The 144,179-nt window shown below is 47.0% G+C and overlaps 1 protein-coding gene and 1 pseudogene across 1 annotated transcript; one reads left to right on the plus strand and one right to left on the minus strand.

Moving 5' to 3' along the window:
• The first annotated feature begins 6,421 nt into the window (after positions 1 to 6,421).
• LOC141258596 (uncharacterized) lies at positions 6,422 to 61,843 on the plus strand (annotated as a pseudogene).
• Positions 61,844 to 113,565: 51,722 nt separating this feature from the next.
• On the minus strand, positions 113,566 to 125,979 carry LOC141257311 (uncharacterized). Its single transcript, XM_073671741.1, has 7 exons — positions 125,853 to 125,979; positions 121,288 to 121,425; positions 121,009 to 121,176; positions 120,802 to 120,925; positions 120,584 to 120,681; positions 117,916 to 117,973; positions 113,566 to 116,052 (listed from the first exon to the last, which is right to left on the minus strand). Exons 2-7 carry the CDS (start codon positions 121,363 to 121,365, stop codon positions 114,686 to 114,688), a joined length of 1,893 nt encoding a protein of 630 aa, XP_073527842.1. The 5' UTR covers positions 121,366 to 121,425; positions 125,853 to 125,979; the 3' UTR covers positions 113,566 to 114,685.
• Positions 125,980 to 144,179: the final 18,200 nt, after the last annotated feature.

Below are 144,179 nucleotides of genomic sequence, written 5' to 3' on the forward strand. Positions count from 1 at the left end.
AGGTCCATAGCAATTTGGTCAAACGGGACCTCTTTAACCCCTTTACGACCTTGGGATTTTCCCTTTTTGCATTTTTGTTTTTTGCTCCCCTTGTTCCCAGAGCCATAGCGTTTTTATTTTTTGGGCAATATGGCCATGTGAGGGCTTATTTTTTGTGGGACGAGTTGTACTTTTAAACACCATTACTAGTTTTACTATCGTGTACTGTAAAACGGGAAACAAATTCCAAGTGCGGTGAAATTGCAAAAAAATTCAATTCCACAGTGGTTTTTTTTTTTTTTTTTCTTTCTACGTTCACTGGATGCTAAAACTGACCTGCCATTATTATTCTCCAGGTCATTACGAGTTCTTAGACACCAAACATGTAAAGGTTCTTTTTTATTTAAGTGGTGAAAAAAAATCCAAAGTTTGCTACAAAAAAAATGGCACAATTTTCCAAGACCCGTAGCGTCTCCTTTTTTTGGGATCTGGGGCCGGGTGAGGGCTTATTTTTTGTGCGCCGGGCTGACGTTTTTATTGATACTATTTTGGGGTAGATACGCTGTTTTGATCGCCCGTTATTGCATTTTATTGCAATGTTGCGTCAACCAAAAAAAAGTAATTCTGGCGTTTTGGAATTTTTTTCTCGTTACGCCGTTTACTGATTGGATTAATTCTTTTTTTATATTGATAGGGCGATTCTGAACGCGGCGATACCAAATATGTGTATGTGGGGTTTATTTTTTTTCTTATTTTATTTTGAATGGGGCAAAAGGGGGGTGATTTAAACTTTTATATTTTTTTTATATTTTTAAAAACTTTTTTTTACACTTTTCTTGCTTCTATAGTCTCCATAGGAGACTAGAAGCAGCAACTGTCTGATCGCCTCTGCTACATAGAGGTGATGAATAGATCACCTCTATGTAGTAGAAATGCTACTGTGCTATCAGCGCCGACCACTAGGTGGCGCTCATAGCGATCTTTACATGACAGCCACTGGGGTCTGCTGCAGTCCCAGGGTTGTCATGCCCACCCATCAGTGACCCGCGATCACATGACAGGGTCACCGATGGGCAGGGTAAGTGACGCGCTTCCGGCGCGGCGCTGTTAAATGCCGCTGTCAGAGATTGACAGCGGCATTTAACTGGTTAACAGCCGCGGGTGGATCGCGATTCCACCTGCGGCTGTTGCGGGCACATGTCATCTGTAAGAATCAGATGACATATGCTCGGTTCAGTGTGGGCTCCGCGCCGGAGCCCTCACTGAACCTGGGGTGATGGCCTGGGGCGTACTAATACGCCCCAGGCCAGTAAGGGGTTAGTGGGTAACGGGACCAGGGGACTATGGAAGTGGGATACGGGAGCAGTTACCTGACACGTAGGAGAGGACCGACAATGGTTGACCACCTCCCTGTGACACCCTGGCCAGTAAAATCTTTGAAGGACCCACTCTTGGGTTTTGTCTATGCCCAGGTGCCCACCCAAGACATGAGAATGGGCTAGGTCTAGTACCCTATGCCTATAGGTGTTATGCTCTGCAACAAGTACTAAGGAAAGATAGGGGAAAACTGTCCCTACAGTAAGACTAAACTAAATCCCTACGATGTAGCGGGCTGCCTGTTCCTAGCGAACAGACCCGCCTTTGTCCTCGGCTAGTCTGAATGAAGACCTATAGCATAAGGGGAGGGGTCCCTAAAAGAACTAAGGACTGGGATAAAAATGGGACACCTCCTAAACAGAGAAGTTGTTGCAGAACACAAAAAGACAAACTGACAAAAAGGTACTAGAGGTCCCAGAAGGACCAAGCGAACTGATAGAGAAAGGCACAGAAGCACCTGGCTAGAGAAACAGTCAAACACTGAAGTCCAGCACAGCCAAAAGGGCGGAGCTGGAATATAAAGGCAGATGGTCACGTGACCGCAAAACACAAGATGGGAAAAAAAACAAACAGGAGGGTTCTAACAATAGGGTCATGGTACCAACAGCTGTTCTAACACTTCCCCTCTCTGTTTAGTGACCCAATATAGCAAATCCTCATTAACTGAAAAATAAGGAAACCTGGTGTCAACCCCTGGCTCTTGGGCAACCCCATTTATCGCAGTCATGTTGTCCCATGCCCCTTTTAATGTAAGGTCCTCCATTTGAGCAGACCCAAAATTCCCCCCAGAAACTCCCAACTCAGGAATCTCAGTCTCTTGGGTCACCATCTCGTCCTCGTCACTGGCAAGGACACACGGGGAATTAATTTTCCTCCCAGTGCGATGAGGATTCAACATGGTGGAACCGTCTCTTGTCTGCATCACATGGTGCGCCTGCTTTCTGCCATAAGTTCCAGAACAGTCTAAAGTCCCGCCCTATTATTACCGGCTGTAGCAGGCCCTCCACCACTCCGACCTCATGGGACTCAGCCCCACAATTAGTTTTTAATATCACTCGGTTGACGGGGTAGTCCTTGGCGTCCCCTTGGATACAGCGTACGCCCACATACTTCCCTGGGATCAACTGGTGGGGGAGTGTGGCCTTTACCAGGGTTAGCAAACTTCCTGAGTCCAGAAGTCCCAACACTAACACTCCATTTATCGTCACGGGACATGACTGTGGCCCCTAACAGGGTAGATAGTCCACACTGCAGGCGGGGTAGGCATAGTATGAACAGCGTCTTCCTATGCTGCAGTCCATCTGCTCGGAGGACATAGGGCAAAGGGCGGCTATGTGTCCAGGACCGTGACACCTCCAGCAGATCAAGTCTTTCCCAGCGGCTTTTGGCAGACCCACAGCAACCCCTTGGAACCTCGGACTCCCCTAAGTGGTGGCTTTAATATTATTATTTATTATTATTATTATAGCGCCATTAATTCCATGGCGCTTTACATGTGACCCCTCTTTTGGGATTCATGCTCCCTCTGGGTTCCCCAGAATGGGGATGCAGCACCTCCCAGCTTCCTAAGGCACCTCTCGACCACCTTGTACCTTTCTCCGAGGCCAACCAGGTCGTCCACATTCCGGGGGTCTCCCTGCGCAACCCAGGTCTGCACGGGCTGAGGGAGGGAGTGAATAAACCTGTCCATCACAACCCGTTCTTCCGTCTGGGCTGGGGTGGAGGACTCTGGCTGCAACCACTTCTGTACAAGATGGAGGAGATCGAACCTTTGGGAGTGAGTGGGTTTATCACCGCAATATGCCCAGTGGTGAACCCTTTGGGCTCTGACTGACATAGTAACTCCAGCACTTGCCAGTATTTCAGTTTTTAACTTTAAATATTTCTGAGCATCCTGTAAGGCTAGACCATAATAAGCCTTTTGGGGCTCGCCAGTCAGATAGGGCGCCAGCACCTCCGCCCACTGCTCCGGCGGAAGCTTCTTCCGCTCTGCCACCAGCTCAGAAACAGTAAAAAATGCTTCCACATCATCCCCCGGGGTCATTTTTTGCATGGCTCGTCTTACCGCTTTCCGGATGTACGAGTCATCATCTAGAGTTGGGGGAGGGGCTGCCAGCCTCCCATGAACCGCCTCTGCGAGCAACTCTATCTGCTGTCTGAGCTGGTCTTGTTGGTGCTGCTGCTGCTGTTGGTGGATCTGTTGCAATATTAGCTTGCTTGTCTCCTGCTGGGCTAGCACAATTTGCTTGACCAGGTCCTTCATACTGTCTGTCTTCGTTTCCTGGCTTATGGCCGCATTTACCCAGGACATGCGGTTTGTCCTCAGCCGTTACATGTGCCTCCTGGGGATTTTGCCCGCATTCTCCACCACCTGTGGCAGATCGGCTCACTTTGTTGCACATAGAGGTATACAGGAACACTATCTCTTTAAATTCTTCCCAGATTTATTAGGCAGCATAAACCACAGTCCTTGTGGTATCGGGGATCCACCCGCTTAGAGTCCAGCAAACACAGGGTTCAGATTGGCAGAGAACACACAAGCTCCTCTCTGGAGCTAGCTTCTCCAGAAACTGAACACTCAATGCCTCAGCAGGTCGAGTATTTAAACCCCAGACCACACCCTGGGGTGGAGATATGGAGACAACCTAGCTGCATTGTCTGTCCACCACTATGTCCACCCTGCCCTCTGCTTCTACCATGTCTGGCCAACACCTCTCTGGATCTACCTTGTGCTCAAGTTTCTGGTGGAACTGCTGAGCTCCAGCTTTCACTTCCATCCCGTTATGATGGAGACCCTAAGGAAAGCTGCGGCTTCATTAATCAGTGTAAGATCAACTTTACACTCCACGCTCACCTCTTTCCTTCGGACTAAGAGCATTTATGTTCTCTTTGCTGCCTGGAGAAGCCCTGGCCTGGGCAAACCCCATTTAAGAACGTGGCTGTCTGAAGACCCGAGATATTGAGAGATTCCTAGAGATGTTCTATTCAGTTTTCAAGGTTTCAGGCCGTACCTCCCCTGCTGCCTTGTCTTTGTTGAGTCTAAAACAGTCCATGGATACAGTGGCCCAGTATGCCTTACGCTTCTGTAGCTTGGCAGCGGAGTTGGCTTGGAATGAAGAAGCCCTGGTGGCTACCTTCTGGCAGGGTCTGTCTAGTCGAATTAAAGATGAGTTGGCTTGCAGAGATTTACCTTCTTCACTGGACGTCATTACACACCTGGCCACCAGTATTGATTTTAACTTCCATGAATGAGCTCAGGAACAATTTTCAGAGTCTCCTTGTGCCAGAGGATCACCCAGACTGGTTCCTAACTTCCAGGCCCCTTTGCTACTGCCTGTGACACCACCAGTCTCTGAGCTGATGTAGGTTGAGCAAACTACACTTTCTGTACAGGAATGACAGTGGAGATACAAAGAGAACGTTTGTATGTATTGTGGAAACAAGGGACATTTTGTTCATCAGTGCCCTGTGAGACCTTGTAACTCCAGCACCTAGGGTTGGCTGGAGAGATGACCAGATATTGATGGGATTTACATTTCTCTTTTGTTCATTCACTTTACATTTTGTAAACTATTATCACTTCTACTCATGAAAGTTTCTTACTTTAAAAACTAGGACTGTCCCATAAGGGTCGCCGTGATGTGGTGGGATGGCTTTCGCATTATTTTGATCAAAATTATGTTAACTAAGTACCCTTTATTATTTTCATACACTATTGCGGTTTATTTACTTATTGCAGGGTATTTGTGTATTGTGTTTCTGTCTTTGTTTTTTCTGTTTAGTGTCCATGTGTGAACATGCTCTTACATGCTGCACACATAGCAATTCACATTCCAGTTCAGTTCATCAGGTTTCTTACTCCCTGACTGCCCCTTGAGAAAGCGGCCCCAGCTGCCGCAAAACGCGCGTTGGGGGACGCACCTGAGATCCCTATTCGATTAGCCTACCCACAGCCTGTATTTCCTGGTAAGAAAACCATCTCTTTTATGTCAATTTTCAATGACACATTTCCCCTGCTACTAAGCTAATAAGTAAAAAGAGGTTAATCTCCTCTCTCTCTTTGGGGGAATTTGTTCAAATGTCCTGTTATTTGCAAAGCTTTATACTACTGAAAATATGCACGCTGCACCTTATTTAACAGGCTCTGTCTGACTGCTTTTTAGCAGTGCACTACAGAGTGCGCCATTACATGGTCAGTCTAATAATAGCCTGTTAACCCTGAAATTATCACGTATTTTATTAAACTTTAGGCTTATTACCTATATTTTTATAACCTTCACCTCATTGATCAAGAATTATGGGTGCAGCGTCTTTTCATCTTTATGGTATTTTGTTGTTTTTTTTTCTATTTGCAATTTTATGTCAACTTGACTAAGTATCCAGCACTCAGGCAGGCTTTGTTCGGCCAGATCGGATATTTCATTGTCTACCTTGCTTTTCACTTTGTTTTTGGGTTTTATTTTTAAATGAATGTTTCAATAAAATATGTATTCTTTTCTAAACCATGATGACTCTGTTTTTCTCCTGTTAAAAAATGTTGTTTTTGAGTCGGTATAGGAGGGTGTTTGGGGGGGGGGTCTCGTTCCCCCACTTACACCCATTTTCTGACATTTGGGCTATTTTCCTAATTAGGTTTCTTACTTTGCAGCATTTTTCCTCACCTGCCTAACACTTTTGCACACTGCTGTATATTTGGCTGCTGATTGGTTCTTGCAGCTTCACATGACTCCCCGATGGCTGCAGCACATACTATAAGCCGTTTCTACCTTTTCTGTCCTCATGGATTGTCAGCTCTTGTGAGCCGGCCATTGCTGCATTGTGTGTTAACCCTGTAATGTCTGATATTGTCTGTACTGATCGGCTGCGAAACGTGACTGCGCGATGTGTCACAGTCTGGGCATCAGCGATGTGTGACTGCGCTTACAGGACCTGTGGTGATGTCACAGTCACGTGATCAGCTACAGCCATGTTAGTGGATAACACAACTTGGTCACATGACCGGAAGTGCAGCACAATGAAACCTCTCTCTTCTTTACTCCTCCCCCCAAAATGTGGCTGATCACATGACCATGACATCACCACAGGTCCTGCAGTTGCTCGGATACTGATGATTTCCTGCCGCTTCGTACACCGTCTGGCTTTAGACTTTCTTGTTGAGCAGCAAAGCGCTGTGATCCTGGGAGGCTCCGCCCCTTCAGGTGACATCACTACCACATCCCGGGAGTCTCCGCCCTTCAGGTGACATCACAGCACCAGGAGAGCGTCATTCTGGAGGAGCGGGTGAGCGGAGTTTGTCAGTAAACTGCAGCTTAAACCGTTCATCAGATATGTGCAAATCCATCCCGTTTCCTTCTACTTCACCACTCCGGTTTTATTAATAACAGCAAACATCTCCAATTAGAAATGTAGTATAGTTCTTCTGATTCGCTATGTCGCTTACCCCATGTGCAGAATATTGCGGTAGCCTAGGTATCTATGGTTACGACCACCAGCAACTAACTTTAACTATATGAGTGGTCGTAACCATGGATACCTAAGCTACTGCAATGCCCTACACATGGGGAAAGTGACATAGCGAATCAGAAGAACTATACTACATTTCCAATTGGAGATATTTGCTATTATTATTATTAGGGATAGGATCTTTGAGATGAGAATACCCCTTTAATATGACCTGGCCATGGACCTACTGAAGACCCCCATTCTTCGTGATCCTTGTACTACCATGAAGCTCGGCCTGCGTCCTGCTCTTGCTCTTTGTAGGAGATCATTATTTTTACCAAATAGAGACGGTCAACACTATTCTCTGGTGTCAGCCATTATACATAATTTACATTGAATAAGCCACAGCGATTAATGAGTGCCATGGACGTTCTCTATAACGAGACGGTAAGGCTATGTTCACACGTTGCGTTTTTTTTCTGCTTTCTTGTCAGTAAAGAAGCTGCTTACAAAAAATAGGTTTTGTTGCGTTTTTCAGGATCCCAAAGTTCAGCTTTGCTTCCACCACAGAAGCATGAACCCAGGTCACCGATGCAAGACATATGGGAAACCATTTTGGGAAAAAGGGCAACTTGATCAAATTATTTAGTAGAAAAAGATTTATATGTCTGAAAAAATAGTGACTATTCTGAGCAAAAAAGTTCATATGAGTTCATGAAAAAATACACAATTACAAATGTAAGAGCGAGGGGAGGTGAAATGGTTAGGAATAGTTTACCTGAGACATTGGCAGATCATTGAGTTTGTAGGACACTGTTTACTTTCACACTTTGGTCGGCCCTTGAGTTGATCAGGTATTGTTCAATTTCACACCTTGGTCGGCCAATGTTTCCTTTCACACATCACTAATTTAATTAAATTGTACTAAATTAAACTGCCACGTCAGGTGAGGACACCAAGACATTATGGTTTAAACATGGGAAAATCACAAAAATAACTGGGTTTCACATCCCGCTGTACATGCATTTTTTTTTTTTTACAAAAATTGCAGCAAAACCTGATACCTGCGCATTTGCTGATTGTTTGCACTCACTTGTTGCTTTCTATGGATGAAAAAATGCTGCAAAAACACTGAAAACAGTGACATGCTGCAGTTTTCAAAAATGCAGCAGTTTTCCAATTCAGTCAGGGAAAAAAACAACGTGTGTGCATGGGATTTCTGAAATCTTATAGGTTTTGCTGGTACTGTAAAATGCAGCTTATAATTTGCATAAATTTGCATTAAAAACCGCTCCAAAACTTGTGAACATTGCCTAACTGTCCATAGAAGTTCAGGTATGATGGGCAAGTTATGGCACTCACCAAAAAATCAGGATAAAGACAGGGCGGACACGGAGCACTCGGCCTATGACTATGAGAAAGCATCTGAAGTCACGAGTGCCATAGCTCCTTCATAGCCAGCTCGTTATTTTTACTACATACTGAGATACTGCAGAACATAGGACTAAAAAACATTTAAAAAATAATAATAATAATAATATGAAATGAAAAAAATTGGTATCGTAAAATTCCGATCAATCAAAATGTACAATTATTTAAATACTGACCTATCTCCAGGTCATTTTTGCCACACATTGAAGACTGTAAAAACACCCCCCCCCCAAAAAAAATGTTCTAATTGTATTTTTATTTATTTCTTTATATTTTTTTCAGGGGAAAGCGCAAACGCGCAGTCCCCCACTACTACAAATTATGCAGTTGAGTTTCCCGCATTTGGGGATATCGCAGTGCAATGGATGAACCTCACCTCTGTGCTTTTATTTTGTTTCACCGTTTCGCTGCACTTTGATTTTCTGTCCCATTTTTCAGTACATTATATGGTAAAATAAACTGTGCCATTCAGCACTACAACTCATCCAGCAAAATACAGGCCCTCCTACGGTTAGGCTAAGTGCCCACGATGCAGAAATGCTGCATATTTTTTACGCTTCTCCCTGGCAGGAAAAACGCACAGATTGAGGAAGATTGACAGTCATCTTGTGTTTCTTCCATTTTCTAATAATTGTGTCAACAGTTGTTGCCTGCTCACCAAGCCGCTTGCCTATTGTCCTGTAGTCCATCCCAGCCTTGTGCAGGTCTACAATTTTGTCCCTGGTGTCCTTAGACAGCTCTTTGGTCTTGGCCATGGTTGAGAGATTGGAGTGTAATTGATTATGTGGACAGGTGTCTTTTATACAGGTAACGAGTTCAAACAGGTGCAATTAATACAGGTAATGAGTGCAGATTAGGAGGGTTTCTTAAAGAAAAACGAATAGGTCTGTGAGAGCCAGAATTCTTGCTGGTTGGTAGGTGATCAAATACTTATCTCATGCAATAAAATGCAAATGAATTATGTAAAAATCATAAAAAGCGATATTCTGGGTTTTATTTTTAGATTCTGTCTCTCGCAGTTGCAGTGTACCTACGATAAAAAATATAGACCTCTCCATTCTTTGTAGATGGGAAAACTTGCAAAATTGGCAGTGGATCAAATACTTATTTTCCCCTTGTCAAAGACAGTATCTGAGACCTCCATTGTATGATACTCACAGTCGTATAATTCCCAAATTGTGAGAAACTTCATCAAAGATCTTCTTTCCTCAGGTTCCTTATGTACAAGATTTTTCTCCTTTAATGGACAATGGTCCTTTCCATCAGTGACCACCCGAGGATGGAGCAGGACAGAGACCACATGGCGGCTCGGATATTAGACCTCACCCTGGAGATAATCTACTGGATCACTGGAGAGGTGAGAGCTTCACATCACTCTGATCTCTAGTAGGATTCTAGGCCTCTGTGTAGTGATCGGCGTCTCTCCATACACAGGATCACATAGTAGTGAGGTTGTCATCTGGTGGATGTGTGGCCCCCCGTGTGTCAGGAGGGCGGAGCAGGACCCCCAGTGACATCACCGAGCCTCCACCTCATTCACTGATACATGAGCAGAAGATCCTAGAACTGACCACCAGGATCACTGAGCTGCTGAGCGGAGAGGTGAGCGCTGCCGGGAATGCTGGGACATTATACAATAACGCCGGGGGAGGGGTCTGCTAATGACGGGTCATTGTGTGTGTCAGGTTCCTATAAGGTGTCAGGACGTCACCGTCTATTTCTCCATGGAGGAGTGGGAGTATCTAGAAGGACACAAGGATCTGTACAAGGAGGTCATGATGGAGAATCACCCGTCCATCACATCTCCGGGTAAGAGGAGACCTTCCTGGGTTGTAGAGGAGAGAACAGGTCTGAGAGTCGTCTAGATTCCCCATCATCTGCTCATCACATATAGACAATGTATTCAGACACTGCGGTTATTTCCTATAGATGGATCCAGTCCGAGAAATCCCCCGGAGAGATGTCCCAGTCCTCTATATTCCCAGGATCGTCCAGAAAAGGAGGAAAATGTCCTCCAGGATCATCAGGTAGATGAGATTTCTACAAATCCTCTATAGGATTACGCCGGTCACTCACACACCTTCTAACAGCCACCCTTCTCACTGTGTTTTTCGCTCTGCTCCACCCAGTATCTGACCATTGCTCTGATCTGCCTTGTGCTGGTTGTGAGTTATAGGGGGGCGCGGCCGAACTCTGTAGGAATTTGTATCCACCTAGAGATTTACTTCCTCAGCCTGCTAGCAGTTGATATATCAGGCGACTCCACCCTCCATTCCTCGCCCAAATGTGAGTTCCTAGCTTGCTAGTACCTTGTTTTTGCATTCCTCCATATTCTGTCTCCCGTTATCGACCCGGCTTCTAAACCCGTCCTGTCTGACCTTTGCGCTCCTGACTGTACCTACATGTAACGAACCTGTTTGCCTGCCCTGACCTCGGATTGTCTGACCACATCTTCGCCCTTCTGTACTTCATACCCACACCTTTGACCCCCCAGTCAGCTGCTGCAGTCCCAGGGACTGCCCTGGAGTGGTACCTGTGTCTTCCGGCAGCTTTGCCTATACCCACCATGAGAGGCTCTAGTGAAGACCCGGTAGACACTTGGTCACACCCTTCCAGAGTAAGCCCGGCCTGGGGTTCAACGGGTCCACACTTTTCAGCGTTACATTTCGTTCGGGCCATGGACCCCGCTGATAAATTGGGACGTAGGGGTCTGAAGTCAAGTGTACAAGTAAGTCCACTTTCAGCTTGAGCCTCAAGACCTGCTGATTTATGCCCGGCCATCAATATGGTGGCAACCCAGCTGCACGGTTTGTCCGTGGCTTATACCATGGCTTATACCATGTCTGGCCAACCTTCCTCTGAACAGTCAGCCTCTCCAAGTGAACCAACTAATGCTCCAGTTTTCCATTTCACACGCCACACTCACCTCTTCCCTTCGGACCAGACTAAGATAGCTTTTATGGTCTCTCTTTTGTTTGGGAAAAACCGTGGCCTAGGCAACCTCATTTGTGAGCGTGGAGGTTCGGAGACCCGCAATGTTGGGAGGTTCCTGGAGATGTTCTGAGCGGTAGTCAAGGTTCCAGGCCGCACCTCTTCTGCTGCTTCGTCTCTGTTGTGTCTAAGGCTGAGCACGGATACTGTGGCCCAGTATGCCTTATGCTTCCGTACCTTGGCAGTGGAGCTGGCTTGGAACAAAGAGGCCCTCTGGTGGTGACCTTCTGGCAGGGCCTGTCTGGTCATCTGAAGGATGAGTTGGCTGGCAGAGATCTACCATCCTCGCTGGACTCCCTTATACATCTGGCCACTAGAATAGATCTCCGCTTCCATGACCAAGCTCAGCAACAATCTTCAGTGTTCCCTCATTTCAGAAGACCACCCTGACTGGCTCCAAACTTCCAGTCACCTTTGCTGCTGCAAGGCACACCGTCTGCCACTGAGTCAATGCAGGTTCAGCATGCCAAACTTTCTGTGCAAGAACAACGGCGGAGGTACCGGGAGAATGTATGTATGTTCTGTGGAGGCACGGGATATTTTGTTTGCCAGTGTCCTGTGAGACCGGGAAACTCCAGCACACAGGGTTGGCTGGAAAGATGACTGGGTGAGAGTATACAATTGCAAAAAATTGAGAACTGGATCGATACTTTGAAAAATAAAACTTCCATTTATTTTATCCATTAAAAACAGGGATATCCATGATTAAAAATACAGAGCTATTATAACGCATTTCAGGCATGACAGCCCTTAGTCATAAAATCTAAGGTGAGAGTAATTGTTCTCCAAAGTTACTGACCGAAGTTATCTTGACCTGCCAGAAGAGGTCCCTCTCCGCTGCTGCCCATCTGGATTCCGGCTCTTCAGGTAACTTCATTAATCTGGATCTGGTTCGTTGACTTTAGCTCCCTACTCAACAGCTGGATCACCCACTGACTATTGCCTTCATTGACAGGCAACTCCTGGCAGAGCCTATTTGATTCATCACGCTGTGGATTGGAGTCCTGCATACTGAGATGATTTCCTTCTATTTGCTACTCAGATCTGTGAATTCTGTTCTCCTGACTCTTCCATGGCTGCGTCTACCCGTGCCATTAATTGACTGGCCCTCCAGTCAAGTACTTCATTAGGGACCGTAGTGTGCATCCAACTGCTTAGCTAAGGTTAACTCCCAAGACTCTACCTCCTGTGCCTTCAAACCTTGCTTCTCTGCCCATCCATTATCGTGCCTTTGCAGACGTCTTCTGTGAAAAAATTACAGAGGTTCTGGCACCCCACGGACCTTATGACTGTTCTGTCGATTTTCTTCCTGGCACTTCACGAGCTCCAAGCCTGGTGTATCCTCTATCTCTACCTGAGACTCAGGCTATGTCTGAATACATCCAAGAGAATTTAGTCAAGGGATTCATACATAAGTCTTCTTCTCCAGCTGGTGCCGGTTTCTTATTCGTGACTAAGAAGGATGTTTTTTTACGCACCTGTATAGACTATCGAGGTCTTAATAAAATCACTTTGATTTTTCCTTTCATTTCTGAGCTATTTGACAGGATTCGTGGCGCTAAAATTTTCACCAAATTGTATCTGCGAGGGGCTTACAACCTGATAAGGTCGACGAATGGAAAACAGCCTTCAATAACTGTGACGGTCACTATGAATATCTCGTCTTGCCCTTTGGGCTGTGTAATGCATCCGCTGTGTTTCAGGAGTTGGTTAATGACATCTTCCGGGATCTCCTCAATGTTGTATGAAATCTTTGAGGGCTTGAAAAAGGCCAATTATGCCCGAAACATTGCCTGTGATGTTTTTACATGGACATGGAATAAAGAACAAGTTTTTATCAAGAACCTGCTGTTTTGGTGCCTTGGCTTTTGTAACGGGTCTGGGAGGCGGAACCTCTGAGTTACTATACAAGGGGGCGGTCCTTGTAAGGGAGCGGGTGGCGACCAGGGAAGACGGGCAGGCAGTCACAGCAGGTGACCGGGACAGTCTCTGAGTGAACGGGCTGGAGGTCACGGCAAGTGACCGGGGCAGTCTCTGGATGAACGGGCAGGAGATCACGGCAAGTGACCGGGGCAGTCTCTGGATGAACGGGCAGGAGATCACGGCAAGTGACCGGGGCAGTCTCTGGATGAACGGGCAGGAGGTCACGGCAAGTGACCGGGGCAGTCTCTGGATGAACGGGCAGGAGGTCACGGCAAGTGACCGGGGCAGTCTCTGGGTAAAGGGTAGGTACGACCTGTGATGGCAGAGCCTCCAGGTAGGCTAGCAGGCAGATGGTTGATGTGTGCTCCCAGGTGAGCAAGCGAGAGTCTCTGGAATGGCAGGTGGTCACAGCACGTGACGGCGGAGCCTCCAGGTAGGCTAGCAGGCAGGTAACAGGTGTGCGCTCCCAGGTGAGCGGGCAGGAGTCTCTGGAATGGCAGGTGGTCACAGCACGTGACGGCGGAGCCTCCAGGTAGGCTAGCAGGCAGGTAACAGGTGTGCGCTCCCAGGTGAGCGGGCAAGCTGGTCCATAGACAGACTGGCAGGAGTTGGAGTGCAGACCGTCGGACCTCAGGCTAGCAGGCAGGTAGCAGAGGAGCGCTCCCAGGTGAGCGGGCAAGCTGGTCCTTAGACAGACTGACAGGAGTCGGTAGGCAGACCGTCGGACCTCAGGCTAGCAGGCAGGTAAGCAGAATATCAGGCAGGAATCAGACAGCAAACTGGCAGGTAACTGGCAACGGGACCTGAGGGCTGAAGCAGAGTAGTGAACAGTGCAACAACATTGCTCGGGCACCTCCATTTTGGAGGAGGTGCCTTATATATGGTGAAGTCCTCCGGCCATTGGCCGGGGACTCCTTAGGACGGCGTGCGCGGCCCCTTTAAGAGGGAGGGAGCGCGCGCGCCCTAAGCACAGTGGCCGGGAAGGAGCGCGCGCTGCCAGCAGAGCGGGAGGAGGATGCCGGGCTCGGAGCAGAGGGGTGAGGGGAACAGCGTCCCTGCTTAGCAGAGGGCAGGGACGCCGGCGCTACAGTACCCCCCCCTTTAGGCCCCCCCTTTTTTAGGCCAGAGAGAAATTTAGCTAGGATGAGAGGGGCATGGATGTTCTCCCGGGGCTCCCACGTTCTCTCTTCAGGACCAAACCCCTTCCAATCTACTAGAAAAAAGGTCCTCCCTCTTACCCTTTTGGTGGCCAGAATGTTCTCTACCTCAAATTCGTTTTCAGTGGAAACCGGAGCAGGAGGCGTACCTGTAGACTTGGAAAAAGAGTTAAGTACCACAGGTTTGAGGAGAGATACATGGAAGGAGTTAGGGATCCGCAAGTTGGCCGGGAGTTTCAATTTATAGGCCACCGGGTTGATCTGACTGATGACCTCCAGAGGACCGATGAACCGAGGCCCTAACTTATAGGAAGGAATCTTGAGCCGGACATACTTGGACGAGAGCCAGACCTTATCCCCTGGACGGAATTGAGGAGGATCCAGACGTTTTTTGTCAGCATGTCTTTTCATACGCTCGGATGACAGAAGGAGTGCGGATCGGGTACTCTCCCATATGGAGGAAAATTTGTTAACAAGAGATTCCGCAGCCGGATTGTCCACCGAGGTGGAGACGGGAAAAGGGATCCGAGGATGCTGACCGAAGACAACAAAAAACGGGGATTTGGAGGAAGATTCTCTCTCGTGATTGTTGTAAGAAAATTCGGCCCATGGCAGGAGATCCACCCAGTCTGAATGGTGGGCATTAACGAAGTGCCGGAGGTAACTGGTCAGGTTCTGATTGATCCGCTCCACTTGACCATTAGACTGTGGGTGGTAAGCGGAGGAGAAGTCCAGGGTGACGTCTAGCAGTTTACAAGTGGCTCTCCAGAAGCGTGAAGTGAACTGTACCCCACGATCCGACACGATGTGGAGGGGCAGGCCATGAAGACGGAAGATGTGGCGGATAAAGTCTTTAGCCAGCTCGGGTGCAGACGGGAGGCCTGGCAGGGGAACGAAATGAGCCATCTTGGAAAAGCGGTCAGCGACCACCCAAATGACCGTACAACCAGCAGAGGCGGGAAGATCAGTTATAAAGTCCATTGCTATATGCTGCCAGGGGGCAGCAGGTACTGGGAGCGGAAGGAGGCGACCGGCTGGCAGATGTCTCGGAACCTTGTTGCGGGCGCAGGACACACAGGCAGAAACAAAGTCTATTACGTCCTTGTGCAGGGTAGGCCACCAGTAGTGCCGGGTAATAAGCTGGAGGGTCTTTTTCTGACCGGCGTGGCCAGCTAGTTTAGACGAGTGACCCCAGTGTAGGATCTTCTCCCGATCAGGTACTGATACGAACGTCTTACCGGGAGGGAGACGATTTAGACTCACGGGAGCCACCTGCATTACTCTGGCGGGATCGATGATGTGTTTCGGTTCCTCCTCGAGATCAGACACCAGAAAGGATCGGGACAAGGCGTCCGCCTTGATGTTTTTGTCAGCTGGGCGAAAATGAAGAATAAAATCAAAGCGAGCAAAAAACAAGGACCACCGAGCTTGGCGCGGGTTAAGTCTCTGGGCATGCTGGAGGTAAGCCAAGTTCTTGTGGTCAGTGTAAATTATTACCGGGTGAAGAGCCCCTTCGAGCAGGTAACGCCACTCCTCCAATGCCAGCTTGATGGCCAATAACTCTCGATCTCCTATGGAATAGTTGCGCTCAGAAGAGGAGAAGAGTTTGGAGAAGAAGCCACAAGTTACCATTCTCCCGGAAGATGATTTTTGGGTAAGTACCGCTCCGGCTCCAGAGGAGGAGGCGTCAACCTCCAGGAAGAACTGCTTGTTGCCATCTGGGCGATGCAGCACCGGGGCGGAAGAGAAGGCCTGTTTTAAGGAAAGAAAGGCCTCCTCTGCTTCGGGCGGCCACTCTCTGGGATTAGTGCCCTTACGGGTGAGCGCGGAAATTGGGGCAGTCCGGGAAGAGAAGTGCGGAATGAAGAGGCGGTAGTAGTTGGCGAAGCCCAGGAACCGCTGAATGGCCTTCAACCCCTCCGGTCGGGGCCATTTCTCGATGGCAGACAGTTTCTCTGGATCCATTCGAAGGCCGGTCTGAGAAATAATGTAGCCCAAAAACGGAAGCGAGGTCTGCTCAAAGAGGCACTTCTCATATTTAGCGAAGAGGTGATTTTGCCTGAGCCTGAGCAGGACCTGACGAACGTCTCTCCGGTGAGTCTGGAGATCCGGAGAGAAGACCAAGATGTCGTCCAGGTACACCACTACGCAGGAGTAGAGAAGGTCCCGGAAGATGTCATTGACCAACTCTTGAAAGACGGCAGGAGCGTTACAGAGACCAAAGGGCATTACCAGATATTCATAGTGGCCGTCCCGGGTGTTGAATGCAGTCTTCCATTCATCCCCTTGACGGATACGGACCAGGTTGTACGCCCCACGGAGGTCCAGTTTGGTGAAGATTCTAGCCCCCCTCAGACGATCAAATAATTCTGGAATGAGCGGAAGGGGGTACTTATTCTTCACCGTGATCTGGTTAAGGCCTCTATAGTCTATACAGGGACGGAGAGAGCCGTCCTTCTTTTTTACGAAAAAGAAGCCTGCTCCCGCCGGGGAGGTAGATTTCCGGATGAATCCCCTGGCCAAATTCTCCTCAACATATTCGGACATCGACCGGGTCTCAGCAGCGGACAATGGGTAAATACGCCCACGGGGAGGCGTAGTACCGGGTAACAGGTCGATAGGACAGTCGTATGGTCTATGAGGGGGTAATGTCTCTGCCTCCTTTTTATTAAAGACATCAGCAAATGACCAATAGGGAATCGGAAGTCCAGGTAGATTAGTTGGGGTAGGAGAAGGACGGGCGGGATGAACAGGAACCAAACAAGTCTTATGACAGTCCTGTCCCCAGCGAAGGACTTCTCCGGTCTGCCAGTCAAGCACGGGTGCATGTCTCTGGAGCCAAGGTAGACCTAGTAAGAGGGCGTGAGAGAGTCCAGGCAGAACATGAAAAGAGATGCTCTCAGAATGCAGCATTCCCACCTGCAGAGTTACGGATTCGGTGATGAGTTGGATGGGACGTGGTAAGAGGCCCCCATCCACAGCAGCGACAGATAATGGTATAGCCAGAGATTTGGTGGGAATGCGGTATTTTTCTACCAGGGCCTGTGAAATAAGATTCCCGGCCGCTCCAGAGTCAAGTTGGGCTAGTTCGAAATAACGATTCTCCCCGCAGATAATTGAGACTGACAGCAGCAGAGATGGAGAGGATTTATTCTTGTCTAGGTCGACCTCTCTGAGCGAACCTAGACACAGGCGTTTCCCGACCTCTCCGGGCAGGTACGGATCCGGTGCTCCTTACTGCCACAGTAGAAGCAGCTCCCCTCGGCACGGCGTAAGTCCTGACGGGTTTTGACCATCTTGGTCTGGTCGACCTGCATAGGCTCAGGAGAGTGTACCTGGGGAGAAACGGAGGGAGTGACGGATTTCTGAAAAGTAGGAGCTAGACGTGGAAACCTCCTCTCACGGGTGACTTCTTTGGCACGCTCCTGGAACCATAGGTCAATCCGAGTGGCAAGAGTTATTAGGTCATCGAGAGTGGTAGGAATGTCTCGACCGGCAAGTTCATCTTTAATACGGCCGGACAGACCCTCCCAGAAGACAGATACCAGAGCGTCGTTATCCCAGGCCAGCTCCGAGGCAAGGGTACGGAACTGTATGGCATATTGGCCCACGGTGAGACTTCCCTGACGGAGGCGTAGCAGAGATGATGCGGATGAGGTCTTCCGTCCAGGTTCGTCGAAGACTTTGCGGAAAGCCGTGAGAAAGGCAGGCAAGTCGGACACCAGGGGGTCTCCTCTCTCCCATAGAGGATTTAGCCAGGCCAGGGCCTCCCCGGTGAGATGGGACATGATGAATGCAATTTTGGCCCGGTCGGAGTTAAACTGGTGGGACAGGAGTTCAAAGTGCAGGGTGCACTGATTTATAAAGCCCCGAGCCTGAGCGGAGTCGCCTCCGAAGCGAGGAGGTGCGGAAAGCCGGGGTCCGGGGTAGGATACCATAGTATTGGTGGGCAGCGGAGCTGCCGGATTGCGAGTCATGGCTCTGGCGGTGGTTGCTGGTGGAGCAGTCAGAGTGTCCAGGCGAGTATTGACATTCCGCAGGTGACCCAGGATGGACTCCTGTTGGGACCTCTGACGGGACAGTTCATGACACAGGTCCGAGAGTGAGGGAGCTTGCGTGCCACCGGGTTCCAGGGCCCGAGCAAACTGTAACGGGTCTGGGAGGCGGAACCTCTGAGCTACTATACAAGGGGGCGGTCCTTGTAAGGGAGCGGGTGGCGACCAGGGAAGACGGGCAGGCAGTCACAGCAGGTGACCGGGACAGTCTCTGAGTTAACGGGCTGGAGGTCACGGCAAGTGACCGGGGCAGTCTCTGGATGAACGGGCAGGAGATCACGGCAAGTGACCGGGGCAGTCTCTGGATGAACGGGCAGGAGATCACGGCAAGTGACCGGGGCAGTCTCTGGATGAACGGGCAGGAGGTCACGGCAAGTGACCGGGGCAGTCTCTGGATGAACGGGCAGGAGGTCACGGCAAGTGACCGGGGCAGTCTCTGGGTAAAGGGTAGGTACGACCTGTGATGGCAGAGCCTCCAGGTAGGCTAGCAGGCAGATGGTTGATGTGTGCTCCCAGGTGAGCAAGCGAGAGTCTCTGGAATGGCAGGTGGTCACAGCACGTGACGGCAGAGCCTCCAGGTAGGCTAGCAGGCAGGTAACAGGTGTGCGCTCCCAGGTGAGCGGGCAGGAGTCTCTGGAATGGCAGGTGGTCACAGCACGTGACGGCGGAGCCTCCAGGTAGGCTAGCAGGCAGGTAACAGGTGTGCGCTCCCAGGTGAGCGGGCAAGCTGGTCCATAGACAGACTGGCAGGAGTTGGAGTGCAGACCGTCGGACCTCAGGCTAGCAGGCAGGTAGCAGAGGAGCGCTCCCAGGTGAGCGGGCAAGCTGGTCCTTAGACAGACTGACAGGAGTCGGTAGGCAGACCGTCGGACCTCAGGCTAGCAGGCAGGTAAGCAGAATATCAGGCAGGAATCAGACAGCAAACTGGCAGGAATCTGGCAGGTAACTGGCAACGGGACCTGAGGGCTGAAGCAGAGTAGTGAACAGTGCAACAACATTGCTCGGGCACCTCCATTTTGGAGGAGGTGCCTTATATATGGTGAAGTCCTCCGGCCATTGGCCGGGGACTCCTTAGGACGGCGCGCGCGGCCCCTTTAAGAGGTAGGGAGCGCGCGCGCCCTAAGCACAGTGGCCGGGAAGGAGCGCGCGCTGCCAGCAGAGCGGGAGGAGGACGCCGGGCTCGGAGCAGAGGGGTGAGGGGAACAGCGTCCCTGCCTAGCAGAGGGCAGGGACGCCGGCGCTACAGCTTTCTTGAACTTTTATATGGGATCTCCTCTATGTTCCCTTGATTGTGTATGTGGACGATATCCTGATATTCTCCCCTTATCTACCTACTTACAGGACACACGTCCATCAAGTTCTGCAGCGTCTCCAGGAGAACAATTTGTTTACCAAGTTATCCAAATGTCTTTGAAAAAACCTCCTTGCCCTTTCTCGGCTACATGGTTTCCAAGCAGGACCTTGAGATGGATCCAGAGAAGGTTTCCGCCGTTCTCTCCTGGCCTCGTCCTCAACGACTGGGTGCCATCCAGCGCTTCATGGGTTTCGCCAATTCTATAGGCCATTTATTCCGCACTTCTCATCCCTTATGGCACCTATCTCCCTCCGCCTCTTCAAAGAAGGGGGCTAATGGCAGAACCTGGCCTAAGTCGGCCATGTCGGCTTTCTAGCATTTCAAAAAGGCCTTCGTGAGTTCTCCAGTGCAGCATGACCCCGATCGAAACAAGCAGTTTGCCTTGGTGGTAGATGTCTCTTCTATTGGTGCGGGGGCAGTGCTCCTGCAAAGAACTTCTTTGTGGAAGTCTGTCTCTTGCGTTTTTTTTCTCCAAACTGTTATTACCGGCTGAGCAAAATTATACCATTGGGGATCGTGAGCTTCTGGCTATCAAGATGGCGCTCGAGGAATGGCAACATCTACAGGAAGGGAGACGCCAGCTCTCTGGCAATGATATACACGGACCATAAAAATATGACCTTCCTGAAGTCCACTCATCGGTGGGCAACCTTCTTTGCTCATTTTAACTTTGAGTTACACTTCCATCCTGCGGAGAAGAATGTCAAAGCAGATGCCCTGTCTTGATCCTTTGATGTGACCGACTCCGTGGAGTAGCCTCAGCACATCATTGACCCTGCCAGGATTATTGAAGCAACCCCTTTCCTTTTTAAAGACATTCCTCCAAGCAAAACCCCTGTCCCTACTGCTCTAACGAGCAGCGGTCTGTCATGGGGACACAAATCCAAGTTGGCTGGTCATATGGGCATACGCAAGTCCACTGAGCTGATTTTTCATCTCTTCTGGTGGCCCTTGCTTGTCAAGGTTGTCCAGGACTTTGTAAATGCCTGTTCACAGTGCGCCAGAAACAATTCTTCCAGGGACAAGCCTGCTGGCCTCCTCCAGCCTCTGCCGTCTCCTTCCGCTCCTTGGCAACATATTTCTATGGACTTCATCACAGACCTGCCTCTCTTCGAGGTTTGCAACACCATCTGGGTTGTGGTGGATCGGTCCTTTGAGATGGCTTACTTCATTCCTCTGGCTGGTCTTCCCTCTGCTCCTAAGCTCCCCATGCAGTTCTTCCAGCATATGTTTCGTCTTCACGGTCTTCCTCTCCACATAGTCTTTGATCGTGGAGTCCAGTTCACTTCAAAGTTTTGGAGAGCTCTGTGCAAGCTGCTAAATACCCAGCTGGACGTTTCCTCCGTGTACCATCTGCAGACCAGTGAGCAACTAGAACGGGTTAATCACATTATTGAGAACTACCTTTGCTATTTTATCTCTGCCCATCAGGATGACTGGATACAACTACTCCCCTGGGTGGAGTTTTCCTCCAATAACCAAGTAGGGGAGTCTTCCGAAGCATCTCCATTCTTCGTGGTGTACTCCCAGCATCCTCAAGTGCTCTCTCCTATGTCTACTCCTCCAAGGTACTAGCAGCTGATGCCTTGTAAGATGACTTTCTACAAATCTGACAGCAGACCCAAGCTTCACGCTTTAACGCAATGTCTCGGATGAAGACTTATGCGAACAAGAAGAGAGGGTCGCATGGATGCACCATTTCTTGGGCGGCTGAGTGCTTGTGTTATTAGTCTGGGAGGGGGCCAATATCCATAGCCTCTTCACAGCCTATTAAGATAAGCCCACAAAATATGGGGGGACCCCATGTCATTTTTTGTGGGTTCCCCCTTTTTAATAGCCAGTAAAAGCTAAGCAGACAGCTGTGAGCTGTTATTAATAGGCTGGGAACCTTTATGCATATCCCCCCCCCCCCCAAGACTAATAATACCAGCCCCCAGCTTTCTGCTTTCCCTCAACTGGGTATTAAAAATAAGGGGGACCCCACGCCATTTTTTAAATTTATTTATTTATTGCGAGCTATTCCCAGATGGCGTCGCCTGGTCTCACTGATCCCAGGAAGACCAGGAGAGGATGATGACAATTGTAGTTAGCGCTATTCCCAGATGGTAGGTGTTGACTACAACTGTCATCGGCGTCGCCTGGTCTCACTGATCCCAGGAAGACCAGGAGAGGATGATGACAGTTGTAGATAGCGCTATTCCCAGACGGCGGGTGCTGACTACAACTGTCATCAGTGTCGCCTGGTCTCGCTGATTGCGGAGCCGGAGAATTTCATTCGGTTACGTGTCACACAGATTTCACATGGATGTCATCCGTGGGTCATCAGTTTGCACGTGTGCAGGCATTTCCTCTGTGGTGCCGGAATAAAAGGGAGATGTGCGCACCACCATTGAATAGAATGAATTTGCATGTGTCCGTATTTGCGGTCCTTGAAAAATGGACCACATACGGACATAAAAAACGGACGTGTGAAGAAGGCCTTGTTGTTAGCTGTGATCAGTACAAAATATTGTAACAGAATATAGAGCTATTTCCATGCCAGGGTATAAGATAAACCTTTTTTTGTGTTTTTTTTTCTCATGTTTTTAATATGGGATTCTTGCAGGGAACTTTTGGTGGAACGACGAGTCTGGAAAAACCTATATTAGTATCTGTCACTGGTAAGAGCTTTTCATGGATATTTTTTCACTATAAATGTTTTTATTATCGGAATTAGTGATTAGGCAATTCAGAAAAAATTCTCCCTCATGATCAATATTATCAGTATTTTTTTTATTGATTGTCCTACATCTCCATCTCATGTCTGTCTACGACCCTACCTATTCCTTAAATCTCCACTTCATCTATCATCCTGTCTGTACATCTCTCTATTCTCTGTCTACCATCCTACAATTTACCTCCACAGTGCTGCAGAATTATCCTACATATCCTCCTACCAATCTATCTTCTACCCTACCCGTCCGCACCACATACTGCAATGCCTACATTGTACTACATCTCCTCCTTACCTACCATCATACCTATCTACTCCACACTGTGGCTCCGCCCTACATCTGCTTGTGTGATAACAGCCCTATCTGTCCTCACCACAGTGTAGTAACAACTTACATCTCCACACCATCTACCACCCCACCCTCTTCACAGTGCTGCACCGCCCTACATCTCCTACCACCTGTCCTATCCACAGTACTGCTCCTCCTTACATCTCCTCCTCATCCTTGTCTACCACCCTAACCATCCTCTTCACAGTGCTGCACAGTCCTACATCTCCTCCTCATCTCTGTCTACCACCTGCCTGTCCTCTCCACAGTGCTGCTCTTCTTTACAGCTCTTCCTCATCTTTGTCGACCACTCCACCCGTCCTCTCCACAGTGCTGCACTGCCCTATATCTTCTCCTCACCTCTGTCTTCCACTTCACCCGTCCTCTCCTCAGTGCTGCACCGCTCTATATCTCCTCCTCACCCCTGTCTACCACCCTACCCGTCCTCTCCACAGTGCTGCACCGCTCTACATCTGCTCCTCATCTCTATCACCCTACTCATCCTCTCCACAGCGCTTCACCGCACTAAATCTCCTCCTCATCTCTTTCTACCACCTACCCGTCCTCTCCACAGTGCTGCACCGCCCTACATCTCCTCCTCATCTCTATAACCCTACTCATCCTCTCCACAGCGCTTCACCGCCCTACATCTCCTCCTCATCTCTGTCTACCACTCCATCCACGCTCTTTGTTTTGCTAATAGTCTAAGACTAACATCCTCCATATTCTTAATCTCCCATTCACATTTTTAAACATTTTCTCACGATGCATCAATTCTCTGGAATGCACTACCCCCCGACAGTCAGGTTATTTCGCAGTGTCCAGAGCAGAGTCTTAAACAATCCCTAAAAGCACATTTATTTAGGCGTTCTCTGCCAAATATGTGAGAATAAAATCAAAACATGAGTAATCGGTGAAGACAGTGATGGAAAATTCAGCTCTCTCTTAGATTGTGTTACTATTTCCTCAAGGCATATGTTACCTTCAGTACCATTAGGATCTCATGTAGAACACCTAGAACAATTCTTGGAGAATATGTCACGCAGAAAGAAATTCTTCTTCTTCTTCGACTTCTAGGAGGGTACTGGATCTATTCCAATCAAAGAGGTCTTAACCTCCAGAAGTAATGGCCTCTTAAAGTCTGGATGACGGAGAATCAGATCTGAAGGAAAAGCAGGAGATGAAATGCTTAAAATTTTTGCACCCCAAAATGCAAGTAGAAGCGCACGAAGCTACACGTGGATTTAGTTATGTCCATGAATTAACGTTCATCTGAAGTAACATAACCATCATATAAAATAATATATAGCAAGGGTGCGATGTTAATCAAGTAGATGACGTAATATAAAAAAATTAGATAAATCCTTGTACATTATGCTAATTACAAAAACGCCAACAATTTTCAGGATTGGTAATTCTTAAAACCCTATTATTATTATTATGCAGCACATAATATACAAGTAGTGATATCAATCAAGGATAAAATGTTGGAGGAAAGTCCATAGAAACTGCAGATGATTGCACAGCATCTGGTTATCTGGAGATTCCCCGGGGGAGCATGTACAGTTTCTTGCTAGCAGGAGCTATCTGGGCTATTCCCACAGGCAAGGGATTAGATATATCAACGTTTTTTATTACTTTATGTCCTAAAAATAATGCACAGCGCTTCAATTATATCTGAAAATTCATAAATCTGGGACATATAATATCCCAGACGAAGAAGAGATCTATAAAAATAATAAAAATTCAACATTTTATTTAGATTGCACATTAAAAAAGTTACAATAAAATTGTGTAAAAAGCAAGGATACCTCAAGTAGGTTACAGACCATTTAATTGTAATTTTATAAGACTAGTAGTACATGGAAGTATATGTAAGATAGGAAAAGTTAATGATAAGTGCTAGTGCAGTAAATTATTCCTACATATTCATCATTATCTGCAATTTACACATCTAATAAAAGTCATTCTCCCACTATTGTACCAAAGTTTGTGCACATCATACAATCCTTGTCTAGTGAGACAATTTCCCTTGAATAGCATAAGGAATAGTTAGTCTGTTTATAGATATTTACCTCAATGTGAGGAGTTCACTAGGGGGTTGATACAGGGTGGTTGGTCAGTTCTGTCCCCTTTACCCCAACGCGCGTTTCGCTGCTCTGGCTTCTTCGCTCCCAGGAAGAAGCCAGAGCGGTGAAACATTTTTGCAGTCTATAAGCTACCTAACAATAGGTACAAGAGAAACCATTAAAAAGGGTAAGGCAAGGGAAAAAGCCAATTTAAGAACTACATGGTTGAGAAAAATAACACAGGGACAGGAGCTAATAAAGGAATACATTTCATTTACTAGACAAAACATGGCGCGATGATCCCTATTTAGATAAGTTACCAGACTTGACGTCATGCTCTTCTTCAGTTATGCCATTTCAGAGATTTGTTTTACAGCGACTTTAACATATTAAACAAGGAACAAATGTAGTAAATTTTTCATCTCTTGAATAAGTGCCATCATATTCCATAACTTCATGTATTGTTGCATCAGGTAATCTCTTCATCTTCTTCACCCCCTTTCTCTTCCCTTTGTATACAGTTTTAAACGCAATTTTATTATTCTCTAGAATATATAAATTCCTGTCTTAATATGTACATGATTTTTTGGGGAAATAATTTTTCAAAGAATTACCATTATTTTGCTTAAGTAAATGTTTTTTTCTATGCAAATTGCCTCTTCAGAGAAAAAGAGGACTTGTACTCTACAGCGCCACCTACTGGTGTTTTTTTTTTTGTGTGTTTTTTTTAGGTGAAGACTATACAAGAGACTCCCATGGTCATCATCCTTTATCTCCATATCATGAAATAAAAGATAACAATTCCACACAAAGTAATGCAGAAACTCTAAACATACCAGTAGTCCTTCACAGCAGCCACGTATCCACTGATACTACTAGCCCCAAAAATCAGTCACTGATTGGCAAACAAAGAACTGGACGTAACCAGGACAGAACATGGAGGAATCATTTTAACAAGAAATCTAATCTTCCTTTGAATGAGCAAAATCACAGAAATGAAAACTTATTTGCATGTTCAGAGTGTGGGAAATCTTTTACCGAAGAAATCGATTTTGTCACGCATCAGAAAACTCACACAGGAGAGAGGCCAATTTCATCTTTGGTGCATGTAAATTACACCAAAGAGTCTCCTGAGAGTCATCCAAGTAGCCACACAGATGAGAAGCCATTTTCATGTCCTCAATGTGGGAAATGTTTTTGCAAGCAATCAAGACTAACAAAACATCTTAGAATTCACACAGGGGAGAAGCCATTTTCATGTTCAGAATGTGGGAAATGTTTTACTCAGAAATCAAGTCTTGTGGACCATCTAAGAATTCACACGGGAGAGAAACCATATTCATGCTCGGAATGTGGGCGATGTTTTAACAAAAAATGGGATGTCGTTAAACACCAGAGAACTCACACAGGAGAGAAGCCTTTTTTATGCCCTGAATGTGGGAAATGTTTTACTCAGAAATCAAGTCTTGTGAAACATTTAAGAATTCACACAGGAGAAAAGCCTTTTTTATGTCCTGAGTGTGGGAAGGGTTTTAGTCAGAAATCAAGTCTTTTGGAACATCTTCGGAGTCACATAGGGGAGATAACGTTTTCATGTTCACAATGTGGGAAATGTTTTACTCAGAAATCAAGTCTTGTGGAGCATTTAAAACTTCACAAAGAAGAAAAAACATTTTCATGTTCAGAGTGTGGGAGATGTTTTAGGCAGAAATCAAGTCTTATGAAACATTTAAAAATTCATACAGGGGAGACACCATATTCATGTTCAGAATGTGGGAAATGCTTTATGAGAAAATCAAACCTTCTGGATCACCTAAGAAATCACAGAGGGGAAAAGCCATTTCCATGTTCAGAATGTGGGAAATGTTTTACCCATAAATCAAATCTTGTGAAGCATCAAAGAAGTCACTCCGCAGAGAAGCCATTTTCATGTCTTGAATGCGGGAAATGTTTTAGCCAGAAATCAAATCTTGGTGAACACCTAAAAATTCACACAGGAGAAAAGCCATTTTCTTGCTCGGAATGTGGGAAATGTTTTAGCCAGAAATCAAATCTTGTGGAACATCTAAGAATTCACACCGGAGAGAAGCCGTATTCATGTTTAGAATGTGGGAAATGTTTCACCCATAAATCAGGTTTTATTCATCATTTGAGAACTCACAGCGGGGAGAAACCGTTTTCGTGCCTTGAATGTGGGAAATGTTTTAGTCAGAAATCAATTCTTGTGGAACATCAAAGAATTCACTTAGCGGAGAAACCATTTTCATGTTCAGAATGTGGGAAATGTTTTAACAAAAAATCGAATCTTCTGGGACATCTAAGAAGTCACACAGGGGAAAAGCCTTTTTCATGTTCACAATGTAGCAAATGTTTTAGCCAGAAATCAAGTCTCGTGAAGCATCTTAAAGTTCACATATGGTAGAAACCAATTCAGAATGAAGTGTTAAGGTACCGTCACACTTAGCGTCGCTACAGCGATCCCGACAACGATACAACCTGGCAGGGATCGTTGCTGCGTGGCTGTGTGGTCGCTGGTGAGATGTCAAACAGTCAGATCTTGCCAACGACGCAGCAACGATACGGCGACCTGTATAACGATGCAACGCAAATGCACGCCTATGTGTCTCAGTTCTGAGTCGCCAACGAGGTCGTTGGTAAGGTGTCAAACACAACGCTGCATGCTACCCAGCGGGACCTCAATGATCAAAAAATGGTCGAGGCCATTTCGACACGACCAGCGATCACACAGCAGGAGCCTGGTCGCTGCTACGTTTAAAACGTAGCGAGATCGCTGCTGAGGTCGCTGCTGCGTCACAAAACTTGTGACTCAGCAGCGATCTCGCTAGCGATCTCGCTTAGTGTGACGGGGGGCTTTAGAGTAAGGGAGGGGGTTAATGTCTTCAAGCTTGCCAGATCTGACGGTGTGGTAGATGAATACACGTATGTCCTAAAATTAGTTATAACTAGGTTATAAAGGATTGCACTTTGCTAACTATGATATCCCAATACCTTAGTAAAATGTGTACCCAAGGTGAATAAAGTGAACTATAAATCCTTAAAATATTGAAGTTTATTGATTATACAAAATGCATATATATAAAAAAAAATCAAAATGATCAAAAGTACAAGTCCCTCAATAGTGAGGAACACAAAAATAGACCTGACCTCCACAGAAATATGACATAAAGGACAAGGTATAGTAATTGTAACAGATGTATTCATAAATACCTTGAGTAGTTTGATAGTACCTCTTAATAATAAAACACTAGTATGTACGATATATTATTGGTTGCTACTCTATGATAGACCTATCATACATAGTGGTGTCCGAACAAAAACAACTTGCCTAGGTTATGGATCGTGAGACCAGTCCCAACGTCCCTCCATCCCGACGCGCGTTTCGTCATGCTTCCTCAGGGGGCGTGATAGATCTCAAGAAGACTACTAGAACAAAGAAACCAATGATGGATGTGACTAAACTGGGTAGACACAGGAAATGTCTTTTACCTATTATGCAGCTATGAATCCTGCTATTTGCTACCTTGTAAGAAACTATTACATTTATGCGTATAATGCCTATTTTCTCATTGGCCGAAAACTGAACCCCTGAAATTTTTAAGTTGGAGTTATGGCTGTGGTTTTCAGCCACTGCTGAGATTCCCAGAACACCTGGGACGTTTTCGTATACGGAGAGACACAAAAAAAAAAGCTTTTATCTTACACTCTCTGCTTCTCCATGATTACTCTCCCCAGCGAGTCTTGGAGGCTTGTATAGGAATTTTAAAGATTTTTTTTGCGATTCTATGCTACACATGCTATTTTATGTGCTTCAATTGTTTTTAGTCATATAATTGTGTGAGCAGTGGAGATGCATTGAATTCAAGACTATGATATTGTCTCTTTTATACTGAGCGTAAAGACCAGCACGGGGAACAGCAGCGGGCTTGAATTGACAATGCCCTGGAGTGCCGAATAGGAGCCAGATCTAGATTATAAAACCAGAGACTACACCGCGTGCAGAATTATTAGGCAAATGCGTATTTTGATCACATGATACTTTTTATACATGTCGTCCTACTCCAAGCTGCATAGTCTTGAGAGCCAACTACCAATTAAGTAAATCTGCTGATGTGCATCTCTGTAATGAGGAGGGGTGTTGACTAATGACATCAACACCCTATATAAGGTGGGCTTAATTATTAGGCAACTTCCTTTTCTTTGGCAAAATGGGTCAGAAGAGAGATTTGATGGGCTCTGAAAAGTCCAAAATTGTGAGATGTCTTGCAGAGGGATGCAGCAGTCTTGAAATCTCCAAACTTTTGAAGCGTGATCACCGAACAATCAAGCGTTTCATGGCAAATAGCCAACAGGGTCGCAATAAGCGTGTTGGCCAAAAAAGGCGCAAAATAACTGCCCATGAATTGAGGAAAATCAAGCGTGAAGCTGCCAAGATGCCATTCGCCACCAGTTTTGCCATATTTCAGAGCTGCAACGTTACTGGAGTATCAAAAAGCACAAGGTGTGCGATACTCAGGGACATGACCAAGGTAAGGAGAGCTGAAAAACGACCACCTTTGAACAAGAAACATAAGATAAAACGTCAAGAATGGGCCAAGAAATATCTTAAGACTGATTTCTCAAAGGTTTTATGGACTGATGAAATGAGAGTGACTCTTGATGGGCCAGATGGATGGGCCAGAGACTGGATCAGTAAAGGGCAGAGAGCTCCACTCCGACTCAGACGCCAGCAAGGTGGAGGTGGGGTACTGGAATGGGCTGGTATCATCAAAGATGAACTTGTGGGACCTTTTCGGGTTGAGGATGGAGTGAAGCTCAATGCCCAGACCTACTGCCAGTTTCTGCGAGACAACTTCTTCAAGCAGTGGTACAGGAAGAAGTCGGTATCGTTCAAGAAAAACATGATTTTCATGCCGGACAATGCTCCATCACATGCATCCAACTACTCCACAGCGTGGCTGGCCAGTAAAGGTCTAAAAGAAGAAAAAATAATGACATGGCCCCCTTGTTCACCTGATCTGAATCCCATAGAGAACCTGTGGTCCATCATAAAATGTGAGATCTACAGGGAGGAAAAACAATACACCTCTGGGAACAGTGTCTGGGAGGCTGTGGTGGCTGTTGCACGCAATGTTGATCGAAAACAGATCAAGCAACTGACAGAATCTATGGATGGAGGCTGTTGAGTGTCATCATAAAGAAAGGTGGCTATATTCATCACTAATTTTTTTTGTTTTTGCATGTCAGAAATGTTTATTTCTAAATTTTGTGCACTGATATTGGTTTACCTGGTGAAAAGAAACAAGTGAGATGGGATTATATTTGGTTTTTATTAAGTTGCCTAATAATTCTGCACAGTAATAGTTACCTGCACAAACAGATATCCTCCTAAGATAGCCAAATCTAAAAAAAACACACTCCAACTTCCAAAAATATTAAGTTTGGATATTTATGAGTCTTTTGGGTTGATGGAGAACATAGTTGTTGATCAATAATAAAAATAATCCTCTAAAATACAACTTGCCTAATAATTCTGCACACAGTGTATTCCAAGGTATCTGGAATTAGTCTCACAGAACCCATTGGGTCCCCAAATAACAAAGATGCTTTAGATATTGCCATAGTGAGTGGTAGAATGGGCACTAGTGCTTTGAATAATATGTAGAAAGTACTTAAAAAGGAAGGAATGCCTTCTACAGGCATAAATCTGAAGAGTGTCACGCTGGCGGATCGTGGGGCCACGGGCCAGGCTTACCCTGGAGGGGCGTAACTAAGCGGCTACCTAGTTTTCATTGGAGCCTCTGATGGTGAGGATAGGCTTGAGCTGCAGGTAGCCACCAGGTACCACTCCAGGGCAGTGTCCAGAACTGTAGCAGCTGATTCCAAGGGTCAGGAACACTGCTTCAGGTTTGGAGTCCCAGGTAGGACCGGATGCTGCTGCAGGTGCAGACAGTGCGACTTCTGGATAGAAGACAGGACGGCCACTGGAACAGGTTCCGACTGTGCGGCTTCTGGATAGAAGACATGATGGGTACTGGAACGGGTTCAGATTTTGCTGCTTCTGGATAGAAGACAGGATGGCTACTGGAACGGGTTCAGATTTTGCTGCTTCTGGATAGAAGACAGGATGGCTACTGGAACGGGTTCAGACTGTGTGGCTACTGGATAGAAGACAGGATGGCCACTGGAGTGGGTTTAGACTGTGCAGCTTCTGGATAGAAGACAGGATGGCTACTGGAACGATTCAGACTGTGCGGCTACTGGATAGAAGACAGGATGGCCACTGGAATGGGTTCAGACTGTGCGGCTTCTGGATATAAGACAAGGCTGCCACTGGTACGGGATCAGCCTGGCTGGATCCGATGACACCAGAACGGGCTCCCTAGGATTGTCCATTAAAGAGTTATGACCCATCTTAGTTTCTAGAGTTTCTAGCTGCTAGAAGCCAGGGGTGGAGATTTGGATCCAGCCCAGGGGGCAGAAGGGTGACCCAGAGGGGTTAAAAAGCTGCTGCAGCTCTTGGCCTACTGCTTTTTCTCTGGGAGGCCACGATGACACATCGTGTGGGAGAAGTCACGCAACAGAGGGAACCACAAGCTTCCCATGTGGCAGCTGTAACAGTGCCCCCCAGCCTGTTTTCTTGGACCATACTGGACTCAAGCCTATATTAGCATTTTCTGTCCTGCATCTAGTGGGGGCATGAGTGTCTTTTTCCTCTCTGTTGGGGGCTTCCCTTAAATACACAACTCTGCAGATCGGCTGGAGACTGGAATTCTAGAGGATTCCTCATTCTTCGAGTTACTTGTAGTAGATGTTTAAGGGGGTGTGTGTGTATCTCTGCCCAACCTGGGGGCTTATCCCAAGAGAAGGAGAACAATAAGCCACGTTTTTTAGTTAGTTGATGCTGTGCTGTGTGAAAGGCTAGGATCTGTTGCTGAGGCCAGATCTTAGTGCCGTGTATGGACTATTGGAGATCCGTTGGACTATTGGAAATTGGAGATCAGTTGCCACTTGGGATTGTGATGTTTTGCCACCCTGCTGGATTTGAGGACTTAGTCTGAGACTGTTGTTGCATTGTACTTGGCGTTGGATATTTTCCACGGTCGCTACAAATGGCTGGATTTGTACCGCAGTTATATGTGATACGTCTGACAGACACCCACGGTTTTAAATAGCGGGCTTGTAGTTTCCTATTATTGCCAGCGACCACGTGTGAATAGCTTCACTGACACACTGCTGCCAAACTGTAAATGGAGTACAATATTTTGCACGGTCGCTACAAAGCTGGATTTGTACCGCAGCTATATGTGATGCGTCTGACGGACGCCCACGGCTTTAAATAGCGGGCTTGTAGTTTCCTATTATTGCCAGCGACAACATGTGAATAGCTTCACTGCTGCCAAACTGTAAATTGAGTACAATATTTTCCACATTCACTACAAATTTCTGTATTTTTATCTCTGTAATATGGGATCAAGTCTGATGATGGAAAAGATCTGGCTGTACTCTGCAGTGCTAAACAGCAAATGGAGCAGTAAAATGTTGGACTCTATTACTTTTTAAGAAAATAACCAGGATTAAGAGGAAAAAAAAACCCTGATATCTAGTCCAATGGCTCACTGTAACAGGCAGCAGAAGCAGACAGAACATGCAATAGACATTATTGTGCTGTATAGTGTTCACAAATTTCTTTGCCTGCCTAACTCCTGCTATCACCACCTATGCCTAACTATAAAACCGCCAATTCTGTCCCTCACACAGCAGCAGCTTTCCCTACTCTGTCTGTTTCCGGGTTAGACTGTGACGAGCGTAGCATCACCAGGTCTTATATAGACTCTATGCGGCCAGCCAGTCACTGTAATGCCACAACCAAGATGGTTACGGCATTAGTGAATGGCAGACAATACTTGCATGTTCATTGGCTCTCCAAGGAGCGCCAAACATGCATGGCGGGGACCCGAGCTTCCGCTCGAGCATCCCGGGAATACTCACCGAGCATCTCGAGCAGTGAGATGCTCGGGCGAGTAGCGAGCAGTAGTGAGCACGCTCGCTCATCACTAGTGACCACATATAAGGTAAACAATACACAGCTTATACAAACAAAATGCCAGTGCATATAAGGATTATTCATATATCCAACGTATCAAAGTGCGGATCAAAATAGTGTCAGGCATAGGTTTACCTGATAATAAAAAATAAAGAATATTGTATTTAGCCAAAAATAACCTGATCCATCCTAAGAATAAAGAAAAATACCATATATAGGAGAAAAATAAACTCTATATCCAGAATAATGCCCAGAACAAGTGAAAACCTGCATGTTTGACAAAGTTCTGCAGCGTAGGAGCAACCCCACAGTGAAGATACAGCCTAAAATCTTAATAAGCCAGACGATTAGATTTGTTAATCCATGAGAAATGCACTAGTATCTTTGTGTATTTGTCTCTGGTCAATAAGAACAGACCAGTATTTGTATAACCCTGAATGTTGAATTCTATTTGTTTGGAAACAATCATGTTTACTATGCTAATGACAAATTGTACTAAAAGTCAGCTAGATGTTTATTTACAATAGCCCCTGTGATACCAACTATGTAAATTGATTAGCTCAAACAATGAGACCGGGTGAGCCATGCACCTTTACCACTTACCTGTGACTGATGACCTTACACAGATGTAAATATAAACAGGGATGTCTGTAGTGCTGCAAGGAGAATCAAGGAGCATCAGAAAGACTTTACAAGGGGAATAAGAGACATCCTTCAAGAACGTAGATGGATAGCATGGCATCCAAAGAGACACAGATCTGGATTCTACATGATTCTGGCCTAAGGGTATGGCCTTGACTGGAAAGATACGGATCTGTTCCATTGGTCATCAGAGAGACATGGATACATTTTCAGGAGACCAGGGTGGGACGAGGAAGTCACCTGGCCCATGTATATGTTGTTTGGGGTTGCCAGGAAGGACTCACCGGTCACCTGGAACTCATGGAGACATTCGGAGAAGCCAGATTGGGACACGCCGATTATCTGGCTCCATGGAAACTCTCGGAGAGGCCAGGGTGGGACCCTCGGGTCTCCTGGCCTTGTACCTCGATGGACTGCTAGCTTCCTAAGCTTGCCGCTATCTTCTCTCTGTGGGGGCCCACCAGGAGCGGGGGGCCACTGGTTGAGGTAGGCGGCCCTGGAAGTCTCCAAAGTCGCAGCTGTTCTATCCCAGGCGGGTGGAAAAGGAAGGGTGAGACTGTGTAATGTTTTACCATCTTGGGTATATGCTAGGACTGTTCTGTGTGTTTATTGTCTGCTTTGTGGTTCAATAAAGTATTGCCACGCTGTTTTACCCTCACCCTGTGTTGTCTGACTAGCACTACACCCACAGAAGACCCTGGGTCTTCACATCCACGCATATCTCTACAAAGAAGTGTAGCTTCCTCAGTGGCAATGATATAAATGCCAGATACCTGTTGCCAATATATATACAAGACAATAATTTATTAATCAATTACCAGCTGGCGGTGAGAGGACTCGGGAACTCCGGCGTTGCAGCGTTTCAGGAAGTAGGTAAGTAGCACATGGTGATCACGTGGGATCACATGTTCGACGCTGACCAATCAGATACTAAACGGCAAGGTTATAGGAAGTTTCACCCCCAGCAATTTGCCCCCTGCAGTTCGCCCCCATCTGTTCTCCCCGAGGTACATTTCGCCCCTATCATTTCGCCCCCAGGAAGATTCGCCCCCGGACGTTTCGAACTGGGGGCGATATGTGCGGGGGTGAGATGTGCGGGGGTAAAACATCCTGACGGCCAAATGCTGGGGATGAAATGTGCGGGGGCAAAATGTACCCGGGGGCGAACTGATGGGGCGAAACATCCAATTCCCAGACTGGCAATAGCATTGGAAAGGCTGGCGGAAGTGATCGGCGACAGAATTACAACACGTGTGCCCAGCCACAGAGTAAACCGGAAGTCAATTTTTAGAAAAATAGAAGACAAAGGTAAATAATGTATAAAGGAAAAGAATGACACATGTTCATCATATGTTCGGCTCAAAAATTAACAATGATCCACAGCGGATCACCTTATTGATCACTATGTAATTTGGGGGGACACAGAGAGTTGTTGAGAGATAATTATCGCTGTCACTTACCACCTCCATGGTTATTATTATGGTGTTTTTCGTCATGAAGTCAGAACACATTCTTTGGTTTATATCTTATATTTTGGTATATGATCATGCCTGTTTAATCATGCATATGTCTAGGCTCATTTTTAATCAAATTTTTTTTAAGTTAGGGTTTATTATTATTATTTGAAAAAGTTCTTCTTTAATTAATAAATAATAGGATATCGATTCCTCATAACCTCACTACTGCTGGTTTTGATCCAGCTACCTTATTTATAAAACAATAGTAGATATATGAGGAACGTTCAGTAAAGATTTCCCCTGACCCACTTCCTGTGGACTGAGAGCAATGAAACTTGGCACAGTTATTAATCCTTCTCTACATAGGTGCCACCTAGGGACACACACTTCTCTCATCTCTTTAAGCAACTGTAAACACCTCGCTTGTAGAAGTCGACAAGTTGCTCCAAAAGCAATGTTGTGACGTCAGAAATCAGAGTCTCATCATCTGGAAAATGCTTGCCCTTCAAAAAGAACTTCATTTTTGGAAAGAGGTGGAAGACCAATGGTGCGAGGTTGGGTGAATAAGGGGGATGCGGTAGAATTTCAAAGCCACAGAAGCATGCTTCCATTTGGGCAACATGTGAGTTGTGAACTGGTGCATTGTCTTGAAGGAGGTGGACATCTTTGTTGAGCATGACACGTCTCTTAGTTTTGATGGCCTGCCGCAATTTCCACTAGGAAATCCATAAATACTACTCTGTGCTGGTCCCAAAATACTGTGAGCATGGTCTTGCCTGCCGAGGGTTGGGCACGTGCCTTCTTTGGGGGTGGTGAGTCATGATGCTTCCATTGCATTGACTGGACTTTAGTCTCAGGATCATAGTGATGGACCCAGCTTTCATCCTGTGTGATCAGTCTGTTAAAATAGTCCTCCTGGTTTCCATGGCACATCGTCAATAGAGCCTGAGAGCATTCGACTCGTTCCTGCTTCTGCAAAGGTGTGAGCAGCCGGGGAACCCAGCGAGCAGAAACCTTATGCATGTAAAGATGGTCTTGGATGATTTTTTTCCACGGACCCCACACTAATCTTGACATTTTGGGCTAGGTGGCGAATGGTTACGTGGCGATTTTCCAAAATGGCGACCTCTACTTGCTGGATGGTGTGTTCATCAATAGAAGTGGGGTCGCCTTGGAATTGGAGCTGTTTGCACCGAAGTCCGACCACATTTCAATTGACGATGCCAGTTCTTGACTACATCATATGATAGGGAATCATCACCATAAACCTCTTTCATCTCATCGAACGTCTCCTTTGGTGCGCGGCCCTTCAAGTAAAGGAACTTGATGACTGCTCTATATTCCACTGGGTCCATTATCAAACCACACCACTTCAGTACCTGTAAAATCAAGACCGTTACTGTGCAAAGCAGTCAGCAAAGCAAAAGGTGGCTACTTTGAAGAACCTAGAATATAAGACATATTTTCAGTTGTTTCACACTTTTTTGTTAAGTATATAATTCCACATGTGTTAATTCATAGTGTTGATGCCTTCAGTGTGAATGTACAATTTTCATAGTCATGAAAATACATAAAAATCTTTAAATAAGAAGGTGTGTCCAAACTTTTGGTCTGTACTGTAGATCGGGAGATGCGGTGCCTTTGTGTATTATTATTATAGCGCCATTTATTCCATGCCGCTTTACATGTGAAAAAGGGGTATAATACAAGAACAATTACAATAATCTTGAACACAATGTGACAGCGACTGGTACAGGAGGAGCGAGGACCCTGCCCGCGAGGGCTCACAGTCTACAAGGGATGGGTGAGGATACAGTAGGTGAGGGTAGAGCTGGTCGTGCAGCGGTATGGTGGAGCGGCGGTTACTGCAGGTTGTAGGCTTGTCGAAAGAGGTGGGTCTTCAGGTTCCTTTTGAAGGTTTCCACGGTAGGCGAGAGTCTGATATGTTGGGGTAGAGAGTTCCAGAGTAGGGGCGAAGCACTGGAGAAATCTTGTATGCGATTGTGGGAGGAGGAGATAAGAGGGGAGTAGAGAAGGAGATCTTGTGAGGATCGGAGGTTGCGTGCAGGTATGTAACGGGAGACTAGCTCAGAGATATATGGAGGAGACAGGTTGTGGGTGGCTTTGTATGTCATGGTTAGGGTTTTGAACTGGAGTCTCTGAGCAATGGGGAGCCAGTGGAGAGATTGACAGAGAGGAGAGGCTGGGGAATAGCGGGGGGACAGGTGGATTAGTCGGGCAGCAGAGTTTAGAATAGATTGGAGAGGTGCGAGAGTGTTAGAGGGGAGGCCACAGAGCAGGAGGTTGCAGTAGTCAAGGCGGGAGATGATGAGGGCGAGGGGGTGTATTCTGACATATGTGATTCACTTAAACTGTCACAGCCCAAAATCATACAGTGACAATTTCATGAAAACCAGTCTCCGAACAGGAGACATCCTATCTACCAGCCGAGGACAAATCAACTTTGGTCCTGCTCAACGATCAATGTGATTAATCCATCTGTGCAGACAGACCCTATACAAAGATGGTTTATCCAGCTTTCTTGGCTTCTAAGAAATTTGCCCAGGTATATACCCCTCAGAAACGTGGCGATGGATGAGTCTTTGGTTCATTTGAAGGGAAGGCTACACTTCTGTCAATACCTGCCCCAAAAAAACAGTCCAGGTGTAGCAGAGGCGAGAGAGCCTTTAAGAGAACTCTTATATGATGCTTCAAAGATGGAGAGAGACTGCCATCTGCTGGCCAGACACAGTCAAGCGGAACCAAGATACACAAGAGAAATTGAAGAGAGAGCAGATTTAGATGCAGGACCCGATCAGGTGACTTCCAGGAAGGAGTTCCTGGAGATAAGAGGCCAGCGTGCCAAGCCTGAGCAGTTTTTGGCACCAAGCAGCAGAGAGGAGGAGACGCGTTCTCTGCGTGTTGAGAAGCCCCGTGTGGCAGGCCTAAGCCAGAGGTCTTTGAGGTGCCACAGCCCGGCGCCGGTGGAAGAGCTCCAGATCCCTCACAGATGTCACCCGAGTGCTGTGCCTGCTGAGGGGATTCGGAGCCTGCTTGCGGTGCTGAGTGAGTTCGCGGAGCCTGACTTAGCCCGCCGATAGACGAGGTCTGGACCCCCCTACCCAAGGCTTGAGAGATTGCCTCCAACAGCAAAGAAGAGAGGAGTTGAGAGACTACTGAGCCAGGAAAGTCACGCCAGTGAAAGCAGAGGAGCTGCATACGTGAACAGGGCCGTCACTTCTACTGTTCACTCACGGTACCGGGGCCATTTGGGTTTAGGTACTCAGGTTGGGAGGGGAACGGTTGGGGTTAAAGGAGCTCAACGTGATCTAATTGAATTTGTCCGGAAAAGACTTTCAGCCTAGCGGGAATAACCGGTGACCCCCGCTAGGGCCATATGCAGAGTTAAAGAACTCACGTGGTGTCTCCCATGACTGAGGGCACTACATTACTTTGAGAGACTTCGTATCTTGCTAATATTTCAAATTACTGTTCATTACCCTTGTTGCCAATCCCTTGGTCAGAATACCTGTTTTATATATATATATATATATATATATATATATATATATAAACTGTTTATATTCATCTCTGACTGTTCTCGCCTTGTGTCTCTGTGCGTTGCATTACGGCACCTGCATTACATTTGGCGTAGTCGGCAGGATGCAACATTCAGACGCCGAGATGGTGGAGCAGCCTGTGACTGGGTCCGGCCGGAGCCATATACCCCGGGGGACTATGCTCAGCCATCTTCCCAAGTTCACGGGGGATGGCATGTCACTGTGGGACTGGGTAGAAAGACTGAGAAGTATGCTACGTATGTATACCCTCGATCCCCTAGCTCAGGCGGAACTGGCCCTCTTAACCCTTGATGGAGAGGCCCGGCAGACTGTGATGTACCACCCACCTGGGGACCGTGACACCGTGGACAAAGTGATAAAAATTCTAGAGGACATGCACGGTGACACCACAGATCTGGGACACTTGCGCCTACGGTTGTTTCAGCTGGTCTAAGGGGAAAATGAGACCATAAATCAGTATGTTAATGCATTGCAGGAAGTGACGGCCCATATCACTAAGAAGGCTCGAGACGGGAACCGAGGACTGGGACCATTAGATGAAGTGTTGCGTGATCAACTGATTGCTGGCTTGAAAGACCCTTCCCTGAGGCAGATCTTGAAGGAGCGGCTGCGTTTGAGCCCTGGTCTGGGCTTCCTGGAGGTAGGGGCTGAAGCTAGAATCCTGGAGAAAGAAGTTCCTGTTCTCAAAGCCACAGTTAGAAGTCATGAGGCAATTGCCCCTGGATTCACTAACAAAGAGCCTGATTGGGTACGGGAAATACGTCAGGAAATTCGAGATATTCGGGGTAAGTTGAATGCTATCTGAAAGACCCCTGCAACCTCCTTGCCGATGGACCGTACCGCCAAACGCGGACGGAGACCAGAGTGAGAAAGACGTTCCTACCAGGCCCCAGCACGGCATGTACCCGACCTATCGGTAGAACGAGGACCAGAGTGTTGGACCTGCGGCGGTAGGGGGCATATCTCCAAAGACTGTCCAAACCGAGAAAGGAGGAGGAGGGGACAGCCGTTAAACTAAAATGCCCCACGGTTGTGGAGCATACCGTGGGGTCTCGAGCTTCAGAGAGTGGAAGAGGGAGCTCTGAAGACATTGTCTCTGAGAGGCCCATTATCTGGGCTGAATTTAATGGGCAGCGGATCCGCTGTCTAATTGGACACCGGGTCTCAAGTGACCACTATGCCTGAGATGTATTTCCAAAGTCACTTTCCTGAAGTTGCTCGTTCCTGGCGGGAACCTACTGTCAAACTGGTGGCGGCTAATCAACTACCTATTCCGGTAGCGGGAGTAGTATGGATGTCTGTCCGGGCATGTGGAAAGGACCTCGGTCGGAAAGGGATCGTACTCACCACAGGGCCCGGAGGCGATGGGCCCATTGTAACCCTGGGCATGAATGTGCTGAAGGAGGTCGGACAGTTCCTGGCTGAGGGCTGTGACTAAAACAACTGAACCTGTGACACTCGACACCCAGCTAACGAGAGTATTCCAGCATCTCGTGCGGGGCAGCCAAATTCAAAAATTGCCCGCTACCTCTCAGTACCTCGGTAAGGTATCGATACCACCCAAAGCCACAATGACACTGCCAGTGGGACAGACTGTACTCACATTACCAGTGCTGGCACATGTGTCCTTAGAAGGCGTGGACATTCAAATTGAACCAATGGAGGGAGAGGAAGCGCCCTCTGGACTCCTGGTTGCTCGGACCCTGGCCACCGTGCGGCAGGGTCGAGTGCCCGTGCATTGCATCAATCTAAGTGGCACAAGTTTACAGTTGTTGCCCCGACAAGCGGTGGCGCAAGTGTGTATAATGCCAGAGGCCCTTACCAGAGCTGACGCTATAGGGCTGGCACCTGTGGAAGGAGAGCCATGGACCCTGGAGGTGTCCCTCAATAGCCAAGAGAATGAAAGAGAACCCTTGGCTGGGCGCCACCTCTTGGAGAAAATGAAGGCTAATCTGACTGAGTTTTCTGCTGGACAAGTAAGGCAGATCGAACAACTTCTACAGCGATATCAGGGAGTGTTTGCACAACATGAAGACGATTTCGGGTGCACTCGGGACATTCAGCACGAAATACCCACCGGAAATACTGCTCCCATCCGAGAGAGATATCGGCAGATCCCGCCATCCTCAAATGTACCAGGAGGTGAAAGAGCTGTTGGCCCACATGTTGCGGAACGGCGTGATCCGTGAAATTCAGAGTCCTTGGGCGGCTCCTATCATGCTGGTCCAGAAGAAGTATGGTACCCTGAGATTCTGTGTAGACTATTGGAAGCTGAATGCCTGTACAGTACGGGACTCCTATCCACTCCCCCGAATTGAAGAGTCTCTATCTGCGCTAGGAAGCGCCAAGTTCTTCTCATCCCTCGACCTGGCCAGTGGCTATTGGCAGGTCCCAGTAGCTGAGAAGGATCGTCCGAAGACAGCTTTTGTTCTCCCTATGGGCCTGTTTGAGTTCAATCAGATGCCGTTCGGGCTAATAAATGCGCCGGGAACCTTCCAAAGACTGATGGAGAGATGCTTGGGGGACCTCAACTTTGAAGCCACTTTAATATATCTGGACGATATAATTATCTATTCCGCTACGTTTGAAGATCATCTCCGCCGACTGGAACAAGTGTTAGAACGGCTTCAAAGGCACGGCCTGAAAATTAAGCCTCGTAAGTGTCGTCTCTTCAAGCGACAAATTGAATATCTGGGGCACACTGTGTCTAGTGCAGGAGTGCACCCCACTGCAGAGAAAGTAGCTGCCATGCAAAAGTGGCCCACACCCGCCAATCTAAAAGAACTGAGGGCATTTCTGGGGCTCGCTGGATACTACCGCAGATTCATTAAAGACTTCGCTAAGATTGCGATCCCGCTCAATGAATTGCTGAGAGGAACGGCTGGGGGAGCCAAGCGGCAGCCCATTCAGTGGGGCCCACGACAAGAAGAGGCAATCCGAGCATTGAAAATGGCGCTAACGGATGCCCCAATTCTGGCCTACGCTGATTTTTCGCAGCCTTTTATGTTGTACACTGATGGAAGCTTGCATGAACTGGGAGCAGTGCTGGCTCAAGTGCAAGGAGGAAAAGAGCGGGTGATCGAGTATGCCAGCAGGTTGCTCCGAGATACGGAGAAGAATCCGGGCAACTACAGTTCGTTTAAGTTGGAGCTACTGGCACTGGTGTGGGCCATGACCGAGAAATTTGCTGAGTACTTGTCAGGGTCAGAAGTGCAAGTGCGGACAGATAACAACCCTTTGGCCCACTTGGAGAACGCCAAACTGGGCGCGTTAGAGCAGAGGTGGGTCGCAAGGATATCCAAATACCAGTATAAAATCGCCTATCGGTCCAAGGCCCTGAACACTCATGCAGATGCCCTGTCCCGGGTCACTCAGATGGGGGACAGGGACAGAGGACAGGGACAAAGAGGGACAGAGATGAGGAGCTCGAAGGCGACGAGATTCCGGATTTCAGCCAGTTCGCTGCTGCCGTGGTCAACGCCCAGGAGACCAGAGAGGAGCCGAGGCCCACTCAAATTCTGGGTCGCTCAAGAGACGAGTGGATACATCTGCAACAATCTGACCCAGAGCTGGCAAAGCTGAGAGAATGGGTCGCCCTTGGTCAAAGACCCGACCAGGAAGCCAGAGCCGCTTCACTTCCAACTACCCTACAAATCCTAGGCCAGTGGGAGAGGCTCTTCCTCAAGGACGGCTTGCTATGCCGAAGAATCCAGCTACCTCGAGAGTTTGATGTTACCTGGCAGGTAGTAGTTCCAGGAGCGCTGGTAACGCAGCTAGCCGAGGAAGCTCATAGAAGAGGTGCTCACTTCGGCGTAGAGAAGACCTTTCGGTGGTTGCAACGGCTGGTGTATTGGCCTCAACTGCGGCAAGAAGTCGAGGGGGTCTGCCGAACATGTCACCGGTGCGAGTTGAACAAGCCCCCGGAACAAAGAGCTCCCATTCAGACCATCCAAACTTCTGCCCCCTTGGAAGTCCTGATGATTGACTACCTGATGATAGGAACTTCATACAATGGCTATGGACACTGTTTAGTCATGACTGATCACTTCACCAAGTTCGCAGTAGTGAGGCCTACCAAAGACCAGACAGCAGAAGCCGCAGCTAAGGACATCTGTCAGGATTTCATCCGGATTTATGGGTGCCCGAAGTGGATACATTCTGACCAGGGGGCCTGCTTCCAAGGACGAGTGATGGATGAACTATACCGCATCTATGGGATCAACCGATCCCGAACAACGCCCTATCACCCTCAAGGGAATGGCGCATTCGAGTGCTTCAACCGAACCCTGTTGCAAATGTTGCGAACGCTGGAAGCGGACAAAAAGATGAAGAGGCCAGAATTTGTGTCCGAGCTGGTGTGGGTGTATAATAATCGAGTTCATGCGACTACTGGCTACACCCCTTACATGTTGCTGTTTGGAAGAAGTGGGCGAGAAATTACTGAACTGGAGCTAGAGTCAGAAGACTCCGGCCCGGGCAGTAGCCCAAGTACCTGGATTTGAGAACACCAGCGCCGGCTCCATACAGTGAGAAGATTGGTTGCTCAGAAGTTTCAGGAAGTCGAGCATGCAGATCGGCCCCCGACCTCAGGTGGATCACTCCAGCCAGGAGACCGTGTACTGGTAAGGGTCAAACGATTTGGGAGTAAACTGGACCATCGTTGGGAGGCGATACCATATCGGGTGGCATAGAAGGTTCACCCAGACAACCCAGTCTACGAGGTTAGGCCCGAAGGGGATGACGCTGCGACACCCAGGGTGTTGCACCGCAATATGCTGCAACCTTGCTCCTCTGAAGCAGAAGCCTGTAACGAGGTTGGGCCCTCAAACGAATTGGCTGGAGTGCCACATACAGGAACCTTGGGGGATGAAGAAGGATGGGCCACAATGCAGTTGGGCCCATCAGAAGCGTCGATGCCAACCCCGAGTGGAACCCAGAATGAGTCGAGAAGTGACTTGCAATCCCTAGTGGTTGATACATCGGATATCCCGGAGTCACCTCCGCAGGAGGAGCCCCGCAGAACTGAGCGGGCTAATGCCGGAATTCCTCCTAACCGGTATGCTCAAGAAGAGTTTATCTGGTCTCAGATCCAACAGAAAACGCAGGAGTGTGCTCAACTCCTGTCTGAACTTGCACTGCCTGGAAAGAGACATCAATTCTGCAAGAAATCCACTCGCCCGAGGACTGGCGAACAAAAAGGAGGGAGGAATGTAGCAGAGGCGAGAGAGCCTTTAAGAGAACTCTTATATGATGCTTCAAAGATGGAGAGAGACTGCCATCTACTGGCCAGACACAGTCAAGCGGAACCAAGATACACAAGAGAAGTTGAAGAGAGAGCAGATTTAGATGCTGGACCCGATCAGGTGACTTCCAGGAAGGAGTTCCTGGAGATAAGAGGCCAGCGCGCCAAGCCTGAGCAGTTTTTGGCGTCAAGCAGCAGAGAGGAGGAGACGCGTTCTCTGCGTGCTGAGAAGCCCCGTGTGGCAGGCCTAAGCCAGAGGTCTGTGAGGTGCCACAGCCGGGCGCCGGTGGAAGAGCTCCAGATCCCTCACAGATGTCACCCGAGTGCTGTGCCTGCTGAGGAGACTCGGAGCCTGCTTGCGGTGCTGAGTGAGTTCGCGGAACCCGTCGTCGCCTGCCGACAGACGAGGTCTGGACCCCCCTACCCAAGGCTTGAGAGATTGCCTCCAACAGCAAAGAAGAGAGGAGTTGAGAGATTGCTGAGCCAGGAAAGTCACGCCAGTGAAAGCAGAGGAGCTGCAAACTTGAACAGGGCCGTCACTTCTACTGTTCACCCACGGTACCGGGGCCAATTGAGTTTAGGTACTCAGGTTGGGAGGGGAACGGTTGGGGTTAAAGGAGCTCAACGTGATCTAATTGAATTTGTCCGGAAAAGACTTTCGGCCTAGCGGGAATAACCGGTGACCCCCCGCTAGGGCCATATGCAGAGTTAAAGAACTCACGTGGTGTCTCCCATGACTGAGGGCACTACATTACTTTGAGAGACTTCGTATCTTGCTAATATTTCAAATTACTGTTCATTACCCTTGTTGCCAATCCCTTGTTCAGAATACATGTTCTATATATATATAAACTGTTTATATTCATCTCTGACTGTTCTCGCCTTGTGTCTCTGTGCGTTGCATTACGGTACCTGCATTACACAGGTATGGCATGAAGATGTACAAATTGGGTGCCAGAGTAATGGGCTACACACACCGGCTCTGCCTCTAGGAGGGAAGGCATCCGCGACTGACCCATGACATGGAAAATTGTATGGGACTTGATTTATCTCCTTTTAGACAATGGACACGACTGACATCTTGCCAATTTTTTATATAAGCGTGCCCTTGTTAAATTGTCTGAAATCTAGAGCCGCCGTCACCAGTGAAACAACCAGATGTATTTCGAAGAACTGCCCAAAAACATTTTTAAGGCCAATGAATTAGACTGAGGGAAAGTTGGGCTGTGAGCAACTATAACCTGCTGCTTGTCAAATACAAGAGAACGGTTCTTGCATCCATCCGTACAGATCTTGCCCTCTCCCAGTGCATGGTATCACTGAACCTACCAACAAGCCTGAGGCTATCCAAGCCTACAACAGATTCATGAGGGGGGGTTGAACGTCACCAATCAGGTGCTGCAGCCTCATATATGCCCGGGAGGCGGCCTTGCTCGTCTCACGGTTCTAGCACAGTCCATGTATTGCCATGGACAGAACCTAACTCGCTGTATCAGAGATCGTAACCATGGATACCTAAGGTCCTGCACATGAGGAAAGAGACATAGCGAATCAGAAGAACTATACTACATTTCTAATTGGAGGTATTTGCTAATATTATTATTATTACACCTACTACATATTGGGAGATGGGAATACCCCTTAAACGATATGTAAAGGAGTAGTTACACTTATACAGTCTTACAATTACAAGAATGCTGATGTATCATAGCGTTATACTCCTGGTGCATACAGGACCTGTGGTGATGTCACCATCACAAGGTCACATGACAGGAAGTGCTGAAAAAACTGTCACTGCTTTACACCTCCCCCCCCCCCCCACCCGATGTGACTTGATCACATGACCATGACATCACCACAGGTCCTGCAGTCGCTGGGATACAACATGTGCAGATCATTTCCCGCCGCCGCTTCGTACATCGTGGAGCCTAATTTTTTCAGACTTTCTCGTGGAGCAGCAGAGTGGAGAGTGGAGGCTCCGCCCCTTCAAGTGACATCACTACCACATCCTGAGAGGCTCCGTCCCCCTTCAGGTGACGTCACAACTACCAGGAGACCCTTCATTCTGGAGGAGCCGGTGAGCGGAGTTTCTGGTGGAGCCCGTCCATAAATTCCAGCTTTATTATCTTCATATTCGGCAAAGCGCAAAGTAAATAAACACCGGCACCAAACATATCGGCTCATGTTTATCAAAAATGGCGAAACTTTTACCAAATCTTCCCCTCCGCTCCACCGCTCCATATTTACCAATTACATCGGCGCAATTTTTTAAGCATTTTTATTTCAGGTGCGATCGATGTGTCAGGTGTCGTTATTGCGACATTTCGTGGAAATTGTGGCGGTTTCGGGGGTTTTTTTTAGAAATTGTGACTTTTTCTCCCCTACACGGCGGCGGGTGCTGGTTGTGTAGCAGGAAGGACCAGAGCTCACAACCGTCTCTGCTGTTTAACCATTTAGATGATGCTGTCAATCTCTGACATCAATATTTCACTGGCTGCACGTGATCCCGGGATACTGATGGGTTAAAAATGCAGCTGGGGGGGCTTATTGAAGGTCCCCGGTCCCAGAATCCGTGTACTCCTGTGAATCGCAGCCTGCGCATCATAGGAGATCGTTATTTTGTCTACATACTTAAATACTGCAGTACGACACATAGGACTAAAAAAGTTATAAAAATGAAAGAAAGTTTGATAACCCCCCCCCCCACCCACTCTCCCAATTTCAAATCCAAACTTTTATCATTAAAAACAAACAACTATATTTAGTATCAATACGTCTATAAAAGTCAGATCCATCGAAATATAAAGTTAATTAACTAATATGGTAAATGCTGTAAAGGTAAAAAAAAAAAAAAATAATGATGCCAATAAATACTACAATTCACTGTACAAAAAAAAAAACAACCAAAAGCCGCACACAGCTGTATGTACTAAAAAGTATAAAAGTTTCTCCGTCTCATAAAATAACGAAACAAACCATTTGTTTTACAAACTTGATGACCACACAGGACGGCAGTTTCTGCTCTTGAGGCGAAGCTGCGGCCAAGAACAAATCTCATTAAGTAGCACAGAGCCTGGAATGTCCTGGATAGACTGTCTGCTTTCTAAAAAAAAAAACACGTTTATAATATGAAATTCTTCACCTTTTGTAGACCCCCTGATACAGTCAGACAATAACTTAGACCTCCATTGTATGATACACACAGTCCTACTATTCCCAAATTGTGAGATAAGAACTTCAGGTTTCCTCAGGTTCCTGATGTTCCTGATGTTCAGGATTCTTTCTCTCTTATAGCTGATGGTCCTTTCCATCAGTGACCCCCCCCCGAGGATGGAGCAGGACAGAGACCACATGGCGGCTCGGATATTAGACCTCACCCTGGAGATAATCTACTGGATCACTGGAGAGGTGAGAGCTTCACATCACATCACTCTGATCTCTAGTAATAAAGCCGGAGATGACGGGAAAGGTGAAGGATTCTCAGCCTCTGTGTAGTGATCGGCGTCTCCCCATACACAGGATCACACAGTAGTGAAGACGTCGTCTGGGGAGTGTGTGACCCCCCGTGTGTCAGGAGGGCGGAGCAGGACCCCCAGTGCCATCACCGAGCCTCCACCTCATTCACTGATACATGAGCAGAAGATCCTAGAACTGACCACCAGGATCACTGAGCTGCTGAGCGGAGAGGTGAGCGCTGCCGGGAATGCTGGGACATTATACAATAACGCCGGGGGAGGGGTCTGCTAATGACGGGTCATTGTGTGTGTCAGGTTCCTATAAGGTGTCAGGACGTCACCGTCTATTTCTCCATGGAGGAGTGGGAGTATCTAGAAGGACACAAGGATCTGTACAAGGACGTCATGGTGGAGAATCACCCGTCCATCACATCTCCGGGTAAGAGGAGACCTTCCTGGGTTGTAGAGGAGAGAACAGGTCTGAGAGTCGTCTAGATTCCCCATCATCTGCTCATCACATATAGACAATGTATTCAGACACTGCGGTTATTTCCTATAGATGGATCCAGTCCGAGAAATCCCCCGGAGAGATGTCCCAGTCCTCTATATTCCCAGGATCGGCCAGAGAAGGAGGAAAATGTCCCCCGGGATCATCAGGTAGATGAGATCAGATTTCTGTAAATCCTCTGTAGATTGATGTAATGAGGCTTCCTCTGACCTCCTCCGGCCGCCGTGCTGTGCACTGGAGGATCCATCAGATCCTGGTATTGTCGGTCGGTATAAATAGTTTGTAGGTTGATATAAGATTGTGTGAAGCTTGGAAACTGAGATGTAATGTGGATGAATGTAAAGTTTCGCAGTATAGATCTAAATCATAAATCACTTGTTGTGTAAAATACTTGGTTAAATGTTACTCCTTTGCGATCGCCATGCAAGGAGATACTTTAGGGCGGATTATTCCATTTCTTCTAAGAGATGGTTGATGTTTGCCAGGATATAATAAAAAGGCTTTTTTTTTTTTCTTATTTCTCATGTGTATAATGTGGGATTCTTCTAGGAAAGTCCTATTGGAATGATCTGTGGACTCGAAAATCCCACCTCAGTGTCAGTGACCGGTAAGAGCCGCTCATAGTATATAACTTTGTGTCCTTTCTCTGTCTCTATATAACATTGTGTTCTTCACACTCCACTTTGTCATCTAACGCTATTCATTGTCTCCTCTCTTGTCTGCTTGTTTAGACATCATTTTTTTTTTTCCATTTCTTTATTTTTAATTTTGAATCAAAGAAAAAATAACTATGCAACACAGAGACACATATCGGTTCCATTAGTAAAGAAATCACTGCGTTACGCAGTCTTAATACAGTAAATACAGTATTTGACAATTTTCTCTTAACAAACAGAGAAATAATACAAATCGAAACAGGTCAAAACATTCCCAATTACAGGAGAGTATCAGTAATGCGTTAGCGCATCCCTAGAATTTAAGCAATTCGTGAGGTATACCGATGTTGAGTATACATTAGAGAAATCCGAAATACCAGTCCCCCGTCAATCTAGCGCCCACACGGCAGCATACCCCCGAGTCCCCCCCGCAAAATTTGGCAATATATGTGAGGGGTTAACATTGCTACACGTAACACCCAACGGTGATTGGCTACTCAGTCGACCACAGTGGCACCCCCCCCAGACACTCAGGGACTAAAAGGCAATGCACCCCGTATATTGTATCCACGGAGCCCAGATCCTCCTAAACTTCTCATGTGTCAGAGAGTCCCAACTCGTCAGTTCCTCCAACCTGAATAGGTCTCTCATTTTACATTTCCATTCATCCAGTGTTGGTGGGGTTCGCTGCTTCCACTTAAGGGCTATCAGTTGTTTTGCCGCCCCTAACATCAGTGGGGCCAACTCATGCTTTTTAGGGTGGAAGTTATTTGTGGGAAGGGACAAGAGCACCTCTACAGCCGTCAAATCTGTTTCAAGTAGTTTGAGAGAGCGCATAACCCCCATAACCTCAGACCAAAATTGTCGAAGGGCCGGGCAATACCAGAAGACATGGGACAAAGTGTCTCGCAACCCCTCACACCTCCAGCATTGAGGGGAGCTAATTAGCCCCAAATGATAAAGTTTATCCGGCGTGTAGTACCATCGCGAGAGCAATTTGTACGCCATTTCCTGGGACACCACACATCGTGAAAAACCATGTGAATTGAGGCATATCATTTGTTTATCTTTTGGAGAAAGGTGGGTATTCAGTTCAGACTCCCAGGAGTGTAAGAATAACGGTGGGGCATTGTCTGCCATATTCGTGAGATTAGAGTAAAGTTTAGAAACAATTTTCGGAACAAGATGATTGACTTTTGTTAGAATCTCAAACCAAAGCCATTTGGTATGGGGTTGAGATAATTTTGTGGTCAAGTTCATATAGTGGGCAACATGTAGGTATTGTAGATAATTGAGAGGGCGTTTCCCCGCGGAATTTTCCCCTGAAGCAAATGTGAAATGGGTTTATGTGGTAGGGAGGACCACAGATCATAGGGATCTGTAAAATCCAGAGAGAAGAGGTAGGGGAGAAGTCCTATTGGTATTTTATCTAGAAAATTACGAGTTGGTGCTCGGATTGGAATCAGTGCACGTCTGGTTTGTAGAGTGGCTAGGAGAATGTCTCCCAATCCCTCTCTTGGAAGGGGGCAGTCTGTCCATAAATATTTCAATGCATGTTTTCCCAGGAGTTGCATTTCAATGTGCGAGTCATGACCCTTTTCCTCCTTATTAATTTTAGCCAATTTGCCAGAAGAATGGCTTGATGATAAAAAGCTAGGTTAGGTAGACCGGCACCTCCCCCCGCATTTTGAGCGCATCAAGAGTTTCAAAGGCAATCTGGCTTTTTTGTATTTCCAAACAAATTTAGCTATTAATTGGTTGAGAGAGCGTATAAAAGAAACAGGGAGTTGGATTGGGATCATGCTCATCACATAGAAAATCTTGGGGAAAACGTAGGACTTAAACACGTTAACTCTACCGAGCCAAGACAGGAGAGGGGTATCATAGGAGCGTAGGAGAGTTTCAGTTTGTCCTACCAGTGGGGAGAAATTATGTTGGAAAAGGGTACTGGCGTCGTCCGTTATATATATCCCAAGATATTTAAGTTTGTGTTGTTGCCATTTAAAGGGGGCAAGGTCCTTCAGGATTTGTACATCCTTTCCGGACGCCGATATATTCAGTGCCTCCGATTTGTCCAGATTAATCTTGAAGTTGGAGAGTTCTCCAAATAAGGAGAAGAGCTCCAAAATCATTGGGACTGCCATTTTTGGGGTTGGATAGGAGGAGCAAGAGGTCATCCGCGAAGGCAGCCGCCTTCAACTCTAAATGGTTGATCCTCAACCAATCAATCTCAGGCTGTTGCCTGATTGCTTGGATAAAAGATTCCATCACTAGGACGAATAAAGAAGGGGAGAGAGGGCACCCCTGCCTGGTGCCATTAGTGATACTAAAAGGCGCAGATAAAATCCCGTTCACCCTGACCCGGGCCTTAGGGAAGGTTTACAGTGACATGATTGCGTCTATGAAAGGAGGGGGAAAGGCAAACTTCTGCAGAACACACGCCATATAGCGCCAACTGATGCCATCGAATGCCTTTTCAGCATCCGTGGAAAGTAATATAAGCGGCTGACGATTGTGCCTAGCATAAGAAATCGCCTGAAGGACTTTAATAGTATTGTCCCTTCCCTCTCTTCCACGAACAAAACCAGCCTGATCAGGGTGAACTAGGTCGGCCAACACTAGGTGCATTCTATTAGCTAAAATTTTGGCCCATAGTTTGAGGTCCGCATTCAGCAGGGAGATAGGGCGGTAATTGCTGCACAAGGTGCCATCTCTCCCCTCCTTAGGAAGCACAGCGATATGTGCCTCTAGAGCCTGTGGTGGGGGTACCGAACCCGAGAGGAAAAGGTTAAATAATTCAACCAGATGAGGAACGAATACCTCCGCAAACGTCTTGTAGTATATGATGGGGAAGCCGTCCGGACCCGGGGTCTTTCCACCAGGAGTAGAGGCAAGTGCCTCCTCAACCTCTCGAGAGGGTATTGGGGCAAGTAAAACAGAATGTCCCGAAGCGGAGATCTCAGGAAGCGCAAGAGTAGATAGAAAGTCATGTATGCGGTGGAGTGCTGTAGGAGGGTCGGACATGGAATCATGGGGGTTTAGATTGTATAGGGAGTGATAATATGTGCAGAAGGCCTCTGCTATCCCCCCTGACTCCGAGACTACCTCTCCCCCCTCCGATCGAATCTGCCTAATGAAGCATTTGTCCCTCTGTGCCTTTAGCATTTTGGAAGTAAGTTTGCTACCTCTGTTGCCGTGTACATATATTTTTTGCTTGCAGCGTGCATACATTTTGGCTGAGCGTACGTTAGGTAAGTCCTTTAGTTTTTCTCTCAGATCCCTCAGATCTGCTCGGATGCTGTCCGTTTTTCTTTAGTTTATGCAAATGCTCCATGACATTGATTTGATGCAAAAGAGAGTAAATTTCTTTATCCCTTTTCTTTTTTATGTGTGACCCCAGGGAAATCAGTTCCCCCCTTAGGACGGCTTTATGGGCTTCCCATATCATGGGGGTAAGTTTCCCATTGACCTTATTCTCCCTGAAAAAACCTTTGCAATGAGAAGGCAATCTGGGAAACATTATCAGCGTTACCTAAGAGTGTTTCGTTCAGACGCCACGAGGGAGGGAGCCGCGATAAAGAGTCTATATTAACCAACAGGAAGATCGGGGCGTGATCCGATAATGTTATGGATCCGATCGAAGTAGAAGTGATCAGTTTAATGGCCGAGGATTGGACTAGTAAATAATCGATTCTGTGGTACGTGTTGTGAGGGGAGGAATAAAACGTGTAATCCTTTTCATTGGGGTGGGCCAATCTCCAGGGATGAATTAAGTGAATAGTTTGCAATTTATTGATCAGTTTTCTCCGGTCTTTATGAGAAATTGTAGACTTCCCTGAGGAAGAGTCCAGATCCGGTTGTAACGTCAAATTAAGGTCACCCCCCAAAATTAATACTCCTTCCATGAAGAGTGAGAGCGCGTCCAAAGCGTTCGACATCCACTCCACCTGTCCCTGCTTCGGAGCATAAACGTTTGCAAATGTAATTGGGGTATTAGTCATAAAACCCTTCCCAAAGACGTATCTGCCCTCCGAGTCCGAGATGCTATCTTTTAAGGTGAAGGGGAGTCCCCTCTTTAAGGCTATACTGACCCCCTTAGAAGCCGACCCCGGGCAGCTATGAAACCACATTGGGTACTTAGAATAGGATCTACCCCTCTTAAAATGGGTTTCCTGAAAAAAAAGTTACCTGGGAGTAAGCTTTATTCAGAAGGGACAAGATCTGCCTACGTTTGGCGGGGCTATTCAGTCCCTTTGTGTTGAGAGACGCCACAGTGAGCGAACCTTCCCTAGCGCCTCTAGCCATATTCAGACATATCATCGGTAATCTCTACCTGCAAAATACACCTGTAGTGGGAATTAAACAAATTCAAAAGAGAATTATATATATAAACAGAAATAGTCTCATCTTCCGCAGGGGGGGTTGTAAGGACCCAATTGTTGAAGATGAGTTCCATAGCAACCAAGTGGTGTTCAAATATAAATCAGGTAATTATTCACATGTAACAAGAATGCTTAGTGATAGTTAATTAATCCAGGGATTTAATCTGACTGCCAGATTGGAGTCGGGAAGTGAATTTTTCCTCAGTGATGTAAATTGTCCTATACCGCATGGTTTTTTTTGCCTTCCCCTGGATCAACGCTGCGGAATAGCTGCAGTGCACAAGAAATAGGCTGAACTGGATGGACGCTTGTCTTTTTTCAGCCTTATAAACTATGTAACTATGTAAGAGAGTGACATGTACACATTAAGCTATCAGCTATAAGCCAGAAAAGAATTATAAGAGGCAAGCGCAGCCCTACACCTTCATGGTCCACACCAAAAATTGGAGGGGACCAATGTCCATAAACTCCCAGGCGGTCTAGGCAAAAGTAAGAGAAACCCCCACCGTTACCCACACGCCCCTGAGAGGGAAAAGGACAGCATAGGCGATCGGTCTGGATATCCATCTAAAGAAAGGTGATCGTCACATTCATGTGTGTTGCTGCCTGTTCGCTTGCTTTTTGGCCTTTGGTGATGTCGACTTTTTTTTGATCGACCAATCGTCAGGCTTATCCAGCCGTAGAATGGGCAAACCGATATCAAGTGGCATCCACGAGGGAATGGATATAGGGTCCATTTGTAAGGGTTCCCAGGCACCTCCAGGGTGCGAATGGTGATCTGACAATCTTCCTTAGTGATACCCACCCCAAAGGGGAACAACCACCTGAATCGCAAGCTTTGGCCTAATACTGCATCTGTCAATGGTTTGAGAATTTTTCTCTTGGCCAATGTAGTTGGGGAGATATCCTGGAAAATTTGGAAATTGACGTCTCCATACGTCAGGGGTGATTTTTCCCTTGCTCCAGACAAAATGGCCGCCATGTCGACATAGCTGAAGAGACAACATATCCCTTGGGCGTTCATTAGGTTTGGGCTTTGGTCTAAGAGCCCTATGAACCCTCTCGGTGATAACAGCGTCCGCCCTTTCAGTGCCTAGTATAGCCGCGAATATTTCTTTGGACACCTTTTTAAGGGATTCTGGTGTGAACGACTCGGGAATGCCACGGAGGTGCAATTTTTCTCTCCGGCTCCTGTTCTCCTGGTCCTCTAGCGCCAGATAGGCGGAATTGAGGTGTTGCTGGTGGACAAGGATATGGTCGCCAAGGGTGTTAGAGGCATCTATTAAGTCCGTCTGTGTGTTCTCAAGTGTTTCAACCCTATGCCCTATATGTCTTACGTCGGATCTGAGTTCAGCCAATTCCTTGAGCAAGGGTTGTACCGTAGATTCCAGCAAAGATTTCATATAGGATCTGGAGAGAGGAGCCGAGTCTTCCGAAGTTGACCTGCAGTCCAAGTCACCCGGGCCTTCGTTAGAGAGATCATTAACCACAGATGTCGCATCACTATGGACCTTTTGTTTGTCTGATGGCTGTTCCCAATTTTTATTTTAGGAATTTATCCAAATCTCCCTTAGGTGTGGTAGACAGAGTTGTAGAGGTTTGCCGTTGAAGGCTTTTTGCCCGTATTTTATGATCTGTGCGAACCATCATAAGGCGGCTGATTCCGGGCGGTTTTAGACACCACTTGGTTACATCAGAAAAGTCAATATATCGACATATTTATGCGGCTTTGGGCATAGTTATGGAGTTTATGAACCCCACAGTGTAGAGGTGTATTAACCCAGTTCTTCCAGCAGGTGGAGCTCTCACTCCACAAATTGGTGGGTCCCAGCACTCAGGCAGAGAAGATGTGCATAAGAGAATCTGAAATGGTGTCTGTGCCTGTATATGGTCAAAGCACAATAAGAGGGTCTCAGCTCTTCTCCTCCAACAGTTTGTCACTATCACAAAGATGTACACCTCCAGAGGTACTATCAGTACTTATGTCCTATTTGTGCCGCGGACACTGTAGACTGTTTCCCCACCGGCAGTTAGGGATTAAGAGATACTCAGTTCAGCTGCTCCTAAAGTTCAGGAGACTATGAAATGGTGCCAGTGTCTTAGCAAATTCCCCTCCAGGCGCTTGGGGGTTAACTGAGCTCGTTAGCTGAAGAGAGCAGTAACAGGAGCAGTGGCAGCGGTATAATGGCGCCTATCCCGCTTCGTGGGAGGAGCTATGCAGGGAAAGATGGCGCCGGGCTCTTGTGTTCCAGGGGAGGCAGAGACATCCACTACCGGACCTCACCCACTGTTCCTCACCTATCCGGTGCGGGCACAGGGCCCCCGACACCCGCCGATGGTTCCCGCTGCGCTCTGGGAGTAAAGTCGGGTGAACCGTCGCTGCCCCCTTTTCCCGTGCTCACCAGGCAGCTCTGGCCTCGCAGCCGTTCTCCGCCCTGGCTTTCCTCAATTGCCGATGGACCGGCCGGAGCAATTCCCCAGGATCTCCTGAGGCTGCACGTCTCACTGTCGCGCCGGCGGCTTATCTCTGGTGGGGCGTAGGCGGTGCAGACCGGGCGGGAAGCTCCACTACTGATCCAGCCACGCCGCTCCAGGGTCCCCACTATGTCCTCTTCGTTCCACCCAACCGTCAACGAGGTAAGAACGACCCGGTGTCCCCACAACGTGGTAGAGAGAGGACACTAGAGGTTAAGGCTGCTAAAATAGGGAATAAGCCGGGTTTTAGGACACTTTTCGTGACCTGGGAGCAGGAGCAACGATCAAGCACGATCAGCCATGCCAGAGCCCAGGCCATGCCCCCGTTTAGACATCATTTTAAGTATTATTCTCTATCCTATATAGCGCCTGTCTAAATTTTACCTGATTAACCCTCAACTGGTGAGGTGGGGTTTTTGTCTCGCAACTGGTGATGTGGGGTTTTTGTCTCGCAACTGGTGAGGTGGGGTTTCCTATACCCCAGTGTTTAGAAATCTCTTATTTTTTACAGAAAATGCAAAGATCACGTTTACTTTAATCGTTTTCTTATTGGCGATTGATCACACATGAGTATAACAAATTTTTGACACCCACAAATGGATGGAAGCTAGTGAGACACGTATCCTCATACCAGCATTTTTCAATGAATGGGAGCCGAACAAAAAATTCCCTGGGGTGTGGCAAACCCCCACCTCACCAGTTGAGGGTTAAATTTATGGCCATTTTTTTTTTCCCAAAACTCTTCAAATTACTAAAAATATTTTCCTTGAAAAAAATAATTTAATATTTCTTTTTCTAGAGGAAAACTGGATGAGAAGCGGTCATGGAAATCTCCTTTTATCGCAGTTTCACAATACAGAAGATGTATCCGTAGTCCTTCACAACAGACATTTATCCACTGATACCAACAGTCCGAAAAAACTTTTGTCTACTCAATCACAGATCAGCAAACAGGGAACTGGAAATAGGCCGGGGAAAACATTTTCATGTTGGAAAAATGTAAATACAAAATCTAATCTTTCTTTAAATGAGCAAATTCATAGAAGTGAAAACTCGTTTTCATGTTCGGAATGTGGGAAATCTTTTACCAAAGAAATGAATCTTGTTAGACATCAGACAACTCATACAGGAAAGAAACCATTTTCATCTTTGGAGCAAGCACAGTACTTTATTCCTAAAGGTTCTCCTGAGAATCATCCTGGAAGTCACACAGGGGAGAAGCCATTTGCATGTTTTCAATGTGGGAAATGTTTTACTCAGAAATCAAATCTTCTGAAACATCTTAGAATTCACACAGGGGAGAAACCATTTCCATGTTCAGAATGTGGGAAATGTTTTATAAAGAAATCAAACCTTCTGGATCATCTAAGATGTCACACAGGAGAGAAGCCTTTTTGCTGTTCAGAATGTGGGAAATGTTTTACCCAAAAATCAAATCTTGTCACACATCAAAGAATTCACACCGAGGAGAAGCCATTTTTATGTCCTGACTGTGGGAAGTGTTTTAGTCAGAAATCAAGTCTTATAGAACATCTCAGAAGTCACACAGGGGAGAAGCCATTTTCATGTTTAGAATGTGGGAAATGTTTTAAGAAAAAATCAAACCTTTTGGATCATCGAAGAAGTCACACAGGGGAGAAGCCATTTTTCTGTACAGAATGTGGGAAATGTTATAGGAAGAAATCAAATCTTCTGGATCATCTAAGAAGTCACACGGGAGAGAAGCCATATTCCTGTTCAGAATGTGGGGCATGTTATACCTATAAATCAAATCTGGTGAAGCATAAAATAAGTCACACTGAGGAGAAGCCATTTTCATGCTCAGAATGTGGGAAATGTTTTAGGAAGAAATTAGGTCTTGTAGAACATCTAAAAATTCACACTGAGGAGAAGTCATTTTCATGTCTTGAATGTGGGAAATGTTTTAGTCAGAAACTAGGTCTTGTGGCACATCTAAAAATTCACACAGGGGAGAAGCCGTTTTCATGTTCAGAATGTGGGAAATGTTTTAGACAGAAATCCAATCTTGTAAAACATGAAAACAATCACAATGTGGAGAAGATATTTTCCTGTGTTGAATGTGGAAGAAGTTTCAGTCGGCAATCAATTCTTTTGGAACATCAAAGAACTCACACAGGGGAGAAGCCATTTCCATGTTCAGAATGTGGGAAATGTTTTAATAAGAAATCAAACCTTCTTGTACATTTAAGGAGTCATACAGGGGAGAAACCGTATTCATGTTTAGTATGTGGAAAATGTTTTAACATGAAATCAAATCTTATGACACATTTAAGAATTCACTCAGGGGAGAAACCATTTTCATGTTCAGAATGTGGGAAATGTTTTAGTCAGAAATCCAGTCTCGTAAAGCATCTAAAAGTTCACACAGGGTAGAAGCCTTTATTACGTTCAGAATGTAAGTGACATTTTAACCACTTCTCCAGGTCTCGTTAAACATTGGAGAACTTACTCGGGAGAAGCAATTTTAATGTTCAGATTGCAATAAAATTTGAAAGATTTGGAGTATAATTGTATAAGAAACACTTGCTGCCTAACCTAACAGTGCCTTCTGATGTATAATTTAAACCATTGAGGACTATGGTGCAGAAAGAAGTCCTCAAATGACCAGTTCCAAACTATTTTGATACTCTAGTTTTGTAAACTCTGGCCCGCAGGGTAATTTTATTTGACCCGTGATACCAGAACCACCACCCCTACGTGGGGCCATTATTCTGTATGGAGGACTATGTGGTGCCATTATTCTGTATGGAGGACTATGTGGGGCCCATTATTCTGTATGGAGGACTATGTGGGGCCATTATTCTGTATGGAGGACTATGTGGTGCCATTATTCTGTATGGAGGACTATGTGGGGCTCATTATTCTGTATGGAGGACTATGTGGGGCCCATTATTCTGTATGTAGGACTATGTGGGGTCCATTATACTGTATGGAGGACTACGTGGGGCCCATTATACTGTATGGAGGACTACGTGGGGCAATTATTCTGTATGGAGGACTACGTGGGGCCATTATACTGTATCGGGGACTATGCGGGGCCCATTATACTGTATGGAGGACTATGTGGAGCCATTATTCTGTATGGAGGACTACTTGGGGCAATTATTCTGTATGGAGGACTACGTGGGGCCATTATACTGTATTGAGGACTATGCGGGGCCCATTATACTGTATGGAGGACTATGTGGGGCCATTATACTGTATGGAGGACTATGTGGGGCCCATTACACTGTATGGAGGACTATGTGGTGCCCATAATACTGTATGGAGGACTATGTGGTGCCATTATTCTGTATGGAGGACTATGTGGTGCCATTATTCTGTATGGAGGACTATGTGGGGTCCATTATACTGTATGGAGGACTGTGTGGGGCCCATTATACTGTATGGAGGACTATGTGGGGCCATTATACTGTATGAAGGACTATGCGGGGCCCATTATACTGTATGGAGGACTATGTGGGGCCCATTATACTGTATGGAGGACTATGTGGGGCCATTATTCTGTATGGAGGACTATGTGGTGCCATTATTCTGTATGGAGGACTATGTGGTGCCATTATTCTGTATGGAGGACTATGTGGGGCCATTATTCTGTATGGAGGACTATGTGGGGTCCATTATACTGTATGGAGGACTATGTGGGGCCCATTATACTGTATGGAGCACTATGTGGGGCCATTATTCTGTATGGAGGACTATGTGGGACCCATTATACTGTATGGAGGATTATGTGGGGCCATTATACTGTATGTAGGACTATGTGGGGCCCATTATATTGTATGGAGGACTATGTGGTGCCATTATTCTGTATGGAGGACTATGTGGTGCCATTATTCTGTATGGAGGACTTTGTGGGGCCAATAAAATTGCATACTGGTTGGCCCGCGATTTTGTTCAAGTTTTACATTTTGGCTTTCCGTGTGTTTGAGTTTGACATCCCTGCCTTAGATCAAAGAGCTGGCTCATTCCACTCGATAACTAAAAGGAACTTTTCACAAAACTTAGGAGCTATTAGGTTTGGACTACAGGGAATACATCCAGAATCAATGCTGCATTAGCATCTAATAATAATAATTTTTATTTATATAGCGCCAACATATTCCGCAGCACTTTAGAATTAAGCGGGGACATGTACAGACAATAAAATCAATACAAGGTGAGACAGTTTGAACAGTTACATCAGGAGTGAGGGTCCGGCTGCTCGCAAGCTTACATTCTACAAGGAAATGGGGGGACACAATAGGCGGAAAGTGCTTGTTATTTCAGTTCTAGAACTTATAATAAATATGGATTTTCATATAAAGTTGTATGATCCGGTCATCAGTCTGTATGTTTAAGTGCAATACTCGAGTACCGAATGCAGTTATCTTGTGCATGGAGGGTGAGGAGACGGGTGAAGAGTAGGGAGCAGATTCTGAATGATATTTAGAAGGAGGGAACGGGGGAAAGTTGGTTTACTGCGTAGTTGAGTTACGAATGCGCTAATCCCTCCCAATGTGTATTTTCTTCTATGTTTTGTTAAATGTAATCATTGATACTTTCAACAACATTAAACAACTGAATGAACATCCTCCGAGCCCGGCGATTCCATAATTTTTACCAGGGGTTGTATATTATACATATGGGTTTTATTCTTATGTTAGTTAGATATCCAGTTTCAGACAGTCCTGAAAGCTGTCAGTTAATCACATTCGGGTCTGCTGTGCTGAAGCGCGTGTCATCACTCTGCAGTGAGGAGACGAGACTGTTTGTCTGCTATTGTGGCGCTGTATTCTTCTTTCCTCAGTGTGTTGCTGCCTATTTATGATTGGTCAGTTAAGAGGAACAAGTACACACTCCCCAGTAAAAGTTTCTCTGACAACGCCTATTCGGACAGTTATTTTCTTTTAGTGCCAAATACTTTGATTGCTAATATCTCAGCAACAGAGAGGCGGAAAAAAAAACATGTTAAAAGTCAATGGATAAATAAATGCTCAGATATTCTATCACTTTTGGTTATTATTGCATGAGAAAGAACTGTTCGTTTCTCGAGAATGTAAAAATTGTGAATGTAGCCCTCTGAAGACAGATGGTATCATCTGACCGCAGCCGGTCCCTGATTATCCTGCAGCAGGTCCCTGATTATCCTGCAGCAGATGCTGGTTACTTTTCCCATAGAGTAGTATGAAAAGGAGCAGGTGATAGTGCAGATTGTATTCATATAATGCATAGTCTCTCATAATGATTATGGCTCTGATATATGTCACATTTGTACCCAGCGTCGGACTGTGGTGTCTGGGGCCCACGGGTGTAATTGACCTTAAGGGCCCACCCTACAGGTATATGCAAATACCTTTTATAGTGGAGCTTCGACTGTAAAACACAGGCGGCTCCTGCACATCTATTGTGCGCCACTATAGCTGGGATGTACAATTACGGTAGTTTGCATTAAAGGGGTTCTTTGGTTTAACCACACCGATCCATGGGCTCCACATGATAGGTGATAACTTATTGATTATTTGGTTCCCACCATTGGAAATCGCACCTATCAGAAGAATTGGGAAGTTTTATCCCCATTTTAAAATGGAGCGGCAGGTGGGATGTCTGATTCATTCTCTTTGGGGCTTCCACAAAAAAACAAGTGCAACACTCGCAGCCACTGATAGTGGGGATGAAAGCTCCACATACTGCCAATTGGTGAGGGTCTCAGTAGTCAGGCCCCCACCAATCAATAACTTATCATCACTTATCCTGTGGAAAGGTCATTACTTGTTTTCCCCAGAGAACCCCTGTAAGTGCATCTTGTTCCAAGTATTTAATCACTAATGTAAATAAAGAATCTTCCAATTAATATCAAAGAAAACAATTGACCGCCAAACAAAACACAATCCACTATACCAAGACCAATAATACCAAATACAAGGGAGAAATATTGCCACACCATCACCAGACCAGATGTTACCAGCATATAGCGACCAAATAATATACAAGGGAAAAATACCGTCACACCAAGACCAGATAACACAGTGACCGAATAATACCCCATACAAAGGAGAAATACCGCCACACCATGATCACACCATATATTACCACCACATAGTGACCGAATAACACCACATACAAGGGACAAACACCGTCATACCATGACCAGATCACATATTACCACCACATAGTGACCGAATAATACCACATACAAGGGACAAACACTGCCACACCATGACCAGATCACATATTACCTCCACATAGTGACCGAATAATACCACATACAAGGGACAAACACTGCCACACCATGACCAGATCACATATGACCATCACATACAGGGATAAATACCGCCACACCATAACCGAACCACATATTATAACAGTGACCGAATATTACAATACTGATCATTAATAAAAAAACACAAATCGAACAACACTGTTATTACCACTGGTTACATTACACACAGGAGCTCTGTATATAGTATACAGGTAAGGCCATGGCCCCACTATCAGTATTTGGTCAGTATTTAGTCAGTATTTTTCCTGAGGAGTGGGAGACAAAACTAGGAGTGGGTGATAGATGCAGAATTGGTGACTTGTTTCTATTATACGTTTTCTCAGATTGTTCCTCACCTGGTTTTGTCTCCCATTCCTGGGAAAAAATTCTGACCGAACACTGATAGTGGGGCCGTGGCCTTATACAGCAACTCACCAGTGACATTATACACAGGGGTCTGTATATAGTGTCAGTGTACAGGTACCACAGTGATTACCGGTGACCTTATACACAGGGGCCCTGTATATAGTGTACATATAGTGTACAGGTAATACAGCGATCACAAATGACATTAAACACAGGGGTCTGTATATAGTGTCAGTGTACAGGTACCACAGTGATTACCAGTTACCTTATACACAGGGGCCCTGTATATAGTGTATATATATAGTACAGGTAATACAGCGATCACCAATGACATTATACACAGGGGTCTGTATATAGTGTCAGTGTACAGGTAATACAGGGATCACCAGTGACATTGTACTCAGGAGGTCTGTATATAGTGTCAGTGTACAGGTAATACAGTGATCACCAGTGACATTACACACACGAGCTCTGTATATAGTGTCAGTGTGTGTGTATAGGTAATACAGTGATCACCAGTGACATTACACACAGGAGCTCTGTATATAGTGTCAGTGTGTGTGTATAGGTAATACAGTGATCACCAGTGACATTACACACAGGAGCTCTGTATATACAGTCATGGCCAAAAGTATTGAGAATGAGACAAATAGTAATTTTTCCAAAGTTTACTGCTTCATTTTTTGTAATGGCAATTTGCATATACTCCTGAATGTCAAAGAGTGATCAGCTTAACAGCAATTACTGTACTTGCAAAGTCAATATTTGCCCAGAAAATGAACTTTAACCCCCAAAACACATTTCAACATCATTGCAGTCCTGCCTTAAAAGGAGCAGCTAACATCGTTTTAGTGATTGATCCATTAACACAGGTGTGGGTGTTGATGAGGACAGGGCTGGCGATCAATCAGTCATGATTAAGTAAGAATGACATCACTGGACACTTTAAAAGGAGGCTGGTTCTTGGTATCATTGTTTCTCTTCAGTTAACCATGGTTATCTCTAAAGAAACACTTGCAGCCATCATTGCACTGCACAAAAATGGCCTAACAGGGAAGAGTATCGCAGCTACAAAGATTGCACCTCAGTCAACAATCTATCGCATCATCAAGAACTTCAAGGAGAGAGCTTCCATTGTTGTCAAAAAGGCTCCAGGGCGCCCAAGAAAGACCAGCAAGTGCCAGGACCATATCTTAAAACTGTTTCAGCTGCGGGATCGGACTACCAGCAGTGCCGAGCTTGCTCAGGAATGGCAGCAGGCTGGTGTGAGTGCTTCTGCACGCACTGTGAGGCAGAGACTCTTTGAGCAAGGGCTGGTTTCAAGGAGGGCAGCAAAGAAGCCACTTCTCTCCAGAAAAAACATCAGGGACCGACTGATATTCTGCAAAAGGTACAGGGAGTGGACTGCTGAGGACTGGGGCAAAGTCATTTTCTCTGATGAATCCCCTTTTCGATTGTTTGGGACATCTGGAAAACAGCTTATTCGGAGAAGAAGAGGTGAGCGCTACCACCAGTCTTGTCTCATGCCAACTGTAAAGCATCCTGAAACCATTCATGTGTGGGGTTGCTTCTCAGCCAAGGGAATCGGCTCACTCGCAGTCTTGCCTAAAAACACAGCCATGAATAAAGAATGGTACCAGAATGTCCTCCAAGAGCAACTTCTCCCAACCGTCCAAGAGCAGTTTGGCGCCCAAAAATGCCTTTTCCAGCATGATGGAGCACCTTGCCATAAAGCAAAGGTGATAACAAAATGGCTCATGGAACAAAACATAGAGATTTTGGGTCCATGGCCTGGAAACTCCCCAGATCTTAATCCCATTGAGAACTTGTGGTCAATCATCAAGAGACGGGTGGACAAACAAAAACCAACAAATTCTGGCTAAATGCAAGCATTGATTATGCAAGAATGGACTGCTATCAGTCAGGATTTGGTCCAAAAGTTGATTGAGAGCATGCCAGGGAGAATTACAGAGGTCTTCAAGAAGAAGGGGCAACACTGCAAATATTGACTTGCTGCATTAACTCATTCTAACTGTCAATATAACCTATTGGTCCTCATAATATGATTGCAATTATATTTCTGTATGTGATATAAACATCAGACAAACACTAATAAAAACCAGAGGCCAGCAGATCATGTGAAAATATAATTTTGGTGTCATTCTCAAAACTTTTGGCCATGACTGTAGTGTCAGTCTGTGTGTATAGGTAATACAGTGATCACCAGTGACATTACACACAGGAGCTCTGTATATAGTGTCAGTGTACAGGTAATACAGGGCTCTCCAGTGACATTATACACAGGAGCTCGGTGTATAGTGTCAGTGTATAAGTAATACAGAGCTGTGTGTATAGTGTCAGTGTACAGGTAACAACACTGACTCACCAGTGCCATCTCTAGGTGAAGTCCTTCATCTTTGCTTTTCTTCATCATCTGGCACACACCACCATCACTTCTTCCAGCTTGACTCGTCTCGGCATAAAATCACACACAGTTGTCAATAGCTGATCAGTTCTAGAGCACATTCCCCACTTTTTCCCTGACTTATACATTATGCCAGTTAAAGAAAAAAAGTGACAGTGCCGCCCTGCACAGTAACAGGACCCCCCTTTTTGTTCCCCCCCCCCCCCGTGGAAAAAAATATTCTATAAAGTAAATTACTGTATATTACAGAAGTAATTATGTCCCCTACTTGCCACCATAAATTAATGTATGTTCCTCATTTTGGCCTCCATACAGTAATAAAGTCCCTCAACCTGGCCCCTTTAATTAATAATGTCCCCCATCCTGGGACCCTATGTTGCCCCATCTTGAGCCCCTATGTTCGCCGTTCTGGCCTCTGTGTTCACCATCCAGGGACCCCATGTTCCCCCATCTTGTCTACGTCCCTTGTCTTGGCAAATATATCCTGGGCCCACTAGACCCCTTGCCCTGGGCCCCATATGCCCCTTTGCCTGGTCCCCATAGTCACCTTTTCCTGGGCCCCATAAGCCCCTTTTCCTGGGACCCATTTGCCCCTTTTCCTGGGCCCCATAAGCCCCTTTTCCTGGGACTCATATGCCCCTTTTCCTGGGACCCATTTGCCCCTTTTCCTAGGACCATATGTCCCTTTACCTGGGCCCTATATGCCCCTTTTTCTGGGCCCCATAAGCCCCTTTTCCTGGGACCCATATGCCCCTTTGCCTTCTCCTGGGCCCCATAAGCCACTTTTCCTGGGACCCATATTCACCTTTTCTAGGGCCCCATAAGCCCCTTTTCCTGGGACCCATATTCACCTTCTCTTGGGCCCCATAAGCCCCTTTTCCTGGGACCCATATTCACCTTCTCCTGGGACCCATATACCCCTTTGCCTGAGCCTCATATGCCCCTTTTCCTGGGACCCATATGCCCCTTTGCCTGGTCCCCATATTCACCTTCTTCTGGGCCACATTATGCTGCATCCACTGAAGAAGGAAGAAAAAAAGATTCTTCTTACCCGCCTGCGATCCAGGGCGCCGCGCGGTGTCCTCTACCGCCAGGTCCGGCGCGCTCGTGGTGAAATGGCCGCCGGTGGATGACTTTAAGTTCAGTGCATCTGTCGGCAGCGCATGACAGTGAGGTCATATGCTGGCGACGTCACTGTCATGTGCCACTTGTGACGGGCGCTCTGAAGTCATCTGCCGGTGGCCATGGTAACTATTGTGGTGCATACTTTCTGCACCGCAACACATTTCAATTGAATGTGCATCCTTGGACGCACATTTAGTTGAAACTAGCGGGCCCTCTCTACTTCCTGCTCAGGGGCCCGCCGAGGACCAGGGCCCACCGGAGAATCCTCCGGTGTCCAGGTCCGACCCTGTTTGTACCTATCCCAAGGATTCAGCCGTGAAACTGGAAGCCAAAACGTTTCATGCTAGATCAGGGTTCAGGAACCTTTTTGGCTTAGGGAGCCATGAACGCTACATATTTTAAAATGTAATTCCGTGAGAGCCATACAATATTTTTAAAACTAAATACAAGTAAATGTCTGTATTTTATGCAAGTACAATAAGTACCTGCTCTCTCCACAAAGATGAATTGTTCCGTTCACTCCTGCTGAAAAGTACAATACTCCTCATCTTTTTTTCTTTTAGCCATCTTCTTCAATAAAAGGGTTTCTGCCGTTAGGTAGCTGACTACTTGATTAAAAGGAGGGAAGTTTACTTCCGTATTCTGGAGGTGGTCCCTGGCTGATTCCATGTGGGGAACAGAGATGGCGTCTTTGCTCTTAAGGGAAAGGGCAAACCGTACCCCCATAGTACTGTGTATATAGGTAACTGGCGTCCCCCTAATTGACTGGTGGTATGAAGTAAGAGCGTTACCTGTATCCAGGCACTCTCTGACTGACTGATGCGGCTGCTGATTCCCGCCAGTGGAGTTTAAAATGGCGCCGCCGCTTCTGATCCGCACCACAGGAAGCAGTCACCCCTATAAGGCGCCCACTCTCCTGACAGCTAGAGCGGCGCTTGAGCGAGCGGAGCTCAGTTGCTGCTACGCTGGGGTGAGGAGAACGGTGGCTGACAGCGCGGGAACTCCCTATACCTGCCGGTGAGCTCGCCTCCGGTCTGCGCTTAATGATGACTCTCCCCAGCGTAGCAGGAACTGAGCTCCGCTCGCTCAAGCGCCGCTCTAGCTTTCAGGAGGGCGGGCGCCTTATATCCCGGGTGACTGCTTCCTGTGGTGCGGATCAGAAGCGATGGCGCCATTTTAAGCTGTCAGTGGCAGGTAGAGCGAGACCGATGCAGCCTTCAAAAGAGCCACATCTGGTTCACGAGCCATAGGTTCCCGACCCCTGTGCTAGATGCTTCAGTAACATAGTGACTTAAGTCTGATGCTCTCTCTCTCATTCTTGAACCTCTTTTCTGAGGCAGACATCTTCTGGTTGTCCAACAAGGACTGGTTTTTGGAGGCCATGTCATCCACAATAGGACTGAGAGAGTTGTGTTTTTTTTTTTCTCATACTTGTTCCAGATGTTGTTGCCCTAAGGGTACTTTCACATTGCGTTTTGTCACACGCTCGGTAGCCATGTCGGGGCTTACATCCAAACCACCTCCCCTGCAAAACGGGATTTGGGCGTATGCGCCGATGGGGCCATAGACTATAATGGTGCGGACAGATAGAACATGCACTTTGTTGTGCATCATTTTCGGGCTTCTACGCCTAATGGAGGTGGACACCCAGACGCAGTCTACTATGTTTTACGGAGAGTTCGGCCATAAGTCCCAACGTGGCGACCGAGCATGTGACAAAACGCAATATGAAAGCACCCTAAGACCTATTCCTTCCTTTGTTCCTCAGACATTTGATCCAGCTAATGAGGAATATGTTTTATCACACCTTGGATCAATAAAGGTCTACCTTCACATAACCATTGTCTTCAATTAGAATTTTTTCTGCTTTTCTCAGCCTCTAGAAAAAAGCTTGAAGGCTTCAAAGAGACTAGCCAGATGTCTAAGAACCCTTATCATGAAAGAATAACTACCTCATTCTTTCCCACTTAAAGCTCATCCTACCCAATTTACTTCCACATCATGAGCAAAAAAAAGCTTTGGATCCATATCATATCATATTTAATGCTGCATCCTGGTCCTTCTCCCAATAAAGTCACTGGATAAGGTCTTCAAATCGAGGAACAGGCACCGCACACGTGCTGAATCAGGTATGTGGACGTGATAGGACAAGTGGGGTATTTAACTGCAGCCCTCCCCCCCCCCAATCATCTAGTTAACCCCTTCTGATAAAGCTTGATGTGAAACATGCGCCAAGGTGTACTGGGTGACCCATTACCATGGTTGGGTCTGCTATGCTCGGTATTGGATCTTGTATGGTCAAGGTAGTGATTGACTAGCATACCTTTATATTGTTGCACTTTATACGCTAATGATTCAGGATCGGTCATTCTATTGTACTATTTCATGGAGCTATTATTTGATTCTTATTAGGTCATAGGCGAGTGGTCTGTTAATTGACCTGTGTATTGACATTACATAGCGCCACAGCACTTTAATCTTATTGTTTCCAGCTACCTTGGCGTGCTCCACAGATCCCTGTCTGCTTACATAGGATATAATATTTTTTTGCACAATATACGTTATGCAGCTTTATAGTTCCCACCACCATAGATGATGTCCTGGATTTCCTTTGCACTGATTTTCTTATACTACATGTGCATTTCTGGGTTATAGGAAGTTTCGCCCCCAGCAATTTGCCCCCAGCAGTTCGCCCAAAGGTACATTTCGCCCCCCGCACATTTCGCCCCGGAAGATTCGCCCCTGCACATTTCGCCCCTGGACCGGGTCGAACTGGGGGCGATACGGGCGGGGGTGAAATGTGCGGGGGCAAAACATCCTGGGGGCCAAATGCTGGGGACGAAATGTACCCGGGCGCGAATTGCTGGGGGCAAAACATCCAATTCCTGCATTTCTGATTATCATTGATTCAAAAATAATTTTAACCACGAGGTGGCGCATGAATACCTTGTGTATGAGAATCATTGCATTTATATATTAAACAAATCTCTAAGCCTATACTTTATGGCTAACGAACTAAATTATATATATAACTACTCAGCCATGACTGAGAATCTGTAGCCAAACGGCATCAATGGCATGTTATTTTTCAGTGTACTGTTCTTTCATGGTTCATAATCCTCGAATATGTGTAATTTTTTATTGATTTTAAGATATTGTTCAGTAAAATTAAATTTAAAAAAAATTCATTTTTCTATTTGATTTGTTTGGGGGGTCTCTTTCTTCTGATTGGATTGTTCTTATACCATAGTGATAGAGGTTCGCCAACGAGATGAAAAACAGTGCGTCGCCTGACATTTATCTCTACTTTCGTAATTACTTTGACACCTGAACACAAAACAAAATCAGCTGCATTTAATAAACCAGCAAAATTTAAAGTAGTATCTTTACTCTTCCAGGATCGAGTAAGATTTCTACTGAAGTGTTTTACTAGGAAAAAAAAAATATAATCAAGCATTTCAGTATAGCTTAAGGCAACTCCGGTTAGAGAAAGACCCCCTGGCCGCAACGACTGACATATGGCTACGCACCCACCCGTCAGATATCCTCTTACTGCGACATGAAAGAGTCCTAGTAACGTGTCCATCTATATGGTATTGAAGAGCCGGGAAAACATGCAGGGCGACTCTCATCTTCACCCGATGGAAGGAAAAGTTAACTAGTCCTTTTGTCCAGAAGATAGCCAGCTGGTTAGTTAAAAAACAGTTGCTCACCAGATAATCGCTTGGTGCCCCCCGATTTGGGGTCAAGGTCTGATGCTGATAGAGAAGTGGAATTTTATTATGAGATCACAAATTTCCACTTCAAATCAATGAGGTGCAGACTTCTGGCCAGAGGTGGCCTTTGGGTAGAGAGAAGGTGGAACTATTTGGCAGTGGGAGACATGAATCTATGTGGACTTGCTTTCTGGATTGAGGACCTGGTAAGAACCTTTCTACCTGTCTTTCAACCACCGACCAATCACCAGCAGGAAGCAGAGTAAAGTCCAGGTGTGAAGCAAAAATGTGAAGCTGATCAGATCAACTGTCATGTGCAGGAAAAGATGCGGACTCGGCGCCGGAGCCCGCATCAAATGCAGAGATATGACTAATGACATACCTATACGTCATTGGTCGTGAAGGGGACGAATGACGTAGGAGTATTCCAAGTTTAGAAGTTATCCCCTATACGTATAGCGGAGCTTTCGGCTATCCCTGTTGGTCCCATTAAGAATGAATGGTGCGGCATTGCCCATAATCAACAACTTCATTCACAGTGGACTCTTCAGAGTCCCAGTTGTCTGGAACAGTGGGGGGTCCCACCATTCAGACCCCTAACAATTGGGAAGTTATCCCCTAACATATGGATAGGGGATAACTATCAAATCTTGAGAAAAACCCTTTTAAGTTCTACATCTGACAAATTTCCTACAATCTGAACATCAAAATGCCTTCTACCCTGTGTGACATGTTTGATGTTCCAAAGGATTTGTTGGCAGCGGATTAATCTCTGTACAGTCCAGCAGTTCCAATAATGAATAGATGTTTATTCAGGAACAAAGATAACACAGCTTACAACTGGTATTTCTTATAGCTTAGGATCCTAGCATCTTGACTGTCAGCTTGCAAAGTGAAAGTGTGCTTCAGCTACACACACACACAGTGATAGTAATTGATGCAATATATACAATGATAAAAACACAGCTACTTCTTGTTACTTGGGTGCCTCGGATTTGCAGGATTTCTATTGTGCCTTTTGATCTGGTAGAAGGTCAAACCGAGTAATGGTGCATGAGATCTACACTCTGGGGAACATCATCCCTGCAGGACAGACCAACAGAAAGCACTGGGGCTGTGGTGGATTTATCACCTACTGATATGACTGCAGTGGTACTGTCAATAAAATATGCGGGTTTTCCAACCTTTCCAAATTCTGCCTAAATGAACGTTAGATAATAAGTCAGATACCCTACTTATCGATTTCTAATGGCTTTGGTGCTCTGATGCTCTCTGAGCCTTGATGCTCTCAGTTGCCTTCCTACCGTCCGGCCAGTCCCTGCTCTACCAAGTATAAATCTAGAAGGAGGCTGGCCTAGCTGTTGAAATTGTCTGTCAACCAGCCCACTTCACCCACTGCTCTAGTTACATCCATTAGGCAAAATTTCTATAGGTTGACAACACCATTGTGGCAGGTTCCTGACACAAGTGATCTCGCTTTGCTCCAGCAGAAACTTTTGACACCACATAGAAGTGAAGTATGCCGGCACCAGTTCCCAAATCTTGCCTGTTTTGTCAAAAGGTGCTATGTCTAAATAAGCAGTGCTAATCAATTGTCCAAGAAAGTATGAAAAAAAGACAGCACTCACCAATGGATGCCAATAAAAGATCCTTTTATTTCAGATCCAGCACACAGACGTTGTGGCTGGTTCAGGGGTGAAAGAAGGACGACGGCAATTTCGCGCATGATATATTGGACCCGCGGAAGCACTGCTCGTGCGCGAAACGGCCATCGTCCTTCTTTCACCCCCGCACACCTGACCCCAGACCATCAGCAAATTTGTCTTTCAGTACCATCTTTATGCTGATGACACACAACTATACACCTCATCCCCTATTGGCCTCCCCCTCACTCGACTTCCCCCTCTCCAGTCCATCCTTAATGCTGCAGCCAGGGTCATCTATCTGGCTAATTGTTACTCAGACTCCTCCGCTCAGTGCCAGTCATTGCACTGGCTGCCCATACATTATAGGATCCAATTTAAATTGCTTGTTCTCACCCACAAAGCTCTCTACAGTGTGGCACCCCCCTACATCTATTCCCTCATTTCTGTTTATCGGCCTACCCGTTCTCTACGCTCCGCAGGCGACTTTCGACTAACATCTGCACTAATCCGTACCTCCCACTCCCGGCTCCAAGACTTCCCCCGAGTCCCGAGCTGCACCTATTCTTTGGAATGCTCTACCCCAAGAAATTAGGACGAACCACAACTTACACAGTTTTAGGCGCTCCCTAAAAACACACCTGTTTAGGACGGCCTATCACGTTCCCTAATCAAAGTCCTTTTATATTTCTATAGCCCATTCATTATTTCTCCAAAAATAAGTCTCCACCAAACTCCACCACACCCAAAAGCACTACATATACCAGCTGGTGATGAGCTCATGCAGCCTTTATCTATCCCTCATCCCCTCAAGATGGCTGGACCTTCATTGTAACTAATAACAAAGAAAGTGACGGCACTTCCACTACAAGAAATAGGTGTGAACAGGTGCCTACTAAGAGGAGCTACCTCCATGTACAATAAGGCTATGTGCCCACGATGCAGAAATGAAGCAGAAAATTTCTGCAGCATTTCTGCATCTCCCTGGCAGAAAAAACGCATGCAGATTGTGCATGCGTTTTTCCTGCAGAATACATGCGGATTCACATGCGTTTCCGCATGCAGATTGACAAGCGCTTTCCAGGCGATTAGCATCACTTGGAAAGTGCTTGACAACTAGGTCACACTATATAAATCCATGCAAACAGCATATATAGTGTGACCGTAAAACAATGCTTAAAATAAAGCTATACTCACCCCCGATGCCCCGGCGTGGCTGCAGCGCTTGTTCCTGTCTGGTTCCCGGCTGCCGGCATATCGCGAGACAGAGCGGTGAAGGGCCTGCGGTCACATGACTGTGACGTCACCGAAGGTCCTTCAGCGCTGCCGGCATGCAGAGAGAAGACGCCGGACAGGTGAGTATAAACTTTTATTATTTTATTCTTTTTTTCACAGGTACAATGGTACCCAGGTCTGGATGAGAGTCTCCTCTCCTCCAGACCTGGGAACCATCCGCACATAGAGACGCATAGAATCCGCTTGTAGAAATGTACAGACGCGCATTCTATGCATCTCAATGCAAGTCAATGGCGGCGCTTCCGCAAAATTAATGAACATGCTGCGGATTTATGAGCGCTGCAGAAACGCTGCGGAAAAATCCGCAGCATGTTCATTGACATTGCGGAATGACATTGGGGACCATGGGGTGCGGATTACCATGCGTTTTTGATGCGTTTCCGCTGCGGAAATTCCGCAGCATAAACGCATGAAAAACGCATCGTGTGCACGCAGCCTAAACAAACAAAGTAGCACACTGTAACGCTGAGTATGTAAATATGAAGTATGGAATATGAATAGCATTACTGCTGTAGAAAATTGAAATAAATGAGAAATTTTAGCGCATGTAAATATGAATAGCATTACTGCTGTAGAAAATTGAAATAAATGAGAAATCTTAGCGCATAAATTGGCCAATTCATGTGTACCAGGATCTTTCTTTCCCATATATAAGCAGACGGAGGTCTCTTAGAGAGGTATTCACATTGTTAGGTCCTGACATCGAGAAACGCCTTACCGCGGCTGTCAGGTACACATGAATTGGCCAATTTATGCGCTAAGATTTCTCATTTATTTCTATATTCTACAGCAGTAATGCTATTCATATTTCATACTTCATATTTACATACTCAGCATTACAGTGTGCTACTTTGTTTGTTTATTCTTCATTGTAACTAAGACCCTGTACTTTGTGTCACCCCCACCTCATTGTAGATTGTAAGCTCTTACGAGCAGGGCTATCATTATTTTTGCTTTAATTATTGTATTATCTTTAGCTATGTTACTTACGACTGTTGCATATGAACCTCTGAATTGTAAAGCGATGCGGAATATGTTGGCGCTCTATAAATAAAGATTATTATTATGATAAGCATTACGCCAACACCCCCACTCAACAAATACTTATCCTGTTAGTTAAGCTATCATTTGGTCAGTCTTGCAATAAACAAACTCAATTATGCCACATTCCATCAAATCAAATGTGTTTGGTTCCCGCATTGCTCTTCTCAATGCATTCAAGAATAATGCATCCTTGGTTGTCTTCATAAATCACCGTCGGTTGAGTTAATGGCTTACCAAGATCGCCTAATAATTGGTTTAACCAAATGACCTCTTGACTTGAGTGGGCTGCAGACAGATACTCTGCTTCTGTAGATGACAAGGCTACAGCCACCTGTTTTCTGCTAGACCAAAAGTTAAATTTTCTCTAAGCTTGTACAAGTAGCCGCTTGACGATTTATGATCACTTAACCCCTTAAACCCCCAAGCCTGTTTTCACCTTCATGAGGAGGTCAAATTTTACAATTCTGACCAGTGTCACTTTATGAGGTAATAACTCTGGAGCGCTTCAATGGCTCCCACCTATTCTGAGAATATTTTTTCGTGACATATTGAACTTCATGATTGTGGTAAAATTTCTTCAATATGACCTGCATTTATTTGTGAAAAAATCAGGAGTTTGGTAAAAATTTTGAAAATTTTCAAACTTTGAATTTTTATACCCTTATATCAGAGAGATATGTCACACGTGTCTACATTACCACATGTCTACTTTATATCAGCATCATTTTTTAAACAATTTTTTTAGGAAGTTATAAGGGTTAAAAGTTGACCACCAAATTTTCATTTTAAAGACAAAATTTCTAAAACCATTTTTTAGGGACCACATCACATGTGACGTGATTTTGAGAGGCCTAGATGACAGAAAATACCCAAAAGTGACACAATTCTAAAAACTGCACCTCTCAAACTGCTCAAAACCACATCCAAAAAGTTTATTAACCCTTCAGCTTTTTTTCACAAAAGTTTAGACTTTTTTTTATTTTCACAAGGGTAAGAGAAGAAAATGGACACAAAATTTGTTGCGCAACTTCTCCTGCGCACACTGATGCCCCATATGTGGGGGAAAACCACTGTTTGGGCGCACGGCAGGGCTCTGAAGAGAAGGCGCACCGTTTGACTTTTTGAATGCAAAATTGGCTGGAATAGAGAGAGGACACTATGTTGCGTTTGGAGATCCCCTGATGTGCCTAAAGTGGAAAAGCCCACAAGTGACACCATTTTGGAATCTAGACCTGTCAAATAACATATCTACATGTGTGGTGAGCACCTTGAACCCTAAGGTGCTTCACATAACTTTATAAGGTAGAGCCATGAAAATAAAAATAAAAAAAATCACATTTTTTCCACAAAACTGATCTTTTAGCCCCAAATTGTTTTATATTTGCAAGGGTAACAGGAGAAAATGGACCCTAAAAATAGTTGCGCAATTTCTCTTGAGTATGCCAATACCCCATATGTGCAGGAAAACCACTGTTTTGGCACACGGCAGGGTTCAGAAGGGAAGGAGCACCATTTGACTTTTTGAACGAAAAAATTGGCTTGAATCGAGAGCTGACGCCATGTCACGTTTGGAGAGCCCCTGATGTGCCTAAACAGTGGAAATCAATCACAAGTGACCCCCCCCCCTTTAATTTATCTAGATGTGTGGTGAGCACCTTAAACCCCCAGATGCTTCACAGAAAATTATAACGTTGAGTCATGAAAGTAAAAAAAAAATCACTTTCTTTCAACAAAAATGTTATTTTAGCCCCAAATTTTTTTATTTTCACAAGGGTAACCAGAGAAAATGTACCCCAAAAATAGGTTATGCAATTTCTCTTGAGTACGCTGATACCCCATATGTGGAGGAAAGCTACTGTTTGGGTGCACGGCAGGGCTCGGAAAGGAAAGAGTGATGTTTTTGGAATGCAGACTGTGATGGAATGGTCTACAGCCGTTATGTCACGTTTGGAGTCCCTGATGTGCCTAAACATTGGAAACTCCCCTCAAGTGACCCCATTTTGGAACTGATTTAATGTTTCTTGGTATGTGAATTTTATAATGTAGTGGGCATACATGAGTTGTGTAAGTCAGAAATGAATTTAGTAGTCCATGGCTGTGTGGTACAGTTTGAAGCATTCTTTCAAATACAGACCAGGTTTGTCGGGGCAGGTGTAGCATTGATAAGTGGTGTCCTTGCGTATCCCCCTTTTGTAACACACTCGGCACCTCTTTTGCAACCTTCCTTTCTTTGTGGTTTGAGGGACCTCCCCGGGAAAATGATGGCCTGGTATGATATGAGCACCTTCAGTTCTGGAAGTACTGAGACCCGCTTGTTCCTGACTTCCAAAGATTAGGGCCTTTGATCACTACCCCCTGGAACTGGAGGTACGACGTAACGGTCTGGCCTGCACATCGTGATAGCACATTGCCATCTGTACAATGTTCACAACCAGCTTCTTGCCTTTTCTCATGGCATTGTAGGGATGAAAGACGATCAGAGAGATCCACTCCCCCCATGTTCTTGTTGTACCCCAGTATACAGTCTGGTTTGGTGACCAGTGTAGATGTACCTTTTACAGTGGTGGGGGTGCTGCCATCACCATGTATGGTGGTTAAGAATAGGACATCCCTCTTATCCTTGTACTTTACCACCAGCATGTTGTCGCTACATTGGGCTCGGCTCTCACCCTTCCTGAGCAGCTGCCCAATTAGCGTCTCAGGGAGGCCGCTCTGATTTTTGTGGATAGTATCGCATGCTGCGGTAGCTCGTGCAGAGAGGGACTTGAAGAGTGAGATGCTGGTTTAAAAGTTATCTACGTAGAGGCAATAACCTTGATCCAGCAGTGGGTGCACCAAATCCCACACAATTTTCCAACTCACTCCCAGTTCAGGGGAACATTCAGGGGGTTCAATCCGGGTGTCCTTCCCTCCATAAACTCTAAACCTGTGGGAGTACCCTGAGGTACTGTTGCACAGCTTGTAAAGTTTAGTTCCGTACCTGGCCCTATTACTGGGCAGGTATTGCCAGTATTTGAGCCTCTCCTTGCAATGTATTAGGGATTTGCAAGGAGAGGCTCACGCAGATGTCCCTTTGGGGAACGTAGACGTAAGCAAACTTGTTGCTGAAGTGATCAATGATCGGCCAAACTTTGAAAAGTCTGTCAAAGTTGGGGTCATCTCGGGGAAGACATTGTGCATTATCTTTGCAATGCAAACTTATTTGGACTGCCTCATATTGTTTATGGGTCATAGCCATGTGGAACACTGGAGTGTTGTATAAAACATCAAGACTCCAATATTGCCGAAGTTCTGGCTTCTTCACTAGCCCCATGTGAAGGACAAGGCCCCAAAACTTCATAATTTCTACTACTTCTACAGTGGTCCAGTTAGTAACTGATGAAGGGCGGTTTTGTGCCAAAAATTGCTTGGTGTACAAATTTGGATCAACCACCATGAGGTTTACAAAATCCTCAGAGAAAAAGACTTTGAAAAAGTTTATTTCTGTGAGGCTGGTGGTGTCAAATTTGATTCCTGATAGCGCCACAATATCAGGAATTGGGGGGGGGGTGTGAGGTCCATACGGGGTCAGTAACAGTGGGCGCTGGTTCATTTTCTGCCCTCGGGCGTCTGCGTGGAGGATCAGTATCACTTGAGGAAGAGGAGGAAAAATAAAGGAAGGTGGGATCCTCTCCCTTATGACCTGTGTCAGGGGCAAGGAAGGCGTACGACTCCTCCGCTGAATACAGCGATTGGGACGAGTTGAACATTTTTTCACGTATGCAAATTTTATGTGTGTACCAAATTTTATACTGAGCATCTGCAACTGACTATATTCAGTAAAAAAATACTGTAGTAGATGCCGATTACTACAGTATATTTTTACTGTCCCTAATCTAGTCTTATCAACTAATCTAAAAAAAAGTTAGAAAAAAGAAAAACAGCCAAAGGCTGATCACTGATGTGCGTCAGTGATCAGCGCTCGAAGGCTGTAGGACGCACGCACAGATGTAGTGCAAAAAGGGCATAAAAAAAATAGACAGGGGAAAAAAAAAGTCCTTGCCAAAAGTGAGCACAGACGTTAATCAATGATGTGTATCAGCGGCTCGGCGGCTGTAGGACGCAAACACAGAGTGGTGCAAAGGGAGGGGAGAAAAAAAGTAGACATGGACAAAAAAGAAATCCTGGAAAACAGCGAGCATGAGTACGGATCAGTGATTTGTGTCACTGATCATCAATTTGCGGCTGCTGGATACACGCACAAAGGTGGTGCAAAGAGGGGGGTAAAGAAAAAATAGAAAGCGCCAAAAAAAAGTAATGTAAAAAGCATGCACAAGTGCGGATCAGTGATTTGCATCACTGATCAGCACTCGGCGGCTGCAGGACACATGAAAAAGAGAAAAACTGCCAAAAAACTAGCGATCAAATACTGATCTGCGATCAATTACTAATCAGCACTCAGTGGGAAGAGGGAAAAGTGGAGGGAAAGAGGGATTGGGGTGGATTAGGAAAGATCAGGGACCAGGAATGGATCAGGGAAAGATCAGGAACGTCTTCTTTCTTCTTCAGCAGCACCAGCAGAAGTGATGGTACAGGATTGAAAAAAGTCTATGAAACCATAAGGCCCCGCACAGTGCGACAGAATGACACCGTAACCGCCCTGTACATATCTGCAGCTAGAATGAGAAAGTACAGGATGGACACTGTGGGGTCAGATCGCACCAATAAGAGGTGGCCTTGGTGACACCATAGTTGCTAGGCTCCATCTTAAGATTGGTGATTTTACAGCACTGATCATAGACTGCACATCAGTGTTTCAGGCAATTTCATTTTGCTACCTCACAACCTGAAATGTCACAATTTCAGTTTTATTTTTAGGGTTTGCATCAGTTCATGTAATGAACATGCCTACAACTGTGAACATTTGGTTTTCTTTTTCGTGTGAAGCAAACAACAAATCGGACAAAATAAATGAAAACTTCAGTGTGCATAACTATTCACTCAACCCCCTAAAGTCAGTACTTTGTAGAGTCTCATTTTGTGGCAATTAGAGCTGCAAATCACTCTGGATAAGTCTCTATGAGCTTTCCACATGTTGACTCTGGGACTTTTGCCCATGCACCAAGGTAAAACTGCTCCCTCTCCTTCGAGTTAGTTTCCTTTGGTAAACAGCAATCTTAAAGTCTGACCACAGATTCTCAATTGGATTAAGGTCCGGCCACTCCAAAACATTTAGGCTATGTGCCCACGATGCAGAAATGCTCAGGATTTTTTCCTGAGCGTTTCTGCATCTCCCTGGCAGAAAAAAACACATGCGGATTGTACATGCGGATTGTACATGCGTTTTTCCTGCCAGGGACATGCGGATGTGAAGCGTTCTTCACTTGCATTTCCGCATTTTGGTTGACAAGCGATTTTAGCATCACTTGGAAAGTGCTCGACAACTTGGTCACACTATATAAATCTATGCAAACAGCACGGATTTATATAGTGTGACCCGAGAGAATGTCAAAAAATAAATATATACTTACCTTCCGATGGCCAGTGCTGTCTTGCTTCGCTCGGTCCCGGCTGCCGGCAGCGGTAGAGTGAAGGACCTGCCGACGTCAGCGTTGCGTAACCCGTCACATGACTCTGACGTCAGCGCAGGTCCTTCATTCCATCTCGAAGTGCCGGGAAGCAAGGAGGAGTGCAGCGCGAGCTGCCAGAAGGTAAGTATATATTTTTTATTTTATTCTTTTTTTACAGATTTTTTAATGGTACCTGGGTGTGGATGAGACTGTCCTCTCCTCTACACCCAGGTACCATCCACACATTAGAACGCGCCAATTACGCAAGTACAGATGCAGTCTTGTGGAATTGGCGCGTTCTAATGCAAGTCAACTGCGGCGAAAACGCAGCGCTTCCGCAAAATAATTAGTAGTGCTGAGGTTTTTTTCCGCAATGATAATCCACAGGGGAAATCTCCGCAGCATGTGAACAGCACATGCGGATTATCATTGGGGAACATGGCAGGCCTTCTACTATGTGTTTTTTAAGCGTTTCTGCAGCGTTTTTGCCGCTGCAGAAATGCTTAAAAAACGCATCGTGGGCACACAGCCTTACATCTTTTCCCTTAAACCACTCGAGTGTTACTTTAGCAGTATGCTTTAGGTCATTGTCTTGTTGGAAGGTGAACCTCCGTCCCAGTCTCAAAACACTGACAGGTTTTGATCAGGCATGTCCCTGTATTTCACACCATCCATCTTCCCTTCGAATCAGACCATTTTTCCTGTCCCTGCTGCCGAAAAACATCCCCACAGCATGATGCTGCCACCACCATGTTTCACTGTGGGATGGTGTTCTTGGGGTGATGAGCTGTATTGGTTTGGCGCCAGACATAGCGTTTACCTTGGTGGCCAAAAAGTTCAATTTTGGTCTCATATGACCACAGCACCTTCCTCCATATATTTGGGGAGTCTACCACCACTTTTGGCAAACTGAAAACGAGCCTTACTATTTTTGTATGTAAGTAAAGGCTTTTTCTCTGCCCACTCTTCCATAAAGGCCAACTCTGTGGAGTGCATGGCTTATTGTGGTCGTATGGACAGATACTCCAGTAGGAGGGAAGGAACTTACCAAGCCTGCATATGAAACATCAGTAGGTACAGTCTGGCAGGTGCTTTGTCTCTCAATGGTGCGGCACAGCAATGATAGTGAAGCGGCCAAGGAGCAGAAGTGCTGCTCCTTCGTCCTCTTCACTGGACAGATACTCCAGTCTCTGGTTGGGAACTCTGCAGCTCCTTTAGGGTTACCTTTGGTCTTGGTACTGGCTCTCTGATTAATGCCCTCCTTGCTCGGGCTGAGAGTTTTGGTGAGCGCCCTCTCTTGGCAGGTTTGTTGTGGTATCATGTTCTTTCCATTTGATGATAATAGATTTGATGGTGCTATGGGGGATCATCAGAGATTGGGATATTTTTTTTATAATCCAACCTTGACTTGGAATTCTTACCAACTTGTCCCTGACTTGTTTGGAGATCTCCTTGCTCTTCATGGTGTTGTTTGCTTAATGCTGCATCATGCATAATGGTGTTTTAGACTCTGCACCTTTTCAGAAAAGGTGGGTATATACTGACAGACCATGTGACACAAAGATTACACACAGGTAGACTTCCTTTCACTAAGTGTCATAGAAGAAAATTAAAATCCATAAGACATCTCCAGGGAGGGGGCATTCAACCCCTCCCTCTCACACAGAATCTCTAGAGCAGGGGTCCTCAAACTACGGCCCGCGGGCCACATGCGGCCCGCGGAGGACTTTCATCCGGCCCGCCGGGCTATGGGCGGAGGAGAGGGGAGCGGTGCCATTGCCCGCCCTTCCCCCTGCTTTCTCAGGGCCCCGGCAGGCGGATACTTACCTCTCCCCGTGCCTCCGCAGATCCGCTGTCTTCCGTGCTCTGCGCTTCCTGTGACATCTCAGCTTAGAGGGCGCGGTGATGTCTTTATACCGCGCCCTCCCGAGTGCCATCACAGGCAGCGCAGAGCGGGCCGCCGCCACCGCTGGAGTCCAGACCAGAGTAGAGCAGCGGTAGCGGCAGCAAGTGAGAAGGGAGGTGAGTATTGGATTTTTTTTTTTTTTGTTTTAATGTATGGAGGCATAGGTCATTATATGGAGGGTGACATCCTGCAAGGGGTATAATATGGGGGGGTGACATCCTGCATGGGGCATGATATGGAGGGGTGACATCCCGCATGGGACATTATATGGGGGGAGAGGTGACATCCTGCAAGGGGTATAATATGGGGGAGTGACATCCTGCATGTGGCATTATATGGGGGGGGGGGGTGACATGCAGCATGGGGCATTATATGGGGGGGTGACATGCTGCATGGGGCATTATATGGGGGGTGACATGCTGCATGGGGCATTATATGGGGGGGTGACATGCTGCATGGGGCATTATATGGGGGGTGACATGCTGCATGGGGCATTATATGGGGGGTGACATGCTGCATGGGGCATTATATCGGGGGGGTGACATGCTGCATGGGGCATTATAAAGACAGGGGAGTGATATCCTGCATGGGGCATTATATGGGAGGGTGACATGCTGCATTATATGGGGGGGGGTGACATGCTGCATGGGGCATTATAAAGACAGGGGAGTGATATCCTGCATGGGGCATTATATGGGGGGTGACATCCTGCATGGGGCATTATATGGGGGGTGACATCCTGCATGTGGCATTATATGGGGGGGTGACATGCTGCATGGGGCATTATATGGGGGGGGTGACATGCTGCATTATATGGGGGGGTGACATGCTGCATGGGGCATTATAAAGACAGGGGAGTGATATCCTGCATGGGGCATTATGTGGAGGGCTGACATCCTGCATGGGGCATTATATGGGGGGGTGACATCCTGCATGGGGCATGATATGGGGAGTGACATCCCGCATGGGGCATTATATGGGGGGAAAGGGACATCCTGCATGGGGCATTATAAAGACAGGGGAGTGATATCTTGCATGGGGCAATATATGGTGTGAGAAAGGGACATCCTGCATGGGGCATTATATGGGGGTGGCATCCAGCATGGGGCATTATAAGGGGGGAACAGCCTGCATGGGGCATTATAAGGGGGGGAACAGCCTGCATATGGCATTATAAGGGGGGGGAACAGCCTGCCTATTGGGAACATTTACCTGCCCATTAAGGACCTATGCTGCCTATTGGGGACCTATGCTGCCTATTGGGGACCTTTGCTGCCTATTGGGGACATTTACCTGCCTATTGGGGACCTATGCTGCCTATTGGGTACATTTACCTGCCTATTGAGGACCTATGCTGCCTATTGAAATACCGGTTGATTTAACTTTACTTGTTCTTCATTTTAAATATTGTATTTGTTCCTGTATTGTTTTTTTTACTTCAAAATACGATATGTGCAGTGTGCATAGGAATTTGTTCATAGTTTTTTTTTTAAAACTATATTCCGGCCCTCCAATGGTCTGAGGGATCGTGAACTGGCCCCCTGTTTAAAAAGTTTGAGGACCCCTGCTCTAGAGGGACAAGAGCTTACACTTCATTGATATAGAACTACATTGAACAAATGGTGCAATGAGGAGTTAAAAATGCATTAAAACGCAGGAAGCTCCAGCATTAAACTTCTTTTGAAGCAGAGTGTAACGGGTCTGGGAGGCGGAACCTCTGAGCTACTATACAAGGGGGCGGTCCTTGTAAGGGAGCGGGTGGCGACCAGGGTAGACGGGCAGGCAGTCACAGCAGGTGACCGGGACAGTCTCTGAATGAACGGGCAGGAGGTCACGGCAAGTGACCGGGGCAGTCTCTGGGTGAACGGGCAGGAGGTCACGGCAAGTGACCGGGGCAGTCTCTGGGTGAACGGGCAGGAGGTCACGGCAAGTGACCGGGGCAGTCTCTGGATGAACGGGCAGGAGGTCACGGCAAGTGACCGGGGCAGTCTCTGGATGAACGGGCAGGAGGTCACGGCAAGTGACCGGGGCAGTCTCTGGATGAACGGGCAGGAGGTCACGGCAAGTGACCGGGGCAGACTCTGGATGAACGGGCAGGAGGTCACGGCAAGTGACCGGGGCAGTCTCTGGATGAACGGGCAGGAGGTCACGGCAAGTGATCGGGGCAGTCTCTGGGTAAAGGATTGGTACGACCTGTGGCGGCAGATGATAGACGTGAGCTCCCAGGTGAGCAGGCGAGAGTCTCTGGATAATCGGGTGGTCACAGCATGTGACGGCGGAGCCTCCAGGAAGTCCAACAGACAGGTAGCAGATGAGCGCTCCCAGGTGAGCGGGCAAGAGTCTCTGGAATAGCAGGTGGTCACAGCACGTGACGGTGGAGCCTCCAGGTAGGCAAGCAGGCAGGTAGCGAATGTGCGCTCCCAGGTGAGCGGGCAGGAGTCTCTGGAATAGCAGGTGGTCACAGCACGTGACGGCGGAGCCTCCAGGAAGGCTAGCAGGCAGGTAGCAGATGTGCGCTCCCAGGTGAGCGGGCAGGAGTCTCTGGAATAGCAGGTGGTCACAGCACGTGACGGCAGAGCCTCCAGGAAGGCTAGCAGGCAGGTAGCAGATGTGCGCTCCCAGGTGAGCGGCCAAGCTGGTCCATAGACAGACTGACAGGAGTAGGAAGGCAGACCGTCGGACCTCAGGCTAGCAAGCAGGTAGCAGGAATATCAGGCAGGAAACAGACAGCAAACTGGCAGGACTCTGGCAGGAATCAGGCAGGTAACTGGCAACGGGACCTGAGGGCTGAAGCAGAGTAGTGAACAGTGCAACAACATTGCTCGGGCACCTCCATTTTGGAGGAGGTGCCTTATATATGGTGAAGTCCTCCGGCCATTGGCCGGGGACTCCTTAGGACGGCGCCGCGCGGCCCCTTTAAGAGGGAGGGAGCGCGCGCGCGCCCTAAGCACAGTGGCCGGGAAGGAGCGCGCGCTGCCAGCAGAGCGGGAGGAGGACGCCGGGCTCGGAGCAGAGAGGTGAGGGGAACAGCGTCCCTGCCTAGCAGAGGGCAGGGACGCCGACGCTACAGTACCCCCCCCTTTAGGCCCCCCCTTTTTTAGGCCAGACAGAAATTTAGCAAGGATGAGAGGGGCATGGATGTTCTCCCGGGGCTCCCACGTTCTCTCTTCAGGACCAAACCCCTTCCAATCTACTAGAAAAAAGGTCTTCCCTCTTACCCTTTTGGTAGCCAGAATGTTCTCTACCTCAAATTCGTTTTCAGCGGAAACCGGAGCAGGAGGCGTGCCTGTAGACTTGGAAAAAGAGTTAAGTACCACAGGTTTGAGGAGAGATACATGGAAGGAGTTAGGGATCCGCAAGTTGGCCGGGAGTTTCAATTTATAGGCCACCGGGTTGATCTGACTGATGACTTCCAGAGGACCGATGAACCGAGGCCCTAACTTATAGGAAGGAATCTTGAGCCGGACATACTTGGACGAGAGCCAGACCTTATCCCCTGGACGGAATTGAGGAGGATCCAGACGTTTTTTGTCAGCATGTCTTTTCATACGCTCGGATGACAGAAGGAGTGCGGACCGGGTACTCTCCCATGTGGAGGAAAATTTGTTAACAAGAGATTCCGCAGCCGGATTGTCCACCGAGGTGGAGACGGGAAACGGGATCCGAGGATGCTGACCGAAGACTACAAAAAACGGGGATTTGGAGGAAGATTCGCTCTCGTGATTGTTGTACGAGAATTCGGCCCATGGCAGGAGATCCACCCAGTCAGAATGGTGGGCATTAACGAAGTGCCGGAGGTAACTGGTCAGGATCTGATTGATCCGCTCCACTTGACCATTAGACTGTGGGTGGTAAGCGGAGAAGTCCAGGGTGACGTCTAGCAATTTACAAGTGGCTCTCCAGAAACGAGAAGTGAACTGTACCCCACGATCCAACACGATGTGACGGGGCAGGCCATGAAGACGGAAGATGTGGCGGATAAAGTCTTTAGCCAGCTCGGGTGCAGACGGGAGGCCTGGCAGGGGAATGAAGTGAGCCATCTTGGAAAAGCGGTCAGCGACCACCCAAATGACCGTACAACCGGCAGAGACGGGAAGATCAGTTATGAAGTCTATCGCTATATGCTGCCAGGGGGCAGCAGGTACTGGCAGAGGAAGAAGGCGACCGGCTGGCAGGTGTCTTGGAACTTTGTTGCGGGCACAGGACACACAGGCAGAAACAAAGTTTATTACATCCTTGCGCAGGTTAGGCCACCAGTAGTGCCGGGAAATAAGCTGGAGGGTCTTCTTCTGACCGGCGTGGCCAGCTAGTTTAGACGAATGACCCCAGTGTAGGATCTTCTCCCGATCAGGTACCGATACGAACGTCTTACCGGGAGGGAGACGATTTAGACTCACGGGAGCCACCTGCATTACTCTAGCGGGATCGATGATATGTTTAGGTTCTTCCTCGAGATCAGATACCAGAAAGGATCGGGACAAGGCGTCTGCTTTGATGTTCTTGTCAGCCGGGCGAAAATGTAGAACAAAATCAAAGCGAGCAAAAAACAAGGACCACCGGGCTTGGCGCGGATTAAGTCTCTGGGCATGCTGGAGATAAGCAAAGTTCTTGTGGTCAGTGTAAATTATTACCGGATGAAGAGCCCCCTCGAGTAGGTAACGCCACTCCTCCAATGCCAGCTTGATGGCCAATAACTCTCGGTCTCCTATGGAATAATTGCGCTCAGAAGAGGAGAAGAGTTTGGAGAAGAAGCCGCAAGTTACCATCCTCCCGGAAGAAGATTTTTGAGTAAGTACAGCTCCGGCTCCAGAGGAGGAGGTGTCAACCTCCAGAAAGAACTGCTTGTTGCCGTCCGGACGATGCAGCACCGGGGCGGAAGAGAAGGCCTGTTTTAAGGAAAGAAAGGCCTCCTCTGCTTCGGGCGGCCACTCTTTGGGATTAGTACCCTTACGGGTGAGCGCGGAAATTGGGGCAGTCCGGGAAGAGAAGTGCGGTATGAAGAGGCGGTAGTAGTTGGCGAAGCCCAGGAACCGCTGAATGGCCTTCAACCCCTCCGGTCGGGGCCATTTCTCGATGGCAGACAGTTTCTCTGGATCCATTCGTAGGCCGGTCTGAGAAATAATGTAGCCCAAAAACGGAAGCGAGGTCTGCTCAAAGAGGCACTTCTCATATTTAGCGAAGAGGTGGTTCTGCCTGAGCCTGAGCAGGACCTGACGAACGTCCCTCCGGTGAGTCTGGAGATCCGGAGAGAAGACCAAGATGTCGTCCAGGTACACCACAACGCAGGAGTAGAGAAGGTCCCGGAAGATGTCATTGACCAACTCTTGAAAGACGGCAGGAGCGTTACAGAGACCAAAGGGCATTACCAGATATTCATAGTGGCCGTCCCGGGTGTTAAATGCAGTCTTCCATTCATCCCCTTGACGGATACGGACCAGGTTGTACGCCCCACGGAGGTCCAGTTTGGTGAAGACTCTAGCCCCCCTCAGGCGATCAAATAATTCTGGAATGAGCGGAAGGGGGTACTTATTCTTCACCGTGATCTGGTTAAGGCCTCTATAGTCAATACAGGGACGGAGAGAGCCGTCCTTCTTTTTTACGAAGAAGAAGCCTGCTCCCGCCGGGGAGGTAGATTTCCGGATGAATCCCCTGGCCAAATTCTCCTCAATATATTCGGACATCGACCGGGTCTCAGCAGCGGACAATGGGTAAATACGCCCACGGGGAGGAGTAGTACCGGGTAACAGGTCGATAGGACAGTCGTATGGTCTATGAGGGGGTAATGTCTCTGCCTCCTTTTTATTAAAGACATCAGCAAATGACCAATAGGGAATCGGAAGTCCAGGTAGATTAGTTGGGGTAGGAGAAGGACGGACGGGATGAACAGGAACCAAACAAGTCTTATGGCAGTCCTGTCCCCAGCGAAGGACTTCTCCGGTCTGCCAGTCAAGCACGGGTGCATGTCTCTGGAGCCAAGGTAGACCTAGTAAGAGGGCGTGAGAGAGTCCAGGCAGAACATGAAAAGAGATGCTCTCAGAATGCAGCATTCCCACCTGCAGAGTTACGGATTCGGTGAGGAGTTGGATGGGACGTGGTAAGAGGCCCCCATCCACAGCAGCGACAGATAATGGTACAGCCAGAGGTTTGGTGGGAATGCGGTATTTTTCTACCAGGGACTGTGAGATAAGATTCCCGGCCGCTCCAGAGTCAAGTTGGGCTAGTTCGAAATAACGATTCTCCCCGCAGATAATAGAGACTGACAGTAGCAGAGATGGAGAGGATTTATTCTTGTCTAGGTTGACCTCTCTGAGCGAACCTAGACACAGGCGTTTCCCGACCTCTCCGGGCAGGTACTGATCCGGTGCTCCTTACTGCCACAGTAGAAGCAGCTCCCTTCGGCACGGCGTAAGTCCTGACGGGTTTTGACCATCTTGGTCTGGTCAACCTGCATAGGCTCAGGAGAGTGTACCTGGGGAGAGACGGATTTCTGAAAAGTAGGAGCTAGACGTGGAAACCTCCTCTCACGGGTGACCTCTTTGGCACGCTCCTGGAACCGTAGGTCAATCCGGGTGGCAAGAGTTATTAGGTCATCGAGAGTGGTAGGAATGTCCCGACCGGCAAGTTCATCTTTAATACGGCCGGACAGACCCTCCCAGAAGACGGATACCAGAGCGTCGTTATCCCAGGCCAGCTCCGAGGCAAGGGTACGGAACCGTATGGCATATTGGCCCACGGTGAGACTTCCCTGACGGAGGCGTAGCAAAGATGATGCGGATGAGGTCTTCCGTCCGGGTTCGTCGAAGACTTTCCGGAAAGCCATGAGAAAGGCAGGCAAGTCGGACACCAGGGGGTCTCCTCTCTCCAATAGAGGATTTAGCCAGGCCAGGGCCTCCCCGGTGAGATGGGACATGATGAATGCAATTTTGGCCCGGTCGGAGTTAAACTGGTGGGACAGGAGTTCAAAGTGCAGGGTGCACTGATTTATGAAGCCCCGAGCCTGGGCGGAGTCGCCTCCGAAGCGAGGAGGTGCAGAAAGCCGGGGTAGGATACCATGGTATTGGTGGGCAGCGGAGCTGCCGGGTTGCGAGTCATGGCACTGGCGGTGGTTGCTGGTGGAGCAGTCAGAGTGTCCAGACGAGAATTGACATTCCGCAGGTGACCCAGGATGGACTCCTGTTGGGACCTCTGACGGGACAGTTCATGACAGAGGTCCGAGAGCGAGGGAGCTTGGGTGCCACCGGGTTCCATGGCCCGAGCAAACTGTAACGGGTCTGGGAGGCGGAACCTCTGAGCTACTATACAAGGGGGCGGTCCTTGTAAGGGAGCGGGTGGCGACCAGGGTAGACGGGCAGGCAGTCACAGCAGGTGACTGGGACAGTCTCTGAATGAACGGACAGGAGGTCACGGCAAGTGACCGGGGCAGTCTCTGGGTGAACGGGCAGGAGGTCACGGCAAGTGACCGGGGCAGTCTCTGGATGAACGGGCAGGAGGTCACGGCAAGTGACCGGGGCAGTCTCTGGATGAACGGGCAGGAGGTCACGGCAAGTGACCGGGGCAGTCTCTGGATGAACGGGCAGGAGGTCACGGCAAGTGACCGGGGCAGTCTCTGGATGAACGGGCAGGAGGTCACGGCAAGTGACCGGGGCAGTCTCTGGATGAACGGGCAGGAGGTCACGGCAAGTGACCGGGGCAGTCTCTGGATGAACGGGCAGAAGGTCACGGCAAGTGACCGGGGCAGACTCTGGATGAACGGGCAGGAGGTCACGGCAAGTGACCGGGGCAGTCTCTGGATGAACGGGCAGGAGGTCACGGCAAGTGATCGGGGCAGTCTCTGGGTAAAGGATTGGTACGACCTGTGGCGGCAGATGATAGACGTGAGCTCCCAGGTGAGCAGGCGAGAGTCTCTGGATAATCGGGTGGTCACAGCATGTGACGGCGGAGCCTCCAGGAAGTCCAACAGACAGGTAGCAGATGAGCGCTCCCAGGTGAGCGGGCAAGAGTCTCTGGAATAGCAGGTGGTCACAGCACGTGATGGCGGAGCCTCTAGGTAGGCAAGCAGGCAGGTAGCGGATGTGCGCTCCCAGGTGAGCGGGCAGGAGTCTCTGGAATAGCAGGTGGTCACAGCACGTGACGGCGGAGCCTCCAGGAAGGCTAGCAGGCAGGTAGCAGATGTGCGCTCCCAGGTGAGCGGGCAGGAGTCTCTGGAATAGCAGGTGGTCACAGCACGTGACGGCAGAGCCTCCAGGAAGGCTAGCAGGCAGGTAGCAGATGTGCGCTCCCAGGTGAGCGGCCAAGCTGGTCCATAGACAGACTGACAGGAGTAGGAAGGCAGACCGTCGGACCTCAGGCTAGCAAGCAGGTAGCAGGAATATCAGGCAGGAAACAGACAGCAAACTGGCAGGACTCTGGCAGGAATCAGGCAGGTAACTGGCAACGGGACCTGAGGGCTGAAGCAGAGTAGTGAACAGTGCAACAACATTGCTCGGGCACCTCCATTTTGGAGGAGGTGCCTTATATATGGTGAAGTCCTCCGGCCATTGGCCGGGGACTCCTTAGGATGGCGCGCGCGGCCCCTTTAAGAGGGAGGGAGCGCGCGCGCGCCCTAAGCACAGTGGCCGGGAAGGAGCGCGCGCTGCCAGCAGAGCGGGAGGAGGACGCTGGGCTCGGAGCAGAGAGGTGAGGGGAACAGCGTCCCTGCCTAGCAGAGGGCAGGGACGCCGACGCTACACAGAGGACCCCTCCTATGCTTATCCAGGTGGATAAAGCAGCATATCTATTGTGGAGAAGATTCAGGAAGACTGGGGTTTGTAGATTCAAGAGGCTGAGAAGTGGGAAACCTAACACCTTCAGAGATAACACTTGTTCTCTTCAGAGGAAACTGGACATCTGCAACTAGACACTTCAGTGACCGTGGTCAAGATAGGAATATTGGGGTTTGTATAGATCCGATATTGATGGGATACACATTTTAAACTTCAGGACTATAGGGGAAAAACATGGATTTTTTTTATAACTGTGAGACATGCCTATCAGCCAAAAATTAATAGTGACCAGATAGCTGACAACTGCCATGCCATATTTCCTATCTATGAAAAGGTAAAATCATGATGAAAAATATGATGTCAATATCGAACGCCTGTGATCGATATCTTGAATGCAGCCAATCTCACAATTTTCTGAAACTAAACCCATGACAAGCCGTGTTATGAGTCATCAAGGGGAGGTGTGTGGATGTAACTTAGGTGCACTGCTGATAAAAAGACAAGACAAATTACAATCTATGTTCAATACAGGGAGATACACACCAGTGTAGGCATGATCCACATTACACGTTTCACCAGACGTTTCTCAAAGCAAACTCATCTCCTGCGCTAACCTCTGAACCATTTCCATGACCCAGATTTAGTAAAGTTTCTTTTGTTATCCCTTATTTTATGTAATTGTATATACTGTGTTGTTTTGTCCCCTTTGTAAAATATTTTGTATATTTTTTTTATAAACACTGCCTATCTTTCTGGATTAAATATAAAATGTAACAGTTCTGTTCCTTTTGTTCTGTAAACTACACTCCTGAAAACCAAACGTTACTTGTACGGGTGTCCATTCGGCCTGTATAAATGATTGTTGGTGGCAGCTAGTAGTGTTTCTTGGGTTATTGTGGCATTGGTAGTGACGGTACTGAGGTATATACATATGCCATGGATTGGAATCGGAGGTGTATATACCATACACTTAGGCTAAGTGCCCACGTTGCGGAACTGAAGCATATTTTTTTACGCTTCTCCCTGGCGGGAAAATCGCATGCGGATTTTACATGCGGTTTTCCCGCCAGGTAGAAGCGTTTGTGAGGCGTCTTTGCAGCGTCTTTGCATGCATTTCCGCATGCGGGTTATCAAGCACTTCTTCAAGTGATTTAAGCATCACTTGGAAAAGTGCTTGACAACTTGTTCACACTATATAAATCCATGCAACTGGCATGGACCAAGTAATAGTTAAAAAAAAAAGAATCAGAATGGTAAAAAATAAAAAAATAAACTTTATACTCACCTTCTGATGCATTCTCGGCCCCGTCCGGAGTCTTGAGCGGCTCACGCTGTTGTGTGCAGGACCTGCGGTGAAGTCAATGAGTCATGTGATGGGTCACATGACTCAATGACGTGGCAGGTCCTTCACACAACAGCGCGACGGAGGGAAAACATCAGAAGATAAGTATAAACTTTATTTTATTCTTTTTTTTACAGGTTCTTTGGTACCCAGGTCTGGATGAGAGTCTCCTCTCATCCAGACTTGGGTACCATCCGCACATTGATTCCGCTGCGCTTCCGCAAAATTAATGAACATGCTGCGGATTTTTGACCGCAGCATATACGCTGCGGAAAAATCCGCAGCATGGGCATTGACATTGCGGAATGCCATTGGGGACCATGGGGTGCAGATATACATGCGTTTTACAAGCGTTTACGCTGCGGAAATTCCGCAGCATATACGCTTGTAATACGCAACGTAGGCACGCAGCCTTACTCTAACTGTGAGGTCCCCGAAAATAGGTCTAGTAGTAAAACCAGCCGTGGCCTCCTCTGCTTATTTTCACTCAAAAGTGTAATTGTCCTGAAGATAGGGGGCAGCAGAGGGCAGATCGTGGCAAAAAAAAAGTAGCAGCAAGGTGGTTCAGCATGACCCCCCTCCTGGCTGGTATCTTTGACACTAAGCATGTGACTTATGAAAGTAATTGCTTGCACCAGAATTTTTAGGGGCTTCATAGCAAAAGGGGTGAATACATATGCACATGCCTATTTTTAATTTGATTCTATAAATTTAATTTATACCTATATTTATCTCACTTCACCAACTTATACTATTTAGTACTAATGCATCACACAAAAATATTTAACCAAAAGTTGTAATGTAACAAAATAGATAAAAATCTAAGGGGGTGAATGCTTTCCCAAGCCACAGTACCTTCGTCTTCTGACATTCCAAAACTGATTCAGAATGGAGTTGATTTTTGCACTTTTAGACGAAAACTTCCAACTTATTCTCTTTAGACCTGGATTTCTAAATATCTCACATTTCAAAGGCCTTTAGTTTCAAAATGCTGATTCAGAAGTTTAGTCATCTCTGCAATTTCCGTTTCCTTTTCATGGACCATAATCACACTGTCCACATATAAGAGAATAAAAATCCACTTTCCATCTGTACATTTTGTGTATAAACACGGATCTTCTTGATCGCTTTTAAATTCTTCTTCTTCCAATAAGACTTTGTTCATTTTGGTGTTTCACGCTTTTGCTGATTGCTTAACCCCTTAATAACATCTGACGTACTAATACGCGTCTGTGCCCTGGGACTTAAGAGCCAGACCCGTATTAGTACGTCATGGCGATCGCGCGCGCACACAGGCTGTGCGGGCGCGATCGCCGCCGGGTGTCAGCTGATTGTCACAGCTGACACCCGGTACTATGTGCAGGGAGCGGTCCTGCACCGCTCCCAGCACATTAACCCCCGCGATGCTGCGATCGAAGTCGATCGAAATCGATCGCGGCATTGCGGGTGCAAGGGGAGGTGATCGGCGATACTCACCTCCTCTTCCGGCTTCCAGCGCAGACTGCAGCGGCTTCCCGGGTGTTGCCATGACGACCCGATGTCGTCATGACAACATCCGGGTCACCAGAGAGCAGGAAGATTGCTTGGAAATGCGCAGTGCATCTCCAAGCAATCTTAACACTGTGCACTTCTGACAGCCTGCATGGCATAGGGATGGTGCTCCATTCCTATGCCATGCAGGCGATCAGAAAAAAAAAAGTGAAAGTCCCAGAGTGGGACAAAGTAATAAGGTGTACAAACTGTCTGAAAGTGGAAAAAAAAAAATGTGCAAAAATATTATAAAAAAATAAAAAAAATAAAAATATAATGTACCCATCAATAAATATTATTATAAAAAAAATAAAAAAAAAACAATAAAAGTACACATATTTGGTATCGCCGCGTCCGGAACAGCCTGACCTATAAAACTGTCCCACTAGTTAACCCCTTCAGTGAACACGGTAAAAAAAAAAAAAAAAAAAACGCAGCAAAAAACAATGCTTTATCACCATACCGCCAAACAAAAAGTGGAATAACACGCGATCAAAAAGACGCATATAAATAAAAATGATACCGCTGAAAACGTCATCTCGTCCCACAAAAAACAAGCCGCCATACAGCTCCATCAGCCGAAAAATAAAAAAGTTTCAGCTCTCAGAATAAAGCGATGCTAAAAAATATTTTTTTCTATAAAATAGCTTTTATTGTGTATAAGCGCCAAAACATAGAAAAATTATACAAATGTGGTACCGCTGTAAACGTACTGACCCGAAGAATAAAGCTACCTCATCAATTTTACCACACGCGGAACAGAATAATAAAAAAAAAAAAAAAAAAACAATTCCTGAATTGTTGGTTTTTGTTTATTCTGCCTCCCAAAAATCGGAATAGAAAGCGATCAAAAAATGTCACGTGCCTGAAAATGGCACCAATAACAACGTCAAGTCATCCCGCAAAAAACGAGCCATCACATGACTGTCTGCCAAAATCTGGAAAAATTATAGCTCTCAAAATATGGCGATGCAAAAACTAGATTTTACAAAAAATGCGTCTTTTAGTGTGTGACAGCTGTCAGTCATAAAAACCCCATATGATTCTGGCATTGCTGTAATCACACCGACCCGAAGAATAAAGTCGTCTAATCACTTATACCGCACAAGGAACGGCGTCAAAAATAAACTCTTGGGTTAGGATTGGGCTAGGGTTAGGGCTGGGTTTGGGTCTAGGGTTGTGCTGGGGCTAGGGTTGTGCTGGGGCTAGGGTTGTGCTGGGGCTAGGGTTGTGCTGGGGCTAGGGTTGTGCTAGGGCTAGGGTTGTGCTAGGGCTAGGGCTGGGGTTGGGATTTTTTTCAAAAGTAAGAAAAAAAGATGACGATATGGTGACTAGTGTTGAGAGCAAGTGCTCGCTACTTGAGTTTGCATCGGGTGCTCTGGTATGCATTGAGTATCGTGGGTATTTGAGTGACATGCTCGAGTCTCTGCCCCATATGCTTCGCAGCCAAAAAACTTTACGGGGATTGCCTGCCATGCACGAGCGATCCCCGCATGTTTTTTTTTGGGTGCCTAATAACCGTGAAACATGCGGAGCAGGGACTCGAGCATGTCACTCAAGCACACGCTGTACATGGTGCATACCTGAGTACCCGATGCAAACTCAAGTAGCGAGCACTTGCGCTCAAGAATAATGACAACTTATTCAATATGATGACCTAATGTAAACAAATTCTGTGCCGTACCTCTGGGTTCAAAATGTTCACTATACACCTTAATAAAATCCTTGAGGGGTATAGTTCCCAAAATGGGGACACTTGTGGGGGAGCTCCACTGTTTAGGCACATCACGGGCTCTCCAAACGCGACATGGTGTCCGCTAACAAATTGAATGGAAAATCGGCTCAAATTGTTAGCGGACGCCATGTTGCGTTTGGAGAGCCCCTGTGTGCCCAAACATTGGTGCTCCCCCACAAGTGACCCCATTTTGGAAACTAGACCCCCAAGGCACCTATCTAGATGCATAGTAAGCACTTGGAACCCCCAGGTGCTTCACAAATTGATTCGTAAAAATGAAAAAGTGAAAAAAAAAACACTTTTTCATTTTTATGAATCAATTTGTGAAGCACCTAGGGGTTCCAAGTGCTCACTATGCATCTAGATAGGTGCCTTGGGGGGTCTAGTTTCCAAAATGGGGTCACTTGTGGGGGAGCTCCAAAGTTTGGGCACAGAGGGGCTCTCCAAACGCAATGTGGTGTCCGCTAACAATTTGAGCCGATTTTCCATTCAATTTGTTAGCGGATACCATGTTGCATTTAGAGAGTCCCTGTGTGCCCAAACATTGGAGCTCCCCCACAAGTGACCCCATTTTGGAAACTAGACCCCCCAAGGCACCTATCTAGATGCATAGTGAGCACTTGGAACCCCTAGGTGCTTCACAAATTGATTCATAAAAATGAAAAAGTGGTTTTTTTTTCACTTTTTCATTTTTACGAATCAATTTGTGAAGCACCTGGGGGTTCGAAGTGCTCACTATGCATCTAGAAAGGTGCCTTGGGGGGTCTAGTTTCCAAAATGGGGTCACTTGTGGGGGAGCTCCAAAGTTTGGGCACACAGGGGCTCTCCAAACAGAACATGGTGTCCGCTAATTATTCAAGCAAATTTTACAATCAAAATGTCAAATGGCGCTCCTTCCCTTCCGAGCCCTGCCGTGCGCCCAGTGTTTCTTCCCCAAATATTGGGTATCTGCGTGCCCAGGGGAAATTGCACAACAAATTTTGGGGTCCATTTTTTCTTGTTACCCCTGTGAAAATAAAAAAAAATTGGGTCTAAAGTAACATTTTTGTGAAAAAAGTTAAATGTTCATTTTTTTCTTCCACATTCAAAAAATTCCTGTGAAGCACCTGAAGGGTTAATAAAGTTCTTGAATGTGGTTTTGAGCACCTTGAGGGGTGCAGTTTTTAGAATGGTGTCACTTTTGGGTATTTTCTGTCATAAAGACCTCTCAAAGTGACTTCAAATGTGATGTGGTCCCTAAAAAAATGGTTTTATAAATTTTGTTGGAAAAATGAGAAATCGCTGGTCAACTTTTAACCCTTATAGCTCCTTAACAAAAAAAAATTTTGGTTCCAAAATTGTGCTGATGTAAAGTAGACATGTGGGAAATGTTATTTATTAACTCTTTTGTGTGACATATCGCTCTGATTTCAGGGCTTAAAAATTCAAATTTTGAAAATCGCAAAATTTTCAAAATTTTCGCCAAATTTCCGTTTTTTTCACAAATAAACGCAAGTGATATCGAAGAAATTTTTCCACAATCATGAAGTACAATATGTCACGAAAAAACAATCTCAGAATCAGGGGGATCCGTTGAAGCGTTCCAGAGTAATTACCTCATAAAGTGACAGTGGTCAGAATTGTAAAAATTGGCCCGGTCATTAACGTGCAAACCACCCGCGGGGCTTAAGGGGTTAAAGACCATAGAGAGATTTTTGTAGTTTGCCAACAAGAGTGTCTTCACCTTCTTTGATATAACCCTTAGGGTTGAGCGATGTATAAGTCTTCTTCAGTGTCACCATTTAAAATGGCAGTTTTGATGTCCAAATGTCTGACATTTTTTGTACAGCAGCTACAGCCATTAGAGTCCTGTATGTGGTCTGCTTAGCAACTGGAGAAAATGTGGCATCATAACTTTCACCATATTTCTGAGAATATCCTTTTGCGACTAATCTTGCTTTAAATCTGTGAACCTTGCCTTCAGAGTCACACAATAGTCTTACATTTTTTTTTTTACATTTCTTGCCTTGTGGGTAGTTTGGTGAGTTTCCAAGGTTGAAGTTGATGAAGGGACTTCAATTCCTCATTAGCGGCATTAATCCACTTCAGATTTTCATGGACAGGTAATTGTTGCATCTCATCCCATGACTGCAGCTCTGACTCACGCAGTGTTTTGACAAAGTTGGATAGACGCTTAGCTGGTATTCCCTTATTTGATCTCGACGATCTCCTGACTTCAGGTTCACCTGATTTTTCTGTTGCTTCTTCAGTGGTTTAAAGAACCTAACCAAACTTCTGCATCCTTTTCCTTGTTATTTTCAAATTGTGACGGAGACTGTTGTTGCTTCAGCTGGACTACTGGTATGATATCATGAAACTTGAGCAACACGAGGTTCTCATCAATCATTACATCTCTACTTATTGTTACCTTGTTTGTTTCTGGGTGCAGGATTCTATATCCATTCTGGGTTTCACTGTAGCCCACCAGGATACCTTCTTTTATGTAAGATTCCCACTTGGTACATTTTTCTTTGGGAATTTTTACAAATACTTTACTTCCGAATATTCTTATGCGTTGTTCAGGCTTCTTGTTGTTCCATTGCTCAAATGGAGATTTCTCAGTAGCTTTACGTGGTAGTCTGTCTTGAAGATGGCAATATGTCATTATTGCTTCACCCGAATATGTTGTTGGCAAATCTGCATCTTTTACTTTCACAAAGTGTCCGGTTCCTTCTTTCCGCCGCACCATTTTGTTCAGGGTTGCATGCTACATTGGTCTGAAACACGATTCCATTTTTCCTTAAAACGCTGTGTGCCTCATTACTTGTATATTCAGTTCCATTATCTCCACGCACAATTTTTGCCATTCTCCCAAATTTATACTTCAGTGAGATATATTTCAAGTTTCTCTGGAACTTCATGTTTACTGTGAAGCAGATCGGCAACGGTAGATCTTGAATAATCATCGATAAATGTGAGAAAATATTTCTTCTTTACAGGAGTTTAAGTACTCATTGGGCCACAAACATCTGTGTGTATTAAGTCAAGAAGCTGTTCTAATTTTGTAGCATTAGGCTGTGTGCCCACGATGCGTTTTTTAAGCGTTTCCGCAGTGGCAAAAATGCTGCAGTAATGCTTAAAAAACGCATGGTAGAAGGCCTGCCATGTTCCCCAATGATAATCCGTATGTGCTGTGCAGATGCTGCGGAAATTTCCGCTGCGGATTATCATTGCGGAAAAAAACGCAGCACTACCAATTATTTTGTGGAAGCGCTGCGTTTTCGCTGCCATTGACTTGCATTGGAACGCATGGATTACGCATCACTGCATATGTAGATGCGCATTCCATGCGTTTCAATGTGCGGATGGTACCCGGGTGTGGAGAAGAGGAGACTCTCCTCCGTACCCGGGTACCATATAACCTGTGAAAAAAAGAATGAAATAAAAAATAAATATTATATTTACCTTCTGATGGCCCCCGCTGCGCTCGTCCTCCCATGCCGGCAGCTCGCGATGGACTGAAGGACCTGCGCGGACGTCATAGTCATGTGACAGCAGGTCCTTCAGTGTAGTGTACCGCGATCTGCCGGCAAGCCAGGACGGAGCGAAGCAAGACTGCGGGGGCCATCAGAAGGTAAGTAAGTATAGATTCATTTTTTGTTTTTTTACCTTTCTTTCGGTCACACTATATAAATCCATGCCGTTTGCATGGATTTATATAGTGTGACCAAGTTGACAAGCACTTTCTTAATGATGCTAATATCGCTTGGAAAGCGCTTGACAACCCGCATGCGGAAATGCATGTGTAGAACGCTTCACATCCGCATGTCCCTGGCAGGAAAAACGCATGTACAATCCGCATGTGTTTTTTTCTGCCAGGGAGATGCAGAAACGCTCAAAAAAAATCCGGAGCATTTCTGCATCGTGGGCACATAGCCTTATTTCTCCCTCCCCACAGCAGCACCATGGAGAGAGGGGATCCACCCTTCAAGGACAGGAAACGTACAGATAAAAAAGGGTGGTACCTCTCCCCGCATCAGTTGGTTTCCTGTCCTTGAGGGGGAACCTTCAGTTTGAACGGTACCTGAAAAAAGAAGACAACCAAGATGTTTCCAGGCCTGGCCTGTTTCAGGCAGCGGGGGTCCCCTGCCTCGGCTGGGTGCAGTGCTCTGAAGCACCACTGCTGGGTCCGGCGGGCCATCATGAGTGGGGGTAGGAGCGCAGCCATCACACCACGCTGTTTGTGCTGAGCTTCCAGGCGTCCGATCTGCACATGCGCGGGGACACGCCGGAAGCACTTCCTAATGACGCAGAGGGGGTCAGGTGTCTGGAAGAACCCGGTACAGAAAGCCGGGAAGCACTGGGAGGTCGCCGAAGACTGCTTCTTATAAAAAAGAGCAAAGAGTAAGGCTCTGAGAAGTTCTCCGACGGGCCTCTCTGTGTAAAATGGAGACGACCAGGGAAGAGCTGTCACAGGGGCAGCTGAACCCGCTTGAAGTGCAGAGCCCAGATCCGCAGCAGCAGGAGCTACGGCAGAAGCGGAGGGAGCAGAACAAAAGGCAACATGAGGTTTCCCTTCATCGGGGTCGTGGCAGCAGTGGGAGTGGGCGTTCTGCAAAATCCACAAAGCACAGCAAAGATTCCAGTGTGGTCAAGTTTCCAGCCAGCAGAGGAAATCCTGCAGCAGATGTGGTCCCTCCTTCTAAACCAGTACCCTAGATTGGATCAGATTGGTAAGTGATCTCCATGAAATTTAATCTTTTAATTTGTCACGCTGTCTCTGTGTACTGGAGGTAGGGGGCCTAAGCTGACCCTAAACTGGGGCCCTGACTAATCCCTCTACCTGGAGGTACTGTTAAAGGTACAGAGGTCCAGGCCGCCAGCGTAACCCCTACCTCCTGAGGATCCCTGCACCTAAGTAATCTAGTCCTGAGAAGGACCCCTGATCACAACAAAAGGGGACAGGTAATAATATGCCCACACTCAGTACTTAGACGAACGAGACAGTACAAGGGTAAAACCAAAACCACCTTGCATACAAAAACTACACAACTACAACAGAGGGAACACCAACGGGAAAGGAGATAAATGATAAAGCGAGGAAGGGAAAAAACACTCCCAATGCACTTAGCTCTGAAACTCCAAATACCACGATCCGCTCTGTTAGTCTGCATGAAATGCTTTCACCGACACTTCCCTAACAGACCGGCAGGCATTTGAAGGAGTCCCACTACAGCAACATTGATTGCAGCTGGGCGAGGCTGGACCTCATCTAGCACAGAGAGAGAGAGAGTTAACTCCCTCACTGCCGAAAAACACAAAGCACCAAAAACTCAGCTGCGAGAAGTCAGGCTGTGTAATCGTGACGATCTTCGTGGCGACACACCCGTGACAGTACCCCCCCTTCTACGAGGGGCCTCCGGACCCTCAGGGCCAGGTTTATCCGGGTGAGTCGTGTGGAAGGCCCGAACTAATCGGTCTGCGTTAATATCCGACGCAGGAACCCACATCCTCTCCTCAGGACCATACCCCTTCCAATGAACCAAGTACTGAAGGGACCGGCGATTAAAGCGTGAATCGATGACCCTCGATACCTGGAACTCCAAGTTACCATTGACCACCACTGGAGGGGGAGGTAAAGGTGACGGTACCACCGGCGCCACATACCTCTTAAGCAACGATCTGTGGAACACGTTGTGAATTTTAAACGTAGGGGGGGGGGGGTCAAGACGGAATGCCACCGGATTAATTATAGAACTGATCCTGTACGGCCCGATGAACCTGGGACCCAGTTTCCAGGAGGGAACCTTAAGTTTTATATTCCTGGTAGACAACCATACCCGATCGTTCACACTTAGGTCCGGACCAGACACTCTCCTCCTATCAGCCATACGTTTGTATTGGTTCCCCATAGTATTCAGATTCTTCAGCACCCCTCTCCATACTGAAGCGAGTGATGAGGAAAATCGTTCCTACTCAGGAACCCCCGAAGAGCCCCCCCTACTGAAAGTACAAAACTGGGGGTGAAAACCATATGCCCCAAAAAACGGGGACTTACCAGTGGACTCGCTCCGCCTATTATTAAGAGCAAACTCTGCCAGAGGTAAGAAAGAAGCCCAGTCCTCCTGGTTCTCTGACACAAAACACCGGAGATATGTCTCCAAGCTCTGGTTCATACGTTCCGTCTGACCATTGGTCTGAGGATGAAAAGCCGATGAGAACGATAAATGCATCCCCCGCCGTGTACAAAACGCCTTCCAGAATTTGGACACAAACTGAGACCCCCGATCTGACACCACCTCGGAGGGTACCCCGTGAAGCCTCACAATCTCCCCAATGAACACCTGCGCAAGAGTTTTAGCATTAGGAAGAGCAGGAAGAGCGATAAAATGTGCCATCTTGCTGAACCTGTCCACTACAACGAGTATGACCGTTTTACCTGAAGACGGAGGGAGGTCCGTAATAAAGTCCATAAACAGATGAGTCCAAGGACGCTCCGGGATCTTCAAAGGTAAGAGGGCCCCAGACGGACGGGTATGTGAGGTCTTAGAGCGCGCACAAACCCCACAGGACGCGACAAAAGTTACCACCTCCTTATGTAAGTTAGGCCACCAAAACCGACGCGAGAGGAGATCCACAGTTGCTTTACTCCCCGGGTGTCCTGCAAAAACTGAGTTATGGTGTGCCTCGATCACCTTTTGTCGCAACTGATCTGGAACAAACAGTCTCCCCGGAGGTCCAACAGGGGCGTCCCCCTGAGCCTCCAATACCTCCTCCTCAAGCTCAGAGCATACTGCCGAAACCACCACCCCCTCCTGAAGGATAGGAATCGGGTCGTCCGTATTCCCGGCCCCAGGGAAACTACGAGATAAGGCATCCGCCTTTACATTTTTTGACCCAGGATGATCTGTAACGACAAAATTAAACCTGGTAAAAAACAATGACCACCTAGCTTACCTGGGATTCAGACGTTTCGCGGACTCCAGATATAGCAGGTTCTTGTGATCGGTGATGACGGTGACCGGATGGACTGCCCCCTCTAAAAAATGGCGCCACTCCTCAAAAGCTAACTTAATGGCCAAGAGTTCCCTATTGCCGACATCGTAATTCCTCTCAGCGGACGACAATTTTTTAGAGAAAAAGGCGCACGGATGCCACTTACCAGGGGACGAACCTTGTGACAATACTGCTCCCACCCCTACCTCGGAAGCGTCTACCTCTACAATGAATGGCTGTGACGCATCAGGTTGAATGAGTATGGGTGCCGGGGCAAAACATTTTTTCAAGGAGGAGAATGCTTGACAAGCCTTGTCAGACCACCTAGAAAAATCCGTCCCCTTTTTAGTCATGTCTGTGAGAGGCTTAACCATGGACGAGAAATTACGAATGAACTTCCGGTAATAATTAGCAAACCCCAGGAAACGTTGTAGTGCCTTAAGATTCTCTGGCCGATCCCACTCAAGAACTGCCCGCACTTTCCCAGGGTCCATACGAAAACCGGACGCTGAAACCAGGAAGCCTAAAAACTGGAGTTGCTGTACGGCGAACACACACTTTTCCCATTTGGCATACAGTTTATTATCCCGCAAGATCTGTAACACCTGCCTAACGTGCTCCTGATGAGACACCAGATCCGGCGAGTAAATTAAGATATCATCCAGATATATGACAACAAACTGTCCCACCAGGCGGCGAAAAATGTCATTAACAAAGTGTTGGAACACCGCCGGGGCATTAGTCAGACCGAATGGCATGACAAGGTTCTCATAATGCCCCTCCGGAGTGTTAAACGCCGTCTTCCACTCATCCCCCTCCTTCATCCTAATCAGATTGTACGCCCCCCTGAGATCCAACTTAGAGAACCATTTGGCGCCCACGATCTGATTAAAGAGATCGGGAATAAGTGGGAGCGGATACGGATCTCGGACCGTAATCCGATTAAGTTCACGGAAATCCAGGCAAGGGTGTAGGCCTCCATCTTTCTTCTTAACAAAGAAGAACCCCGCGGCCACCGGTGAAGATGAAGGTCTAATATGCCCCTTAGCCAGACTTTCTGAAATATAATCCTTCATGGCCTGCCTCTCAGGACCAGAAAGGTTATACAACCTAGCTTTAGGTAACTTGGCCTCAGGGAGCAGTTTTACAGAACAGTCATACTTGCGATGAGGAGGTAGTTCCTGACACCCTTTCTCCGAGAATACATCCTCAAAGTCCGCCAGAAATGGAGGTAAGACCCTAGGAGTAACCGCACCGATGACCGTATTCATGCAGTTATTATTACAGAATTTACTCCATTGGCTTATCTCTCTGGATTGCCAATTAATAACCGGGTTATGCTTAGTTAACCAAGGAAGGCCCAACACTATAGGAGTGGGAAGACCCTCCAACACGTAGCAAGACAACAGTTCTTTATATATCGCCCCCAGCTTGCAAAAAACTTCCCTGACCGAGAGGCCTGGCATCGATCGAGAATATGGGGATGGGTTTAGCCAACTCACTCAATCGCATACCTTGAACCCGGGCAAACCGAGCGTCCACCAGATTAGCCCCGGCCCCACTATCCAGAAGAACAGATATCCTCTCAGTTCTCGTACCCACCACCACCTCCGCCGGAACGAGAAACTGAGACGAACCTAGGGACGAAATACCTACTCCCAGATTGCCGTCCACCACACAACCTGGGATCAACAGTTTTCCGACGACTCTTCACTCTGCAAGGGACGGGATGGACACCCCCCAATAAAATGTCCCTTTCTCCCGCAGAAGAAACACCTTCCTGTCTTATGGCGCACCACCGGTCCCCTCCCCCGAAATGATGTCCCTCCTAATTGCATAGGCTCCTCTGGACTGACCAGGGGAACCACCATATGAGGGGACCTTGTAGGAGGTGGAGTCATCACAGGGGGTGGAGTTATCCCGCTCCTCTCCCGAAGCCGTCTGTCAATGTGAATAGCAAGGGCCATAGCGGCTTCCAGTGACGCGGGAGAGTCATACTGTGCCAACACATCCTGTAATTTGTCGGATAAACCTTGACAAAACTGGCTCCTAAGAGCCGGGTCATTCCACTGGGTGTCAGTGGCCCACCTACGGAACTCCGAACAGAATTCCTCCGCCGGACGATCTCCCTGCTGGATCCTACGTAACTTAGATTCAGCAAGGGAGATCCGATCCGGGTCATCATATACAAGACCCAGAGCAGCAAAAACCTATCCACTGACTGGAGAGCCGGGGAGCCCGGGGGAAGAGAGAACGCCCAAGATTGTGGGTCCCCTTGTAGGAGCGAGATGACAATTCCCACCCTTTGTTCTTCACTCCCCGATGACCGAGGCCGCAGCCGAAAGTACAACTTGCATGCCTCCCGGAAAACAAAAAACTTGTCCCGCCCCCCAGTGAACCTGTCAGGGAGAGCTACTTTAGGTTCTGGTCTGGCTTGCTCCTGAGGATACAAAACCTTGGACCTAACGTCCGCCAGCTCCATGGACAAACTCTGCAACTGCCGAGCTAGACCGGCTACTGGATCCATGGTAGCTGGAGAAAATCTAAGTGGTCGGTGAAAATGTCACGCTGTCTCTGTGTACTGGAGGTAGGGGGCCTAAGCTGACCCTAAGCTGGGGCCCTGACTAATCCCTCTACCTGGAGGTACTGTTAAAGGTACAGAGGTCCAGGCCGCCAGCGTAACCCCTACCTCCTGAGGATCACTGCACCTAAGTAATCTAGTCCTGAGAAGGACCCCTGATCACAACAAAAGGGGACAGGTAATAATATGCCCACACTCAGTACTTAGACGAACGAGACAGTACAAGGGTAAAACCAAAACCACCTTGCATACAAAAACTACACAACTACAACAGAGGGAACACCAACGGGAAAGGAGATAAATGATAAAGCGAGGAAGGGAAAAAACACTCCCAATGCACTTAGCTCTGAAACTCCAAATACCACGATCCGCTCTGTTAGTCTGCATGAAATGCTTTCACCGACACTTCCCTAACAGACCGGCAGGCATTTGAAGGAGTCCCACTACAGCAACATTGATTGCAGCTGGGCGAGGCTGGACCTCATCTAGCACAGAGAGAGAGAGAGTTAACTCCCTCACTGCCGAAAAACACAAAGCACCAAAAACTCAGCTGCGAGAAGTCAGGCTGTGTAATCGTGACGATCTTCGTGGCGACACACCCGTGACATAATTAGGTCCCCCTCTTTACCTCTCATTTTTTGTTAGGTGGGAAAAAGTTCTAGCAAAAAAACTGATACCTTCTTAAAAGGGTCCTGGATAGCTTTGGAGTGGGGGGGGGGGGTCTGAAACCCGCAGTAGCTACAACCTGTACCGTCAGGTTTCTGATGGTATGGTTGGGCCAGTTGTAATCTCAGCTTCAGGATAGGGTATCCAGGGAAAAAATGCTAGACACCATTCCCTTAATGTGGGGGGCTGCTGCTTTTTTGGCTGATGCATCTGCTGATTCAGTTAGATTGGCAGCCAAGTCTGCAGCTTTCTCCAACGCTGCTCGTCAAGCTCTTTGGCTTAAACGTTGGCCTGAAGACCTTCAGACAATCTAAACTCTGTTCCATTCCCTATGAGGCCGAGTTTTTGTTTGGGCCAACCCTAGACGATATACTTGATAAGGCGGGGGATAACCCCTTCGCAACCCTTTTTGCGTTTTTGCATTTTCGTTTTTTGCTCCCCTTGTTCCCAGAGCCATAGCGTTTTATTTTTTGGTCAATATGGCCGTGTGAGGGCTTATTTTTTGCTGGACGAGTTGTACTTTTCAACGCCATTACTAGTTTTACCATATCGTGTACGAGAAAACGGGTAAAAAATTCCAAGTGTGGTGAAATTGCAAAAAAAAGTGCAATACCACAGTTGTTTTTTATTTTTTACCACGTTCACTGAATGCTAAAACTGACCTGCTATTGTTATTCTCCAGGTCATTACGAGTTCGTAGACACCAAACATGTAGAGGTTCTTTTTTATTTAAGTGGTGAAATTTTTTTCCAAAGTTTGGTAAAAAAAAAAAAAAAATAGCGCCATTTTCTAAGACCTGTAGCGTCTCCATTTTTCGGATCTGGGGCCGGGTGAGGGCTTATTTTTTGCGCACCGAGCTGAAGTTTTTATTGATAACATTTTGGGGTAGATCCGATGTTTTGATCGCCCGTTATTGCATTTTATTGCAATTTTGCGGCGACCAAAAAACTTAATTCTGGCGTTTAGAATTTTTTTCTCGTTACACCGTTTACCGATAGGATTAATTCTTTTTTTATACATTGATAGATCGGGCGATTCTGAACGCGGCGATACCAAATATATGTACGTGTTTTTTTTTTTATTATTTTATTTTGAATGGGGCGAAAGGGGGGTGATTTAAACTTTTATATTTTTTTTATATTTTTAAAAACTTTTTTTTTTCAATTTTTGCTTGCTTCTATAGTCTCCATAGGAGACTAGAAGCAGCAACTGTTCGATCGCCTCTGCTACATACAGATGATCAGCAGATCACCTGTATGTAGCAGAAATGGTCCTGTGCTATGAGCGCCGACCACTAGGTGGCGCTCATAGAGTCCCGCTGCAGACCCAGGGTTGTCATGACCACCCATCGGTGACCCGCGATCACGTGACGGGGTCGTCGATGGGCGGGGTAAGTGACGCGCTTCCGGCACGGCGCTGTTAAATGCCGCTGTCAGAGATTGACAGCGGCATTTAACATGCTAACAGCCGCGGGTGGATCGCGATTCCACCTGCGGCTGTTGCGGGCACATGTCAGCTGTAATAATCAGCTGACATGTGCCCGGTTCAGTGCGGGCTCAGCGCCGGAGCCCTCACTGAACCGGGGGATTACAGTCTGTGCGTACTAATACGGCACAGGCTGTAAAGGGGATAATAAACAATTCCTCATCCCCGCTATCCCTTCATGTAAAAGATCCTTTCAGAGAAAAAAATTCATTCAGAGGAAGCCCCCTAAAAACCAGGATAAGTAGGAAGACAAGAAACAGAGGTTTCAGGTTCAGTGACCCTTCCCATGACAACAGAAAGACTTCCCAATGAAGGTTTTCTCCAGGTGGGGGAAAGACTATCCCTGTTTCTCCAAGCCTGGGAAAAAATTTCCAACTGTGTGTGGATATTAAATCTGTTAAGAGCAGGTCTAAAAATCCAGTTCCTCTCTATGCCAAAGCCAAACTCCATAGTGACTACCTTGTGGCCCTCAAACGTAGAACAAGTAGTCCAAGAACGGTAGATTCTAGGCCTAGTAACAAAAGCTGTCCTACAGGAAGTCCCCCTTCAAGAAAGAGGAGAAGGATATTACTCCCCATCGTTTCTGGTGAAGAAACCAGACGGATCCTTCCGGACTATCATAAATTTGAAGAGACTGAATAGATCTCTAAAGATTCAAGCATTCAAAATGGAAACAATAAAAACGGCGGTGAGAATTCCAGGTTGTTTCAGGACCTTTCTGGACTTAAAGGACGCTTACTATCATATTCCTATTCACAAAGACTTCCAGAAATTCCTCAGGGTAGTGGTCTCAATAGAGGGAAAGATCAGACACTATCTCAATACACCGCTCTCCCGTTCGGTCTCGCTATTGCGCCTCGGGTGTTTACCAAGTTAATTGAGGAAGCAATGGCACACCTGAGGGAGCAAGACATCTTAATTGTTCTGTACCTAGACGATTTCTTGGTGGTAGGCAACTCCATTCATCACTCCAAAGATCAGCTGAAGAGGGTCATGAGTTCCTTAAACTTAGGTTGGCTTTTAGACCTAAAAAAATCAAAGACCGAGCCAAAACAGGTGCAGGAATTTCTGGGTCTAATTCTGGACTCAAAAAGACAAGAGTGTCGAGTCCCAGAAGGCAAAAGACAAAGGATTGTGGGGCAGATGTCTCAAACAATAGATCACCCTTCTATGACTCTGCGGAAGTTTATGTTCCTTCTATGGTCTATGACGTCCTGCATTCCAACAGTTCAGTGGGCCCAAATCCACACCAGGGACCTACAGTGTGAAATTTTAGCAGCTGAAATTTCTCTAGGAGGGTGCTTAGAAGGTCAGCTAACTCTGTCTCCAAAAGTCATTCTTTCCCTGGGATGGTGGACAAAGATAAATAAATTAGCCAGTGGTATTCCCTGGGTGGGCAGGGTCACTCAGGTGTTGACCACAGACGCGAGTCCCAGTTGTTGGGGGAGCACATCTGGAAGACAAAGTAGCTCAGGGAGTCTGGACAAAGGAGCTAAAGCTAGTGTCCTCAAATATGAAGGAACTGTTAGCAGTGAAATTTGCCCTGATAGAGTTCTTAGATTCTCTCGAGGGTCATCATGTGAGAGTATTCTCAGACAACCGGGTAGTAGTTGCATATTTGAACCACCAGGAAGGAACCCCTTTCTGTCCGTTGATGGAAGTGACAGGGCCAGTGGGCATACATAGGAATCATGGGGCCCCATAGCAGAATTTCTAATTGCCCCCCCCCCACCAAAAAAAATATTGGTCTGTGTCACAGAAGAGCAGATCTCACAACTTTGCAGCCGTTACACAGTAATTTTCCTCCTGTTGAATTCCTAGATTCCTCTTTCATTGCCCCATAAAGTGTGATTCCAACAAAAGTGCACCCAAACACAGTACGATACCCCCATGGTGCATTCCTCCACATTAGCCTCCACATGCCCAGTATAATGACCCTATTGTACCCAACTTCAACTCCCAAGGCAAAGTATGGTGACTCCAACACAGTATGATCCCCCAACTGTGACCCCCAAAGCTCTCCATACACTATAATGTGCCTACATACAGTATAATGGCCCGCACGAGCCCTCCAAACAGTATAATGGACCCCACACAACCCTTCACACTGTGTGGCCTCCCCAATCCACCCCCCAATCCTGGTATGTGTGGCCTCCCCAATCCCCAACCCTGGTATGTGTGGCCTCCCCAATCCCCAACCCTGGTATGTGTGGCCTCCCCAATCCCCCCCCCAATCCTGGTATGTGTGGCCTCCCCAATCCCCCCAATCCTGGTATGTGTGGCCTCCCCAATCCCCAACCCCACCAATCCTGGTATGTGTGGCCTCCCCAATCCCCACCCCCAATCCTGGTATGTGTGGCCTCCCCAATCCCCAACCCTGGTATGTGTGGCGTCCCCAATCCCCCCCCCCAATCCTGGTATGTGTGGCCTCCCCAATTCCATCCCCCAATCCTGGTATGTGTGGCCTCCCCAATCCCCCCAATCCTACTATGTATGGCCCAAATCACTGCACACATAAAATAATAAACACTTATACTCACTTTCCTTCCTCACCTCTGCTCCAGCGCTGCGTCGTGTCTGCTGCAGCTCATGTCTGCATCTGAGCAGCGCGCGCTCTCAGATCCCGAGATGAGGGGCTGCTGCTGCTGGCACATTCATGCTTCTCCATGCTGGGAAGCATGAATATGCTTTCTCTTTAGCAGCAGGCACTGACAGCAGGAGCCGCGGCTCAGCGCTACTCCTTGGCTGCTACTTAAGAGAATGAATATTCCCTCTTCTCCACGCCCATGGGTGTGGAGAAGAGGGAATATTCATGTCCCTTTAGCAGCGGGCACACGTGGTAGCTGCAGCAGCAACTACAGCGTGTGCCCCGCTCCTCCGCAACCCGCTCCTCCGCCGCCGCAACCCGCTCCTCCACCGCCGCAAACTCCCTCCCCCAATACTCACCCTGGTTCCCACACTGTTTGAGGCCCTCCTGTCTCACGGGCCCCTTTCCGGACACGGGCCCCATAGCAGTGGCGTGGCCTGCCGCCATTGGCGGTACGCCACTGGACAGGGCTCATGTTTCAGATAGCCGAAATCAATCTTATGTCCTTATCAGCACTACACAAAAGAGGGATAGAAAATCGGAAGGCAGACTTCCTGAGCCGAACCCAGTTAAGACCGGGCGAATGGAAGCTGAAGCAGTCCATTTTCAATCAAATTGTAGAAATGTGGGGTCTTCCCATCATGGATTTCTTCGCCAACTATCGGAACAAGAAGGTAGAAACATTCTGCTCGATAGATCCAGAGGGGAATCCCCTCGCGCTGGATGCCTTCATGATCCCATGGGACCACAATCTAGCTTATGCCTTTCCCCCAATTGTCTTGATATCTGCAGTTCTAAGAAAAATCAGGAAGGGCAAATGTAATTCTGATTGCCCCCTTTTGGCCAAAGAGGACGTGTTTTTTTTGGCTGAGGAGGATGTCCATTGTTACGCTCACGCCTGGACTGACTGGCGTGAGCGTGATTAGTGATCCCACTGTACCATGAACCGAGGAGTGCCTGGAGGGGCGTAACTAAGTATCAACCCGATCCGACCAAGGTCGCACGGCGGCTTAGTCGACTCCGTGAACCAAGGAGGAACCAGGTGCTACTCCAGGTCAGACCCCGGTCACAGTTGTTGACCCATACCGGGGAATGCAGGAACAGGCAGGTTAGACTGGCATACAGGCAGGTGGGTATTGGCAGGCACGGCTGGTATGTAGACAGGTGGATACTGGTAAGCACGGCCAGTATGCAGACGGGTACTGGCAAGTATGGCTGGTATGCAGACAGGTGGGTACTGGCAAGTACGGCTGGTATGCAGACAGGTGGGCACTGGAAAGCATGGCTGGTATGCAGACAGGTGGGCACTGGAAAGCACGGCTGGTATGCAGACAGGTGGGCACTGGCAAGCACGGCTGGAGTGCAGACAGGGAGGTACTAGCAGGTTGGAGCGCAGGCTGGATAGGGTCCAGTACAGACTGGGAGACAGGTTCAGAGCCGCAGATGCGGTAGTCAAGCAGAGTAAAGCAAAACCGCCAGAGCAGAGGACAAGGCAGAGCAGAGAGGAACTGCTGGTGCGGTGAGCAAGCAGAGTGGAGCGAAAACCGCAGGTGCGGTGGGCAAGGCAGAGCAGATCAGAACCGCCGAAGCGGTGAACAAGGCAGAGCAGAGAGGAACCGACGGAGCGGTGGACAAGGCAGAGCAGAGCGAAACCGCAGGTGCGGTGGACAAGGCAGAGCAGAGCGAAACCGCAGGTGCAGTGGACAAGGCAGAGAGGAGCGAAACCGCAGGTGCGGTGGACAAGGCAGAGAGGAGCGAAACCGCAGGTGCGGTGGACAAGGCAGAGCAGAGAGGAACCGCCGGAGCGGTGGGTAAGGCAGAGCAGAGAGAAGCCGCCAGAACGGTGGGTAAGGCAGAGCAGAGGGAAGCCGCCGGAGCGGTGGGCAAGTCAGAGCAGAGAGAAACCGCTGGCGCGGTGAGCAAGTCAGAGCAGAGAGAAGCCGCCGGAGCGGTGGGTAAGGCAGAGCAGAGGGAAGCCGCCGGAGCGGTGGGCAAGTCAGAGCAGAGAGAAACCGCTGGCGCGGTGAGCAAGTCAGAGCAGAGAGAAGCCGCCGGAGTGGTGGGCAAGGCAGAGCAGGGGGAAGCCGCCAGAGCGGTGGGCAAGTCAGAGCAGAGAGAAACCGCTGGAGCGGTGAGCAAGCAGAGCAGAACAGGGCTGAAGGTGCAGGCAGAGAGGACAGGGCTCTGTTCACATGGAACAGACTGGAAAACACAGGAAGATGGCTAGAACACAGGAGGAAGATACGGAGGAAGGGAAAAGGGACAAGCAGAACCAGATACACACAAGGTACTTACTATGAAGTAGCGAGTAGACACAAAACTCACAAACAGAACTACAGAGACAACGAGTAAGAGTTAGGTGCAGGTTCAGATACTGCAGGAAAAGGGAAGGTACGGACATAGAGACAAACAGGTAACAGGCTAGGATACAGTTCAGACAGGAACTGCTACTGCAATGAGATACAAGAACGAGCCTGGGTATGCAGCCCCCAGAGTGGCGGAAACAGACAAGATACAGGACAGGACCTGGCAATTCAGTTGCAAAGACAAACTGAGTGAAGGTGTTGCTCAGGCACCTCCTTCTGGGTGGAGGGGGTTTAAATATCCAGTGACTCACAGCAATAGACTGGAGACGCATTAGGGGTGCGCCCACAGCAGCTATAAGAATCAGGAAGTAACTGGGCCACCGCCCTAAGCAGTCAGTCAAGAGACATGCACACAGCATGAACTGGAGCAAGGTTTGCAGGCTGGACTGACAGGTAAGATTGCGGTCTTGCATAGTGGGAGGTGGCTCACTATGCAAGCAAGCCGCCAGGGATGTTACAGTACCCCCCCATTACGCCCCCTCTTCTTCAAGCCTGCAAGGGTCTTCTGCAGAGAATTTGGAGGCCAATCCTTCTCTTCAAGAGGATTACCTCTTCTGTCCATTAGAGGAAACGAAACTGATCTCATCATCTTGGTGACTAGGAGGCTTCCTCCTATCAAGCCATCCTCAGCAACAGATGAAGTGGGTGAAGTACCAGGAACAGTACACAGGAAAGTCTCTCTCCATTTGTTATCAGGTAGCACCCTGGTGGATTTAGGAGACAACTGGAGGTCCTCCGCCTGGTTGGAGGGGTGCAGAGACTCGGGGGTAACCACCGCCTTGACGTACACTTTGCCAAGCTTACTGGATGAAGTGGGCGGCGTACCAGGTACCGGGTGTAGGAAAGTCTCTCTCCATTTGTTATCAGGTAGCACCCCGGGAAATTCAGGAGACAACTGGAGGTCCTAAGCCTGGTTGGAGGGGTGCAGAGACTCGAGGGTAATCACTGCTTCGATGTACACTTTGCCAAGCTAACTGGATGAAGTGGGCAGCGTACCAGGTACCGGGTGTAGGAAAGTCTCTCTCCCTTTGTTATCAGGTAGCACCCCGGAGGATTCAGGAGACAACTGGAGGTCCTCCGCCTGGTTGGAGGGGTGCAGAGACTCGGGGGTAAACACCGCCTTGATGGACATAGGACCAGATTTATTAGAGACGGAGGGTCCTTGCTTTAGGACCATCTTCAGACTGGTTTCAGAGATGACATGTCTGTAAGGCGGGACGGTACCTGAAGCCAGACGCATTAGGGGTACACCCACAGCAGCTATAAGAATCAGGAAGTAACCGGGCCGTCGCCCTAAGCAGTCAGTCAAGAGACATGCACACAGCATGAACTGCAGAAAGGTTTGCAGGCTGGACTGACAGGTAAGATTGAGGTCTTGCATAGTGGGAGGTGGTGCACTATGCAAGCACACCGCCAGGGATGTTACATCCATCACCGATCCCTGTGTGCTTCTGGAGAATCCGGACCCTCTCTCCCAGGGGCCGGTGTGTCATCCTCAAGTATCAAATCTATACATGGCGGCTTGGAATTTGAGAGGGCTCTCCTAAGAGATAGCAGTTTTTCCCTGAATCTATTTTTCCACCCTACTCCAGAGTAGGAAATCGGTTACTATAAGCTCTATGAGAAAACTTGGAAAAAGTTCCTGTCCTTTTCAGGGTCTAGTGTGATGGAGGTGGCTCTAGTGACGACCATCCTAGAATTCTGGCAAAAAGGGTTAGCGCAGAGTTTAGCTACTAGCACCCTGAAAGTCCAAGTCGCAGCATTGGGAGCACTATATAATTGTGATTTAGCAGGGAACCGATGGATAGCCAGGTTCATTAAAGCTTCGGCCAGATCCCCAGACTCATTGCTAGTCCAAAATTACCACCTTGGGACTTAAATTTGGTTCATATGGCTTTAACTAAGCCCTGCTTTGAACCCTTAGACTGCGCGTCTCTAAAAATTCTCTCTCAAAGCATCACTTTTAGTAGCATTAACATCAGCCCGCAGGGTTAGTGATATCCGCCCTTTACGCAGATCCTGGAAGATAGGGTCATTCTCAAACCTGACCCAGCCTATTTGCCCAAGATGGCCTCTCGATTTCATAGATCCCAGGAGGTCACCCTTCCTTCCTTTTGCTCCAATCCCAATAACAAAGGGGGAAAAGACCTCCATATGTTAGACGTAAGGAAATGTCTGATCCAATATCTGGCAGCCACACAAGAGTGTAGGAAGGATAGGTCTCTTTTTCTGTGTTTTCATGGACCTCGTAAGGGGCTAAAAGCCTCAAAAGGCACGTTGCCGAGGTGGATAATAGACGCCATTTCTCTGGCATACTCGGCAAGCGAGGAATCCACTCCAGAAGGATTGAAAGCTCACTCGACCAGGGCAGTGGCAACCTCCTGGGCGAAAAAAAGCTGGTGTTTCCATAAAGCAGAAATGTAAAGTTGCAACATGGTTATCCCCCTCTACTTTTTCCAAACATTATCGACTGGACCTAGCCTCTTCCTCTGATCTCACCTTTGCTTCTGGGTCTCTATGTGCAAGACACCTGTGCCATACATGGATACAATTCTTGTGCTGTTTATGTTTAGCAGTGTATACACTTTCCTTGCATTTTAGCCAGTACAACTTGTGTTTCTCTGACTTACTTACTTTGGTCAAGGTTAGAGAAGAAGCATCTGTCATTAGTCATATGACTAGTTGCCCCAGAGTCTATACACCATGCATGCTTTTTGTACTTGCATGGTGTATACTTTAGTACTTGAAATGTCATATTCTTCAGTAATGGCACTTTTAACCCTTTGATAATTATTTTACTTTACAGCTGATTCATTCTAGCTTCCCAGACTCTGCAGTCATCCTTTAGGTGCCCTGATTTCTTTCAGACAAAACACTCACGTTTCCTTCAAATAACTTTTATTTTTGGGTAGATCTTGGGTTTTTAAAGCAGATTCTTCTTTGGATACCCCACTGCTGATTACACTATCTTTCTTTCGCTTATACTCATCTACAAGCTTTCCTCTGACATACTCCAATATAAGCTCATAATATGGGCGTGCACCGAGTGCAGTTACAAGTGTGCCATAGATTTCTGGTAGACCACTTAGAAGTAGTGCAGCAACATGGAAATCCTTTAGATCTTCCCCAATGCCCCGCAGGCACTCCACAATATCTAGAGTATTTCTTATGTAATCCTGAATATCTTGACCCCTATTTAGCTTAGACTGATACAGCTTTCTCATTAAATAGAGCTTATTGCTGAGATTTATAATTTCATGCACTTTCTGCAGCTGTTCCTACATTTCTTTTTGCGGTTTCATATTTACATACATGCACAATCTGATAATCATCTATACTGAGGGAGAGTGTTTTTTGATCTTTCTCTACCCAGTCTTCAGGTAGTGGGTCAGGTTTTGACCCCTGTGTGTATTTCTTTGTTTCTTCTCTTAGGAGCAGCGTCTCTACCTTGAATTTCCAGGATTGGTAGTTCTGGTTAGTCAGATCTGGCACTGTGAACTTCACAGAGTTGCTGATAAGCGGCCATCTTTGCTTCTTCTTCTTAGTACACTGTTGTTCTCTCTCCTTTGGGCTGTTCTCTGTGTCTTTGGGTTTCTGGACCCAAAACCTGTTGGCTGTGGATTAATCTCTGTACTGTCCAGCAGTTCCAACAATGAATATATGTTTAATCAGGAACAAAAATAACAACTTACAACTGCCATTTTTTATAGCTTAGGATCTTAGCATCTTGCCTGTCAGCTTGCAAAGTGAAAGCGTGCTTCACACTGAGTGAACAGGAACTTCTTGTTTTTTTTTTTTTAACTGTAAATTATTGGCAATATAACACTATTGCTGGAGACAGAAACTCATGCACTATTAAACAGTAGTTGATGGAATATATACAATAGTAAGCATTATTCCAACAAGATTATATTTTGTCGTTACAACATTTTTCACATTATGAAACTGGAAATGGCTTCTCCTCTCAATGAAGTCTTTGATGGTCAACAAGAATGTATTCCTGACAAAAGTATTTTCCAAATTTGAGTAATGAAAATTGCTTTTACACTGTGTGAGTTCCCAGGTGATGCAAGAAACCTGATTTATGGGTAAAACATTTCCCACATTCTGAACACGAGTGTGGCTTCTCCCCTGTGTGAATTCTCAAATGTTCCACAAGATTTGATCTCTGGCTAAAACATTTCCCACATTCTGAACATGAATGTGGCTTCTCTCTTGTGTGAATTTTCAAATGTTCCACAAGATTTGATTTCTGGCTAAAACATTTTCCACAATCAGGACAAGAAAATGGCTTCTCCCCCGTGTGAATTCTTTGATGCTTCACAAGATATGATTTCTTCCTAAAACATTTTCCACAATCAGGACAACAAAATGGCTTCTCTTCAGTATGAAGTCTTAGATGATCCATAAGACTTAATTTCTGAGTAAAACATTTTCCACATTCGGAGCATGAAAATGGGGTCTCCCCCGAGTGAGTTTTTTGATGCTTTACAAGATTTGATCTATGGGTAAAACATTTCCCACATTCTGAACAGAAAAATGGCTTCTCTCCTGTGTGACATCTTAGATGATCCAGAAGGTTTGATTTCTTCCGAAAACATTTCTCACATTCTGAACACGAAAATGGTGTCTCCCCTGTGTGAGTTCTCAAATGATCCAAAAGGCTTGATTTCTGGCTAAAACATTTCCCACAGTCAGGACATAAAAATGGCTTCTCCCCTGTGTGAGTTCTCTGGTGATTAATTAGAAACCATTTCTTGCTAAAACATTTCCCACATTCCGAACATGAAAATGGCTTCTCCTCTGTGTGAGTCCTTAGATGTTTCACGAGACTTGATTTCTGAGTGAAAGATTTCTCACATTGAGGACATAAAAAAGGTGTCTTTTCCGTGTGAGTTTTCTGATGTTGAACAAGATACATTTCTTTGGTAAAAGATTTCCCACATTCCGAACATGAAAATGGCTTCTCTGTGTGAGTCCTTAGATGTTTCACGAGACTTGATTTCTGAGTAAAAGATTTCCCACACTGAGGGCATAAAAAAGGTGTCTTTCCCTTGTGACTTTTCTGATGTCGAACAAGATGCATTTCTTTGGTAAAAGATTTCCCACATTCCAAACATGAGAATGGCTTTACAATTCTGTGAATTTCCTCACTCCGTAAAAGATTTGATTCAGTATTTACATCTTCCCCACATAGAAATGGGTTCACAAGTCCAGCTCCTTGTTTGCTGATCAAGGACTGATTAGACAGTGCTGTCATATGACTGGTATCAGTGGACAGATCTCCGCTGTGAAGGACTACGGGTTTATTTAGAGATAATGAATTATTTTCTGTGGCATCTTCATCATCTACATTATGATAGGGAGCTGAAAGGAGATGTCTATGGGAGCTTCCCATCCATTCTTTACCTAGAAAAAAACAAACAATTAATTTCTCAAGCAAAATATTTTTAAAATGGGGAATATTTTGCAATTTGCATATCAAAAAAAAAAAAATACAAGGAGACAATTTTTGGACAGGAGTTATACAAGTTAGAAAATGTATAATAAACTTATGTTTAAAGAGTACCTATCACCAATCTGGGGCAGCCCTTTTTATTTAATAAAAGAATGGATAGAAGCATATTGGTAATTTTTCTAACTATCACCTATTAACACATTTTTCTAACTATCACCTATTAACAAAAGTACTCTCATATGAAACCTTAATAAACCAACATATAACAAAATTCCAGGTTGTGGGATCCCAGAATGCAGTGAGAGATCCCACAACTGTCCACAGTCGCTCTCACGATTCCCACTAGCCCAGCAGTGCCGCGTACATTACTAAGCTGTTGTTACTGAATGGTGACCACTGTAAGGCCACGTTCACACGGACAGTATTTTAGATCAGTATTCGTAACATAACAAAGAGTGGAACACCAGAGGAAAAGTATAATAGAAACACGTCACCACTTCTGCATTTCTCACCCACTCCTGATTTTATCTTACGAATACGGATGTAAAATACTGACCAAATGCTGAACGTGGTCTAATATTGTTACGGTTTCCACAAACCCAGTAATGTCAAAGAGGAAGATCTCGCACTTTCACAGCAAGAAGATTGTGGGATTCCTCACTCCGTAAATTCGGGCCAAACTTTTTCTAGAAAGTTGGGCCCTATTGGAGGGGCATTAAGGTTACTTCTCAGCACTTTTGTTAATGGATTTATCCACTCTTATTAAATCACACAGTACTTTGTAAACCAGATTGCACTATATCTAGATTTTGTTTGTGTATAACTTTTTTTAGAATTTCATATGACTGTCGGTGATCTAGATGCTGTACATCTGATGTCTTACATGCAATTAACCTCTTTTATTTTAAGTTTTCCCTCAAATCCCACCTTCAGGGAGGAGTCTCAAGCAAGGGATTACCGTTACGGCAGGTTTCAGCGTTATGCCCCGGTGGATGACCGAAGATCTTACTAATGGTTGTCAGATGCTGCCTACTCTTCTGAAATGATTCCGCTCTTCCCCTGTTAACCCGAATAGTCTATCCTGCTCTGACTACACAATCAATATCCTTCCCCAGGGAAATTAACCCCTAGAAAAATGAAGAATTACATATAAAATTCCATATAAAATTAAAAAGGTGTAATCTTTATTCACAATTCATTAAAAAAAGGATCAGGAAACATGAGCTCAGTAAAAAAAATAAATAAAAAACAGTAAATGCTCCACAGTAAGATCAGATCCAGGTAAAGTAAATCTCAACAAAATATAGGGTAGGTCACAGTATCAATAAATGACAATACAGGATTAAGCTGACAAATCATCCATAAAGGGATACAGCAATGAATATACTAATATCTAAATGATAGCTAATCCGTGTCACAGTCACACATATCTTAAAAGTAGTAATTCACCTGAATAGGGGTTGCTGCCTTATATTATTAGCATATAACCCTTTAAACATCGTATCTAGGGCTGCAATAGGCATATACCACCTCCCCAATATAAAAATAATGGCCCAATATATAAAGGAATAAGGAATTTTACTATCAGGGCCGCCCCAGGAAAAAGCGAGGCGAAACGCGCGTCGCGGTGAGAGGACACAACGGATCCACATAAATCTATCCAGGTAGTAAAATTCCTGGCATAGCAGTCTCTAAATAAATTGCTATCAATAATAGGAATAATTATCACCATGAGGACATTTTCTGAACTTCCCATCACTGGTCCCAATAATGAAGACATTTAGAGTAAAACAAGATTTACGAGTGGTTCTTACCGGTCACTGACGCTGATTTCTGATGATGAAGTCCACTTGTTGTTCCACCAGAACTTTCCTGCAAGAATCCAACATTAAATACATGAGAAAAAGAAAAAAGGAACCCTAGTCAATATTATATTTAGACATGAACCAATCAACCCTAAAATGAGAAATATCTCCTCGCATGGCGATCAGACAGCAATGACGTTCAACCAAGTACACATCTAATGAAATATTACCATTATTCTTTTCATGTAATGAGCTTTATCTATTGTAAGGTGGACACTGTGTTCAATAAAAATAGTTCTTACATTATTCAGCACCATTATTATTATTTATTATTATAGCGCCATTTATTTCATGGCGCTTTACATGTGAAAAAGGGGTATAATACAAGAACAATTACAATAATCTTGACCACAATGTGACAGCGACTGGTATAGGAGGAGCGAGGACCCTGCCCGCGAGGGCTCACAATCTACAAGGGATAGGTGAGGGTACAGCAGGTGAGGGTAGGGCTGGTCGTGCAGCGGTGTGGTGGAGAGGTGGTTACTGCAGGTTGTAGGCTTGTCGGAAGATGTGGGTCTTCAGGTTACTTTTGAAGGTTTCCACGGTAGGCGAGAGTCTGATACGTTGGGGTAGAGAGTTCCATAGTAGGGGGGGGAAGCACTGGAGAAATGTTGTATGCGATTGTGGGAGGAGGAGATAAGAGGGGAGTAGAGAAGGAGATCTTGTGAGGATCGGAGGTTGCGTGCGGATATGTAGCAGGAGACTAGGTCAGAGATATATGGAGGAGACAGGTTGTGGATGGCTTTGTATGTCATGGTTAGGGTTTTGAACTGGAGTCTCTGAGCAATGGGGAGCCAGTGAAGAGATTGACAGAGAGGAGAGGCCGGGGAATAGCGGGGGGACAGGTTGATTAGTCGAGCAGCAGAGTTTAGGATAGATTGTAGGGGTGCGAGAATGTTAGAGGGGAGGCCACAGTAGTCAAGGCGGGAGATGATAAGGGCGTGCACAAGTGTTTTTGCAGATTCATGATTGAGAAATGTGCGGATCCAGGAGATATTTTTGAGTTGGAGTCGGCAGGAAGTGGAAAGGGCTTGGATATGAGGTGTGAAGGAGAGTTCAGAGTCCAGGGTTACCCCAAGGCAGCGAGCTTAAGGGACTGGGGAGAGTGGGCAGCCATTGACGTTGATAGATAGGTCAGTTGGGGGGGTTGAATGAGATGGCGGAAAGATGATGAATTCTGTTTTGTCCATGTTAAGTTTTAGAAATCTGGCAGAGAAGAAGGATGAGATAGCAGACAGACATTGTGGGATTCTGGTTAGTAGGGAGGTGATATCGGGTCCAGAGAGGTAGATCTGTGAGTCGTCAGCATAGAGGTGATAATGAAAGCCATGAGACTCTATGAGCTGTCCCAGGCCTAAGGTGTAGATGGAGAAGAGCAAGGGTCCTAGAACTGAACCTTGGGGGACACCGACAGATAGGGGGCGAGATGAGGAGGTGGTGTGTGAGTGGGAGACGCTGAATGTCCGGTCTGTTAGGTATGAGGAGATCCAGGATAGGGCCAAGTCTTTGATGCCAAGAGATGAGAGAGTCTGTAGTAAGAGGGAATGGTCCACTGTGTCAAAGGCAGATGACAGGTCTAGGAGGAGGAGGACAGAGTAGTGTCGCTTGGATTTGGCGTTTAGTAGGTCGTTGGTGACTTTAGTCAGTGCAGTTTCAGTAGAATGGTGCGGTCGGAAACCAGATTGTAGGCGGTCAAAGAGGGAGCAGGAGGAGAGGTGGGAGGACAGTTCAAAGTGCACGTGTTGTTCCAGTAGTTTTGAGGCATAGGGGAGAAGTGATATGGGGCGATAGCTAGTCACAGAGGATGGGTCAAGGGAGGGCTTTTTGAGGATGGGTGTGATTGAGACATGTTTGAAGCATGAGGGGGAGACACCAGTTGTTAGTGACAGGTTGAAGAGGTGGGCTAGGGCTGGGATGAAGATAGTGGTAAGGTTTGGGATGACGTGGGACGGGATTGGGTCAAGTTCACAGGTGGTGAGGTGTGATTTGGAGAGTAAGGAGGAAAGTTGATCTTCAGAAATGGTGAAGAAGGTGGTTTTGGAGGAAGAGGGTTGAGTAGGTGTGGGGAAGGGCTGTGGGGGCTTTAGGCAAAAGCTTTGTCTGATGGTGTTAATCTTCTGCTTGAAGAATGAGGTAAAGTCTTCCGCTGAAATAAGAGAAGAGGGAGGAGGCACTGGGGGACGGAGGAGAGAATTGAAGGTGTTGAATAGTTGTTTAGGGTTGTGAGACAGGGAGGATATGAGGGTTGCTTAGTATCACCACTTTTACAGTAAAGAAGTCTTTCATCACCGCTCAAGATTAAACCGTTTACTTCTTCCTGCACTCACTTTTTTCTTTTGCGAGCAGTATTCTGCCTTAGAAGCAGCTGATTGGCATTGAGCTGTTATCTGTCATTTACATCTACACTACAGAACTTTTCTTTTATTCGCACTGAATTTCAATTTCCAGACAGCAGGAAGCTTCACAAAATCTTATATAAACCAGAAATCATTTATACCGACCGACAATACCAGGATCTGATGGAGCCTCCAGTGCACAGCACGGCGGCCGGAGGAGGTTAGAGGAAGCCTCATTACATCAATCTACAGAGGATTTACAGAAATCTCATCTCATCTACCTGATGATCCCGGGGGACATTTTCCTCCTTCTCTGGCCGATCCTGGGAATATAGAGGACTGGGACATCTCTCCGGGGGATTTCTCGGACTGGATCCATCTATAGGAAATAACCGCAGTGACTGAATACATTGTCTATATGTGATGAGCAGATGATGGGGAATCTAGACGACTCTCAGACCTGTTCTCTCCTCTACAACCCAGGAAGGTCTCCTCTTACCCGGAGATGTGATGGACGGGTGATTCTCCACCATGATGTCCTTGTACAGATCCTTGTGTCCTTCTAGATACTCCCACTCCTCCATGGAGAAATAGACGGTGACGTCCTGACACCTTATAGGAACCTGACACACACAATGACCCGTCATTAGCAGACCCCTCCCCCGGCGTTATTGTATAATGTCCCAGCATTCCCGGCAGCGCTCACCTCTCCGCTCAGCAGCTCAGTGATCCTGGTGGTCAGTTCTAGGATCTTCTGCTCATGTATCAGTGAATGAGGTGGGGGCTCGGTGATGGCACTGGGGGTCCTGCTCCGCCCTCCTGACACACGGGGGGTCACACACTCCCCAGACGACGTCTTCACTACTGTGTGATCCTGTGTATGGGGAGACGCCGATCACTACACAGAGGCCGAGAATCCTTCACCTTTCCCGTCATTTCCGGCTTTATTACTAGAGATCAGAGTGATGTGATGTGAAGCTCTCACCTCTCCAGTGATCCAGTAGATTATCTCCAGGGTGAGGTCTAATATCCGAGCCGCCATGTGGTCTCTGTCCTGCTCCATCCTCGGGGGGGGGGGGGATCACTGATGGAAAGGACCATCGACTATTAAGGGAAAATAAACCTGAGAAAGCAAGGATGGAAAATCTGACTGAAGGGAAATCTAATAGGAAATTATATAGGACTATATACAGTAAACGATGGAAACTATGTGTACATAGTGTAGAGCTGTGTGTATATATATATATATATATATATATATATATATATATATAGTGTAGAGCTGTGTATATATATATATATATATATATATATATATAGTGTAGAGCTGTGTGTATATATATAGTGTAGAGCTGTGTGTATATATATAGTGTAGAGCTGTGTGTATATATAGTGTAGAGCTGTGTGTATATATAGTGTAGAGCTGTGTGTATATATAGTGTAGAGCTGTGTGTATATAGTGCAGAGCTGTGTGTATATAGTGTAGAGCTGTGTGTATATAGTGTAGAGCTGTGTGTATATAGTGTAGAGCTGTGTGTATATAGTGTAGAGCTGTGTGTATATAGTGTAGAGCTGTGTGTATATAGTGTAGAGCTGTGTGTATATAGTGTAGAGCTGTGTGTATATAGTGTAGAGCTGTGTGTATATAGTGTAGAGCTGTGTGTATATAGTGTGGAGCTGTATATAGTGTGGAGCTGTATATAGTGTGGAGCTGTGTATATAGTGTAGAGCTGTGTGTATATATATATATATAGTGTAGAGCTGTGTATATATATATATAGTGTAGAGCTGTGTGTATATATAGTGTAGAGCTGTGTGTATATATAGTGTAGAGCTGTATGTATATAGTGTAGAGCTGTATGTATATAGTGTAGAGCTGTGTATATAGTGTAGAGCTGTGTATATAGTGTAGAGCTGTGTATATAGTGTAGAGCTGTGTATATAGTGTAGAGCTGTGTATATAGTGTAGAGCTGTATATATAGTGTAGAGCTGTATATATAGTGTAGAGCTGTATATATAGTGTAGAGCTGTATATATAGTGTAGAGCTGTATGTAGTGTGGAGCTGTGTGTATATAGTGTAGAGCTGTGTGTATATAGTGTAGAGCTGTGTGTATATAGTGTAGAGCTGTGTATATATATAGTGTAGAGCTGTGTGTATATATAGTGTAGAGCTGTGTGTATATATATAGTGTAGAGCTGTGTGTATATATATAGTGTAGAGCTGTGTGTATATATATAGTGTAGAGCTGTGTGTATATATATATAGTGTAGAGCTGTGTGTATATATATAGTGTAGAGCTGTGTGTATATATATATAGTGTAGAGCTGTGTGTATATATAGTGTAGAGCTGTGTGTATATATAGTGTAGAGCTGTGTATATAGTGTAGAGCTGTATGTAGTGTGGAGCTGTATATAGTGTAGAGCTGTGTGTATATATAGTGTAGAGCTGTATGTATATAGTGTAGAGCTGTGTATATAGTGTAGAGCTGTGTATAGTGTGGAGCTGTGTATATAGTGTGGAGCTGTGTATATAGTGTAGAGCTGTGTATATAGTGTAGAGCTGTGTATATAGTGTAGAGCTGTGTGTATATATATATATATATATATATAGTGTAGAGCTGTGTATATATATATATATATATATATATATATAGTGTAGAGCTGTGTGTATATATAGTGTAGAGCTGTGTGTATATATAGTGTAGAGCTGTGTGTATATATAGTGTAGAGCTGTGTGTGTATATATATAGTGTAGAGCTGTGTGTGTATATATATATAGTGTAGAGCTGTGTGTATATATATAGTGTAGAGCTGTGTGTATATATATATAGTGTAGAGCTGTGTATATATATAGTGTAGAGCTGTGTGTATATATATAGTGTAGAGCTGTGTGTATATAGTGTAGAGCTGTATGTATATAGTGTAGAGCTGTGTATATAGTGTAGAGCTGTGTATATAGTGTAGAGCTGTGTATATAGTGTAGAGCTGTGTATATAGTGTAGAGCTGTGTGTATATAGCGTAGAGCTGTGTGTATATAGCGTAGAGCTGTGTGTATATAGTGCGGAGCTGTGTATATAGTGCGGAGCTGTGTGTATATAGTGTAGAGCTGTGTGTATATATAGTGTAGAGCTGTGTGTATATATAGTGTAGAGCTGTGTGTATATAGTGTAGAGCTGTGTGTATATAGTGTAGAGCTGTGTGTATATAGTGTAGAGCTGTGTGTATATAGTGTAGAGCTGTGTATATAGTGTAGAGCTGTATATATAGTGTAGAGCTGTATATATAGTGTAGAGCTGTATATATAGTGTAGAGCTGTATATATAGTGTAGAGCTGTATATATAGTGTAGAGCTGTGTATATATAGTGTAGAGCTGTGTATATATAGTGTAGAGCTGTGTATATATAGTGTAGAGCTGTGTATATATAGTGTAGAGCTGTGTATATATAGTGTAGAGCTGTGTGTATATAGTGTAGAGCTGTGTGTATATAGTGTAGAGCTGTGTATATAGTGTAGAGCTGTGTATATAGTGTAGAGCTGTGTGTATAGTGTAGAGCTGTGTATATAGTGTAGAGCTGTGTATATAGTGTAGAGCTGTGTATATAGTGTAGAGCTGTGTGTATATAGTGTAGAGCTGTGTGTATATAGTGTAGAGCTGTGTATATAGTGTAGAGCTGTGTATATAGTGTAGAGCTGTGTGTATATAGTGTAGAGCTGTGTGTATATAGTGTAGAGCTGTGTATATAGTGTAGAGCTGTGTATATAGTGTAGAGCTGTGTATATAGTGTAGAGCTGTGTGTATATAGTGTAGAGCTGTGTGTATATAGTGTAGAGCTGTGTATATAGTGTAGAGCTGTGTATATAGTGTAGAGCTGTGTATATATAGTGTAGAGCTGTGTGTATATAGTGTAGAGCTGTGTGTATATAGTGTAGAGCTGTGTGTATATAGTGTAGAGCTGTGTGTATATAGTGTAGAGCTGTGTATATAGTGTAGAGCTGTGTATATATAGTGTAGAGCTGTGTATATATAGTGTAGAGCTGTGTGTATATAGTGTAGAGCTGTGTGTATATAGTGTAGAGCTGTGTGTATATAGTGTAGAGCTGTGTGTATATAGTGTAGAGCTGTGTGTATATAGTGTAGAGCTGTGTATATAGTGTAGAGCTGTGTATATAGTGTAGAGCTGTGTATATATAGTGTAGAGCTGTGTGTATATAGTGTAGAGCTGTGTGTATATAGTGTAGAGCTGTGTGTATATAGTGTAGAGCTGTGTATATAGTGTAGAGCTGTGTGTATATAGTGTAGAGCTGTGTGTATATAGTGTAGAGCTGTGTGTATATAGTGTAGAGCTGTGTGTATATATAGTGTAGAGCTGTGTGTATATAGTGTAGAGCTGTGTGTATATAGTGTAGAGCTGTGTGTATATAGTGTAGAGCTGTGTATATAGTGTAGAGCTGTGTGTATATAGTGTAGAGCTGTGTGTATATAGTGTAGAGCTGTGTGTATATAGCGTAGAGCTGTGTGTATATAGTGTAGAGCTGTGTGTATATAGTGTAGAGCTGTGTATATATAGTGTAGAGCTGTGTATATAGTGTAGAGCTGTGTATATATAGTGTAGAGCTGTGTATATATAGTGTAGAGCTGTGTATATATAGTGTAGAGCTGTGTATATATAGTGTAGAGCTGTGTGTATATAGTGTAGAGCTGTGTGTATATAGTGTAGAGCTGTGTGTATATAGTGTAGAGCTGTGTATATAGTGTAGAGCTGTGTGTATATAGTGTAGAGCTGTGTGTATAGTGTAGAGCTGTGTGTATATAGTGTAGAGCTGTGTGTATATAGTGTAGAGCTGTGTGTATATAGTGTAGAGCTGTGTATATATAGTGTAGAGCTGTGTATATATAGTGTAGAGCTGTGTGTATATAGTGTAGAGCTGTGTGTATATAGTGTAGAGCTGTGTATATAGTGTAGAGCTGTGTGTATATAGTGTAGAGCTGTGTGTATATAGTGTAGAGCTGTGTGTATATAGTGTAGAGCTGTGTATATAGTGTAGAGCTGTGTGTATATAGTGTAGAGCTGTGTGTATATAGTGTAGAGCTGTGTATATAGTGTAGAGCTGTGTGTATATAGTGTAGAGCTGTGTGTATATAGTGTAGAGCTGTGTATATAGTGTAGAGCTGTGTGTATATATAGTGTAGAGCTGTGTATATAGTGTAGAGCTGTGTGTATATAGTGTAGAGCTGTGTATATAGTGTAGAGCTGTGTGTATATAGTGTAGAGCTGTATATATAGTGTAGAGCTGTGTATATAGTGTAGAGCTGTGTGTATATAGTGTAGAGCTGTGTATATAGTGTAGAGCTGTGTGTATATAGTGTAGAGCTGTGTGTATATAGTGTAGAGCTGTGTGTATATAGTGTAGAGCTGTGTGTATATAGTGTAGAGCTGTGTATATAGTGTAGAGCTGTGTGTATATAGTGTAGAGCTGTGTGTATATAGTGTGGAGCCCCCGCACTCCTGTGTAGTTCTCGGGGTCACACTCTCCTCTCTATTACCTGCTTATGAAGATGTTACCATAGAATCAGGAAAGCTGGAAATGAGACTCCGCCCCCTCATGTGACTGATCACATGGCCATGACATCACTAAAGGTCCTTCATTTCCTCAAGCCTGAGTCTGACTCCGCCCCCTTACGTGACTGGTCACGTGGTGATGACATCATCCAGTTTTCTGTAGGGTTTCTCCTCTGTCCTATAATCCCAGGAGGCCTCGTCTCTTCCCCTGATCTCAGTCTACAGTGAGATGATAGTTGCTGTATATGTGCGGTGCTGTATACCCTGTATGTGTGCGGTGCTGTATACGCTGTATGTGTGCGGTGCTGTATACGCTGTATATGTGCGGTGCTGTATACCCTGTATGTGTGCGGTGCTGTATACGCTGTATGTGTGCGGTGCTGTATACGCTGTATATGTGTGCGGTGCTGTATATGTGCGGTGCTGTATACGCTGTATGTGTGCGGTGCTGTATATGTGCGGTGCTGTATACGCTGTATGTGTGCGGTGCTGTATATGTGCGGTGCTGTATACGCTGTATATGTGTGCGGTGCTGTATACGCTGTATGTGTGCGGTGCTGTATATGTGCGGTGCTGTATACGCTGTATATGTGTGCGGTGCTGTGTACGCTGTATATGTGTGCGGTGCTGTGTACGCTGTATATGTGCGGTGCTGTGTACGCTGTATATGTGCGGTGCTGTGTACGCTGTATGTGTGCGGTGCTGTATATACTGTATATGTGCGGTGCTGTGTACGCTGTATATGTGCGGTGCTGTGTACGCTGTATATGTGCGGTGCTGTGTACGCTGTATATGTGCGGTGCTGTGTACGCTGTATATGTGCGGCGCTGTGTACGCTGTATATGTGCGGCGCTGTGTACGCTGTATATGTGCGGCGCTGTGTACGCTGTATATGTGCGGCGCTGTGTACGCTGTATATGTGCGGTGCTGTATATGTGCGGTGCTGTATATGTGCGGTGCTGTATATGTGCGGTGCTGTATATGTGCGGTGCTGTGTACACTGTATATGTGCTGTATACGCTGTATATGTGCGGTGCTGTGTACGCTGTATATGTGCGGCACTGTGTACGCTGTATATGCGCGGTGCTGTGTACGCTGTATATGTGCGGTGCTGTGTACGCTGTATATGTGCGGCGCTGTGTACGCTGTATATGCGCGGTGCTGTGTACGCTGTATATGCGCGGTGCTGTGTACGCTGTATATGCGCGGTGCTGTGTACGCTGTATATGCGCGGTGCTGTGTACACTGTATATGTGCGGTGCTGTGTACACTGTATATGTGCGGTGCTGTATACGCTGTATATGTGCGGTGCTGTATATGCTGTATATGTGCGGTGCTGTATATGTGCGGTGCTGTGTATGCTGTATATGTGCGGTGCTGTATACACTATGTGCGGTGCTGTGTATGTGCGGTGCTGTGTACGCTGTATATGTGCTGTGCTGTGTATGTGCGGTGCTGTGTACGCTGTATATGTGCTGTGCTGTATATGTGCGGTGCTGTATACCCTGTATATGTGCGGTGCTGTATACGCTGTATGTGTGCGGTGCTGTATACGCTGTATGTGTGCGGTGCTGTATACGCTGTATGTGTGCGGTGCTGTATACGCTGTACACGGGCGGCGCGGTGTATGCTGTATATGGGCGGTGCTGTATACGCTGTATAGGGGGCGGTGCTGTATACCCTGTATATGTGCGGTGCTGTATGTGTGCGGTGCTGTATGTGTGCGGTGCTGTATACGCTGTACACGGGCGGCGCGGTGTATGCTATATATGGGCGGTGCTGTATACCCTGTATATGGGCGGTGCTGTATACACTGTATATGGGCGGTGCTGTATATGGGCGGTGCTGTATACGCTGTATATGGGCGGTGCGGTGCTGTGTACGCTGTATATGTGCGGTGCTGTATATGTTCGGTGCTGTATACCCTGTATATGGGCGGTGCTGTATACCCTGTATATGGGCGGTGCTGTATATGGGCGGAGCTGTATACGCTGTATATGTGCGGAGCTGTATACGCTGTATATGTGCGGTGCTGTATACGCTGTATGTGTGCGGTGCTGTATACGCTGTACACGGGCGGCGCGGTGTATGCTATATATGGGCGGTGCTGTATACCCTGTATATGGGCGGCGCTGTATATGGGCGGTGCTGTATACACTGTATATGTGCGGTGCTGTATACGCTGTATGTGTGCGGTGCTGTATACGCTGTACACGGGCGGCGCGGTGTATGCTATATATGGGCGGTGCTGTATACCCTGTATATGGGCGGTGCTGTATATGGGCGGAGCTGTATATGGGCGGAGCGTTGCTGTGTACGCTGTATATGGGCGGTGCTGTGTATGTGCGGTGCTGTATATGTTCGGTGCTGTATACCCTGTATATGGGCGGTGCTGTATATGTGCGGTGCTGTGTACACTGTATATGTGCGGTGCTGTGTATGTGCGGTGCTGTATACGCTGTATATGTGCGGTGCTGTATATGGGCGGTGCTGTGTACGCTGTATATGGGCGGTGCTGTGTACGCTGTATACAGTGCTTACAAGTAGTATTCAACCCCCTGCAGATTTAGCTGGTTGACACATGCGGAATTAACTTGGCATTGTGACATTTGTACTGTAGATCAGCCTGGAAGTGGGAAATGCACTGCAGCAAATTTTTTTTTTTTTTTTTTTAAACGTAAAAAGTTAGTTCAGAGTGTCATTTATTATTCAACCCCTCAAACCACAAGAATTCTGTTTGGTCCCCCTAAAGTATTAAGAAGTAGTTCAGGCACCAAGAATAATGAGCTTCACATGTGTGGATTAAAGATCTCTTTTGCCAGCCTTTTCTGACTATTTAAGACCCTCCCCAAACTTGTGAACAGCACTCAGACATGGTCAACATGGGAAAGACAAAGGAGCATTCCAAGGCCATCAGAGACAAGATCGTGGAGGGTCACAAGGCTGGCAAGGGGTACAAAACCCTTTCCAAGGAGTTGGGCCTACCTGTCTCCACTGTTGGGAGCATCATCCGTAAGTGGAAGGCTTATGGAACTACTGTTAGCCTTCCACGGCCTGGACAGCCTTTGAAAGTGTCCTCCCGTGCCGAGGCCAGGCTTGTCCAAAGAGTCAAGGCTAACGCAAGGACAACAAGGAAGGAGCTCCGGGAAGATCTCATGGCAGTGGGGACATTGGTTTCAGTCAATACCATAAGTAACGTACTCCACCGCAATGGTCTCCATTCCAGACCAGCCCGTAAGGTACCTTTACTTTCAAAGCGTCATGTCAAGGATCGTCTACAGTTTGCTCATGATCACTTGGAGGACTCTGAGACAGACTGGTTCAAGGTTCTATGGTCTGATGAGACCAAGATCGAGATCTTTGGTGCCAACCACACACGTGACGTTTGGAGACTGGATGGCATTGCATACGACCCCAAGAATACCATCCCTACAGTCAAGCATGGTGGTGGCAGCATCATGCTGTGGGGCTGTTTCTCTGCCAAGGGGCCTGGCCATCTGGTCCGCATCCATGGGAAGATGGATAGCACGGCCTACCTGGAGATTTTGGCCAAGAACCTCCGCTCCTCCATCAAGGATCTTAAGATGGGTCGTAATTTCATCTTCCAACAAGACAACGACCCAAAGCACACAGCCAAGAAAACCAAGGCCTGGTTCAAGAGGGAAAAAGTCAAGGTGTTGGAGTGGCCTAGTCAGTCTCCTGACCTTAACCCAATTGAAAACTTGTGGAAGAAGCTCAAGAATAAAGTCCACATGAGACACCCAAAGAACCTAGATAACTTGGAGAAGATCTGCATGGAGGAGTGGGCCAAGATAACTCCACAGACCTGTGCCGGCCTGATCAGGTCTTATAAAAGACGATTATTAGCTGTAATTGCAAACAAGGGTTATTCCACAAAATATTAAACATAGGGGTTGTATAATAATTGACCCACACTTTTATGTTTAAAATGTAATAAAATTCAACTGAGCAACATAACTTTTTGGTTTGTAAGATTTATGCTTCTGTTCATAAATCCTACTCTCGTTTGCAGTTTGAAGGCTCTAACTTATTTGCATCTTATCAAACCAGCTAAATCTGCAGGGGGTTGAATACTACTTGTAGGCACTGTATGGGCGGCGCTGTGTACGCGGTACATGGGCAGCGCCGCGCTCGTGTGCCCTGTACACGGGCGCCGCGCTCGTGTGCCCTGTACACGGGCGCCGCGCTCGTGTGCCCTGTACACGGGCGCCGCGCTCGTGTGCCCTGTACACGGGCGCCGCGCTCGTGTGCCCTGTACACGGGCGCCGCGCTCGTGTGCCCTGTACACGGGCGCCGCGCTCGTGTGCCCTGTACACGGGCGCCGCGCTCGTGTGCCCTGTACACGGGCGCCGCGCTCGTGTGCCCTGTACACGGGCGCCGCGCTCGTGTGCCCTGTACACGGGCGGCGCTTTATACGTCGTGTGTGCACACGCCCAGGCTGACTGACGTGTGCGTGATTAGTGATCTCACTGTACCATGAACCGGGTAGTGCCTGGAGGGGCATAACTAAGTATCTACCCGATCCGACCAAGGTCGCACGGCGGCTAACGACTCCGTGAACCAAGGAGGAACCGAGCCGAGGGACCAGGTGCGACTCCAGGTCAGACCCCGGTCACAGCTGTTGTCCCACACCGGGGAATGCAGCAACAGGCAGGTGAGTATTGACAAGTACGGCTGGTATGCTGGCTGGTGGGCACTGGCAAGCACGGCTGGTATGCTGGCAGGAGGGGGTACTGGCCGGCATGGCTGGAGTGCTAACAGGGAGGCACTAGCAGGTTCGAGCGCAGACTGGATAGAGGCCAGTACAGACTGAGAGACAGGAACAAAGCCACATTAGTAGTAGACAGGCAAAGCAGAACGGAACCGCCGGAGCGGTGGACTAGACAGAGCAAAGGGTAACAGCCGAAGCGGTGAGCAAGCAGAGCTAAACCGCAGATGCGGTGAACAAGGCAGGGCAGAAAGGAACCGCCGGAGAGGTAACAAGCTTGAGCAGAGCCAAACCCGCAGATGCGGTAGACAAGCTTGAGCAGAGCAAAACCCGCAGATGCGGTAGACAAGCTTGAGCAGAGCAAAACCCGCAGATGCGGTAGACAAGCTTGAGCAGAGCAAAACCCGCAGATGCGGTAGACAAGCTTGAGCAGAGCAAAACCCGCAGATGCGGTAGACAAGCTTGAGCAGAGCAAAACCCGCAGATGCGGTAGACAAGCTTGAGCAGAGCAAAACCCGCAGATGCGGTAGACAAGCTTGAGCAGAGCAAAACCCGCAGATGCGGTAGACAAGCTTGAGCAGAGCAAAACCCACAGATGCGGTAGACAAGCTTGAGCAGAGCAAAACCCGCAGATGCGGTAGACAAGCTTGAGCAGAGCAAAACCCACAGGCGCGGAGAATAAGCAGAGCAGAGCAAAACCCGCAGGCGCGGAGAACAAGCAGAGCAGAGCAAAACCGCAGGCGCAGAGAACAAGCAGAGCAGAGCAAAACCGCAGGCGCAGAGAACAAGCAGAGCAGAGCGAAGCAAAACCACAGGTTTGGAGAACAAGCAGAGCAGAGCAAAAACCGCAAGCACAGTGAACAGAAAGCAGAGCAGAACCGCAAGCGCAGTGAACAAAATAGAGCAGAACAGGACTGACAGTGCAAGCAGAAAGGACAGGGCTCTGTTCACGTGGAACAGATAAGAAAATACAGAAAAATGGCTAGAACACAGAAGGGAGATACGGAGGAAGGGCAAAGACAAACAGGACCAGATACACACAAGGTACTTACAATGAAGTACCAAGTGGACACAAAACTCAAACAGAAGTACAGAGACAACGAATTGGAGCTAGGTGCAGGTTCAGACAATGCAGGAAAGGGAGGGTACAGACATAGAAACAAAACAGGTAACAGGCTAAGGTACAGTTCTGACAGGAACTGCTACTGCAAGAAATACAGGAGCGAGTCTGGGTATACAGCTCCCAGAATGGCGGACTGACAGGCTAGGGTACAGTTCAGACAGGAACTGCTACTGCAAGAAATACAGGAGCAAGTCTGGGTATACGGCTCCCAGAATGGCAGACTGACAGGCTAGGGTACAGTTCAGACAGGAACTGCTACTGCAAGAAATACAGGAGCAAGTCCGGGTATACAGCCCCCAGAATGGCAGACTGACAGGCTAGGGTACAGTTCAGACAGGAACTGCTACTGCAAGGGATAAATGAACCAGTCTGGGAATACAGTCCCCAGAGTGGCAGAAACAGACTAGAAGACAGAGGTGACAGAACCTGGCAATACAGAATGCAAAGACAAACTGAGTGAAGGTGTTGCTCAGGCACCTCCTACTGGGTGGAAGGGGTTTAAATATCCAGGGACTCACAGCAATAGGCTGGAGACGCATTAGGGGTGCGCCCACAGCAGCTATAAGAAGCAGGAAGTAACCGGGCCGCTGCCCTAATCAGTCAGACCAGAGCATGAACACAGTAAGAACAGGAGCACGACTTACAAACTGGACTGAAGGCTAAGATTGCGATCTTGCATAGTGGGAGATGGTGCACTATGCAATTACGCCGCCAGGTATGTTACACACTGTGTATGTCCGGTGCTGTATACCCTGTATGTGTGCGGTGCTGTATACGCTGTGTATGTGCGGTGCTGTATATGTGCGGTACTGTATACACTGCATATGTGCTGTATACGCTGTGTATGTGCGGTGCTGTATGTGTGCGGTGCTGTATATGTGCGGTGCTGTGTGTGTGCAGTGCTGTAGACGCTGTATGTGTGCGGTGCTGTATACGCTGTATATGTGCGGTGCTGTAGACGCTGTGTGTGTGCGGTGCTGTATACGCTGTATATGTGTGCGGTGCTGTATACGCTGTGTGTGTGCGGTGCTGTATACGCTGTATATGTGCGGTGCTGTATACTCTGTATGTGTGCGGTGCTGTAGACTCTGTATATGTGCGGTGCTGTAGACGCTGTATATGTGCGGTGCTGTATGTGTGCGGTGCTGTATACGCTGTGTGTGTGCGGTGCTGTGTATGTGCGGTGCTGTGTATGTGTGGTGCTGTATATGTGCGGTGCTGTATACCCTATATGTGTGCGGTGCTGTGTACGCTGTATATGTGCGGTGCTGTATGTGTGCGGTGCTGTATACGCTGTATGTGTGCGCTACTGTATACCCTGTATGTGTGCGGTGCTGTATACTCTGTATATGTGCGGTGCTGTGTACCCTGTATGTGTGCGGTGCTGTAGACGCTGTATATGTGCGGTGCTGTGTACGCTGTATATGTGCGGTGCTGTATATGTGCGGTGCTGTATACGCTGTATATGTGCGGTGCTGTATATGTGCGGTGCTGTGTACGCTGTATACGCTGTATGTGTGCGGTGCTGTATACGCTGTATGTGTGCGGTGCTGTGTACGCTGTATATGTGCGGTGCTGTATACACTGTATATGTGCGGTTCTGTATGTGTGCGGTGCTGTATACGCTGTATGTGTGCGGTGCTGTATACGCTGTATGTGTGCGGTGCTGTGTACTCTGTATGTGTGCGGTGCTGTGTACACTGTATGTGTGCGGTGCTGTATACGCTGTATGTGTGCGGTGCTGTATACGCTGTATGTGTGCGGTGCTGTGTACGCTGTATATGTGCGGTGCTGTATACCCTGTATGTGTGCGGTGCTGTAGACGCTGTATGTGTGCGGTGCTGTGTACGCTGTATATGTGCGGTGCTGTATACGCTGTATATGTGCGGTGCTGTGTACGCTGTATATGTGCGGTGCTGTAGACGCTGTATATGTGCGGTGCTGTATGTGTGCGGTGCTGTGTACGCTGTATATGTGCGGTGCTGTATACGCTGTATGTGTGCGGTGCTGTATACGCTGTATGTGTGCGGTGCTGTATACGCTGTATGTGTGCGGTGCTGTATACGCTGTATATGTGCGGTGCTGTATGTGTGCGGTGCTGTGTACACTGTATATGTGCGGTGCTGTGTACTCTGTATATGTGCGGTGCTGTGTACTCTGTATATGTGCGGTGCTGTGTACTCTGTATATGTGCGGTGCTGTAGACTCTGTATATGTGCGGTGCTGTGTACACTGTATACGTGCGGTGCTGTAGACTCTGTATATGTGCGGTGCTGTGTACACTGTATATGTGCGGTGCTGTGTACACTGTATATGTGCGGTGCTGTGTACTCTGTATATGTGCGGTGCTGTGTACGCTGTATATGTGCGGTGCTGTATATGTGCGGTGCCGTATACGCTGTATATGTGCGGTGCTGTCTACACTGTATATGTGCGGTGCTGTATACCCTGTATGTGTGCGGTGCTGTATACCCTGTATATGTGCGGTGCTGTATATGTGCGGTGCTGTAGACGCTGTATATGTGCGGTGCTGTATACGCTGTATATGTGCGGTGCTGTATATGTGCGGTGCTGTGTACGCTGTATATGTGCGGTGCTGTATATACTGTATATGTGCGGTGCTGTATACCCTGTTTGTGTGCTGTATACACTGTATATGTGCGGTGCTGTATACACTGTATATGTGCGGTGCTGTATGTGTGCGGTGCTGTATACGCTGTATGTGTGCGGTGCTGTATACGCTGTATGTGTGCGGTGCTGTATACGCTGTATGTGTGCGGTGCTGTATATGTGCGGTGCTGTATACGCTGTATATGTGTGCGGTGCTGTATACGCTGTATGTGTGCGGTGCTGTATACGCTGTATATGTGCGGTGCTGTGTACGCTGTATATGTGCGGTGCTGTGTACGCTGTATATGTGCGGTGCTGTATACACTGTATATGTGCTGTGCTGTATGTGTGCGGTGCTGTGTACGCTGTATGTGTGCAGTGCTGTATACGCTGTATATGTGTGCGGTGCTGTATACCCTGTATATGTGCGGTGCTGTATACCCTGTATATGTGCGGTGCTGTGTACGCTGTATATGTGCGGTGCTGTGTACGCTGTATATGTGCGGTGCTGTGTACTCTGTATATGTGCGGTGCTGTATATGTGCGGTGCCGTATACGCTGTATATGTGCGGTGCTGTGTACACTGTATATGTGCGGTGCTGTATACCCTGTATGTGTGCGGTGCTGTATACCCTGTATATGTGCGGTGCTGTATATGTGCGGTGCTGTATACGCTGTATTTGTCCGGTGCTGTGTACGCTGTATATGTGCGGTGCTGTATATACTGTATATGTGCGGTGCTGTATACCCTGTTTGTGTGCTGTATACACTGTATATGTGCGGTGCTGTATACACTGTATATGTGCGGTGCTGTATACACTGTATATGTGCGGTGCTGTATGTGTGCGGTGCTGTATACGCTGTATGTGTGTGGTGCTGTATACGCTGTATATGTGCGGTGCTGTATACGCTGTATATGTGTGCGGTGCTGTATATGTGTGCGGTGCTGTATACGCTGTATATGTGTGCGGTGCTGTATATGTGCGGTGCTGTGTACGCTGTATATGTGCGGTGCTGTGTACGCTGTATATGTGCGGTGCTGTGTACGCTGTATATGTGCGGTGCTGTATACACTGTATATGTGCTGTGCTGTATGTGTGCGGTGCTGTGTACGCTGTATGTGTGCAGTGCTGTATACGCTGTATGTGTGCGGTGCTGTATACCCTGTATATGTGCGGTGCTATATACGCTGTATATGTGCGGTGCTGTATACCCTGTATATGTGCGGTGCTGTATACGCTGTATATGTGCAGTGCTGTATACGCTGTATGTGTGCGGTGCTGTATATGTGTGGTGCTGTATATGTGCGGTGCTGTATACGCTGTATATGTGCAGTGCTGTATACGCTGTATGTGTGCTGTGCTGTATATGTGCGGTGCTGTATACGCTGTATGTGTGCAGTGCTGTATACGCTGTATGTGTGCGGTGCTGTATACCCTGTATATGTGCGGTGCTATATACGCTGTATATGTGCGGTGCTGTATACCCTGTATATGTGCGGTGCTGTATACGCTGTATATGTGCGGTGCTGTATATGTGCGGTGCTGTATATGTGCGGTGCTGTATATGTGCGGTGCTGTATACCCTGTATGTGTGCGGTGCTGTATACACTGTATATGTGCGGTGCTGTGTACACAGTATATGTGCGGTGCTGTATACGCTGTATATGGGCGGTGCTGTGTACTCTGTATATGTGCGGTGCTGTGTACACTGTATATGTGCGGTGCTGTATATGTGCGGTGCTGTGTACACTGTATATGTGCGGTGCTGTGTATGTGCGGTGCTGTGTACACTGTATATGTGCGGTGCTGTGTACACTGTATATGTGCGGTGCTGTATACGCTGTATATGTGTGGTGCTGTATACGCTGTATATGTGCGGTGCTGTATATGTGCGGTGCTGTGTACGCTGTATATGTGCGGTGCTGTGTACGCTGTATATGTGCGGTACTGTATATGTGCAGTGCTGTATACCATGTATATGTGCGGTGCTGTATGTGTGCGGTGCTGTGTACGCTGTATATGTGCGGTGTTGTGTATTTGCGGTACTGTATATGTGCGACGCTGTATGTGTGCGGTGCTGTATACCCTGTATATGTGCGGTGCTATATACGCTGTATATGTGCGGTGCTGTATACCCTGTATATGTGCGGTGCTGTATATGTGCGGTGCTGTATATGTGCGGTGCTGTATATGTGCGGTGCTGTATACACTGTATATGTGCGGTGCTGTGTACACAGTGTATGTGCGGTGCTGTATACGCTGTATATGGGCGGTGCTGTGTACTCTGTATATGTGCGGTGCTGTGTACACTGTATATGTGCGGTGCTGTGTACACTGTATATGTGCGGTGCTGTGTACACTGTATATGTGCGGTGCTGTATACGCTGTATATGTGCGGTGCTGTATATGTGCGCTGCTGTGTACGCTGTATATGTGCGGTGCTGTATATGTGCGGTGCTGTGTACGCTGTATATGTGCGGTACTGTATATGTGAAGTGCTGTATACCATGTATATGTGCGGTGCTGTATGTGTGCGGTGCTGTGTACGCTGTATATGTGCGGTGTTGTGTATTTGCGGTACTGTATATGTGCGACGCTGTATGTGTGCGGTGCTGTATACGCTGTATATGTGCGGTGCTGTATACCCTGTATGTGTGCGGTGCTGTATACGCTGTATATGTGCGGTGCTGTATACGCTGTATATGTGCGGTGCTGTATACGCTGTATATGTGCGGTGCTGTATACCCTGTCCGTGTGCGGTGCACTGTATACCCTGTATGTGTGCGGTGCTGTATACACTGTATATGTGCGGTGCACTGTATACCCTGTATATGTGCGGTGCACTGTATACCCTGTATATGTGCGGTGCACTGTATACCCTGTATATGTGCGGTGCTGTATGTGTGCGGTGCTGTATACCCTGTATGTGTGCGGTGCCGTATACGCTGTATATGTGCGGTGCTGTATACCCTGTTTGTGTGTGGTGCACTGTATACCCTGTATATGTGCGGTGCCGTATATGTGCGGTGCTGTATACCCTGTTTGTGTGCGGTGCTGTATACCCTGTTTGTGTGCGGTGCTGTATATGTGCGGTGCTGTATACGCTGTATGTGTGCGGTGCTGTGCTGTATATGTGCAGTGCTGTATACGCTGTATATTTGCGGTGCTGTATACGCTGTATGTGTGCGGTGCTGTATACGCTGTATGTGTGCGGTGCTGTATACCCTGTATGTGTGCGGTGCTGTATACACTGTATATGTGCGGTGCACTGTATACCCTGTATATGTGCGGTGCTGTATATGTGTGCGGTGCTGTATACGCTGTATGTGTGCGGTGCTGTATACCCTGTTTGTGTGCGGTGCTGTATATGTGCGGTGCCGTATACGCTGTGTGTGTGCGGTGCTGTATACCCTGTATATGTGCGGTGCTGTATACCCTGTTTGTGTGCGGTGCACTGTATACGCTGTATATGTGCGGTGCCGTATACGCTGTGTGTGTGCGGTGCTGTATATGTGCGGTGCTGTATACCCTGTATATGTGCGGTGTTGTATACGCTGTATGTGTGCGGTGCTGTATACGCTGTATATGTGCGGTGCTGTATACCCTGTATATGTGCTGTATACGCTGTATGTGTGCGGTGCTGTATACGCTGTATGTGTGCGGTGCTGTATACCCTGTATATGTGCGGTGCTGTGTACACTGTATATGTGCGGTGCTGTATATGGGCGGTGCTGTGTACACTGTATATGTGCGGTGCTGTATATGTGCGGTGCTGTGTACTCTGTATATGTGCGGTGCTGTGTACACTGTATATGTGCGGTGCTGTGTACGCTGTATATGTGCGGTGCTGTATATGTGCGGTGCTGTGTACTCTGTATATGTGCGGTGCTGTGTACGCTGTATATGTGCGGTGCTGTGTACACTGTATATGTGCGGTGCTGTATATGTACGGTGCTGTGTACGCTGTATATGTGCGGTGCTGTATACCCTGTATGTGCGGTGCTGTATACCCTGTATGTGTGCGGTGCACTGTATACCCTGTATGTGTGCGGTGCTGTATACCCTGTATGTGTGCGGTGCACTGTATACCCTGTATATGTGCGGTGCACTGTATACCCTGTATATGTGCGGTGCACTGTATACCCTGTATGTGTGCGGTGCTGTATATGTGCCGTGCTGTATACGCTGTATATGTGTGCGGTGCTGTATACGCTGTATGTGTGCGGTGCTGTATATGTGCGGTATACCCTGTTTGTGTGCGGTGCTGTATACGCTGTGTATGTGTGCGGTGCACTGTATATCCTGTATATGTGCGGTGCACTGTATACCCTGTATATGTGCGGTGCTGTATACCCTGTCCGTGTGCGGTGCTGTATATGTGTGCGGTGCTGTATACGCTGTATATGTGTGCGGTGCTGTATACCCTGTTTGTGTGCGGTGCTGTGTATGTGTGCCGTGCTGTATATGTGCGGTGCTGTATACCCTGTATATGTGCGGTGCTGTATACCCTGTTTGTGTGTGGTGCACTGTATACCCTGTATATGTGCGGTGCCGTATACCCTGTATATGTGCGGTGCTGTATACCCTGTATATGTGCGGTGCTGTATATGTGCGGTGCTGTGTACGCTGTATATGTGCGGTGCTGTATACGCTGTATATGTGCGGTGCTGTGTACGCTGTATATGTGCGGTGCTGTGTACGCTGTATATGTGCGGTGCTGTATACGCTGTATATGTGCGGTGCTGTGTACGCTGTATATGTGCGGTGCTGTGTACTCTGTATATGTGCGGTGCTGTGTACGCTGTATATGTGCGGTGCTGTATACCCTGTATGTGTGCGGTGCTGTGTACACTGTATATGTGCGGTGCTGTGTACGCTGTATATGTGCGGTGCTGTATACCCTGTATATGTGCGGTGCTGTATACGCTGTATATGTGCGGTGCTGTATACGCTGTATGTGTGCGGTGCTGTATACGCTGTATATGTGCGGTGCTGTGTACGCTGTATATGTGCGGTGCTGTATATGTGCGGTGCCGTATACGCTGTATATGTGCGGTGCCGTGTACACTGTATATGTTCGGTGCTGTATGTGTGCGGTGCTGTGTACTCTGTATATGTGCGGTGCTGTGTATGTGCGGTGCTGTGTACGCTGTATATGTGCGGTGCTGTGTACGCTGTATATGTGCGGTGCTGTATACGTGCGGTGCTGTGTATACTGTATATGTGCGGTGCTGTATACTCTGTATATGTGCGGTGCTGTATACCATGTTTGTGTGCGGTGCTGTATACGCTGTATATGTGCGGTGCTGTATACGTGCGGTGCTGTATACACTGTATATGTGCGGTGCTGTGTACGCTGTATGTGTGCGGTGCTGTATACGCTGTATGTGTGCGGTGCTGTATACCCTGTATATGTGCGGTGCTGTATACGCTGTATATGTACGGTGCTGTATACGCTGTATGTGTGCGGTGCTGTATACCCTGTATATGTGCTGTATACGCTGTATGTGTGCAGTGCTGTATACGCTGTATGTGTGCGGTGCTGTATACCCTGTATATGTGCGGTGCTGTGTACACTGTATATGTGCGGTGCTGTGTACACTGTATATGTGCGGTGCTGTATATGGGCGGTGCTGTGTACTCTGTATATGTGCGGTGCTGTGTACGCTGTATATGTGCGGTGCTGTGTACACTGTATATGTGCGGTGCTGTATATGTGCGGTGCTGTGTACTCTGTATATGTGCGGTGCTGTGTACGCTGTATATGTGCGGTGCTGTGTACGCTGTATATGTGCGGTGCTGTATACCCTGTATATGTGCGGTGCTGTATACGCTGTATGTGCGGTGCTGTATACCCTGTATGTGTGCGGTGCTGTATACCCTGTATGTGTGCGGTGCACTGTATACCCTGTATATGTGCGGTGCACTGTATACCCTGTATATGTGCGGTGCACTGTATACCCTGTATATGTGCGGTGCACTGTATACCCTGTATATGTGCGGTGCACTGTATACCCTGTATGTGTGCGGTGCTGTATATGTGCCGTGCTGTATACGCTGTATATGTGTGCGGTGCTGTATACGCTGTATGTGTGCGGTGCTGTATACCCTGTTTGTGTGCGGTGCTGTATACGCTGTGTATGTGTGCGGTGCACTGTATATCCTGTATATGTGCGGTGCACTGTATACCCTGTATGTGTGCGGTGCTGTATACCCTGTATATGTGCGGTGCTGTATACCCTGTCCGTGTGCGGTGCTGTATATGTGTGCGGTGCTGTATACGCTGTATATGTGTGCGGTGCTGTATACGCTGTATGTGTGCGGTGCTGTATACCCTGTTTGTGTGCGGTGCTGTGTATGTGTGCCGTGCTGTATATGTGCGGTGCTGTATACCCTGTATATGTGCGGTGCTGTATACCCTGTTTGTGTGTGGTGCACTGTATACCCTGTATATGTGCGGTGCCGTATGTGTGCGGTGCTCTATACCCTGTATATGTGCGGTGCTGTATGTGTGCGGTGCTGTATACGCTGTATATGTGCGGTGCTGTGTACGCTGTATATGTGCGGTGCTGTGTACTCTGTATATGTGCGGTGCTGTGTACTCTGTATATGTGCGGTGCTGTGTACGCTGTATATGTGCGGTGCTGTATACCCTGTATGTGTGCGGTGCTGTGTACACTGTATATGTGCGGTGCTGTGTACGCTGTATATGTGCGGTGCTGTGTACGCTGTATATGTGCGGTGCTGTATGTGTGCGGTGCTGTATACGCTGTATATGTGCGGTGCTGTGTACGCTGTATATGTGCGGTGCTGTATATGTGCGGTGCCGTATACGCTGTATATGTGCGGTGCTGTGTACGTGCGGTGCTGTGTATACTGTATATGTGCGGTGCTGTATATGTGCGGTGCTGTATACTCTGTATATGTGCGGTGCTGTATACCCTGTTTGTGTGCGGTGCTGTATACCCTGTTTGTGTGCGGTGCTGTATACGTGCGGTGCTGTATACACTGTATATGTGTGGTGCTGTGTACGCTGTATGTGTGCGGTGCTGTATACACTGTATGTGTGCGGTGCTGTATACGCTGTATGTGTGCGGTGCTGTATATGTGCGGTGCTGTATATGTGCGGTGCTGTATACGCTGTATATGTGTGTGGTGCTGTATACGCTGTATATGTGTGCGGTGCTGTATACGCTGTATATGTGCGGTGCTGTATATGTGCGGTGCTGTGTACGCTGTATATGTGCGGTGCTGTGTACGCTGTATATGTGCGGTGCTGTGTACGCTGTATATGTGCGGTGCTGTGTACGCTGTATATGTGCGGTGCTGTATGTGTGCGGTGCTGTATACGCTGTATGTGTGCGGTGCTGTATACCCTGTATATGTGCGGTGCTGTATGTGTGCGGTGCTGTATACGCTGTATATGTGCGGTGCTGTATACGCTGTATATGTGCGGTGCTGTATACCCTGTATATGTGCGGTGCTGTATACCCTGTATATGTGCGGTGCTGTATACCCTGTATATGTGTGCGGTGCTGTATGTGTGCGGTGCTGTATACGCTGTATATGTGCGGTGCTGTATACCCTGTCTGTGTGCGGTGCACTGTATACCCTGTATGTGTGCGGTGCTGTGTACACTGTCTGTGTGCGGTGCACTGTATACCCTGTATATTTGCGGTGCTGTGTACTCTGTATATGTGCGGTGCTGTGTACTCTGTATATGTGCGGTGCTGTGTACACTGTATATGTGCGGTGCTGTGTATGTGCGGTGCTGTGTACGCTGTATATGTGCGGTACTGTGTACGCTGTATATGTGCGGTGCTGTGTACGCTGTATATGTGCGGTGCTGTGTACACTGTATATGTGCGGTGCTGTATATGTGCGGTGCTGTATACGCTGTATATGTGCGGTGCTGTATACGCTGTATATGTGCGGTGCTGTATACCCTGTCTGTGTGCGGTGCACTGTATACCCTGTGTATTTGCGGTGCTGTGTACACTGTATATGTGCGGTGCTGTGTACTCTGTATATGTGCGGTGCTGTGTACTCTGTATATGTGCGGTGCTGTGTACACTGTATATGTGCGGTGCTGTGTATGTGCGGTGCTGTGTACGCTGTATATGTGCGGTACTGTGTACGCTGTATATGTGCGGTGCTGTGTACACTGTATATGTGCGGTGCTGTATATGTGCGGTGCTGTATACGCTGTATATGTGCGGTGCTGTATACGCTGTGTGTGTGCGGTGCACTGTATACCCTGTATGTGTGCGGTGCTGTATACCCTGTATATGTGCGGTGCACTGTATACCCTGTATATGTGCCGTGCACTGTATACCCTGTATGTGTGCGGTGCGGTATACCCTGTTTGTGTGCGGTGCTGTATACGCTGTGTATGTGTGCGGTGCACTGTATATCCTGTATATGTGCGGTGCACTGTATACCCTGTATGTGTGCGGTGCTGTATACCCTGTCCGTGTGCGGTGCTGTATATGTGTGCGGTGCTGTATATGCTGTATATGTGTGCGGTGCTGTATACGCTGTATATGTGTGCGGTGCTGTATACGCTGTATATTTGTGCGGTGCTGTATACGCTGTATGTGTGCGGTGCTGTATACGCTGTATGTGTGCGGTGCTGTATACCCTGTTTGTGTGCCGTGCTGTATATGTGCGGTGCTGTATACCCTGTATATGTGCGGTGCTGTATACCCTGTTTGTGTGTGGTGCACTGTATACCCTGTATATGTGCGGTGCTGTATACCCTGTATATGTGCGGTGCTGTATACCCTGTATATGTGCGGTGCTGTATACCCTGTATATGTGTGCGGTGCTGTATGTGTGCGGTGCTGTATACGCTGTATATGTGCGGTGCTGTATACCCTGTCTGTGTGCGGTGCACTGTATACCCTGTATGTGTGCGGTGCTGTGTACACTGTCTGTGTGCGGTGCACTGTATACCCTGTATATTTGCGGTGCTGTGTACTCTGTATATGTGCGGTGCTGTGTACTCTGTATATGTGCGGTGCTGTGTACACTGTATATGTGCGGTGCTGTGTATGTGCGGTGCTGTGTACGCTGTATATGTGCGGTACTGTGTACGCTGTATATGTGCGGTGCTGTGTACGCTGTATATGTGCGGTGCTGTGTACACTGTATATGTGCGGTGCTGTATATGTGCGGTGCTGTATACGCTGTATATGTGCGGTGCTGTATACCCTGTCTGTGTGCGGTGCACTGTATACCCTGTGTATTTGCGGTGCTGTGTACACTGTATATGTGCGGTGCTGTGTACTCTGTATATGTGCGGTGCTGTGTACTCTGTATATGTGCGGTGCTGTGTACACTGTATATGTGTGGTGCTGTGTATGTGCGGTGCTGTGTACGCTGTATATGTGCGGTACTGTGTACGCTGTATATGTGCGGTGCTGTGTACACTGTATATGTGCGGTGCTGTATATGTGCGGTGCTGTATACGCTGTATATGTGCGGTGCTGTATACGCTGTGTGTGTGCGGTGCACTGTATACCCTGTATGTGTGCGGTGCTGTATACCCTGTATATGTGCGGTGCACTGTATACCCTGTATGTGTGCGGTGCGGTATACCCTGTTTGTGTGCGGTGCTGTATACGCTGTGTATGTGTGCGGTGCACTGTATATCCTGTATATGTGCGGTGCACTGTATACCCTGTATGTGTGCGGTGCTGTATACCCTGTCCGTGTGCGGTGCTGTATATGCTGTATATGTGTGCGGTGCTGTATATGTGTGCGGTGCTGTATACGCTGTATGTGTGCGGTGCTGTATACCCTGTTTGTGTGCCGTGCTGTATATGTGCGGTGCTGTATACCCTGT

Source organism: Phyllobates terribilis, unplaced genomic scaffold, assembly GCF_046119375.1.
Source record: "Phyllobates terribilis strain yellow unplaced genomic scaffold, ASM4611937v1 Scaffold_3__8_contigs__length_932513732, whole genome shotgun sequence".
NCBI lineage: Eukaryota > Metazoa > Chordata > Amphibia > Anura > Dendrobatidae > Phyllobates > Phyllobates terribilis.

What these genes read in the sequence shown, in the direction of transcription:
- LOC141257311 (XM_073671741.1), bottom strand. Translation starts at nt 121,365, where the DNA reads ATGGAGCAGGACAGAGACCACATGGCGGCTCGGATATTAGACCTCACC. An exon ending in TCTACTGGATCACTGGAGAG is followed by an intron (nt 121,177 to 121,287) that starts GTGAGAGCTTCA and finishes CCCCATACACAG; the next exon opens with GATCACACAGTAGTGAAGAC. An exon ending in CCCGTCCATCACATCTCCGG is followed by an intron (nt 120,682 to 120,801) that starts GTAAGAGGAGAC and finishes TATTTCCTATAG; the next exon opens with ATGGATCCAGTCCGAGAAAT.